Source organism: Lithobates pipiens, unplaced genomic scaffold (genome assembly GCF_037356315.1).
Source record: "Lithobates pipiens isolate NorthernLeopardFrog02 unplaced genomic scaffold, aLitPip1_a1.2 Scaffold_22, whole genome shotgun sequence".
NCBI classification, from domain to species: domain Eukaryota; kingdom Metazoa; phylum Chordata; class Amphibia; order Anura; family Ranidae; genus Lithobates; species Lithobates pipiens.
Window position 1 is genome coordinate 77,801,426 of NW_027507784.1, and position 144,179 is coordinate 77,945,604.

Genomic DNA, 144,179 nt, shown 5'->3' on the forward strand with positions numbered 1-144,179 from the left:
CCGATCACAGAGCGCGCCGCGCGCGCCCCTCAGGGGGCGCGCAGGCCGCTCGTAACCGGGACGACGTCAATAGACGTAGTCCCAGAAATCTAGGTCCGCGCTAATGCCGTCATTCGGCAATAGCGCGGTACCCAAGTGGTTAAGTGACTGTGAACGTGGCATTGTTGTTGGTGCCAGACGGGCTAGTCTGAGCATTTCAAAAATCTGCTGATCTACTGGGATTTTCACACACAACCATCTCTCAGGTTTACAGTGAAGGGTCCGAAAAAGAGAAAACATTATGTAAGTGTGTTCTGCTGTTAAGCTGGCCATACCCCGTACAATTTTCTTATTCAATTTCCTTTAGATTTACCTTCAACTGTGTAGTAGAAGGGCCTGCCTGATTGCACACAAACTGAAAGTGTTCAGATTTGACCTCATATTATATGGTTTTGGTAAATCTATAGAAGAAAATGGTATAATGTATGGCCAGCCTTAGTAAGATGATCCAAAACAGCTAAACAAGTGTATGTGGATAGGAAGTAGCTGAAAGCGAATGGAGGAGTTCAGTAGGCTCAATATTAAAGTGAAACCCAATCAGAGAGGTGCACAGAAGAGGCTTTTCTGGGTAATCACTCCAGACATTTTAAGCAGTTACAGCAAAACCAACCATACCATAGCTCCCAACTGTCCCTGAGTTCGAGGGACTGTCCCTGATTTGGAACAATGTCCCTCTGTCCCTCATTTGTCAGTCATTTTGGTCTGATGTATATAAAATGCACTATTTATCTATCAAAAAACGTTTTCCAGCGCTAAAACCTTTCATCTGATTTCTAAATTGCAGCATTTTTAAATACTAAAAGCCAATATAACAGAATAGTAGTGTTAAAAAGCACTTGTTGGTTAACCAATCCATTTTTTTCCGTACAATTCTCCTTTAAGGGGGGGGCGTGTCCTATGCCTACATACTTTTGCTAATAGGTGTCCCTCATTCCCCATCTCAGATAGTTGGGAGGTATGTCCATTTGGATAAAAGCTGATCTTTATCAGCACCCAGCCAGTGCACTTTGGCTTCTTTCAATGCCTCCAACCACAACTTGAGCATTTAAAATAAGTGAAAAATAATGGATCATAAAAAAGGTAATAAAAACCTGTAAAATGCAAAAAGCACTAAAAATGCATAGGTGTGAATCCAGCCTAAGGCCTGGTTCACATTAGTGCGATTTCAGACGTGACCTGCATGAATCGCATGACAAAGGAACTCACATTGCTTTCAATGGTGCCTGCTCATATCCATACGTCTCCGCAACAATTTGATTTTGGAAAAGGTTCCTGTGCTAATTCAATACAATTTACATTTGGCGCCACAGAATATGCAAACCGCATCCATAATGCAACCAAAGTTACATCAAAGTCGCACTGCATAATTGCACTGAAAATCAGGACAAAATCATATGGCGGTCGTGTAAAACCGCTAAACCACTTGACAGTTTTTTTTTTTCCCCCTATCTCTGGGGACTTTATTAGTGAGCTAATACGTTTTAAGGGCTGCACACCTGCTGTGGCCATTATGAGGGGCTCTTATGCCCCCTGCTGGAATTTTAATTTATTTTATACTGTAAAGCTAAAAACACACAAAAGGTGTGCGAGAAGATATAAATCTCCCAGGTAGGTGGGAACAGATCATGGATTTTATATCAGGGAAAGCTCACTACTACAGAATCCACCAATGGTTTACACATTTGAAGTAGCGCTGTGCTTCAAAATGAAAAATAATAATAAAACTGCATAAAGAATTGCAAACAGCAATATTACATGTGTCTGATCTCTCAAGGTAGATATTGAATAATGTGAATAATAATAATAATAATAATAATAATAATAGATGATGTATTGAGTTTGCACACAAAGTGCCAGTGCTGCAACAACAAACAAGTGTGCAAAATACAACATAAGAATATTATTTTTTATTTGTGTTATCACCAACATTAAAATAATAAATCATACATTCAAATTATTTTAATTTTGGATAAGATAATATTATTTTTATTTGTGTTATTACAGGTGACTCATAAAAACAAACCAGTCAGGGTATTATTTTAATGTTGGATTGTGATAAAAAAATTTAAATATTATTGTTATTTTGCAAAGTTTGTTGCGGCGCTGGCACTTTGAGTACAAACTTAGTAGAGAATTTATTATTATTATTCACGTTATTCAATCACTACCTTCAGAGATCAGACACATGTAATATTGCCGTTTGCAATTCTTTAAGTAGTTTTAATATTCTTTTCATTTTGAAGCACAGCGACACATCAAATTTGTAAACAATTGAATTTTAGATGTGGGGGACACATCATTAGGCCCCTTTCACACATGCGGACAGCATGTCCGTATTTCATCCATCCATTTGTGGATGAAATACGGACATAAATGCATCCCCATGGGACAGCGGGTGTCTGCGGATGAGCATCCGCAGGCACCCGCTATTGTCCGCCTCCGCAACAGTCCGATTCTGCAGACGGAGGAAAATCCTATTTTTCTATCCGTCTGCAGAGCAGATCGGCAGAAAACACGGGCAGACGGTCCGTGCTCATCCGATCCCCATAGAGGAGAGCGGAGAGCTGACAGGGTGGTCCCTGCACAGTGTGCGGAGACCGCCCTTGTCCACTGCCGGCTCAGCGGGGACAACGGAGCAAACCCCGCTGAGCGAGCGGATCATCACGGGGCGGATCATTACTGATCCACCCCGTGTGAAAGGGGCCTAAGTTGTGAGCAGCTGCTCCCTATTTCATAGACTCCATACACACTAGTATGCCCTGTACATACGGTCGGACTTTGACGGAAAATGTGCAATCGGATCTTGTTGTCGGAAAATCCGACCGTGTGTGGGCTCCATCTGACTTTTTCCGTCGGAATTTCCAACACACAAAGTTTGAGAGCTGGATCTAAAATTTCCCGACAACAAAATCCGATCGTTTAAATTCCGACGGACAAAGTGCCACGCATGCACAGAATAAATTACAAGACGAAAGCTATTGGCTACTGCCCTCTTTATAGTCCCGTCCTACGTGTTTTATGTCACCTTGTTCTGAACGATCAGATTTTTTGACATCTTTGTGCGACCGTGTGTATGCAAGACAAGCTTGGGCCAAAAAACGGTCGAAAAAAATAAAAAATAAAAAATTTGACGGATTTGGTTGTCGGAAAAACAGACCGTGTGTACGGGGCATTAGATTTTCTGCAGATTGCTGTCTTCAGATTTACCAAAACCATGTAGTGCAAGAGCCTGCCTGATTGCATACAAATTTAAACTCTTATGCCGCATACACACGATCGGAATTTCCGACAACAAATGTTCAATGTGAGCTTGTTGTCGGAAATTCTGACCGTGTGCAGGCTCCATCGGACATTTTTTGTCCGAATTTCCAACAACAAAAATTTGAGATCTCGATCTCAAATTTTCCAACAACAAAATCCGTTGTCGGAAATTCCGATCGTGTGTAGACAATTCCAACACACAAATTTCCACGCATGCTCGGAATCAAGCAGAAGAGCCGCACTGGCTATTGAACTTCATTTCTCGGCTCTTCGTACATGTTGTACGTCACCGCGTTCTTGACGTTTGGAATTTTTGACAAGATTTGTGTGACCGTGTATGCAAGACAAGTTTGAGCCAGCATCTGTTGGAAATAAATCCCAAGATTTTGTTGTCGGAATGTCTGACCGTCTGTATGCGGCATTATGCCGCGACAGACGGTTGGAATTTCCAACAACAAATGCGGGATGTCAGCTTGTTGTTGGAAAATCCGACCGCGTGTATACTATACTCCATCGAACATTTGCTATCGGAATTTCCGCACACAAATGTTTGAGAGCAGGTGCTCAAATTTATCCCAGGATTTTCTTGTCGGAATGTCCGATCGTGTGTACAGGGCATTAAGGTTTGAACCTCCTATTATATGGTTTTGGTAAATCTGAAGACGAAAATCTGCAGAAAATCGAATAGTGTGTATGGAAGTCTTAGATTAAGTGGTAGTGCATATAATTCTATACCTACATACAGAATACACCAGGCTCCACCTGAAACTAAAATAACACTTTTCAGTGGACTGGCCCTTTAGGTTCGTCAGTCATAAATTACAAACTATAGTTTCTATAGGTCCCTTCTAGATTGTAAGCTCTAATGAGCAGGGCCCTCTGATCCCTCTTGTATTGATTTGTATTGAAAGTGTAATGTCTGCCCTCATATTGTAAAGCACTGCGCAAACTGTTGCCGCTATATAAATCCTGTATAATAATAATTACTGTATTTTAATTGTTTCATGGTAATAATAATAACCAGATAACCAAATGCAGTATTTCAGCAGATCAGAACAGCAATGCACTATATGGCCTGCTGATGCCATCTGCTGGTGATATTAGAATAAATATTTTTGTATCATGAGATAACATTTAAATAATAATAATAATAATAATAATAATAAAGTCATGTTTACAAATAATTACAGTGTTGTTAAAGAGGAACTACAGTCTATTCACATAATGTGTAAAAAATATATATCTGCCATTCTGAAGCTTCCCTCCAACCACTTTGAATATTATTTTATATATACACTGCGATTCTGTACCTGCCAAATATGCTGAAGAAATCTCCCTCCACTGAATCTGGCTGCAACCATTTTAATAGGTGTCTAGAGCTGCGAGGGGCTGTGTAATGTAAAGGGGTCCAGTCCACAGGTGCACTGGCGTTCGTAATGGAGAATTAAAGGGATTGTAAAGTGATTTTTTTATATAACAAACATATCATACTTACTCCACTGTGCAACTCGTTTTGCACAGAGTGGCCCCGAACCTGCTCTTCTGGGGTCCCTCAGCGGCTGTCTCTGCTTCCTCCCGCAGGTACTTCTCACGTTCATGCGAGCGCCCTCACATGGTGAGAAGCATCTGCGGGCGCACTCCCGTGATACAGCCGCTCGCTGTATCACACGGCCCCGCCCCCCAGCGCTCCGCGTCAGTGGATGTGATTGACAGCCGCACGAGCCAATAGCTGCGCTGCTTTCCATCCATCCACTCCAGCCAATCAGCGGCCAGGCTGAACGGTGGAAAGGACATCGGGGGGCGAGCGCGGGACTTTCGAGGGGTCAGGTAAGTAAAACGGGGGGGCTGGGGGGCGCAGGCACTATGAGATGTTTTTTCACCTTAATGCATAGAATGCATTAAGGTGAAAAAACATTTACCTTTACAACCCCTTTAACATTGGTGATGTGGCAAATTATGAAATCTCCAAATGCAGCGCACATTTCTCTTCTTTTTTAATGGGATAATAATGAAGCTGCTTTGCTGGTGATACTGATGGAGTTATTGCAAACTAAATTTTCAAAGGCTTTTTTATTTTTTTTCCTGCAAATTACCACAACACCATTATCCCGTAGTTTGGATCTAAGATACAACTATGTTGGTGTCTCTTGTCAATTTTACATTGTATTTTTTTTAAATGTAACCGCCTACTCCCAAACTGTCATTTGAAATAAAACACATAGCCAAGTATTATTCTACACAATTTATTTTATTGTGCATTAAAAAGAAAACAAATACAATTAGACATGCTATCTGCCAATAGAACTTAGGCCGCGTACACACGCGGGGACTGTTCGCCCAACTTTGTCCGCTGAACAGTGTTTCGGCGGACAGTCCGCCCGTGTGTGGGCTTTCAGCGGACAGTTTCAGCGAACAGTTTGCTGAACAAGGTTTTTCGGAATTTCCGAAAAACTGTCCGCTGAAACTTGGTTTCAGCGAACAGTCCCCTCGTGTGTAGGCTTGTTCGTCAAACTAAGTTCCGCGCATGCTCAGAAAGGATTTACACGCCGAAAGTTGTAATGCAGTGTATAGGACGTCGTATTTTCCGTCCCGTCGTACGTGCTGTTCAGAAATTAACTGAAAAGCACAAAATGGAAAACACAAAAAGAAAACCGCGAATCAACACTCACCAAACTTCTACTAACACAAAATTAGCAGAAGGAGCTCAAAGGGTGGCGCTAAAGAGCTGAAAAACCACGTAGTACATCATTATGTTCGTAATTGTTGGCCAACATTTGTGTGACCGTGTGTATGCAAGACAAGTTTGGGCCAACGCCCTTCGGACAAAATTTCACGGTTTTGTTGGCCAACAATCCGATTGTGTGTACAAGGCATAATATATATCACAATGTCCCATATAGAAAGATTAGTCTCTTACCAGATAGGATGGATCCCGATTACAGAGATCAAACTTGCTTTGTGGATATGACCCCCTAACATGTAAATGATTCTCCCGATTGGCCAAGATCCAAATGTTTCAGAACTCAGGTGTTACAAGAACCAAAGGGTTGGGTTACTCCCATGAGCATGCAGCTCGTTTGTATCACAGTAATTGCCAGCTTGGGTGTCCCAGGTGTATGAATGAAACATTACATCCTCTGTATCTTTGTAATGGGACTCCAATGTTGGAAAATCATATAGATAGTAAAGAAAAAAGCCTCATAGTGTAAAAACACACACAAATGTATTAAAAGCTTAAAAAAGTTACACTCGCAGCACGGCTGAAAACTTCAAGCATTAAACATATATATCTGGCGGCGATATCACTTGTCAAGACAGTTAGGTGGCATTGTAAGGCTTCTCCGATTGGCTTTTTTTCTTTCCTATCTATATGATTTTCCAACATTGGAGTCCCATTTCAAGCTGCATTCTTACTATTTGGGTGTTTTTTGTTGCTGTAAGCCTCAGCTCTAAAAAAAATGCCCAACAAGACGAATCATATTCATTTCAATGGCCCCTGTTCACATCTGAGCGTTTTGTCATCTGAAGCTCAAAAAAGTACAGGAGCTTCTTTTTTTTTTTGGCAGATTACAAGCACTCAGGGGCGGACTGACCATTGGGCTACTCGGGCACTGCCCGAGGGCCCCGTGCCACTAGGGGGCCCCATCAGGGTTGCCAGCCTCAGTAAAACCAGGGACATTATGTAAATCCTGAGATTATAGCTGCCCCACCTCTCCAGTACCTTCTCAGCCAATAGAAACATGTCTGTGTGTACTGTGTGTGTGATTGTATACTGTGTGTGTGTGTTTGTGTATACTATGTGGCCCCATAACCTCTGATTGCCTGGGGGCCCCATAATCTCCTATTGCCCGGGGGCCCCATGAGTTCTCAGTCCGCCCCTGCAAGCACTTTCTTCTTTTTTACATCTTTTGACCTGTGCAAAATCACATGACTTTCTGCCTGAAAACAAAACGCCTAGGTGTGAACAGACCTAAGCGTTTCAAAGTCACACACGTTTGTCGCCATTTTGTACAGGTCACCAATGTAAAAAGCAGAAAAACGCCTGTAATCTGCCCCCAAAAAAAAGCTCATGTTGTTTTTTGAGCTTAAGCCCTTTTTTTTTTAGGCATTTTGCTTCAGGTAACTAAGTGCTGAGATGTGAACAGGTGTCATTGAAATGAATGAGATTTTGCTTGTTAGGCGTTTTTAAGGCATTTTATGAGCTGAAAATGCTCAGGTGTGAATGCAGCCTTAAAGCCGAGTTCCACCCACTTTTGAGAGGTTGTCTTAAACGAAAGACCACCTCGTTTCTGGATATTGAAAAAAAAATTTTTTTTCCTCCTTTAGTACCTTTTTTTGGAAGTACAAGCGTACTTCCGATTCAGCCAGGCAGCGGGCCAGGACGTCGCATTCTATTCTTCAGTGAGCACCCCCCGTTGTCTTCTGGGACCTGTGTGTGTCCCAGAAGACAAGCTGGCCATTCACAAAGCTCTGCAGGACTCACGCAGTTGGAAACCGGCAGTGAAGCCGCAAGGCTCTACTGCCGGTTTCCCTTAGTTGGAATGGGGGCACCTGCACCCAATCCAATGGATGGATCGGCCTTGGGGGGGGGGGGGGGCGACATCCCAGGCTCCCTGGACAGGTAAGTGTCATTATTAAAAATCAGTGGCTACAGCGTTTGACTTTAAAAAAAATAAAAATATTGTGGCTGGAAGACAGTAAGGATGAGCTGCGGCGTGTTCGCACAGCCCATGTGCAGAGCCCGCCAGGAAGTTGGCGCTGCGCTAATCACAAGCAGTGAGACATTGTCCTGATCTCTGCAGCAGCGCATGGGGACAATGTCTCACTGCCTGTGATTAAGGATGAGCTCAGGCGTGTTCGCATACTCCATGTGCTGAGCCCGCCAGAAATTCGGGACAGCACTGCGCTAATCACAGGCAGTTAGACATTGCCCGATCTCTGCAGCCACACATCGGGGCAATGTCTCACTGCCAGTGATTAGCACAGCGTGCACCAACTTCCTGGCATGCTCTGCACGTGGACCATGTGAACACGCCTGAGCTCATCCTTACCTGTGATTAGCGCAGTGCGACTTCCTGGCAGGCTCTGCACGTGAGCTGTGCGAACACGCTGGAGCTCATCCTTAGAAGACAGCTTTAAAGATACAGAGGATGTAATGTTTCATTCATACACCTGGGACACCTAAGCTGCCAATTACTGTGATACAAACGAGCTGCATGCTCATGGGAGTAACCCAACCCTTTGGTTCTTGTAAGACCTGAGTTCTGAAACATTTGGATCTTTGCTACTCAGGAGAATCATTTACATGTTTCGTGGTCCTATCCACAAAGCAAGTTTGATCTCTGTAATTGGGATCCATCCTATTCGGTAAGAGGCTAATCTTTCTATATGGGACATTGATATATATTAGACGTCTTTCAACATTTTACCGTTGATCTCTGCATATGAGAACAGTATATGGGACTTTTTGCTTCGATTTAGTTTTTTATTCAATTTGCTGCAATCATATGAGCACTAACAATACATTTTTTGGTGTATGTTGAATGACAGTACACAGGCACGTATACAGACATTGTTTCACGTTTGTAGTAATCTTTGTGGTTGATAAAACAATTTGTTGCTATTATTTTTTGTGTATATTGAGTGATATCACACCAGTAAGGATGGGCTCAAGCGTATTCGCAAACAGCACGTGCAGAGCCCGCCAGGAGGTCGGCACTGCGGAGCGCTAATCACAAGCAGTGAGACATTAGGGGTTATTTATTAAAGGAAAATCCACTTTGCACTGGAAGTCGCTGTAGATCCGAGGAGGACATGCAATGAAAATAAATGAAGAAATAAAGAAAAATAATTCCAAAAAAGGAAAGCCTATGGTCGGACTTTAAAGGCACAACAAACAGTAGAAATATACAAAAATATTAGCATTTATTGAAATAATAATAAAAAAAGTGTGTGTGTGTGTATATATATATATATATATATATATATATATATATATATATATATATATATATATATATATATATATATATATATATATATATATATATATATATATTATAAACAACAGGGACATGAAAGAAACATTGATAAAAATCATAAATACAAAAAACAATCTATAAATGATATGATTGTACGCTTCCTCAGGACACATTTGGGGTTCAGTAGTTGCAAAGAAGAGAAAGGGGTCTCACTATCCTGCAAAAGGAATCACATATTAATCAATCAGTGATCAAAAAAGTAATTTCCAACAAAGGGGAAAAAGCAAGGTGGAGCAATGAGGTCAGAGCGAATCACCAGGCAAATAATACCCAGGAACCACCTGTGAATAAATGATCAGGAGTGTCTAGGTATGATACTTTCTAACAGGGGATGCCGTATCAAAGTGAATACTCATAGAAGAAGACCGGATATAACCATAGGCTGTTCATATCAGAAAATATAGGAATCCCTCAGTCAGAGGTAGCCACCGAATAAGATATTTGGCTATATATCAAAAGTAATGAATCCAGATCTGGGCTGTGATCATCCAAGATATAGCAATGTAACGAAAATCCCCTGGAAGAGAGCAGGACAATAAAAAAACAGCATTTTATCTTGCACACGATTGGATGATAAAATCAGCAGAGCTTCCCCTCATTTCAGATCTACCCCTTAGATTTAAAGCGACTGCACTTCCAAGTGCACTTGCAGTGCAAAGTGAATTTGCCTTTCATAAATGCAGCCACCACAGCTAAAGACTGATAAGGAGCAAAATATTATTTTTTTGGTGTTGGGTTTTGATAGAGCGCCCCCCCCCCCCCCCCCCCCAATAAAAAAAAGTTTTTGTTTGTTTAAAGTGGTTCTAAAGGCAGACGTTTTTTTTAATCTTAAAGAGAAGTATGGGTATTTAATTTCCCCCCCATTCATACTTACCTAGGTGGATGCTGCATCTGTCCGCCAGCACCCACCGATCATCAGCCAAAGACGCAGAACGCAATCTGCCCATGTAAACAATATTGGCATTCTGACAGGAGGGGAGACCTGGATCCCGTGTCTATGCAAAGCAGGGACTAAGATCCATGTCTTCCCCTAGTAAAAGCACCTTACACAGTATAGTAAAACACCAGCTAGGCACACATGTAACCCTTTGTTGGCCCCTGATGTTAACCCCTCCCCAGCCAGATCGGCTGTTATTGGACACAGCCGGTCACATGCAAACATGGAGACGCCAGTAATCGGCGCTCCTTACCTCACACTGACAGAGAGCGAGGAGAGGAGAGCCAATCAGCGATATCTCCTCACAGAGGACATCTAGGGATGTAATCAGGGCACTGATCATCAGTGCCCTGATTACAATTAAGTGGCACCAGTGCTGGAACTGTGTGCCCACCACTGCCAGCAATCAGTGGCCATTAGTGATGCCAGTCAGTGCTGGCTATCAGTGCTGCCCATCACTGACACCTATCTGTGCCCACCCATCAGTGCCAGCTATCTGTGCCCACCCATCAGTGCCACCCATCAGTACCAGCTAATTTTTGGTCTTTATTTTTTCCTAAAAAAAACAAATCAGGAGTGATTAAAAACTACCAAAGGAAATGCCTATTTGTGTGAAGAAAATGATAAAAATGTCACATGGTTACAATGTAGCATGACCGCGCAATTGTCATTCAAAGTGTGACCACGCTGAAAGCTGAAAAATGGCCTGGGCAGGAAGGGGGTATAAGTGCCCGGTATTGAGGTGGTTAAAATCATTGTGCATCCACAAATATAGTGAATTTCCTGCGTTTTTGCATACGAGTGTGCTGCTGTTAGCAATCAAAGAATGACCTGGGTGCAATCTTTTGCAGACTTTTGCATTTAATACTTGTATTAATTTAAGTAGTTATGTACTATAACAATCTGTTATGTACAATACAAATCACAGTGTTCCGACCGCAGTCAGACTTACTTGTATATGTAAAACAACAGAAACCGCAGAGAAATCTGAGTATTGAAATTGATTTTTGTTTTATTTATTACAGGCAATTATACACTCACCGGCCACTTTATTAGGTACACCTGTTTAATTGCTTGGTAACACAAATTTCTAATCAGCCAACCACATGGAAGCAACTCAATGCATTTGGGCATCTAGATGTGGTGAAGACGACGTGCTAAAGTTCAAACTGAGCAAGGGGATTTAATTGACTTTGAATGTGCCATCGGTGTTGGTGCCAGACGGGCTGGTCTGAGTATTAAAAAGAAAAAATCTGCTGATCTACTGGGATTTTCACACAACCATCTTTCGGGTTTACAGAGAATGGTCAGAAAAAGAGAAAATATCCAGTGAGCGGCAGTTGTGGGGAGTAAAATGCCTTGTTGATGTCAGAGAAGAAAGGGCAGACTGGTTTGAGATGATAGAAAGGCAAAAGTAAATCAAATAACCACTTGTTACAACCAAGGTATGCAGAATACCATCTCTGAACACATAACACATCAACCCTTGAAGCAGATGGGCTACAGCAGCGAAGGACCACACTGTCAGCTAAGAACAGGAAACCGAGACTACAATTCGAACAGGCTCACCAGAATTGGACAATAGCAGATTAGAAAACGTTGCCTGGTCTGATGACTCTCAATTTCAGCTGCAACATTCAGATGGTCGGGTCAGAATTTGGTGTAAACAACATGAAAACATGGATCCATCCAGCCTTGTATCACCGGTTCAGGCTGGTGGTGGTGTAATGGTGTGAGGGATATTTTCTTGGCACACTTTGGGCCCCTTAGTCCAATTGAGTATTGTCTAAACTCCATGACCTACCATGTATTGTATTGTTGCTGACCTTGTCCATCCCTTTATGACTACAGTGTCCCCATCTTCTGATGGCTCCTTCCAGCAGGATAATGCACCATGTCACAAAGCTCCAATCATCTCACCACTGGTTTCTTGAACATGACCATGAGGTCACTGTACTTCAATGGTCTCCACACTCACCAGATCTCATCCAATAGAGCACCTTTGGGATGTGGTGGAACGGGAGATTCACATCATGGATGTGCAGCTGACAAATCTGCAGGAACTGCGTTATGCTATCATGTCACTATGGACCAAAATCTCTGATAATGTTTCCAACACCTTGTTGAATCTATGCCAGGAAGAAATGGGCAGTTCTGAAGGCAAAAGGGGGTCCAACCCGGTACTAGCAAGGTGTACCTAATAAAGTGGCCGGTGAATGTACATTGTTCATAAATAATAACGCCCTCGTTATTCGCTACCTATTCATTCATTCTCTAACCTCCCAGTGTTTTCTGGTTATTTGGATTATTTTCCAGCTGGCCATTTTTGCCTTTAAAATAGCAACAAGAAGAGCCCAATAATATTATTAGAGAAGGGACCCATCATTCACCCCTCATTCACAGTCTCTTTCTATATATGAATTGTATACATTGCTGCATCAACGTCGATGTCTCTGGCTGAACCAAAACAGAATGCGCCATCTGCTGGTCGCAAAGGGAATTTTTAAATCTAATGTTTCTTTTGCAAACTTAAAGTGGTTGTAAACCCTTACAACCAACTTTGACCTACAGGTAAGCCTAGATTAAGGCTTACCTGTAGGTCCAAGAAATATCTCCCAAACCTATACGGTTTAGGAGATATTTGCCCGAAGACAGCCACCGCTGTCTATGGTGCATGCGCCGTAGACAGCGGCACGCAGGCGCACTGAGCGTGGCATCCTCGATAACGAAGATGCCGCGCGTCTCGAATCCCGTGCGCATGCGCGGGAGTGACATCAACGCGGCTTCGCCGAATGACAGCGGTGGAGCAGCGAGACACACCGAGAAGATGGATGCGGCGGACTACAGGGGACAGCGGTGACTTCGCTGGCTCCTGTGTCAGGTAAGTGACACATAATGGACTACTATGCGATGCATAGTAGTCCATTATGCTTTGCCTTTGCAGGGAATGAAAGAGGAAGTAAACTCATCAGGGATTACTTCCTCTTTAAAGGGATTGTAAAGTAATTTTATTTTATTTTTTCTTAAAATAACAAACATGTTATACTTACCTCCACTGTGCAGCTCGTTTTGCACAGAGTGGCCCCAAACCTGCTCTTCTGGGGTCCCTCAGCGGCGGTCTCTGCTTCCTCCCGCAGGTACTTCTCACGTTCATGCGAGCGCCCTCGCATGGTGAGAAGCACCTGCGGGCGCACTCCCGTGATGCGGCTCGCTGTATCACACGGCCCCGGCGCTCCGCATCAGTTGATGTGATTGACAGCAGCGCGAGACAATGGCTGCGCTGCCTTCAATCCATCCACTCCAGCCAATCAGCGGCCAGGCTGAGCGGAGAAGAGGACGTCGGGGGTGAGCGCAGGACTTTTGAGGGGTGAGGTAAGTAAAACGGGGGGTGGGGCTGGGGGCGCCGGCACTATGAGATGTTTTTTCACCTTAATGCATAGAATGCATTAAGGTGAAAAAACTTTTACCTTTACAACCCCTTTAACCACTTCAATACCGGGCACTTAAACACCTTCCTGCCCAGACCAATTTTGAGCTTTCAGCGCTGTCGCACTTTGAATGACAATTGCGCGGTCATGCTACACTGTACCCAAATGAAATTTTTATCATTTTTTTCCCACAAATAAAGCTTTCTTGTGGTGGTATTTGATCACCTCTGCGGTTTTTATTTTTTGCGCTACAAATAAAAAAATACCGAAAATTTTGAAAAAAAAATGATTTTTTTTGTTTCAGTTTCAAAACTTTGTAAATAAGTACGTTTTCTCCTTCACTGATGGGGCTACACTGATGGGCACTGATAAGGCGGCACTGATGGGCACCAATGATGTGGCACCAGTGAAGTGGCACTGATGAGGTGGCATTGATGGACACTGACATGCGGCACTGACATGCGGCACTGACAGGCGACACGGATGGGCGACACGGATGGACACTGATAGGTGGCACAAATTGGCACGGATTGGCATGGATGGGCGGCACAGATGGGCATGGATAGGCGGCACAGATGGGCATGGGTGGGCACTGATAGGCAGCACAGGTGGGCACTGATAGGCGGCACAGGTGGGCACTGATAGGCAGCACAGGTGGGCACTGATAGGCGGCACAGGTGGGCACTCATAGGCAGCATTGGTGTTATACTGTTCTAATGGATGCCAATCAGTGCCAAACAATAATGCATGCCAATCAGTGATGCCCATTGTGGGCACTGATTGGCATCCATTATGTGCACTGATTGGCATCCATTTTGCTGACTGGCATCCCTGGTGGTCTAGGGAGGATTACCTTTTGCTTAGCATCCCTGGTGGTCTGGTGGCGTCCCTGGTGGTCCAGTGTGGGCATCCTCGGGGGGGCTGTGCTGATAATCGATCAGCACAGACCCCCCCTGTCAGAGGAGCAGCCGATTGGCTCTCCTCTACTCGCGTCTGACAGACGCGAGTGAGGAAAAGCCGATCACCGGCTCTTCCTATTTACACTGTGATCAGCTGTGATTGGACACGGCTGATCAGGTGGTAAAGAGTCTCCATCGGAGACTCTTTACCGAGATCGTAGTTGCCGGGTGTCAGACTGACACCCCGCAACAACGATCGCCGCGATGCGCGCCCCCGGGGGCGCGCAGCGGCTCATAATCCTGATCACGTCATATGACGTCCGGTCAGGATTATGCAACCACTTTGCCACCGTCAATTTATAATAGGGCGGGCGGCAAGTGGTTAACAGTCCCTGTATTCTGGAAATATGAAATCAGTGTTGCCATAACCACCTCCCTATATTTTTGCAAGATCCAATTTAACCACGTAAGCACCGGAAAGATTTCTCCTCTTAATGACTGGACCATTTTTTTGCGATACAGCACTGCACCGCTTTAACTGATAATTGTGTGGTCGTGCGACATTGTACCCAAACAAAATGTATATTTGATCGCCTCTGCCGTTTTTTTATTTTTTGCGCTATAAACAAAAAATGACCGAAAATTTTGAAAAATATATATATTTTTTACTTTTTGCTATAATACATGTCCAAAAAAAAAAACAAATGTAAAAAATGTAAGCCAATATGTATTCTACATGTTTTTGGTAAAAAAAAAAAAAAAAATCTGAATAAGCCTATATTGATTGGTTTGCGCAAACGTTAAAGCATCTACAAAATAGGGGATAGATTTATGGCATTATTATTATAAAAAATAAAAATAAATCTTTTATATATATATATATATATATATATATATATATATATATATATATATATACTGTACAGTACAGACCAAAAGTTTGGACACACCTTCTCATTCAAAGAGTTTTCTTTATTTTCATAACTATGAAAATTGTAGATTCACACTGAAGGCACCAAAACTATGAATTAACACATGTGGAATTATATACTGAACAAAAAAGGGTGAAACAACTGAAAATATGTCATATTCTAGGACAGTGATGGTGAACTTTGGCACCCCAGATGTTTTGGAAGTACATTTCCCATGATGCTCATACACTCTGCAGTGTAGTTGAGCATCATGGGAAATGTAGTTCCAAAACATCTGGAGTGCCAAGGTTCACCATCACTGCTCTAGGGTCTTCAAAGATTTGATTACTGCTTCACACACTCTTGGCATTCTGTTGATGAGCTAGTAGTCACCTGAAATGGTTTTCACTTCACAAGTGTGCCCTGTCAGGTTTAATAAGTGGGATTTCACGCTTTATAAATGGGGTTGGGACGATCAGTTGTGTTGTGTAGGAGGAGGATACAGTACACAGCTGATAGTCCTACTGAATAGACTGTTAGAATTTGTATTATGGCAAGAAAAAAGCAGCTAAGTAAAGAAAAACGAGTGGCCATCATTACTTTAAGAAATGAAGGTCAGTCAGTCCGAACAATTGGGAAAACTTTGAAAGTGTCCCCAAGTGCAGTGACAAAAACCATCAAGTGCTACAAAGAAACTGGCTGACACGAGGACCGCCCCAGGAAAGGAAGACCAAGAGTGACCTCTGCTGCGGATGATAAGTTCATCCGAGTCACCAGCCTCAGAAATCGCAGGTTAACAGCAGCTCAGATTAGAGAACAGGTCAATGCCACACAGAGTTCTAGCAGCAGACACATCTCTAGAACAACTGTTAAGAGGAGACTGTGTGAATCAGGCCTGCATAGTAAAATAGCTGCTAGGAAACCACTGCTGAGGACAGGTAACAAGCAGAAGAGACTTGTTTGGGCTAAAGAACACAAGGAATGGACATTAGACCAGTGGAAATCTGTGCTTTGGTCTGATGAGTCCAAGTTTGAGATCTTTGGTTCCAACCACCGTGTCTTTGTGCGACGCAGAAGAGGTGAACGGATGGACTCTACATGCCTGGTTCCCACCGTGAAGCATGGAGGAGGTGTGATGGTGCTTTGCTGGTGACACTGTTGGGGATTTATTCAAAATTGAAGGCATACTGAACCAGCATGGCTACCACAGCATCTTGCAGCGGCATGCTATTCCATCCGGTTTGCGTTTAGTTGGACCATCATTTATTTTTCAACAGGACAATGACCCCAAACACACCCCCAGGCTGTGTAAGGGCTATTTGACCAAGAAGGAGAGTGATGGGGTGCTGCGCCAGATGTCCTGGCCTCCACAGTCACCGGACCTGAACCCAATCGAGATGGTTTGGGGTGAGCTGGACCACAGAGTGTTGGCAAAAGGGCCAACGAGTGCTAAGCATCTCTGGGAACTCCTTCAAGACTGTTGGAAAGCCATTTCGGGTGACTACCTCTTGAAGCTCATCAACAGAATGCCAAGAGTGTGCGGAGCAGTAATCAAAGCAAAGGGTGGCTACTTTGAAGAACCTAGAATATAAGACATATTTTCAGTTGTTTCACACTTTTTTGTTCAGTATATAATTCCACATGTGTTAATTCATAGTTTTGATGCCTTCAGTGTGAATCTACAATTTTCATAGTCATGAAAATAAAGACAACTCTTTGAATGAGAAGGTGTGTCCAAACTGTTGGTCTGTACTGTACTTTTTTTTTTTTTTTTTTTTATAGGCATGGCAGTGATCAGCGATTTATTTATTTTTGCGGGACTGCGACATTGTGGCAGACAGATCATTATAAAAATTCACTGATTACTGTATAAATGTCACTGTCAGGGAAGGGGTTAACACTAGTGGTGATCAAGGGGTCAAGTGTGTTTCCTGGGAGGTGTTTCTAACTGTGGGGGGAGGGGACTGACTGGAGGAGGAGAGAGATCGCTGTTCCTGATCACTAAGTACAGATGATCTCTCTCTACTCCCCTGACAGAACAGGGATCTGTTTGTTTACATTGACAGATCCCTGTTCTGGCTCTCTGTGGAATGATCGTTGGTGGCCGGCGGACATTGCGGCCACGCGGGTCAGCTCCAGCCATGCGCGTGTGCCCATTGTATCTACTACATGAAGCAACGTACACCTACGGCGATTCGTGCAATAGAGCCGACCTGCCGCAATATAATGACTGCAGCTGGTCAGCAAGTGGTTAAAGTAAGAGTGGTATAACCCCAGTCGTTTTTTTTTTTTTTCCGCCATTGGGAAAATTTTCCTTCACTTCCTGCCCCATAGCCAAAACAGGAAGTGAGAGGATGGAATGACTGGCTGTCACCAGAACGAGTGTCACCATTGCAAGACTCCTCTGTTCCTGGTCTGGTGACAACCAAATTTGGTGATTTTCTTTTACTCTCTGTGATGACGGTCACCATGGGGCAAAAAGAGAATCTCCATAATGGGGGCACAGACAGCAAAAAAAAAAAAAAAAAGACAGGAGTTCTAATCACTCTCCACTATATCCAAAATAAAGTTTGCCTTTGGTTATACTTTAAAGTATTAGAAAACCTTTGTAGTAAAATGTATCTTTAAATTCAGGCCCAACTAAAGAGTATCAAGTGTTTTTTTTGTATTTGTTTTTTGTGCTGTGCTTCTGTTTCTTCTCCTTGTATCTTCCTCTGCAAACTTCCCATCAGGAGCTTGCCCTGTGGGTGGCAGTAGAGGCCAGAGCATGCCCTGTAGGGGATGTCGGCATTGTCCTGTTGGCACATAGCGGTGGGCACCGGGTAAAGCAGAGCCAGGGGCTCCATTTTGCACTTGCGCTGCTCAATAGCGCACATAGAAGAGAACATTAACACACCAGCAGGACAGCCCCAGCGACCCTACTATGCATGCATCCCCGAAAACGCACAAGGCAACAGAAGTGCACACATCCAGAAAGACCCCAGGGAGACACCGAGGGCCAGAGGGGCACTCTACTGGCAGAAACAGCACACTGCGACTTTCAGAGGCTGCTAATGTTGGAAAGACGGCACAAAACAGGGGACAGGAGGCAAAAATACAATATATTACCAAAAGTATTGGGACACCTGCCTTTACACGCACATGGATTTTATGGCATCCCAGTCTGTAGGGTTCAATATTGAGTTGGCCCACCCTTTGCAGCTATAACAGCTTCAACTCTTCTGGGAAGGCGGTCCACAAGGTTTAGGAGTGTGTCTATGGGAATGTTTGACCATTCTTCCAGAAGTGCATTTGTGAGGTCAGGCACTGATGTTGCATGAGGAGGCTTGACTTGCAGTCTCCTCTCAAATTCATCCCAAAGGTGTTGTATCGGGTTGAGGTCAAGTTCCTCCACCCCAAACTCGCTCATCCATGTTTTTATGGACCTTGCTTTGTGCACTGGTCCAAATCATTGTGTGGGGGTTGTTTTTCAGGGGTTGGGCTTGCCCCCTTAGTTCCAGTGAAGGAAACTCTTAAGGTGTCAGTATACCAAGACATTTTGGACAATTTCATGTTCCCAACTTTGTGGGAACAGTTTGGGGATGGGCCCTTCCTGTTCCAACATGACTGCCCACCTGTGCACAAAGCAAGGTCCATAAAGACATAGATGAGCGAGTTTGGGGTGGAGGAACTTTACTGGCCTGCACAGAGTCCTGACCTCAACCCGATTGAACACCTTTGGGATGAATTAGAGCTGAGACTGTGAGCTAGGCCTTCTCATCCAACATCCGTGCCTGACTTCACAAATGGACTTCTGGAAGAATGGTCAAACACTCCTAAACCTTGTGGACAACCTTCCCAGAAGAGTTGAAGCTGTTATAGCTGCAATGGGTGGGCCAACTCAATATTGAACCCTACAGACTAAGACTGGGATGCCATTAAAGTTCATGTGTGTATAAACCCCAATAGGTTACGTTTTCAGGATTTCCCTCAGATGAAATGGCTGTGGTAATTACCACTGATTTTCACTGATCAAATCACCTTTACAAACTAATGGCAAGCCTGAAAACATGACCTGTTGGGGCGCCTTGAGAAGCACTGGTATAAAGGCAGGCATCCCAATACTTTTGGCAATATAGCGTACATAAACATATGCAGCTACATGTATTCTTTGATTTTTACAGGGAGCGTTTAATATCACTTTAAAGCCCAATTTCCCTTCCCACGATCACCCTGGAATGTGGTAGGTATGAGTTAATTAGGAATTGAAGTGTCACTCTGTAATATTCAAATCCAAAAAGTTTATTCCAAAGATAAATTGTTTACAAAGCCTACGCATTTCAAGGGGTCACTCACACCATGGCATTCGCTTGCAATCCCCGCTACTTTCAATATTAAACAAAAAAATCTCCCTATATAAATGGGATTATAAGTGACTACCAACACCACACACAAATCAAAAACATGAATATTTTATTAACAAATACAGAACAAAAGATACACATGAATACATTAAAACCAGAGGGACTACTAAGCAAACAGTGTCCCAATGGTGTAGCAAAATGTTATAAACACATAATTACATTTAAAAAAAAACAACCAATAAATATTAATCATACTCTAAGCTGATGACCCCACACCCGATGCATTTCTAGTTGCTGAAAACTTTCCTCAGGGGTGAAGAGCAAAAAGTTGGGTGGTAAGTTGATAATTCTACAACATAGAAAAACACAATCTTACACAAATTTGCAAAATTACTTTCAATAGCACCCCAATTGCGGCACGATTTTGCCACGACTGAAATCCAATGAATCGCAGTAAAAGCACGCAAACAGGACCACGGGACACCTGACGCCCAAAAGAAGTTCCGGAACTTGGGGTCCTATTGAAAGTAATGGGGATCACAAACGTGTCCCATGATTTGCCGTGATTCAGAATCGCAGCGATTCCGCCCACCATTCGGAACGCTGTGGTGTGAATAGAGCCTAATGCTGCATACGCACGATTGGATTTTCCGACAGGAAATGTTGGATATGAGCTTGTTGGTGGTAAATCAGACTGTGTGTACGCTCCATCTGACATTTGTTGTCGGACTTCCTGCCAACAAATGTTGGATGGCAGGTTCTCAAATTTTCCACAGACAAATGTCTGTTTTTGAATTTTCTGATCGTGTGTACACAAGTCCGGCAGACAAAAGTCTAAAGTACAAATACGCATGCTTGGAAGGACGAGGTGGAAGCAGTCGGTCTTGTAAAGTAGCGTTTATAATGGAGAATTAACATTGGTAACGTGGCAGATTATGACATTTCCAAATGCAGCGCACAATTACATAGTTAGTAAGGTTGAATAATAGACCTCAGTGAGTGTCTACAATTGTTCCTATCCCTGTACATTGCGCACTCACATTGGTCTCTACCCTCAAGGAGCCCACAATCCAAGGTCCCCATTCATATACTAGGGGCCAATTTTGGACAGAAGCCAATTAACCTACCTGCATGTCTTTGGAGTGTGGAAGGAAACCAGAGTACCTGGAGGAAACCCACACAGGCACAGGGAGAACATGCAAACTCCAGGCAGGTAGTGTCGTGGTTGGGATTTGAACCAGCGACCCTTTTTACTGCTAGGTGAGAGTGCTAACCACTACACCACTGTGCCTCTTCTTCTTTAATGGGATAATAATGAAGCTGCTTTGCTGGTCATACTGATGGAGTTATTGCAAACACATTTTCAAAGGCTTTTTTTTTTTTTTTCTAGTGATATCAAGAATAATATTATTATGTTTTTTTTATTTTATTTTATTATTTGGGCAAGTTACCACAACACCATTATCCCGTAGATTTTAAGATCAAAGATACAACTATGTTGGTGTCCCTTGTCAATTTTACATTGTATTTTATAAAATGTAACTGCCGACTCCCAAACTGTCATTTGAAGTAAAACACACAGCCAAGTATTATTCTACACAATTTTTTTATTGTGCATTAAAAAAAGAAAACAAATAAAATTAGACATGCTATCTGCCAATAGAACTTAACCAAAAAGTTCATTCTATGCATCCAAAATATAGAAAATATACCAAATCAAATCATTATTCAACCAAAAAAATGATGTCAAAGCAATAACTCCAAGGCCAATAATAAATAACACGTTATCTCCTCCGATTCCACAACATGTCTGGTTGACGAACGGCCGTTCAGAAACTAACTGAAAAGCGCAAATCAACACTCACCAAACTTCTACTAACACAAAATTAACAGGAGCCCAAAGGGTGGCGCTAAAGAGCTGAAATCCACGTAGGTCACTACGTTCGTAATTGTTGTGACAGGTCCGTCTCTGCTCACTAAGCGGGGAGGGACCTGTCAGAGCCCCGCTCTCCTCTATGGGGAGATCGGATGAAAACGGACAGCATGTCATCAGATCTCATCCGATCAGATCCGCCAAGACGGATGATAAACATACCGCCATACTTCTGTCTTGAGCAGATTGGATTGGCAGAGAGGTCTCAATAGACACATGTCTGCTGACATCCATAGGAGTCAATGGATGGCCAGCCCGGATCTGCCTGAAAAACAGACAGGTGGTCCACTAACAATTTAAAGCCAAACTCCAACTCACACTTTATAATCAGTTACAGTTTGCTGACGGGTTTTGCATGAATAAATAAAAGCTGGTCGTTTTATCACCCCTGCCAGTGTTAGGTGGTTTATTCCATCCATGTAAACTGATTGGAGAGTTTGTGCTTTTGAAAAACTGAAAACTTACTGCCTGGAAAATAGAAGAAAGCCTAAAAAAACAAAAAACAAATGCAGCCATCACATATAAGATTTGGTAAGCTGCAATATAATGAATGCTTGCATTTGGGTCTAATACCCCTTTTAAAGTGGTTGTAAACCTTTACATATACCCTGTAAAGTGACTGGCCTCAGGTGATACAGAGATGAAGCAAATCCTCCTACATACTGTAAATTTTACCTGTCTACCTGTAATTTTCTTTTCTCTACATCCATTCGAAGTGCTGAATTTATAATCTTGTCTGAGAGTTCAGAAAAAAGGGGGCAGAGAGCTGAAGTTACACTCTGCAGAGCTCAGTGAGGAGAACTCTGAGAGCTGATTGGAGGGAAGGGACACACCCCCTTCACACAGGAACAGAGCTGAGGCTGTCAATCTGCTGCAGATGCCTCCCCTGACACCTTTTTTTCTTTTGGTGTCAGGAAAACTTGTTAGAAGTGATTCATGCTGATAGCAGAGGAACGAAGCAGCAGACAGAAATGACACTTAGTGCTCTGGATTGAGACAAGTACACACTATAGAGGGATATGCTTTGTCCATGTCTGAGGGTTACAACCACTTTAAATTCACATTAACCCCAAATTTTGCTTGTCCCTAATGCAGACCTGTGATGTAGGAGATTCAAAGGGTCAAATACAGCCCAAAAACAAGCATTTTTATAGTAAGGTCACCAATGACAATCTGAGGATGTCTCTAATGACTGAAAGGTGTCAGTTGAGAAAACTTTTTGAAAAGTAAAAAAAAAGAAACAAATTTGCTACCCAATCACAATTGCTTTAATCCTTGTATCTAACAAAATCTTGCCATCTCTCCTGATGCTGAATTCTGGGCTTTGCAGGTCCTCCATGATTTTTGCTTTGATGTCAGCGGGTGCCGTTTCTGCAAAGTGCAATTTCTCTGTGACCGCATCGAGCAACATCCCGCCAACGTCACTGCCCTCTACAAAACACTGGGTGATGTCGAAGTACGAGTCGATGTCATGGGTCTCGTATCTCACGGAGATAGTATCAAGGATACCAGTGATGTGCTCCGAGCACAAATCCATGCAATAATCTTCCTGTAAAAGCCATTTGTGCCTCTTGTACAACTTACTCCATCCGCAGTCCCCTATAGGACAATCAGTGAGAGATGTGACTTTCCAGGAGCAGCCAATCACAGGCACCATACTCGGCCATTGACAACATCTAGCATCACCTTTATTAAATGAACAAAGTCACTTTTTTCTTTTGACCTTTACATTTACAAATACATTTTCGGAGATATGTACAGATGTTAAAAGGAAACACATACTAGGGGAAATAAATAGGATGCCATTGCTGACTTTCTTCTGAACCTGTTAATTGCCTGGTTGTCTCTGGCTCCAATACTGGAGACCAGTGGCGTTGCTAGGGGGTGGCTTCTGGGGCCCATAGCCCCAGGTCCAGAATCAGTGCTGCCATGGGTCCCAATGGACCCAGGCTGCAATTTGATTGAGGTGTCAGAGCAGGGCAGGCACTACCTGCACAATTTACACCAAGTGCAGTCTCCGTAATAGTATTGCGGGCTGCCTGACACAACCATGGCACTCTCACCGAGATTGCACTTGGTGCTTCAGTGACAGCCAGAGCCCGGAGATCAGCGTGAGAGTGAGTCTCCTCCCTTGCTCCACCCATATGATAGAGCCAGGAGGAATTTTATCACACAAGCTCCTGAGCAGGGGTGGCGCCCGGTGAGTACATTCCATGGAGGAGGGGGGGGGGACTCTATACTACCCTAGTTTGTCTGTATACCCTAGCCCAGTGATGGTGAACCTTGGCACTCCAGATGTTTTGGAAATACATTTCCCATGATGCTCAGCTACACTGCAGAGTGCATGAGCATCATGGGAAATGTAGTTCCAAAACATCTGGGGTGCCAAGGTTCACCATCACTGCCCTAGCCTGTCACCGCTGTTCCGCCCTCACTGTGTCGCTGCAGGCAGCACAGAGATTACGTCATCTCTCACTGCCCGCCCTCTCTCTGGGGACCCGTCAATGCATATATGCTGTATCTGGTGGCAGGTGGCAATCTGCATTTTGTGGCAGGCGACAAGACAAGCTGCATCTTGTGGAAGGTAACGTGACAAGCTCTCTGGGAACCCTGATGTAATGATACTGTATGTGTATATTTTACATTATATACTATCTCACAAAAGTGAGTACACCCCTCACATTTTGTCAATATTTTCTTCTACCTTTTCATGTGACAACACTGAAGAAATGACACTTTGCTACAATGTAAAGTAGTGAGTGTACAGCTTGTATAACAGTGTAAATTTGCTGTTCGCTCAAAATAACTCAATGCACAGCCATTAATGTCTAAACCACTGGCAACAAAAGTGAGTACACCCCTAAGTGAAAATTTCCAAATTGGGCCCAAACTGCCAATATTTTGTGTGGCCACCATTATTTTCCAGCACTGCCTTACCCTCTTGGGCATGGAGTTCACCAGAGCTTCCCAGATTGCCACGGAGTCCTCTTCCACTCTTCCATGATGATATCATGGAGCTGGCGGATGTTAGAGACCTTGCGCTCCTCCACCTTCCATTTGAGGATGTCCCACAGATGCTCAATAGGGTTTAGGTCTGGAGACATGCTTGGCCAGTCCATCACCTTTACCCTCAGCTTCTTAAGCAAGGCATTGGTCATCTTCTGGGTGTGTTTGGGGTTGATATCATGTTGGAATTCTGCCCTGCGGCCCAGTCTCCAAAGGGAGGGGATCATGAGGGGACAGCAAATTTACACTGTTATACAAGCTGTACTCTCACTACTTTACATTGTAGCAAAGTGTCATTTCTTCAGTGTTGTCACATATTTACAAAAATGTGAGGGGTGTACTCACTTTTGTGAGATATATTATAATATACATAAATATATATATATATATATATATATATATATATATATATACCATATATCACACAAACACCATACTTTAATGCTACGCACAAACTTTCCTCTAGGTACTTCCATATTGAATTTATGTACCTCTATGTCTTTCACCTCACACAACAATATACCAAGAAAGCAATGTTAGTGCAGCAGGTCACAGACACAAACTTCACTGTTTTGACTACATTAAACAGAGCAGAAATCTATGTAACTCACCTGATATGACGGTGATGATGAGCTTTCCTTCTGGGGACAGACAGGATATGAAAAACTCCAAGGTTTCTTTTATTGGAGTTGTATAATATACCGTCTGAAACACATGATAACCGCACTTCACTAACCAATTTGTGCTTAAAGTAAAACTTCTTTCTTTAAATAAAACTACTAATTACGACAATAATAATATAAACATAATACAGTGTTGAGAAGGTTTCATTTTAATCTGCAGCTGCTAATATTTTTTTATAGGGGGAAAAAAAAAACATTCAAGTTTCGTGCTCTTGAAAACAATCATTTGTGACGGAATTTTTGCATAGGCTTAAAAAAGAGGAAAAAGTTTAGCTAGTTCAACAAATAGAAAAAACAATTACATAGAGAACCTTTGTATGCAGAATCCTATACCCATAGCTAATCCAGAGAAAAGCAAAAAAACCTCATAAAACATGGTCCAAATTGCTCCTGGGGGGAAAAAATTCCTTCCCGATTCCCCAAAGGCAATCGGATATCCCTTGGATCAACATGCAATGGTGTTATTACAAATCAATGTTAGCATCCTGTTATAGTTTGTGCTTTTACGAATGCATCCAGCTTCTTTTTTTTTTTTAACAATCTGCTGAGCTGGCCAGAATTATATCTCGAGTCCATTCTGCATTTTCACAGCTCTTACTGGGAAGAAGCCTTTCCATATTTGGAAATCTTTAACTGCAGACATAAAGTGAATAACTATACACAAGTTCACTATATGGACCACTTATGTATTAACCACTTAAGGGCCTATTTTTCAGACTCTGTGTTTAAAAGTTAAAATCATTTCTTTTTTTGCTAGAAAATTATTTAGAACCCCCAAACATAATATATATATATATATATTTTTCTAACACCCTAGAGAGTAAAATGGCAGTCATTGCAATACTTTCTGTCACACCGTATTTGCACAGCGGTCTTTAACCACTTCAATACAGGGCACTTAAACACCTTCCTGCCCAGACCAATTTTGAGCTTTCAGCGCTGTCGCATTTTGAGTGACAATTGCGCGGTCATGCTACACTGTACCCAAATGAAATTTCATTTATCATTTTTTTCCCACAAATAGATGTTATTTTTTGCGCTACAAATAAAAAAATACCGAAAATTTGGGAAAAAAAAATGTTTTTTTTTGTTTCAGTTTCAAAACTTTGTAAATAAGTACGTTTTCTCCTTCACTGATGGGCACTGATGGGACTACACTGATGGGCACTGATAAGGCGGCACTGATGGGCACCAATGAAGTGGCACTGATTAGGTGGCATTGATGGACACTGATAGGCGACACGGATGGGCGACACGGATGGGCGACACGGATGGACACTGATAGGTGGCACAAATTGGCACTGATAGCTGGCACGGATTGGCATGGATGGGTGGCAGAGATGGGCATGGATAGGCGACACAGATGGGCATGGATAGGCGGCACAGATGGGCATGGGTGGGCACTCATAGGCGGCACAGGTGGGCACTCATAGGTGGCACAGGTGGGCACTCATAGGCGGCACAGGTGGGCACTCATAGGCGGCATTGGTGTTATACTGTACTAATGGATGCCAATCAGTGCCAAACAATAATGCATGCCAATCAGTGATGCCCATTGTGGGCACTGATTGGCATCCATTATGGGCACTGATTGGCATCCATTGTGTTGACTGGCATCCCTGGTGGTCTAGGGTGGCATACCTTGTCCTGGGCATCCCTGGTGGTCTGGTGGCGTCCCTGGTGGTCCAGTGTGGGCATCCTCGGGGGGGCTGTGCTGATAATTGATCAGCACAGACCCCCCCTGTCAGAGGAGCAGCCGATCGGCTCTCCTCTACTCGCGTCTGACAGACGCGAGTGAGGAAAAGCCGATCACCGGCTCTTCCCATTTACACTGTGATCAGCCGTGATTGGACACGGCTGATCACGTGGTAAAGAGTCTCCGTCGGAGACTCTTTACCGAGATCGTAGTTGCCGGGTGTCAGACTGACACCCCGCAAAAACGATCGCCGCGATGCGCGCCCCCGGGGGCGCGCAGCGGCTCATAATCCTGAGGACGTCATATGACGTCCGGTCAGGATTATGAAACCACTTTGCCGCCGTCAATTTGTAATAGGGCGGGCGGCAAGTGGTTAAAGCACACTTTTTTTGGAAAAAATACACTACTTTTGTGTTATTTTTTTAATTAAAAAAATCAGCCCATTTTTTTTTTACTTTGATACTCAACATGTCACGTTTCAAAATTGCGGCCGCTTGTGGAATGGCGACAAACATTTACCCTTAAAAATCTGCATTTAAAAATTTGTACAGGTTACCAGTTTTGAGTTGCAAAGGAGATCTAGAGCTAGAATTATTGCTCTCGCTCTAATGATCGTGGCGATATCTCACAAGTGTGGGTTTAACCCCATTTTCATATGCGGGCTACTCATGTATGCGTTTGCTTCTGTGCTTGGGCTCGTCGGGACAGGGTGCTTTTAAATAGTTTTTTCTTATTTATTTTAATTTAAAAAAAAAATTATATTGATGCTGTCCTTTAAAAAAAAAAAAAAAAAGGGTCACTTTTATTCCTATTACAAGGAATGTAAACATCCCTTGTAATAGAAAAAAGCATGACAGGACCTCTTAAATATGAGATCTGGGGTCAAAAAGTCCTCAGATCTCATATTTACACTAACATTTATATTAATTTGGGGAAAAAAATTCTCCTTTTAAGAGCATTGGGTGGAAGGGACGTTTTGAGGTCACTTCCGCCAGTCAATGCTGTGGAGCCGAGTTGGGGTCATCTTCCCCTCAGCAGCCAACCAAGCTGGGGAAAGGACCCGATAGTCTCGGCCGCTACCAGCGGCTCCGGTAACCGGCGGAGACCATCGGAGCACGGGGGGAGGGGAGCCTATCCCGCCACTGATAAAAGGGATCTTGCGCCAAATCTACCACAGAGACCACTTTTATCTGGAAGAAGGGGATACCAGACTTGTGGCAGCTAGCTCCTGCCATAACAACCATATTCCTCTTCAAAAAGCCGCCGTATAATTACAGCGGGTGGTCTGTAAGACCCCTTTCACAATGCGGGCGTTTTTCAGGCACTACAGCGCTAAAATTGGCGCCTGCATAGCAACGGAAAAAAGTGGCTCCATTCACTCCAGTGTGAAAGCCCTCTGGCTTACACTGAAGCGGTGCGCTGGCAGGGCGTCACAAAAAGTCCTGCCAGCAGCTTATTTGGAGCGGTGAAGGAGCGGTGAACTCACTGCTCCTCCACCGCTGCTTCCTGTTGAAATCAATGGGGCAGCGCTGCGATACCTCTGGCAAAACACCGCTCCGGAGGCGTTTTGCAAGCGGATTTAACCCTATTTTGGCCGCTAGCAGGGGGGGGTTAAAACAGCACCGCTATCGGCCGAATAGCGTCGCTAAATCGATGGTCTTTACCACTGACTTCCTAGGTGGCTCGGTATGAAAGGGGTCTAAGTGGCTAATATATGTTAATCATATCCTCCTTAATTGTTTTTTTCGAGAGAATAACTTCAGTTCCTCTAGTCTTTCCTCATAGCTGAGCTCCTCCATTCCTCTTATCCAGGGGTCAAGTCCTGGGAAAAAAAGTACGGGAACTCACCCAAGATCCCCCACCCCCCACCTCAAAAATACAAAATGTGTGTATATTGCCTTTACATCAGGGTCCACAGAGTTCCCCCTTGCAGTGTAAGGGGGAATCCTGCAGACTCTGATGTAAAGGGGAATGCCGGGAACTCTGCCCCCTTCACTTTGCCCCCTAGTGTTCTCTGTATCCTTCCACTCCCCCCCCAGTAATGTCCTCTGCCCCCTTCACCCCCCCCCCCCCCCCCCAGTAATTTCCAGTTCCTGGAACAGTGGGGGCTGGTGAGATCTCAACTGACTGATGGTCTGACAGCGGTGTGGTGCTGTTCCTTCATTGACCATGAGGCAGCAGTGGTGGCCCCGTAGAGTGGAGGCTAGGCGGTATCGGTAGTAGTGGAGATGTGTGCAGCAGCGGGGTGAAGGAGGAGGAATTGGGAAGGAGAGTGGAATGGGGCACACCTGTGACATCACACACGAGGCATGCCGATTCTACAAGGTTTGCCTTTACACTGGGACTCTCACAGCCGGTGTTTGGGACTCGGGAGTTGTAGTTTCCTCCTGCGCTGCTCAGTTCTCTCCAGGCTCCACACACAGCCACCAGGAACTTGAGCGTGGTCTGGACTACAACTCCTGGAATGCAGCGCAGTAAACTGCCCTCCCAGCTCAGCCCGCCCCTGTTCAAAGGCCAGTCCTGCTAAAGGGAACTGAGTTCCTGTTGTGGAAAAAGTACAGGACTTGAGCCCTGCTCTTATCAGCAGATAACACGGCTCCCCAAATCATCACAGGCTGTGGAAACTTCACAGTGGTCCACAAGCAACTAGGATTATGTGCCTCCACACTCTTCCTCCAGACTCTGGGACCTTGATTTCCAAATGAAATTCAACATTTTCCACAGTCGGTGATGATTTGCAGAGCCATGTCATCTGCTGGTGTTGGTCCACTGTGTCCAAAGTCAGCACAGCCCTCCACCAGGAAATTCTAGTGCACATCATGCTTCCCTCTGCTGACCAGCTTTATGGAGATGCTGATTTCATTTTCCAGCAGGACTTGGCACCTGCCCACCCTGCCAAAAGTACCAATACCTGGTTTTATGATCATGGTATCACTGTACTTATTTGGCCAGCAAACTCGCCTGACCTAAACCCCACAGAGAATCTGTGGGGTTTTGTCAAGAGGAAGATGAGAGACACCAGACCCAACAATACAGATGAGCTGAAGGCCACTATCAAAGCAACCTGGGCTTCCATAACCCCTCAGCAGTGCCACAGGCTGATGACCTCCATGCCATGCCGTATTGATGTAGTAATTCATGCCAAATTATTGAGTGCATACTATACTGTACATGGACATACTTTTCAGCAAGTCAACATTTCTGTAAAAAAAAAAAAATCTTTTTTTTTTTTTATTGGTTTTATGTAATACAAGCTCTCCTCACTTACCAGGTTCTGTTCCAATGACCAGGACATTAAACAAATTGGTCATTAAATGAGGAGCCACAAGCATCAATATTTTAAGCATTCTTAACTAATGTACTGTATTGTGAAAAAAAAAGGGTCCGAACACATAACTCCAGCTCAATAACGTTGTTTTCATTTGCATAAGTACAGAACGCAAATGAATATTCTGTACTGTACAATACAATGATGTATAGCGCGCCGTTCGGGTGGGGAGAGCTGATTGTAAGTCCAAGCGTTAAACAGGTAAGTCATTAACAAGGAGTATCTGTATTCTAATTTTTTGAAGATACAGAATTTGGGGTTTTCACTAGCTGTAAGCCATAATCGTCAAAATTAAAAGAAAGGAATGTTTGAAGTATAATCACTCTGTGTGTAACGCATCTATATAATATACGAGTTCCACTTTTTGAATTACTTAAAATACAATTGACTTTTTGATGATATTCTAATTTTAGGAGATGCACCTGTAGAATGTGTATGTGTGTGTGTGTGTATATATATATATATAATATATATATATATATATATATATATATATATATACATTTTCTTATATATAATCTGTGAGCTCCTTTGGATACAGAAACTGTTGTAAATGGTTCTATGGACTCTACTCTGTAAAGTCAAGCCCATATCTTTTGAAATACATTGTAACACTAAGCAATCCATATCTTTCTTAGGCTGGTGCAATAAATTACATTTATAAACTGCAGATACGATCTAAAACTACTTGTGAATACCAAAAAAAAAAAGAGTAAAACATCAAAATTGCATGCAGTTACTGGAATTCATAGAGTAACTGATGACCTCTGGTGGACACTACCGGTACTGTAACACAGTAAATATTATACAGGGTTTATATTATTATACAGGATTTATATTTTTATACAGGATTTATATAGCACCAACAGCGCTTTACAACTCGAGGGTAGACAGTATAAATACAATACACTTTAATACAGTAGGAATCAGAGGGCCCTGCTCCTTAGAGCTTTCAATCTAAGAGGCAAGGTCAAGAGATACAAAAGCTAATAACTATGGGGGATGTGCTGGTGGAGAAAATAAATGTACACTCCCTGTTGTTAGGTAGGGGGCCAAATAGGCTTATCTAAAGAGAAGGGTTTTCAGGGATTGTCTAAAAGCAAGCAGAGTAGGAGCACGTCGGACAGATTGGGGTAAGGAGTTCCATAGTATTGGAGAGGCTCTGGAAAAGTCCTGGAGGCGAGCATGGGAGGAGGTGACGAGGGAAATAGAGAGCAGGAGGTCTTGGGAGGAACGAACGGAACGATTAGGTTGGTGTTTTGAGACTAGGTTAGTGATGTAGCTGGGGGCCGAGTTGTGGATGGCTTTGTAAGTTGTTATTAGAATTTTGAATTTAATTTGTTGGGTGAGTGGAAGCCAGTGGAGGGATTGACAGAGCGGAGTAGCAGACACAGAGTGATTGGTAAGGTGGATGAGCCTGGCAGCAGCATTCATGATGGACTGAAGAGAGAATAGACTATTTAGAGGTAATCCCATGGGAAGGGAGTTGCAGTAGTCGAGGCGAGAGATGAACAGGGAGCGAAGTAGGATTTTTGTGGTGTCATTGGTCAGGAAGGGGCATATTCTGGAGATGTTGCAGAGGTTGAGACAGCAAGATTTGGAAAGTGTTTGGATGTGGGGCCAAAAAGATAGTTCAGAGTCCAGGGTTGCACCTAGATCCTTGGCATGCGGGGACGAGCTGATAGTATTGCTATTGAGTTTGACAGAGAGATCCGGAGCAGAGGCACGTGTGGGAAGAAAAATCATGAGCTCCGTTTTGGATAGATTGAGTTGGAGGAAGTGGCGTGACATCCAGGTTGATATGTCTGCTAGTAAATTAGTAATACACGAGGAGACTGAAGGAGAGAGCTGAGGGGTAAGGAGATAGATTTGGGTGTCGTCAACATAGAGATGGTATTGGAAGCCATTGGAGGCTATTACCTGACCCAGGGAGGAGGTGTAGATAGAGAATAAGAGAGGTCCAAGAACAGAACCTTGGAGGACCCTGACAATATGAAGGTAAAGGCAGCTGAATGGCTTGTTTTGAAGTTTACAAACTGTTTTTCTAGTTACTTATATCAAACATTTATTTTAGAAATCAACATTCACGTACAATGGACAGCCATGTACAAGGTCAATTTTTTTAACACTTCACCCAGAAGAAGATACTGTTCACCTACAGGAGGCAAACTTTTATTTTCCTCAATGAAACCGCCAACCTGCAAGTATTCACATTATCTGAATCCAGTTACCACTCAGTCCTCTATAGGAGCCCAAGCTGTCAGCGCCAGCTGGAATTGAGAGCCAGTAGTTGAGCAAATTGTTGACTACTGGCTCTCAAAAGGGTTAAAGCCCCATACACACTATCAGATTTTCTGCTGATTTTTACCAAAACCATATAATATGAGGTCAAACCTCAGGAGTTTCAATTTGTATGCAATCAGGCAGGCCCTTCTAATACATGGTTTTGGTAAATATGAAGACAAAAATCAGCAGAAAATCTGATAGTGTGTATGGGGATTAAGAGGTTAAGCAGAACTTGTGTTGAAGTATGAGGGACGTAGTTGCTGAACCCATAAAGAGCTGGGCACAATACATGCAGTTTGCAGAGCTGCCCATTTCAAATAACACGAGTCCCAGTTACTGGGTCCTGCTAGATATGAGGTTTGCTTCACTAGATGAACTTCCTGCCCCCCTCCCCCAACAGACCTAATACCGCTTTTATTAGTCCTTCTGTTTACTTTGTAACTACATTACCTGAATCATATGAATGAGATCAAACTTCTTAAACTCATTATTTTCTTTGGCGTCTTGTCTGTACTGAGCTGTGATCTTTTCGTGCCAAGTAAAAGTTACACCCCTCAGTTCTGGCATTTTGGATAGATTGGCTAAAAAACAAAACCATAAATGACACTATCAAGACTGTATAGTAAATTAAGTAGTGAATAGCAACTAAATAAATGCACATGGAATATAGAGGTCAATTCCCTAACGTTTACCGCATGTGATAAGAGTATCATGTTATTAATTTGCATAAATTATTGCATGCGCTAAACTAAGTCCAATTCTCAAAAAATAAATAAAATACAATAACGATTATGCGGTATTTAACAGGAAAAAAAAAGTGATTGTAAAGTCTTGTTTAAAAAATAAAAACAAAAACAAACATGTTATACATGCTTTTGGACAGAGTAGCCTGGATCCCCCTCTTTTCGGGTGCCTCGAGTGCCCCCACAGTCAGCAGCTTCCTATGGGGGCACCCGAGCCGAGTCACAGCTCCATGTGTCCATTCAGACACAGAGCCCCGACCCGCCCCCCCCTCCCCCGGATTAGCTGATTGACTTTGATTGACAGCCACAGGAGCCAGTGGTGCCACTGCTGTGTTTCAGCAAATCAAGAGTAGTGTCCCGAACGGCTTAGACATTCGTGGACATCGCTGGAGAGAGATGGAGCTCAGGTAAGTATAAGGGGGGCTTCTGCACACAAAGGCTTTTTTTATCTTAATGCATATTGGTGGTATTTGATCGGGGTTTTTATTTTTTGTGCTATAAACAAAAAATGAGTGACAATTTTGAAAAAAAAAATGCAATATTTTTCCTTTTTGCTATAATAAATATTCCCCAAAAATGTTTTTCCTAACTTTAGGCTGATATGTATTCTTCTATATATTTTTAGTAAAAAAAATAAAAAATCGCAATAAGCATATATTGATTGGTTTGCGCAAAATTTATAGTGTCTACAAACTAGGGGATAGTTTTATGCCATTTTTTTTTTACTAGTAATGGCGGCGATCTGCGATGTTTTTTTTTTTTTGCGACATTATGGCAGACACATCGGACATTTTTGACACTATTTTGGGTCCATTGTCATTTATACAGCGATCAATGCTATAAAAATGCATTGATTACTGTGTAAATGACACTGGCAGTGAAGGGGTTAACCACTAGGGGGCCGTGAAGGGGTTAAGTGTGTCCTAGGGAGTGATTCTAACTGTTAGGTGGCTGGGCTTCAACACACAGGACAGTGATCACTGCTCTCAATGAGAGAGAGCGGTGATCACTGTCCTGTCACTAGGCAGAACGGGGAAATGCTTTACATAAGCATCTCCCCGTTCTTCATCTCCTTGACACAATCGTGGGCACCTGGTGGACATCAACACAGCTTCTTAAAGGGGATGTACCTGTACGCCCTTTTGTCTACCAGCACCATTCTGCCAAGTACATTGGCGCGCGCTGGTCGGCAAGCAGTTAAATATTTAGTTTATTAAAAACTACAGCACCAGCAGCTGCCTGTCACCTCTTTCTCTCTCTCTCCCTTATGTTTTAACTCATCTGTACTTGCCTCCGCCTGCCCACCGCTCCAATCCCCCTACTGTCTGGGTTCCCCTGTGTGCTGGGGCCCCTACAGGAGGCCCCGGCACACAGGGGGCATGTTGTCCGGGTCTCAGGCAGAGGGAAACCCAGGCACAGCATTGTAATCCCGTACTGTCCGGGTCAAAACCGGACAGGTGGCAACCCTACCGTTACCACAACTAAAAAGTGTGAATGATACCCCATTCTGTGAAATACAGCTGGTACTAATTATGGGACCCTATCGGCACAGCAGCAGCTGCCTATTGTACATTGGTCCATACCAATAGACACATCACTTACCTTTGTAAAGCTCTATTTGTGTATGGTTTGGTTCAATGGTTTCGCTGCAGATCTTGAGATCAGGCCTGAATTTTTGTATTGCTGAAAGTATGTATAAGTCCATTTCACCTGGAATAGAGTATTGGCACAATAAAACACATGGAGTTTTGGCAGCAAAACCTAGAAAACAGGGTAAGTCTTCCAAAACGTTCCACAACCTCTAACTGATCCCTAATAATAAAGCCAACCTTATCACTTAACCCTTGCCTGACCCAAACAATAATACTTGCTATAATTCCTAAAAAAAGCCCCACAGCTTAACTTCAGCTAGATATAAAAGACACGCATTTATTTAGCTCTGTATACATTAATTCGGTATTTTTTACATGCAAGTAGTGTAAGTAGCTGTTAGGAACCATAAACCAGACAGAGAAAGGAAAATGCAGTTAAAATCACACATTCAATGTAACAGCAAAATAAACACAGAGCAGGAACATAGTCTAAAACAGAAGCCAGGGTTTGGAAGCTAGAGCGGGTAATCAAACGAGCCGGGGTCTGGAAACCAGGAGTCAGCGCTGGCCGGAGTCAAAAATCAAGAGCAGGAATCGAAAGCGAAGTCAAACAGCGCCAGATGACGTCGGTGTGACGAAACTAGTAGGGCGTGGCCATGGGACGTGCACAATTCAGTTTCAGCTGTAGCAACAACGGGACGTGTTTTATGCTTTTGGCGTTTTGACACATATTTAATAATCTAAATGAAGTACCCACAGCGGATGACAAACGAACCCCCCCAGAGATCCACATAGCGGCACAGGGGCTAAAATTGTGGGAGGCTATATCACCCCTGCAGGCAGGGCCGCTGATAGGGCAGTACAACCAGCCCTGTTGTACCGGGCCCGGCCAGCAGGGGGGGCCCGAGCAGCTTTTAACTTCTAGCTAAAAAAAAAAAAAAAAAAAAAAAAAACGAAATAACTATATTAACCTGCACCCACTTGATTACTAACATATATAAGGAATATATATTCATTTCCTGGGCCCCATCAGGTTACCAGAGGGGCCCAGGAGGTGAAAGCAGAAGAGGGACTTTTTTTCTATTTTCGGGTGCAGGGATACAATGCTGTGCCGCATGCTGTTCTCAGTATACCTGCACAAACTAAAGTTCTTCCTGCTCACTGTATGCCTCTCCGGCGGATGGATATTACTGTTATACGGCTCCCTTCATCCAGTAAGTGCTGCAGCTTGAGGGACTTATCACTGGGACGGCTGAGACAGACAGAGCAGCAGGAGTAATCTGGACAATGGCAGTGGTGCACAGGCAAGCAGTCCCCTGCACACACACACACACACTGACAGGTCACACTATTGTAGCATGTGCAGTCCCCAGACTCTGTGTGCTCATGGTTATTATCATTATGATGATCAGGGCACAGTAGGTGCTGTATGGCTCTGTCAGTGTAACATGACTGTGTGGTGCTGACTTTCCTGATATATGACTGTACTGTGTGTTACAGACTATAACTCAGCACAGCCATAACAAAGTCAGCATCACACAGTCATGTTACACTGACAGAGCCACACAGCACCTGCTGTGCTCTGATCATCATAATGATAATGACCATGAGCACATAGTGAGATGCTACTTTTACACATGTGATGGGGGAAGGGACAGTAAAAATACATAGCCAAGCTGCATTTTTACCACCCCCAAACCACTCTCCTTTCATAACCTTTCACCCAAGCTTTGCAATTAGGTCCTTTTTCATGCAGACCTGATTGAAAGCTCCGTATGAAGACACAAACTGAATGGGCACAGATGTCAAAACACTGACATCTCTCCCATTCAGATGCAGTTATGATTGGTGGGGCGCTGTAAATGTAAAATATTCCAGCTCCTGCCTCCTGCCCTGACAGCGTGGAGGCAGGGGTGGGGTTATGGGCGGAGCCAGGATGGGTTGTGGGCGGGGTCAATGGGGCCCCGTCAGGTAGGCTGTATGGGGCCCCATGATTTCTAACAGCGGCCCTGCCTGCAGGGGCAGGGTATCTGGTGAGGGCATTACCAATTTTTTTGTCACGTACACTGGAATGATACTCAGCATTTACCCTCACATCTCCTGCACGAACTGTCTGTACAAATCTTTTGGGACTTTGTGGAAACTTTTAGTGCTTCCTTGCACCTGTGCATTTGAGGACTTACTGACTACTTATGAGAGACTTTTATACTTTAATAGTTTTGCACCTTTGATACATTTGTTTGTATTGTCACAAATTAATAGTCTAGTAGCTCTTTAGAGTAATGATTGTATACTGGGCTTGTATACACTGATATATATATATATATATATATATATATATATATATATATATATATTATTTTTATTTTTTTTACCACAATTAAGCATGGACATTATTTGATTCATATATTTTTATTGGTATCATTTTAGCACGGTTATCATTTTTCTTTTTAGGATTGGTACAAATTTGCACGGATATAATTAGATTTATTTTTAATTTTCACTGATATTTTATACACTAGAATGTGGCTTTGACAGGCACACTTGGTTACACCTTACAAATATATATTTATTTAATCACAATAGAGGTTAAATAATAGAAGTACACATATTTCTTTATTTTTCCAATTTTTATTTAACTTTCAATTTTAAAGGTATAGCGCCAGATCTGTCTCTTTCCTTATACATGTAATATATAAGCTGTACATCTGTTATTCCGTGGTTGGATGATCATTTTTGGGCCATCTGGACGTCCGGGAGTTCTACGTGCCCATTTCAGCTACCGATAAGGTAAGCGCTCTGTGAGCTCATTGTTTAAGGAGGATCCCTTAAGAAGCACTTTACAAAAAGCACTTTACTCGTTCTGGAAGAATTCTTTGTTTATCCAGGATCCATTCTGGCTTTATGTGTTTGGACTTTGAATTTTGAACATTCAGCACTTTGCACTTTATTTTAATGTTTTAATATTTTGGAGCATTTTGTGTTCACTTTCTTTTTAATGCATCACGTGTTTACTTGCTATTTGCATTATCACTTTAGAGGTTGCGCTTATCATTATTTAGCTTAATCACCTGTAGCGCCGGCTCCTGAAGAGCGTGCGCTATGTGTTTTTGAAATTTAAAAGTTTAATCTAAACCGCAGTTTGGTTTGGGTTTAATTACTCCAAATCTTGACCTCAGCATCAGTCTGACTAGACTACAGGGTGTTCTGCCTAGCCATGCGCTGCCGCTTCTGGCAGGCATGGTAAAACAGTCTGGGTACTTTAAGATTACTTTCTCTCTGAGCCCGCCCAGTGGGAGTGTCACTCTTGCTGTGCTTTCTGGGAGAGGGTACTTAAGATGCGTATGTCACGTGTTTCAGGGTTCCGGTCCAGAAGTATGTTCTGACAACATGGTCATCCTGACCAGCCCCCAGGACGCCTATGGCCTGGGGTGCGGATCCACCTGACTTTATGTCTCGGGGCTGGCTAGCCCGAGGCGAGGAAACTAAAGGAAGGATTCGGAGGTGGTCCTGTGCCGTCTCAAGTTGTGGAGAGGCCCAGCAACTTCGAAGTTATCCAGGGCAGGACTCTTGGGGAGAAGGCCACGCAAGGGTTGGCTTCTCAAAAAGAGCCTGGTAAAGCTGAAGGACCTTAGCGAATCCAATCTCGTGGGTATCGCCGGACCGGCTGCAAGATACTGGTACCACACGAGCGTTCTACAAGTTTTCAAGTTTCCTTGTTCCTGTTCTCTAACAAAGTCTGTGGCAGAGACTTGTTCCTGACTCAAGCACCCTGTTGGCTGCTAGGACAGGTGAGAGAAGGACTATCCGATTAGGGTGAATATCCAGCTGTGAATGGCTATTCTCTGGATTTATTCAAAGTAAGAGAGTTCTTTCATACCGTTTTTGACACTAAGAGTACCTGGATTTTCCACCTAAACCCTCTAATCCTATACTGAGAGACTGTTTAACTATGTTTTTTGCAAATAAAAATCCCTTTGTCGTCAGTCTCTATAGTTTTTGGACATCTACCACGGGAAACCCCTAGACGCATACGAGGTGCAGAAGGTAACGGTAAGCCCAATAAAACCAGCTGCTCCTTCGGGGGTCAGTGGTACACACCTAAGGATAGTCAATTTGGTTTAAAAATATACTAGTTAATTACAATCATTCCCAACTGTTATTGAGAAAAACATAAATAAAAATGTAAAAATATATAAACTGACATTATAAAAAGGGATTAATACACCAAATACTTTAATTGCAGGTATTAACCCTATACAGCTGCCAGTATACAATATTTTTCACTGCTGTTCACTAAGTAATTTTGTATATATTGGCAAGTTGAACAAGATCTCACCAGGTCCACTCCCAATGCCTAGGACTTTATACTGCGATTTTTCTTTTGTAGTCCTGAAAGAGAACACAAACATGGCCGCCATCAGTCTTCTGCATTCCAGAGGAGAATAGCGGAGCATCTGTCAAAAAAGTCTGATATTGGCAAGAGAAAGGTATTTTGATAAAGAGACCAGAGCAATGTGTGAACAACAGTAAAGCACCCTCATTGTTGAGTTTGTTTTGAGTGGATGAGAGGTGAAATCTAATTGGTTGGAAGTCGACTTTACTGCATTGCAGTCTAAACTTACTGGAGGGTAAAACATTACTTTTTTTAATAGATCAAAACAAACAAACAATCTCCTGCATTTAAAGTGGAGCTGCATGAATAATCGTTGAAAAAAATCGTGATCTCGATTCAACCACCCCTAAGGATCTCTGTACAGATTCATTCATGTAACAACAAGTGTAGAGAGTTCTCTCCTCCCTCAGCTGTAAAAACAAAACAAAAAATGTGGAGCCTGCCAAGTTTTTCACACGTGTCTGTGCTGGTAGATAACTATAAATGTATGTTTTTGTTCTTAGATCAAAGGAATGACCTTCGGTCAGTAAATGAGAGAAGTTTAACCACTTAAAGACTAAACCTTTTTCTGACACTTACAAAGTTAAAATCTGTATTTTTTTTGCTAGAAAATTACTTGGAACCCCAAACATATATATATCATTTTTTTTAGCAGAGACCATAGGGAATGAAATGGCAATTGTTGCAATTTTTTATGTCACACTGTATTTGCGCAGCGGTTTTTCAAATGCAATTTTTTGTGGAAAAAATGCACTTTAATGAATAAAAAATAAATAAATAAAAAACGAAACAGTAAAGTTAGCCTGATTTTTTTTTTTGTATAATGTGAAAGATGATGTTACGCTACAAGAATCGTGATCTTCTAAGCAAAAAAATTGTGATTCTCATTTTAGCCAGAATCATGCAGTTCTAACTTAAAGGTGGACCCAGATGCCTTTCTAGACTTTTATCCTGCCTTATCTGGATATGTAACACTTTGCTGCCAAAGACTGGGGAAATTTGAATACACTGAAATCATAAAATAGAACAGAGGACACACAGGCCTAGTGCATTATCCTCAATATAAGTCTTTAATAAGTAAAACAGAAGTAAGTATTATGCTCACAAACAAATGCTTGTATCTTAGCTTTCCAGAAAAAACCCCATCAAGCTCAAGTCCATGATGAGACTTCCACATCACAGAAAGGAATATCAGTAGTATAATAGGCTGATGCATTTCGAGGCTTACCTCTTCCTCAAAGCCCTGGGCTCTGAGGAAGCCTTGAAACGCGTTAGCCTATTACACTGCTAGTATTCAATTTTTTGATGTGGAAGTCTCATCATGGACTTGAGCTGATGTTGTTTTTTTTTTTTTTTTTTTTTTTTTTTATGGAAAGCTGTGATACAAGCATTTGTTTGTGAATACTTGTAGATAAAATATGCGTAGCACTAATATTCTATCAGGTAAGTGGTGTATCAATGAAGATGATCAAATAGTGAATTACCACTAAGTGAAAGTGCTAACTGGAGTGTAAAAATATATATACAACCATAAACACATAAAAATAAAGTGCATTAAATTGTCACAAAGAAAATAAAAGCATATGTCAAGTCCAAGATTGTAAGGAATAATCCAAAAAAAGGCTCAGACAGGAACATGCACCCCAGGTGGAAAATTCCAAATGGAGACAATGTGATTGAAGGCACCACCACCTTTTACATTGATAAACCACTTACCTGATAGAATATTAGCGCTACACATTTTTTTTATCCATTTACATTGCTTTTTGTCTACAGCTTTGTTGGCAGCCATTATTCTTATATATTAGTCACAGTGCGGTATATCCTTTTTTCTTTTGTTTGTGAATACTTGCCTCTGTTTTACTTATTAAAGAGGATAATGCACTAGGCCTGTGTATCCTCTGTTCTATTTTATGATTTCATTACTTTTTAATGTCTCTATTTAGTACTGTTACTCCTGAAGAAGCAGTAAAAGTCAGCGAAACATGTAGAGGATGTCTGTGCACTGAGAAGTACTACATCTCTAATGTTCCATCGTGGAGTATATCTAACATCAGTGTAATGTATACTTCCTACGGCTTTATCTTTATTTCTGCTAATTTTTGTTGTTATCTGTATCTGGATACCTTGTTTTTAATTGTAAATCATGTATTTATAAAACGTAAACCTTTATTTATTAAATGTGTAATATGTCCAGGGTACGGAGACAGTCCATTTTTTCTATTTGCATTAGGGACCTCTGTGGGGAATAGTCTCCTTGCATCCATCTACTTTTAACGTCAGTATATGCCAGTCTACTTACCCTGAGACCAGTTCTGGTATCTTTGTATTGAAAAATTGCTTGACATTGTCATTCTCATTCGACATTACATTGGCAAAATTCACAACTTTCATGCTGTAAGATTCATCAGAGTACATATGTTTTCCTGTAATCTCTGGGTCTGGAGAGTCTGCACTGTCTGATACAAGAACTGGTGCTATTTCCATCATTGGTACAGCCTATGTAAAATAAAATATAAAATAGACGAATTACACTAGGCTGCTCACTTATCTCTACAAAATATTATAAAAAGACTGCAATCTCCATTTAGATTATGTAAACCATAGCTCCCAACTTTACAACTTGAAAGAAACACAAGGGAGGCAAGTAAGTGCAGAAATAAAACTAACTTTCTACCACCCCTCCTACCATCCTCTAACCTATACTGATGGTCTCCCCCCCCCCCCCCCCTTACCTGGTGGAGCCAGCAATACTCACATAAATCCCCCATCCAGGTTTCTTACCACCATCAGTTCCAGTGCTGGGGGTCTGCTAATCCAGTCCAAAGATGCCCTGAGACCACCTGTCTCCCACTGATCCCCTGTAATGACATCAGTCCTCTTCTGAGAGGTGGCTCTTTAACAGGAAATGTCCACATCATGAAGGCAGACAACCCAATAAGGACCCCAAGCTGTGAGTAACCAGGAGCTAGCACGATTCTTGGTTTGGCCATTAGGTGGCGCCCTTCCCTAGTATATATAAAAGTGAGTTGAGTTGCAAAGGGAAGATCAAGTGGAATATTTGAGAGAACAATTTGTATTTGGAGCTGGCCCTCATGGGACCTGGTGGGGCCATTCAAGTATGTAATGCTTTCAGGTGTTTTGTATTTACTGGCGAGGGAATACTCAAAGGAGTCCTGAAACCCCAGATAGGACTGGGATAGAGGAATAGGAAAGAGTGCCTGACCTGGGAGAGTATTGATGTCCACTATCAGAATTTGAGTGCCCTGATGTGCACGCATTGATGTTGTTTACTTGAATGTAAAGCATTAAACAGTAAATGGGCATGTCTCTAATTGCTACTGGTGGCCTATTCCTTTATTTGTATAGAAAGATAAAGTATCCATCAAAATGCAATACAACGAAAGCACCAAAGGTGCCTTGTCACACCAAACATAGATACAAGCCACGGAGATACAATTCGAAGCAGAGTTGTTTGAAAGCAAGTTAGTATAACATCACTGAGCTTCTCACCTCACCAGATCAGGTAGTACCCATGTGCATTCTGCTTGCGTTGTATGAATGGACACTTCATAGTTTTAGACAGAGGGAAGCTAGATTGTAGAGGCATAGGGTCACCCAAGAGAGAGAAGAAGTGATGAGGAAGGAGAGGGGAGAAAAGAAAAAGAGAAAGGAGAAAAGAAAAAAAGGGGAGGGGGAGCCAGGGTGATGGAATGCATGGATTCAACAGTATGAATGATGGTGGCCTATTCTTTGAACTAGTGGGCAGGGGGTACCATTGATTACAGAGTGGGGTTTTAATAATGTGGCACCCTCTAGTGTTCTACTAGTGTCAGAGAAGGTAAAACATATTCTGACTCATTAGAATCCGAATAAGTGCAGTGCTAAATACAAAGTATCCCCTGAGGAATATAGAGTGCATCCAATAAACAATATTATAAATAAAGTACAATACACAAATTTTATTGTGTTCTTCTATAAATCAAACAACATGATAAATACTAAAGTGCAATGTGCAGATGTGGTCCATATAGTGTCCTTATGAAAATCAATTGATGGTGACAAAACCATGCCAGTCCATTATATGCATAGTGAATGAACGATCTCTCCACAATTATCCACCCTTAAAGGTATTTCTCAAACTCAGAGTGCTCCTTCCATCGGTGGTGCCCTCACCTTATAGACTTTTTAAAATGTGCCTTTAGAAATGATTAATCCTTTGAAATGCTTTGAATAGTATTCCTCCTCCTTATATGCTACCCGTAAACTCCAGTCACATCGGTCAAAGGGTTAAACCTCCTTGCTGCTCCTCGTGAACTCCAATCACATCGACCACATGCAAAGCAATCAGATCTGGCAATAGTGCTTTATGAGAAGCATTGGATTAATCATTTCTAAAGGCACCTTTAAAAAGACTATAAGGTGAGGGCACAACCAGTGGAGGAAGCATTAGGAGTTTGGGAAACACATATACGGGTGGGTAATTGTAGAGAGATTGTTTATTCACAATGCATATAATGGATTGCCATTATTTTTTCACCATTGATTGATTTTCATAAGGACACTATAAGAACAATACAGACAAAACTCGAAAAATTTGAATATCGTGCAAACGTTTCTTTCACTAATGCAACTTAGGCCTCATGCACACGAGACGCAGATGAAACCTCTGTCAAAAAAAAGCTGAAACGCGCGTTTAGAAACGCGCGTTTTGCCGCGTTTGCATGTCGCGTTTAGACGCGTTTAGACGCGTTTAGACGCGTTTGCGTTTAGACGCGTTTATAAAGATAACATCATGTAGACCCTCCCCAAGCTCTCAAAGCATTTTTTTTAACTATTTCTGCTATTTTGATCAGAGTGAGCAGCAGCAGCATAGAGAGCAGTTGTACACTTGCATTTGCCGTGTCACTTGCCACGGCACCTGCCACAAGTTGTGGATTGTCCACTTGCCACGTCACTTGCCACAAGTTGGGGATTGTCCACTTGCCACATCACCTGCCACGTCACCTGCCACAAATTGTGGATTGTCCACTTGCCACGTCACTTGCCACATCACCTGCCACGAGATGTGGATTGTCCACTTTCCACGTCATCTGCCATGCCACCTGCCACAAGCTGTGGATTGTCCACTTGCCACGTCACCAGCCACATCACCTGCCACAAGTTGTGGATTGTCTACTTGCCGCGTCACTTGCCACATCACCTGCCACGTCACTTGCCACATCACCTGCCACAAGTTGTGGATTGTTCACTTGCCACGTCACCTGCCACGTCACCTGCCACAAGTTGTGGATTGTCCACTTGCCACGTCACTTGCCACGTCACCTGCCACGTCACTTGCCACGTCACCTGCCACAAGTTTTGGATTGTCCACTTGCCATGTCACTTGCCACGTCAGCTGCCACGTCACTTGCCACGAGATGTGGATTGTCCACTTTCCACGTCATCTGCCATGCCACCTGCCACAAGCTGTGGATTGTCCACTTGACACGTCACCAGCCACATCACCTGCCACAAGTTGTGGATTGTCCACTTGCCACGTGACTTGCCACATCACCTGCCACGTCACTTGCCACATCACCTGCCACAAGTTGTGGATTGTCTACTTGCCGCGTCACTTGCCACTTCACCTGTCACGTCACTTGCCACGTCACCTGCCACAAGTTGTGGATTGTTCACTTGCCACGTCACCTGCCACATCACCTGCCACAAGTTGTGGATTGTCCACTTGCCACGTCACTTGCCACAAGCTGTGGATTGTCCACTTGCCACATCACTTGCCACGTCACCTGCCACGTCACTTGCCACGTCACCTGCCACAAGTTTTGGATTGTCCACTTGCCACGTCAGCTGCCACGTCACTTGCCACATCACCTGCCACGTCACCTGCCACAAGTTGTGGATTGTCCACTTGCCACATCACCTGCCACGTCACTTGCCACAAGATGTGGATTGTCCACTTGTCACATCACCTGCCACATCACTTGCCACATAACCTGCCACAAGTTGTGGATTGTCCACTTGCCACGTCACTTGCCACAAGATGTGGATTGTCCACTTTCCACGTCACCTGCCATGCCATCTGCCACAAGTTGTGGATTGTCCACTTACCACGTCACCAGCCACATCACCTGCCACAAGTTGTGGATTGTCCACTTGCCACACCACTTTCCACGTCACCTGCCACGTCACCTGACACAAGATGTGGATTGTCCACTTGCCACGTCACCAGCCACATCACCTGCCACAAGTTGTGGATCGTCCACTTGCCACGTCCCTTGCCACGTCCCCTGCCACGTCACCTGCCACAAGTGGATTGTCCACTTGCCACGTCACTTGCCACGTCACCTGCCACAAGTTATGGATTGTCCACTTGCCACGTCACATGCCAGTCACCTGCCACAAGTTGTTGATTTTCCACTTGCCACGTCACCTGCCAAGTCACTTGCCGCGTCACCTGCCAGGTCACTTGCCACGTCACCTGCCACAAGTTGTCTATTGTCCACTTTCCACGTCACTTGCCACTTCACCTGCCACGTCACTTGCCACAAGTTGTGGATTGTCCACTTGCCACATCACTTGCCACCTGCCATGTCACTTGCCACAAGTTGTGGATTGTCCACTTGCCACGTCACTTGCCACAAGTTGTGGATTGTCCACTTGCAATTGCAATTGTTTAAAATATTTTTCTAATGGTTTTTCATCATTTGCAATCATTTTTGAGATTTTTAATGTAAAAAAAAAGGTCACCTTTAAAAACGCATATAAACGCAAACGCGGCTAAACGCGGTTGCCGCGTTCAGCCGCGTTTAGCCGCGTTTAGCCCCGTTTTGCGTCTGAAACGCAGAAATTTTTGTCTCTGAACGCATTTTTTTGCTTCTGGAAAAACGTGATTAAACGCAACTGCATATAAACGCAAAAAAACGAGACTGTGTGCATGGACACATAGGATAACATTGAATGAGTTCAGGTGCAGTTGAAAAAACTGTCCAACTGCATCTGAACGCGCGTTTAACTGCGTCTCGTGTGCATGAGGCCTTAAAAGGTGAAATTAATATATGAGATACACTCATAACATGCAAAGCAAGATAGTTCAAGCTGTGATTTGTCATAATTGTGGTGATTATAGCTTACAGCTCATGAAAACTCCAAATCCACAATCTCAGAAAATTTGAATATTATGAAAAGGTGCAATTTTCTAGTCTCAAAGTGTCCCACTCTAAATCAGGTAATTAACCACTTACAGACCGGACCATTTTGCTGGTCAAAGACTAGACCACTTTTTGCGATTCGGCACTGCGTCGCTTTAACTGACAATTCCGGGGTCATGCGACGTGGCTCCCAAACCAAATTGAAGTCCTTTTTTCCCCACAAATAGAGCTTTCTTTTGGTGGTATTTGATCACCCCTGCGGTTTTTATTTTTTGCACTATAAACAAAAATAGAGCCACAATTTTGAAAAAAAACACATTATTTTTTACTTTTTGTTATAATAAATATCCCCCAAAAATATATAAAAAAAACATTTTTTTCCCTCAATTTAGGCCAATATGTATTCTTCTACATATTTTTGGTAAAAAAAATTGCAATAAGCGATTATTGATTGGTTTGCGCAAAAGTTATAGCGTTTACGAAATAGGGGATAGTTTTATGGCATTTTTATTAATAATTTTTTTTTTACTAGTAATGGCGGCGATCAGCGATTTTTATTGTGACTGCGACATTATGGCGGACACATCGGACATTTTTGACACATTTTTGGGACCACTGTCATTTATACAGTAATCACTGCTATATAAATGCAGTGATTCCTGTGTACATGACACTGGCAGTGAAGGGGTTAACCAGTGGGTGGCAGTGTAGGGGTTAAGTGTACCTAGGGGTGTGTTACTAACTGTGGGGGGCTGGGCTTTCATTTAGTGAACACTGATCTCTGCTCCAATCACATGGAGCAGAGATCAGCGTCACTAGTTGCTAGGCAGAATGGAGAAATGCTGTTTACAACAGCATTTCTTCATTCGGCCGCCCCATGAGACGATCGCGGGTATGCCCGCGGCGATCAAGTCCGCGGGACCCGTGACGGGACTCACGGGGGTCCCGACCAGCAAGCGCGCTCCCGATGGCAGGGTGGCAAATTTAAAGGGACTTACAGGTACGCCCATTTGCCTGCCCGTGCCATTCTGCCAACGTACATCGACGTGCGCTGGTCGGGAACTGGTTAAGCCATAAAACCTGCAAAGTGGTTCCTAAGCCTTTAAATGATCTCTCAGTCTGGTTTAGTAGGAATCACAATAATTGGAAAGACTGCTGACCTGACAGTTGTGCAGAAAACCATCATTGACACCCTCCATAAAGGAGGGGAAAGCCTCCAAAGGTAATTGAAGTTGGATGTTCCCAAAGTGTTGTATCAAAGCACATTAATAGAAAGTTATGTGGAAGGGAAAAGTGTGGAAGAAAAAGGTGCACAAGCAGCAGGAATGACCGCAGCCTGGAGAGGATTGTCAGGAAAAAGACATTCAAAAATGTTGGGGACTTTCACAAGGAGTGGACTGAGGCTGGAGTCAGTGCATCAAGAGCCACCACACACAGACTGATCCTGGACATGGGCTTCAAATGTCATATTCCTCTTGTCAAGACACTCCTGAACAACAAACAACAGAAGTGTCTTACCTTGGCTAAAGAAAAACAGACCTGGTCTGTTGCTCAGTGGTCCAAAGTTCCCTTTACTGATGAGAGCACATTTTGCATCTCATTTGGAAACCAAGGACCCAGAGTATGGAGGAAGAATGGAGAGGCACACGCTGCAAGATGCTTGAAGTCCAGTGTGAAGTTTCCACAGTCTGTGTTTATTTGGGGAGCCATTTCATCTGCTGGTGTTGGTCCACTGTGCTTCATTAAGTCCAGGGTCAACGCAGCCGTCTACCAGGACATTTTGGAGCACTTCATGCTTCCTTCTGCAGACAAGCTCTATGGGGATGCTGACTTCATTTTCCAGCAGGACTTGGCACCTGCCCACACTGCCAAAAGCACCAAAACCTGGTTCAATGACTGTGGGATTACTGCACCAAAACCTGGTTCAATGACTGTGGGATTACTGTGCTTGATTGGCCAGCAAACTCGCCTGACCTGAACCCCATAGAGAATCTATGGGGCACTGCCAAGAGACCGAACAATGCAGAAGAGCTGAAGACCGCTATTGAAGCATCCTGGTCTTCCAGTACCTCAGTAGTGCCACAGGCTGATAGCTTCCATGAGGCAGTAATTGCTGCAAAAGGAGCCCAAACCAAGTACTGAGTACATATGCATGCTTATAATTTTCAGAGGTCTGATATTGTTCTATGTACAATCCTTGTTTTAATGATTGCATGTAATATTTGAATTTTCTAAGATTGTGGATTTCATGAGCTGTAAGCCATAATCATCACAATTATGACAAATCACGGCTTGAACTATCTTGCTTTACATGTAATGAGTCTATCTCATATATTAGTTTCATCTTTTAAGTTGCATTATTGAAATTAATGAACTTTTGCATGATATTCTAATTTTTCGAGTTTCACCTGTATCTGCACATTGCACTTGTTTGGTTTATATAAGAACACATTGTGAAAATTAGCATATTGTACTTTATTTATTTATAATATTGTTTATTTAATGCACTATATATCCCTCCGGGGATACTTTGTATTTAGAGCTGCACTTATTCTGATTCTAGTTTGTTAATTCACATGTTTTGGAAGTGTGTTTAGTGCTGTAAACTTTAATTAAATTAACATAGCAGCTCACAAGGTTTCACATATCTATATTATGACTCCTGTTTAAACCCTGTGAGTTGAATCTGGGTCAGGGTTATTAGAGTCCAGGGCAGCATGACTCATATATAGACAGCTCTCTGATGCCTCCACCTGGTTCTGGAAAGTTAGAGAACATTCTGGAAACTAGAGGGCGGAGGGTTGTTCTGCATATTTAGGGGCGCTTAGCCAATCCCCAGGAGGTGGGCCTGGCAGGGGACTAAGTGAGCCCTTAAATAGGAATGAGTCATGCTGGGAAGGGATTATCGTGGAAGATGGAGATATAGTGCTGAGGAGACTGTCAGTGGCCCTTGAGGCAAACCTCTTAGTCTGAGGGGGTGCTCTGCCTCGTGCCGGGGTTTGGTTGCTGGCCTGGGAGGATCCTCACGAACAGGAAAAGCTTGAAAGGAGTCTTCCCTGAGAAGCAGCGGAAGCAGGGAGGACAGTGTGAGTACTACAGCACAGTGAAGGGACATTCAAGGGGAGAGACTGCCACATGTAGCAGGTCTCTCTGGAAGAAATCGGCATGCTTTAATCTTCCCTACCTTGCCCTGGGAGATCTCTGGATAGTCAGTTGGGTAGACTAGTGAAGAAGCAGCCAGGTGGGCTAGCGTTTCCTGCAATAGTAGTGCTGGGACCAGTGTCTACAGGGAACTTGAAAAATAGAATGGGTGGAGCAAAGGAATTTCCACTGAAAGCAAGGCAGGGGAGGGTCAACCATGGCATAGGTTAATGCAAATTTAGCTTTATTGATGGAAAAAATACACATACAATATATAATTTAAGTCCATTCAAGGCAACACAATCTGACTGGACACCTGACCAGTTACCTGACCGGATACTTATGATAAGCTCATTGCTGACCAGAATCGCTGACGGACACTACCAGCGTTCAGCTCATTGCTGTCACAGCCTCTCTCCACGGTTTCCATTTAAGAGGCTATATGGAATGAAATTACCTACGGCTGAAGCATCCATGATATACGAGCGATGAGAGCCCAATGGGCGAGTTAGACTTACCTTTCTCTCCCTCCTTTCCTCTTATGATAATTACTTTGGATTCATGTGGATACCTCTTGACGTGACGCATCAATCTATGTTTATGTTGCCGTGAATGGTTATCATTGTGCTCCACACATTAACTGGGTTCTCTCTAAACACGTGAGAAGCCATGAGTATGCCGATTTATGGAATTTATACGTATTTTTCAATATCGAATGTTGCAATATATAACCTTTGACTTTTATCACCTGATTGGCATATCAGGACTGCAAACTCTGGCAATATGTTCTGACGTCTATGGAAATGTTTACTAACTCTGCTTCTATCCATATGACCCCCCTGTGGAAATATTTACATACATTCTTGTGTATGGACATACAATACTTGCCAAATGGGCTACTAGTTTGAGAAGGAAACGCTACACCTAGAAGAGAATTAATTAGTAGCATCAGGTGCTATCCCTCCTTGGAGACAGGAAACCCATGCATGGAGCTGCGGGGCTATTTTGTTCTTAGCATTTTTTATATGACAACATTGTTTATTACTGCAGTATGGTTTTAAATTATAGTTTGGTACATGGGAGGAGCACAGTCCTCAATAGGGTTATTGTGTTGCCTTGAATGGACTTAAATGATATATTGTATGTGTATTTTTTCATAAATAAAGCTAAATTTGCATTAACATATGCCGTGGCTGACCCTCCCCTCACTTGCTTTCATTGGACATTCCTTTGCTCCACCCATTATATTTCTCATTAGCCCCTTGCTTTAATCGTGGGGGGGGGGGGGGGGGGGGTATCCCTTCTGAAAAGATGAATCGGCTAGTTTAAGATAAATTAATACTCCTGTGAGTGTGGCTTCTGGGATTTTTTTTTTTAAATCAATCTACAGGGCAGTTGCAGATACTCCAGGAAGCAGTTCATGACACATTGTGCCACTTTCCAAAGGGACTGAGAGTTCCTAACCTTTAAGGGGCTGTTGTTGATCTAACAGAGACTGTTAACTACTAAAAGAATAATCAGTTGGCGTTTTACAGAGGATCAAGTGGAGCTGCATATAGAGAGGAAGTTGTCCCTGGTTTTGTCACTCAAGTTGGACATTCCATAATTCCTATTCCTAATTCCATAGCTCATTATGAATAACTTACCTGAGATGGAAGCCTCTGAAGTGACCCTCGTTCTTCTCCAACGCCGCCATCTATCCCGGAGTGAATTCTGGGTATCATGGCTCTGGTGCTGTGACTGGCCGGAGCCGTGGTGACGTGCAGGAGCAGCCACTAACGGCATGAATGCAGTTAGCAGCGGCATGCTCAGTGCACATGCGCGCCGCTGTCTACAGCGCATGCGCTGTAGACATCGGTGCCAGTCTTTTGCAAATATCTCCTAAATCATGTAGGTTTAGGAGATATTTGTTGCACCTACAGGTAAGCCTTAATCTAGGCTTACATGTAGGTAAAAGTGGTCCCAGAGGGTTTACACCCACTTTAAAAGCTGTGTAGTTGCATGATTATGCAGTCACGCGACTATGTGGTCTTTCTGAAGCTCTCCAAAAGTGGCTCTTGGGTAACACTTTTGAGAATTCTTTTCACTCCTCTGTCAGAAATCTTGCAATTTAAGGTGAAATTATGTTCTTTCTACTTCCTGATCATGGCCCCACAGTGCTCACTGGAAAATTTAGAAATCCTTTTGTAACTAATGCCATCGGTATGTTTTGCAAAACAAAGGTTGCAAAGGTATTAAGAGAGCTCTTTGTGTTTACCCATCATGTTTCTTGCAAGATTTCTGAGTGAAAAGAATTATCAGAAGAGTTGTCTAAGACCGAATGACCACTTGTGGGGAGCTTCAGAAAGACCTGGAATTAGCAGGTACAATAGTTTCAACGAAAACAAGAAGTAATGTACTCAATCGTCATGGCCTGTATGCACGCTCACTACACAAGACTCCATTGCTGAACAAAAAAGCATGTTGAAGCTTGTTTAAAGTTTGTATCACAACCTTTAGATAAGCCTGTGAAATACTGGGAGAATATAGTCTGGTCAGAAGAGTTCAAAATGTAGGTGGAGATTTTGAAATTCATATTTATATCATGGAGCTTCAAGGGAACCAATGTGAGGATTTTCTAATTAAATTACCATGCCCCATTGGTTGTGTGGGGGTGTGTGTGTGTGTGGTGTGTGTATATATATATATATATATATATATATATATATATATATATATATATATATATATATATATACACACATACATATACAAACACATACGTGTATGTACATACTGTATGTATATGTTTTTACAGGAAGGTGATGTACTTTATATATTTTGTGATATCATGATGAGATATGGGCTCAGCAATACAAGGCTTATTTGTTCCTGTCTCTTGGAAACTGTTGGGTGTCTTCCGGTGATAACTACTTTATCCTTTTGTTTTGTAAAGAGCCTAAACAGACTTTGTGACACCACCTAGTCAGGGGTCCTGGAAATGCTAATGTTGGAACTGGTTATGCGAGGATCAAAGACGTACTGTAGGATTGACAGAGAGGCACAGAAGAGAGCCTAATGCTTATGTGAGAAGCATGATGGCCAACTAGGCTTCAGAAACAGCCAATCAGAATTCAATGCCGCTTCTGAACCAATGAAAACAATCCATATGTGTGGTTGGTGGGAATGGGTAGAGCGGGAACATAAAAATCAAAGCTTCTGTGGTGTCTAATTCTCTTAGCCTCTTGGTCTGGACAAAGCATGGTCACTTAAGGATGTCTGTGTAATGTATCATCTTATTTCTCTTTCCTCTAACTTTTTCTATCTTAGGATTTGCCTTAATATATTGGTAGCAAGTATATGTCCATTGTAACCATATCTGATTTTGGCCTTAATTATATTTGTAGACTGGCAACACTGTATCTCTAACATCACAAATTTAGATTTGGTCATTTCTAATTATTCTAACGCTTCTTTTTGTATAAATAAATGTAATTTTTTTATCTTTTCGCACAGTTTTCGTTTGTTTTCAATTATAGTTGCAGATGCATGGGTTGATTCTTATATAGACAAAAAGGTTTTAATCACTTATTTTATTGTAGTACTGACCCCCGAAGGAGCTGCTGGTTTTATTGGGCTTACCGTTACCTTTTTGACCTTACCTCCGTCTAGGTGTTCCTGTAGTAGATGGCCAAAAGAATGCAGAAACTGACATTGGATCCTCTTTTAAACACAGTTTCATAATAAAAGGTAGAGGTTTAGAAAGGAAGTTCAGGTACTTTTGGAACTGCAAAATCCAGGGAATAAATGTTTCACAGCTGGATTCTCACAACCTCTGGATAGACCTCCTCTCACTAGGGCTAGCAGCCGGCAGGGTGTTAAGTAAAGCAAAGTCTCTGCCACAGACTTGGATGTAACTGGGGAACATAGACAAATTTAGAGAACTATCATATGGTACCAGTATGACTATAGATCCACAGTGTCCTTCAACTGAGCCTCCAGGCTCCTTCTGAGAAACCAGCCTTGCGCATGGTCTTCTCCCAAAGGGTCCTCCCCTGGATGCTTCTGCAGTTGCTGGGCCTCTCCCTAGATGAGATGACACCGGACCACCTTTGAATCAGTATGGCCTCATATCCATTCAGGCCTTACTGGCTTATTCTTCTGTGTTGGCAATGTTTGTACCTCATGTCAATGATTAATGTTACATAATGTAGCGCTGGCTCCTGCTGAGCACGTGCTATATGGTTTTTGAATATAATTTTTAATATTCCTAAAACCACAGTTGGGCTTTAGGGCTAATTTTGCCAAATTATGGTTTCAGTGCCAGTCTAGCTGGATTGCACTGAGTCCTCCTTGGCTGCAGGTGTCGCTGTCACCGCCTGCAAGTGTCCCTGCAGTGGCCTTGGGCTATCCAGCCCAGAGGCTCGGACTTGCATGGATCCGCACCCTATGCCAGGAGGGCCATGGAGGCTGGTCAGGAGGACCAGGACCAAACAGAGAGAAAATCTCTTCTGGACCAGAACCCTGAAGCACGTGATCACAGTACCTTGAATACCACCTCCCAGAATGCACAGCAGGAAAACACTTCCACTAGGCTGGTTCTGAAAACGATGATAATCAATACACCCAACTAGACTGCATTCTACCACTTGCTGGCGGTGACAGCGACACCTGCAGCCAAGGAGGACTCAGTGCAATCCAGCTAGACTGGCACTGAAACCATAATTTGTCAAAATTAGCCCTAAAACCCAACTGTGGTTTTAGGAATATTAATTTTCAAAAAAAACATATAGCACATGCTCATCAGGAGCCAGCGCTACATTATGTAACATTAACGTGAGGTAGAAACATTGCCAACACAGAAGAATAAGCCAAAATCACACCTGAGCAATGTATGCGACTAGTTTCTCTATAGAGAAGGCATCTTGAAGCTGTCATTACCAACAAAGGATTTTGTACCAAGTATTAAATAAATTTCAGTTAGTGTGTTCAATACTTTTTTTCCCTGGGTCATTCCATTTTATTAGACATAAAACTTCATTTATTTGTTTTGGTTTCTTTATATGTATGGATTTATTTGTTTTGGTTTCTTTATATGTATGGATTGCATGGGTTGTTACTAACGTGGTGAAAATTTAATGTCAATAGCACCTTTTAGAAACGTATTTACCTAGAAGAATGGTGTCATATTCAATACTTATTTTACCTGCGGGTGTGTGTGTGTGTGTGTGTGTGTGTGTACACACACACACACACACACACATATATATATATATATACACACACACACACACACACACACACACACACACACACTATAGATATTTTTTAGGTATGCTATGTGAATAGGACCCCATAACAACCATATAGCTGCGGTTTCTCAAAATTGCTGCAAAAGAGAACTATACTTTAAACCAGCTCAGGGAACACAGCCTCCCCCTCCATATAGGGTATTTTAGTCTATGGATACCCTCCCCAACTTGGTACTAAAGTTGGCCATACATGGCTTGGGTGTTTTTTGTTCAGGAAGTTGGCTGAACAAAAAAAAATCTGAACTGATTTCCCCATCACCACATATGAGGTGGATGGTGAAGTCCCCCCCACTGTGTCATTGTATTCTGACGGCAGGAGTCCCTCACTTTTGGAATACACTGATAAATGTTGATGTTACCCGATTGAATGAAGTCATGAATGTTTCTTCCAGGAGAGGTGTGATCGTGTACAGCAGCTAGAATATACACTGTATATCCACAGAAGGAAAGAAAAAAAAAAAAAAAAAAAAAACGCACACACATTCTACGAGAACAATACTTTCCAGTTCCCGCAACCAATCAAATTTAGATGAATGTGAGGTGTTAGTTGACCTAAAATCATCTGTGGTCAAAAAAATTCAGACTGTAAAGTAGATCTAAACATAAACTGGTAACAAAAATCCTAGCTAACCGTCTTCATGCAGTTAGTGCAGCAATGGCACAACCGGATCAATCTGGATTTAAGCCGGACACAGAAGTGCCTGCACAGGAACTGCATGACAGGGTCACCCATTAATTATTGTGATTTATAAAGCTGCAGAGTAAAACAAAGTTTTGAAATTAATTCACCATTTTAAAGCTTGCATGAGACTTTAGTGATAAGGCTTTGATCTATGTTCAGCCTAGGCAGAGCTATTCATGCAATTCAATTGTTTTGCTATGGAGAGATTTAGCTGCTTGTTGCCTGTTATTTCATAATAATGTCACCGTACTGCAAATGAGATGACTGCCATTAGGTGGCCGCCCCTCCCAGGCACGCCTTGTCATTGATTTGATTGACAGCAGCGGGAGCCAATGAGAGTGTTTTTTTTTACCTTAATGCATAGGATGCATTAAAGTGGGGTGCCCCCTAAAAAAAAATAATAAAAAAAATACAAAAATGTTAAAGTCAGCAGCTACAAATACTGCAGCTGCTGACTTTTAATAATCGGACACTTACCTGTCCCAGGGTCCAGCGATGTGGGGGAACGAAGCCCCCCTCGTTCTCTGCTCCGCTCGCGGCGCCAGCATTCTTACTGTGGGCACCCGGCTGTGGCTTCACAGCCGGGCACCCACTACGCATGCGCGAGCACCGTGATACGCCGCACAGTCATCTGGGACACGTGACAGGTCCCAGATGACTGTGCGGCGCGAGGGGAAGTGATGTCACCAGCCCAGGCACTGAAGAAGGCAGACTATGAGGGACCCCCTAGCAACAGGCATTTAGGAGGTGAGTAAATTATTTTTTTCTCATGAATTTTAAGCTATTTTTTTTTTTTAAATAAAACAAGGGGAAAAAACACAAAAAACCTAAAAAAAATTGTTGGTTGTGTTGGACTTTTTAGGCATACTACTGTGATTGAATATATAGCATAAAAAATTATATATATATTGAGCTTAAAAAATATATTTATTTAAAAATAAAAAAATAATTATAAAAACACATCGAGTACTGTGCACGGCGGTTCCATTTCCCGACTGGAGGAAGACACTGGAGGGGCTAGATGGTCCCCCTCCCTTAATCCTTTAAACTTTTAACCATCGAGATAAATCTATCTACTCCCCGTTCCATTGGTAAGGCTAAAGGAACTGAGAAACTGGCCACTCTAGCCTAAGAGATTATGGTGCAAAATCATCGCCGCTGCTGTTTTACACTACAAATATTTGAAGCCTCTATGCTAATCGCAGGCTCCTATACATATAAAAGTGTGATGTCCATGTGAAAATCGCCCTATCTGCCTAGAGAAATCTTTCCTTATTTGTTATTTCTGTCCTCTTGCACAACTGCTTTTTGGGTTTTTTTCCCATTAAGAAAAAAAATTGATAAAGCTCCTGAGGAAGCGTTGGTAATAACGCGAAACATGTAGAGTGCCAGAGTATATCTAAGATTGGTTCTGTAATTAATACCCTGTCCACTGTACCCCCTTCTTCTCTGTATACTAAGTATTAATGTACATTTGTTTACCTTCCGGGTATATATATCTGATGGAAATAGATACGGATATGATGTAAAATTGTATAAAGATAGACAGGTTATATAAAAACAGTACTCGATGTGTTTTATAATTATTATTATTTTTTTTAAATAAATATTTTTTTTTACGCTCAATATATATATATATATATATATATATATATATATATAATGTTTTCTTTATTATTTTTTATGCTATATATTCAATCACAGTAGTATGCCTAAAAAGTCCAACACAACCAACAATTTTTTTGAGTTTTTTTTGTGTTTTTTCCTTCTTCGTCTTCTTTTCCCCTTGTTTTATTTCAAATTATTGAAAGGACGTGGCATTTGGAATTTTTATTTTGCAGTGCATCCACAGAACCACCCTGTGTTAGATACACACTATATATATATACAGTGGTGTGAAAAAGTGTTTGCCCCCTTCCTCATTTCCTGTTCCTTTGCATGTTTGTCACACTTAAGTGTTTCGGAACATCAAACCAATTTAAACAATAGTCAAGGACAACACAAGTAAACACAAAATGCAATTTGTAAATGAAGGTGTTTATTATTAAAGGTGAAAAAAAATCCAAACCATCATGGCCCTGTGTGAAAAAGTGATTGCCCCCCTTGTTAAAACATACTATAACTGTGGTTGTCCACACCTGAGTTCAATTTCTCTAGCCACACCCAGGCCTGATTATTGCCACACCTGTTCACAATCAAGGCATCACTTAAATAGGAGCTGCTTGACACAGTAAGGTCCACCAGAAGATCCTTAAAAGCTACACATCATGCCGAGACCCAAAGAAATTCAGGAACAATTGAGAAAGAAAGTAATTGAGATCTATCAGTCTGGAAAGGGCTATAAAGCCATTTCCAAAGCTTTGGGAATCCAGCGAACCACAGTGAGAGCCATTATCCACAAATGGCGAAGACATGGAACAGTGGTGAACCTTCCCAGGAGTGGCCGGCCGCCCAAAATTACCCCAAGAGCGCAGCGACGACTCATCCAAGAGGTCACAAAAGACCCCACAACAACGTCCAAGGAACTGCAGGCCTCACTTGCCTCAGTTAAGGTCAGCGTTCATGCCTCCACCATCAGGAAAAGACTGGGCAAAAATGGCCTGCATGGCAGAGTTCCAAGGAGAAAACCACTGCTGAGCAAAAAGAACATCAAAGCTCGTCTCAATTTCTCCACAACACATCTTGATGATCCCCAAGACTTTTGGGACAACATTCTGTAGACCGATGAGACAAAAGTGAAACTCTTTGGAAGGTGTGTGTCCAAGTATATCTGGCGTAGAAGGAACACTGCATTTCATAAAAAGAACATTATACCAACAGTAAAATATGGTGGTGGTAGTGTGATGGTCTGGGGCTGTTTTGCTGCTTCAGGACCTGGAAGACTTGCCGTGATAAAAGGAACTATGAATTCTGCTGTCTACCAAGAGATCTGAAGGAGAATGTCCGACCATCTGTTCGTGTACTCAAGCTGAAACAAACTTGGGTTCTGCAGCAGGACAATGATCCTAAACACACCAGCAAGTCCACCACCGAATGGCTGAAGAAAAACAAAATGAAGACTTTGGAGTGGCCTAGCCAAAGTCCTGACCTGAATCCTATTGAGATGTTGTGGTATGACCTTAAAAAGGCCGTTCATGCTCGAAAACCCTCTAATGTAACTGAATTAGGACAATTCTGCAAAGATGAGTGGGCCAAAATTCCTACAGGACGCTGTAAAAGCCTCATTGCACGTTATCGCAAACGCTTGGTTGCAGTTGTTGCTGCTAAGGGTGGCCCAACCAGTTATTAGGTTTAGGGGGCAATCACTTTTTCACACAGGGCCATGATGGTTTGGATTTTTTTTCACCTTTAATAATAAACACTTTCATTTACAAATTGCATTTTGTGTTTACTTGTGTTGTCCTTGACTATTGTTTAAATTGGTTTGATGTTCCGAAACACTTAAGTGTGACAAACATGCAAAGGAACAGGAAATGAGAAAGGGGGCAAACACTTTTTCACACCACTGTATATATATATATATATATATTTTTTTTTTTTTTTTTTGGGGGGCAAAACCACTTTAAGGTGAACAAACACGAAGCTTTACAACCCCTTTAAATAGCCAAATATTTTGCTGCAATATCTTGCCTTTGGCACTAGATGTCATCTAAATGCTCACTTCCATTCAACTTTCAACACAGGGAGACAAATTAACACTTCAGTGAGTACATTTGGCACGTTTCAAATGGGATGGGGAGAAAAGTGCAAAATGATGAAACGTGGGAAAAAAAGTAAAAAATAATAAAAAGCAATAACAAAAATCAATAAAAAATTATAAATAATAATGAAAAAGGAAAATAATAGTCATAGCGGGTAATAGTTCCAGCGTCCTCATTCATTAAATTTAAAATAATTTTTCCCAAAACGGTTGCAAATTGCATGCATTTTTGAGGCCATGTGGAAATAAAGAATTTAAATATATCCATCTTCTCTTTTTGTAAGAGCACTGTGTCAGTCACCTCTTCTCATAGGCAGATTAGGTACATATATCCCCTTTACTTTTAACCCTTTTTGACCCCCCCCCATGGAAAATGTACGGATAATGGTCGATCGTTATCTTTTTTTCTTGATGCTTCTGATGTGTTCACCAACTCTGACCCAAAGCTGTCTTTTTGTTTTTCCAACATAAATCTTATTGCATGGGCAACTTAACATGTACATAACTCTAGGTGTAGAGTAGTTAAATTGTTTGATCTTAAAAATTATTTCGTTCTGTCAGATGGCAAACACATCATCGGTTTTATGCACATACTTGCAGACCCTACAGTGACCACATGAAAACAGCCCTGTGATCTTCTTAAAATTCTCAACCAGTTTTTATTCTGGGCAGCAGGCACCGGGACGTCAGACTGGGCAGAAGGCACCGAAAAATCAGACTGGGCAGCAGGCACCGGGACGTCAGACTGAGCAGAAGGCACTGGGACGTCAGACTGGGCAGCAGGCACTGGCGCTGGCACAACAGGCTGAACAGCAAGCACGTCAGACTGGAACATCGATACAGGAACATCAGACTCGGGCACAGGAACTTCAAGCTGGATAGCAGACAGAGATTCAGCATGATCAGATGGGTCATCAGGTTCAGCTGGCATGAAGGCAGACTGGAGGAGGTTGGTTGGTGCAGAATAGTGATGGCCGAACGGTTCGCCCGGCGGTCGTTTCGCGGCGAATTTCGGCTGTTCGCGGTCTGCCCGTTCGGCGGACTATTGGCGCCGTTCGCCTGGCGGACTTCCGCGTTTACTGTGTAAAAGAACTTTGACCTATGATGACACATCCATCATGGGGTACAGGACAGCCAATTGAGACATTACAGCACATGGACACTTGGACATTCCCCCTAACTTATAAATACACCCGATCCGGCAGCCATTTTACATTCTTTCTTCTGTCACTATAGGGAGAGGTTGCTGTGTGGAGCAGGGAGAGATTGCAGTGACCCAAATCGCTAGCTATTTGGTACACAAAAGTTCTTTTCAGGACTGGTATAGGTGTTAGGTGTAGTTCAGGATAGGCAGTGCTGTGCTAGTGATTGTTGCAGCAGCCTGAGTGTCTTTTGTCAGTTTAGAGAAAGGGACAGGACGGTGTGTGCTGCAGGGAGAGTCCGTTTAATCATTAGCTGTTACTATCAGGTCCACAAAAGTGCTATTCCAGTAACCAGTTATTGTTCCAGCAGCCTCTGTTTTGTCAGTTTATATAGGGACAGGCAGGAAGCAGTGTGTCAGGCAGTGAGGGTCAGTTTAATCAGTAGCTGTTACTATTAGTGATGGACGAACTTCCGACGGGACGTTTCGCGAAAGCGAAATGCGAACGGACCCAAACGTTCGCGAAACCGAACGTTCGCCGCGGGCCCCATTGACTTCAATGGGAGGCGAACTTTGCAAACCTTCATGTCGAATTTGCGGCCACGTGGTAATTATTAGGGGGTAAAACGTAGTCCCACCATCTGGACAATGACATAATACATGTATGAGGTGAATTTGGGATCGATAACTACAAGCATTTTTATTTTATTTGGGAAATTGTTCTAACAATTCAGGACTATGGAGCTAATGAAGGCAATGGAGGAGAGGGAAGGTCAGGGACCAGGGTAGGCAAAGAAGAGGGTGCAGGAGATGATCACCAGCAGCGTGACATACCGGAATGACACATGCACCGTGATAGAGGCATCTGACAGCAGCACCGTAATACAGAGCACTGACAGCAGCACCGTGACATACAGCGCTGACAGCAGCACCGTGACATACAGCGCTGACAGCAGCACCGTGACATACAGCGCTGACAGCAGCACCGTGACATACAGCGCTGACAGCAGCACCGTGACATACAGCGCTGACAGCAGCACCGTGACATACAGCGCTGACAGCAGCACCGTGACATACAGCGCTGACAGCAGCACCGTGACATACAGCGCTGACAGCAGCACCGTGACATACAGCACTGACAGCAGCACCGTAAGCAGCCCCAGGAGGAAGTCAGCACAGCACAGGGATGGTGTGATCCCCTCATAATAAGAACCCCCAGGAGGAAGTCAGCACAGCACAGGGATAGTGTGATCCCTTCATAATAAGAACCCCCAGGAGGAAGTCAGCACAGCACAGGGATATCATAAGCAGCCCCAGTAGAAATATGACACCGCTCAACCTCTTCAAAGAGGAGGGTAGGGGCATATAGTACGGTGTGCTTTTTTGGGTCAAGGAAGTGAGCCAAATGAATTAAGAAGGTCTGTGTGCTTGATTAAAAAAATAGTTTATAGACATATACATGGTCTACTGGTCACATGTGTTGAATTCCTCCGAGATCCATGCCTCATTCATTTTTAGAAATGTGAGGTAGTTAACACTGTCGTGAGCTAGGCGAGTACGCTTATCGGTCACAATCCCCCCTGCTGCGCTGAACGTCCTTTCGGACAGGACACTGGATGAGGGGCAAGCCAACAGTTCGATTGCAAATTGGGCAAGCTCTGGCCAGAGGTCAAGCCTGCCCACCCAGTAGTCTAGGGGTTCATCACTCCTCAGAGCGTCCACATCGGCCGTTAACCCAATGTAGTCGGACACCTGACGGTCTAGGCGTTCCCTGATGCTGGATCCGGATGACACCTGTCGATGGGTCGGCTGAAAGAATGACCTCATATCCGAAGTCACCAACACATCTTCAAACCGGCCTCTTCTTGCAGGCGCTGTTGGATTGGTACCCGCAAATCCTTCTCTGGGAGTGGGAATTGCTCCTCTGCCAGCGCACGCAAAAGCAGAATGCAGCATTTCTCGAAGCAAGGCCTGGAAGTGCTGCATTCTGACAGCCCTCTGCGACGGCGGTAACATTTCCGCCATTTTGTGTTTGTACCGGGGGTCTAAGTACGTTGCCACCCAGTACTGGTCCTTGACCCTCATGCTTTTTATACGGGGGTCCCTATTAAAACACTGGAGCATGAAGGCCCCCATTTGCACTAAAGTGGAAGCGGTGTGGTGGCCTGGCTCCTGCTCATCATCCAGGATAATGTCGTCCTCTTCATTCTCCTCTCCCCATCCTCGCACAACAGGGATCCCAGAAAGGTTTAAAGCATGCTCTTCTTGCTCCTGCTCATCCGCCCCGGCACCATCCTCCTCTGACTCCTCATCAGACTCCTGTTGTTGACTTGTCTCAGATAGAGTAGCCCCCCCTGGGAATTCATCCAGCATTGCGACTTCCTCATCTTCCCGCTCCTGCTCCTCCACAGCCTGATCAATGACACGACGCAATGCACGCTCCAGAAAGAAGGCATAAGGTACCATGTCACTGATGGCGCCATGGCTGCGACTGACCAGTTTGGTGATCTCCTCAAATGGCCGCAGAAGTCTGCATGTGTCGCGCATGAGCAGCCACTGGCGCGGTGAAAAAAAACCCAGCTCCCCAGAACCGTTTCTTTCGCAGAGTTCATACAGGTAGACGTTAACTGCACGTTTCTGCTGGAGCAGCCTATCAAGCATATAGAAGGTTGAGTTCCATCGCGTCGGGCAATCGCAAATAAGACGTCTGACCGGCAGATGGTGTCGCCGCTGAATGTCAGCAAGGCGAGCCATGGCCGTGTAAGATCTTCTGAAATGGGCCGAGATTTTCCTTGCCTGCCGCAAGATGTCCTGGACCCCAGGGTATTTGACAAGGAATCGCTGCACGACCAAGTTTAAGACGTGTGCCATGCACGGCACGTGCGTGATTTTGCCCTGTTTCAATGCGCTAAGCAGATTGGCACCGTTGTCACACACCACTTTACCAACTGTCAAATTGAGCGGTGTTAGCCACTCATCTGCCTGTGAACGCAAAGCTGAAAGGAGTGCCGGGCCAGTGTGGCTCTTTGCTTCCAGGCACAACAGACGCAGCACGGCATGGCAACGTCTCACCTGGCATGTGGAATAGGTTCTGGGGAGCTTGGGCGGTGCAGTGGAAGAGACGCTAGCAGCGGAAAAGGAGGAGGCAGCTGAGGAGGAGAGGGAGGAGGATGGAGTAGGAGGAGGAGAAGAAGAGTCAGGCCTGCATGCAATCCGTGGCGGTAAAACCAAATCTACACGGGTGCCACGGGTTACATGCTTGACGGCCGTCAGAAGGTTCACCCAGTGGGCAGTAAAACTGATATACCTTCCCTGCCCGTGTTTGCTAGACCACGTGTCTGTGGTCAGATGTATCTTGGCACCGACACTGTGTGCCAGAGATACATTCACTTGCCGCTGAACATGGCCATATAGCTCTGGGATGCCCTTCTCTGAGAAATACTTCCTTCCTGGGACCTTCCATTGTGGTGTTCCAATGGCCACAAATTTGCGAAAGGCCTCCGAGTCCACCAGTTTATATGGCAGTAGTTGGCGGGCTATGAGTTCTGACAAGCCAGCCGCCAACCGTTGGGCAAGAGGGTTATCCGGCGTCATCATTTTTTTACGCTCAAACATTAGGCCCACGGAAGCCTGCCTTTTTGCAGAAAAATGTGAGCTTGGCGTGATGGAAGGTGGAGTGGAGGACAATTGTGAGGAGAGAGGAGAAGGAGAAGTAGAAGACGAGGCTGGACGGTGAGAGCCTGCAGTGTGGCTTTGTGTGTTCCGTTGCTCCCACTGGGCTCGGTGATGGCTGCTCATGTGCCTTCTTAAGGCGGTCGTCCCTAGGTGAGTATTGGGCTTACCGCGACTAACGCGTTGACTGCAAAGATTGCAGATGGCAACGCTATTGTCAGCAGCGGACACGTTAAAAAAAGCCCACACTGCGGAGCCATGTGCCGGTGTCCTGGGAGCGCCAGATGTGACCGTACATGGTCGATGACTCGCTCCTGATACATTTGCAGTCTGCTTTGTCCCTGCTGTGCAATGTAAGTCATTGCTGCTTCTCCTCCCTATCTGCTGGTCCATATCTCCCTCTGAACTCCCCTCCTCTTCCTCTCTTGTGGGCACCCACGTGACATCACTAGACACGTCATCATCAACGTCACCTTCCCCACCGCTATAAGTAGAGATCTCGGAGTAGGCAGCAACACCGGGGACCAACCTCCTCCTTGGGCTGATCTGGGTACTGTCGTCAGACTGCTGAGTAGCGCTTGTTGCTACCTCCTCTTCCTGATCCAATACCAAGAGTGGCTGCGCATCAGAAATGTCCTCTTGATATGGATCGGAAAATAATTCCAGTGACTCAAGCGGAAGGTATGTGGTGGTGGTGGTGGTGGTCGTGTTGTTGGTGGTAGTGTCTTTGGGGGTGCACATAGCAGAGAGTGAAGAAGAGGGTGCAGATCGAGAGGATGAGGAGGGTGCAGAAGAGTAAGGCTGAGCGAGCCACTCAACCAAGTCTGGTGCATCCTTTAAAGTAATTGAACGCACCTTCTGCAACTTCCCACTTTGGCTCAAGCCTGTTGCTCCTGCCCTACCCCTACCACCCCTGCGGAAGGGCCTGCCTCTTCCTCTGCCTGTCATTTTTTAAATGACCCTGTGACAAAACTCTTAGTCCCTATACCGATGAAGGACTGCTGCAGTATAGGGCAGCAGTCAGCAGTGGTGCACGTCAACCCTATCTATTGTGGACCGATAGCGGTCCTTACAGAACAGCAGACTGTACCGCACTCAAGCCTATGTACCGTAGCACCCTATACCAAGTTACCAGTCCTTATAAGAACTTTTGTGGACCAAGCAGGTTGTGTATTAGTGTTTAGCAGACTGTACGTCAGTCCCTATACCGCTGAAGGACTGCTGCAGTATAGGGCAGCGGTCAGCAGTGGTGCACGTCAACCCTATCTATTGTGGACCGATAGCGGTCCTTACAGAACAGCAGACTGTACCGCACTCAAGCCTATGTACCGTAGCACCCTATACCAAGTTACCAGTCCTTATAAGAACTTTTGTGGAACAAGCAGGTTGTGTGTTAGTGATTAGCAGACTGTACGTCAGTCCCTATACCGCTGAAGGACTGCTGCAGTATAGGTGAGCGGTCAGCAGTGGTGCACGTCAACCCTATCTATTGTGGACCTATAGCGGTCCTTACAGAACAGCAGACTGTACCGCACTCAAGCCTATGTACCGTAGCACCCTATACCAAGTTACCAGTCCTTATAAGAACTTTTGTGGACCAAGCAGGTTGTGTATTAGTGTTTAGCAGACTGTACGTCAGTCCCTATACCGCTGAAGGACTGCTGCAGTATAGGGCAGCGGTCAGCAGTGGTGCACGTCAACCCTATCTATTGTGGACCTATAGCGGTCCTTACAGAACAGCAGACTGTACCGCACTCAAGCCTATGTACCGTAGCACCCTATACCAAGTTACCAGTCCTTATAAGAACTTTTGTGGACCAAGCAGGTTGTGTATTAGTGTTTAGCAGACTGTACGTCAGTCCCTATACCGCTGAAGGACTGCTGCAGTATAGGGCAGCGGTCAGCAGTGGTGCACGTCAACCCTATCTATTGTGGACCGATAGCGGTCCTTACAGAACAGCAGACTGTACCGCACTCAAGCCTATGTACCGTAGCACCCTATACCAAGTTACCAGTCCTTATAAGAACTTTTGTGGACCAAGCAGGTTGTGTATTAGTGTTTAGCAGACTGTACGTCAGTCCCTATACCGCTGAAGGACTGCTGCAGTATAGGGCAGCGGTCAGCAGTGGTGCACGTCAACCCTATCTATTGTGGACCGATAGCGGTCCTTACAGAACAGCAGACTGTACCGCACTCAAGCCTATGTACCGTAGCACCCTATACCAAGTTACCAGTCCTTATAAGAACTTTTGTGGAACAAGCAGGTTGTGTGTTAGTGATTAGCAGACTGTACGTCAGTCCCTATACCGCTGAAGGACTGCTGCAGTATAGGGCAGCGGTCAGCAGTGGTGCACGTCAACCCTATCTATTGTGGACCGATAGCGGTCCTTACAGAACAGCAGACTGTACCGCACTCAAGCCTATGTACCGTAGCACCCTATACCAAGTTACCAGTCCTTATAAGAACTTTTGTGGAACAAGTGAGTTGTGAATGTTTAGCAGACTGCAGCAGAAGGGCAGCAGTCAAGTATAATATCCTTTCTATATTTGGAAGAAAGAATATTATACATGTACAAGCCTATTACTGTACCACTGATACCAGTCCTGAAAAGAACCTTTGTGGAACTAATAATAACAGCAAGTCTTTAAAATTACCCTCACTGCCTGACAACACTGCTTCCTTCCTGTCCCTATACAAATTGGCAAAAAAAGAGAACGATTAGTGGTTACTGGAACAGCTCTTTTGTGGACCTTGATAGTAACAGCTAATGATGATGATGATGATGATGATGATGATGAAAGACTAATCTGGCTGTCCCTGTAGCATACACCGTCCTTTCCCTTTCTCTAAACTAACAAAAGACACTCAGGCTGCTGCAAGAATCAGCAGCACAGCAAACCTATCAACACCTAACACCTATACCAGTCCTGAAAAGAACTTTTGTGTACCAAATAGCTAGTGGTTTATCTCTCCCTACTCCACACAGGAACCTGTCCCTATCGTAACAGAAGAAAGAATGTAAAATGGCCACCGGATCGGGTGTATTTATAGGTTAGGGGGAATGTCCAAGTGTCCATGTGCTGTCATGTCTCAATTGGCTGTCCTGTATCACATGATAAACGTGTCACCAAAGGTTAAAGTTCTTGTATACATTAAACACGTAAGTCCGCCGCGGCGAACGACGGAAAAAGGCGTTCGAACGTGCGGACCGCGAATGTCGGAAATTCGCCGCGAAACGACCGCCGGGCGAAACGTTCGTCCATCACTAGTTACTATTAGTTCCACAAAGATTCTTTTCAGGACTGGTATCAGTGGTATGGTAATAGGCTTGTACACGTATAATATTCTTTCTTCCAAATATAGAAAGAATATTATACTTGACTGCTGCCCTTCTGCTGCATTCTGCTAATCATTCACAACCCACTTGTTCCACAAAGCTCCTTATAAGGACTGGTAACTTGGTCTGTCTAGGGTGCTACAGTACATAGGGTTGAGTGAGGTACAGTCTGCTATTCTATAAGGACTGGTATAGGTCCACAATACATAGGGTTGAGGTGCACTACTGCTGACCGCTGCCCTATACTGCAGCAGTCCTTCATCGGTATAGGGACTGACGTACAGTCTGCTAATCACTCACACACAACCTACTTGTTCCACAAAAGTCCTTATAAGGACTGGTAACTTGGTCTGTCTAGGGTGCTACAGTACATAGGGTTGAGTGAGGTACAGTCTGCCATTTTATAAGGACTGGTATAGGTGCACAATACATAGGGTTGAGGTGCACTACTGCTGACCGCCAGTGGCGGCTGGTGAAGTTTTAAGATGGGGGGGCGCTAGACCACGCCCACCCTTTTGACCCATCCCACTTCTCATAAGCCCCACCCATTATAGAATCCACCAACTCCGTCCCCTGTAGTACATCATATACAAGGCTCTACATTATACACAGGGCTCTATACTTCATATACCAGGCTCTACATTATAGACAGGGCTCTGTACATCATATACCAGGCTCTACATTATACACCAGGTTCTAATGACACATCAATATGTCTGACAGCCCAGCCACACTCCTCGTTCACCAGAGAAAAAAAAACAGGAAACACAAAAAAGGTGCTCGGGAAACAGCAATAGGCAGAGGTCACCGCAGACTATGAAGTACAAGAAAGCCTAATAAATTAAAACAAATACAGTCATCACATTTAGTGACTGCAATAATGCAATATCTTACATGTTTGCCTTTGGTGGTAGAATCAGAGGGATGGTGATGATCAGAGACAGAGGGATGGAGGTGGGGTGGGGAGTTGGATCAGTGGTGGGTGGGATGGGATCAGGGACAGAGGGGTGGTGGGATGGATCAGGGACAGGGGGATGGTGGGTGGGATGGATCATGGACAGAGGTATGGGTGGGTGGGATGGATCAGGGACAGAGGGATGGGTGGATGGATCAGGGACAGAAGGATGGTGCGATGGATCAGGGACAGAGGGATGGGTGGGTGGGATGGATCAGGGACAGAGGGATGGATGGGTGGGATGGATCGGGGACAGAGGGATGGATGGGTGGGATGGATCAGGGATCAGGGACAGAGAGCTGGTGGGTGGGATGAATCAGGGACAGAGGGATGGTGGGTGGGTGGGATGGATCAGGGACAGAGAGCTGGTGGGTGGGATGAATCAGGGACAGAGGGATGGTGGGTGGGATGGATCAGGGATCAGGGACAGAGAGCTGGTGGGTGGGATGAATCAGGGACAGAGGGATGGATCAGGGATCAGGTACAGAGAGCTGGTGGGTGGGATGAATCAGGGACAGAGGGATGGTGGGTGGGTGGGATGGATCAGGGACAGAGAGCTGGTGGGTGGGGTGAATCAGGGACAGAGGGATGGTGGGTGGGTGGGTGGGATGGATCAGGGATCAGGGACAGAGAGCTGGTGGGTGGGATGAATCAGGGACAGAGGGATGGTGGGTGGGTGGCATGGATCAGGGACAGAGAGATGGTGGGTGGGATGAATCAGGGACAGAGGGATGGGTGGGTGGGGGGAGGCTTCATATGGGCTGTGTGTTTCACAAGAGCCTCCACTGACACTGCCAAACCGAGACACAGCAACACCAGTGGAGATAATAGAAGCATTGTGACGATCAGCACTTGATAAACACACAGCCCGTGTGAAACCTCCCCCTCCATCCATCCTGTAGAAATAAGGAGACCAGCCTTGTGTGATCGTCAGTGATTCTAATATCTCCACTGGTGTTGCTGTGCCTCGTTTGGCTGTCAGTGGAATCATTCAGCTCTGCCCCCCTCCTGTGGATTTCCAGCATCTACCTTGTTGTTGTTTCATAGCGGCAAGTGCAGGAGTTCACTCATCCGCTCCTCTGCTCCTCCGCTCGGCGCACTGGTCTGACACAGGGGAAAACCGGAAGTGACAGACTAACTAGTCTGTCACTCAAAGCACATAGCATAGTAAACCTATGGGCGCCGGGCGGATGCAGATCGGCACTTTTCATTGCGCCACAAGGCGGGTTAAAACCCGCAAATGAAGCGCCGTGTCTGCAATCTTGTGATTGCGTTGACGTGGCGCTTCACATAGTGCACTGTGTCCAGCGCTGCACTGTGTCCGGCGCTCGTACACAGTGCACTTAAGGACTTTTTTTCAATTTTTTTTTTTAAAGGGCCATTTGAAAAAAAAAAATTTTTTTTTCTATTTTTTTTGTGACTGCCTGGAGGGGGGGGGGGGGGGGCGGCGCCCGGGCGCCCCCTATGGGCGGGCCGCCACTGCTGACCGCTGCCCTATACTGCAGCAGTCCTTCATCGGTATAGGGACTGAGAGTTTTGTCACAGGGTCATTTAAAAAATGACAGACAGAGGAAGAGGCAGGCCCTTCCGCAGGGGTGGTAGGGGTAGGGCAGGAGCAACAGGCTTGAGCCAAAGTGGGAAGTTGCAGAAGGTGCGTTCAATTACTTTAAAGGACGCACTAGACTTGGTTGAGTGGCTCGCTCAGCCTTACTCTTCTGCATCCTCCTCATCCTCTCGATCTGCACCCTCTTCTTCACTCTCTGCTATGTGCACCCCCAAAGACACTATCACCAACAACACCACCACCACCACCACATACCTTCCGCTTGAGTCACAGGAATTATTTTCCGATCCATATCAAGACATTTCTGATGTGCAGCCACTCTTGGTATTGGATCAGGAAGAGGAGGCAGCAACAACTGCTACTCAGCAGTCTGACGACAGTATCCAGATCAGCCCAAGGAGGAGGTTGGTCCCCGGTGTTGCTGCCTACTCCGAGATCTGTACTTATAGCGGTGGGGAAGGTGACATTGATGATGACGTGTCTAGTGATGTCACGTGGGTGCCCACAAGAGAGGAAGAGGAGGGGAGTTCAGAGGGAGATATGGACCAGCAGATAGGGAGGTGAAGCAGGAATAACTTACATTGCACAGGAGGGACAAAGCAGACTGCAAATGTATCAGGAGCGAGTCATCGACCATGTACGGTCACATCTGGCGCTCCCAGGACACCGGCACATGGCTCCGCAGTGTGGGCTTTTTTTAACGTGTCCGCTGCTGACAATGGCGTTGCCATCTGCAATCTTTGCAGTCAACGCATTAGTCGCGGTAAGCCCAACACTCACCTAGGGACGACCGCCTTAAGAAGGCACATGAGCAGCCATCACCGAGCCGAGTGGGAGCAATGGAACACACAAAGCCACACTGCAGGCTCTCACCGTCCAGCCTCGTCTTCTATTTCTCCTTCTCCTCTCTCCTCACAATTGTCCTCCACTCCACCTTCCATCACGCCAAGCTCACGTTTTTCTGCAAAAAGGCAGGCTTCCGTGGGCCTAATGTTCGACCGTAAAAAAATGATGACGCCGGATAACCCTCTTGCCCAACGGTTGATGGCTGGCTTGTCAGAACTCATAGCCCGCCAACTACTGCCATATAAACTGGTGGACTCGGAGGCCTTTCGCAAATTTGTGGCCATTGGAACACCACAATGGAAGGTCCCAGGAAGGAAGTATTTGTCAGAGAAGGGCATCCCAGAGCTATATGGCCATGTTCAGTGGCAAGTGAATGTATCTCTGTCGGTGCCAAGATACATCTGACCACAGACACGTGGTCTAGCAAACACGGGCAGGGAAGGTATATCACTTTTACTGCCCACTGGGTGAACCTTCTGACGGCCGTCAAGCATGTAACCCGTGGCACCCGTGTAGATTTGGTTTTACCGCCATGGATTGCATGCAGGCCTGACTCTTCTTCTTCTCCTCCTCCTCCTCCTCCTCCTACTCCATCCTCCTCCCTCTCCTCCTCAGCTGACTCCTCCTTTTCCGCTGCTAGCGTCTCTTCCGCTGCGCCGCCCAAGCTCCCCAGAACCTATTCGACATGCCAGGTGAGATGTTGCCATGCCGTGCTGCGTCTGTTGTGCCTGGAAGCCAAGAGCCACACTGGCCCGACACTCCTTTCAGCTTTGCGTTCAAAGGCAGATCAGTGGCTAACACCGCTCAATTTGACAGTTGGTAAAGTGGTGTGTGACAACGGTGCCAATCTGCTTAGCGCATTGAAACAGGGCAAAATCACGCACGTGCCATGCATGGCACACGTCTTAAACTTGGTCGTGCAGCGATTCCTTGTCAAATACCATGGGGTCCAGGACATCTTGTGGCAGGCAAGGAAAATCTCGGCCCATTTCAGAAGATCTTACACGGCCATGGCTCGCCTTGCTGACATTCAGCGGCGACACAATCTGCCGGTCAGACGTCTTATTTGCGATTGCCCGACGCAATGGAACTCAACCTTCTATATGCTTGATAGGCTGCTCCAGCAGAAACGTGCAGTTAACGTCTACCTGCATGAACTCTGCGGCAAAACCGGTTCTGGGGAGCTGTTTTTTTTTTCACCGCGCCAGTGGCTGCTCATGCGCGACACATGCAGACTTCTGCGCCCATTTGAGGAGATCACCAAACTGGTCAGTCGCAGCCATGGCGCCATCAGTGACATGGTACCTTATGCCTTCTTTATGGAGCGTGCATTGCGTTGTGTCATTGATCAAGCTGTGGAGGAGCAGGAGCGGGAAGATGGGGAAGTCGCAATGCTGGATGAATTCCCAGGGGGGGGGGCTACTCTATCTGAGACAAGTGAACAACAGGAGTCTGAAGAGGAGTCAGAGGAGGATGGTGCCGGGGCGGATGAGGAGGAGCAAGAAGAGCATGCTTTAAACCTTTCTGGGATCCCTGTTGTGCGTGGATGGGGAGAGGAGAATGAAGAGGACGACATTATCCTGGATGATGAGCAGGAGCCAGGCCACCACACCACTTCCACTTTAGTGCAAATGGGGGCCTTCATGCTCCAGTGTTTTAATAGGGACCCCCGTATAAAAAGCATAAGGGTCAAGGACCAGTACTGGGTGGCAACGTACTTAGACCCCCGGTACAAACACAAAATGGCGGAAATGTTACCGCCGTCACAGAGGGCTGTCAGAATGCAGCACTTCCAGGCCTTGCTTTGAGAAATGCTGCATTCTGCTTTTGCGTGCACTGGCAGAGGAGCAATTCCCACTCCCAGAGAAGGAGTTGCGGGTACCAATCCAACAGCGCCTGCAAGAAGAGGCCGGTTTGAAGATGTGTTGGTGACTTCGGATATGAGGTCATTCTTTCAGCCGACCCATCGACAGGTGTCATCCGGATCCAGCATCAGGGAACGCCTAGACCGTCAGGTATCCGACTACATCGGGTTAACGGCCGATGTGGACGCTCTGAGGAGTGATGCTTGCCCAATAGGGATGAGCTTCGTGTTCGAGTCGAACATTGGCTGTTCGGGCGTTCGGCGAAATCCGAACTCTTGGTCCGTTCGCGTCAAAATTCGTGTGGCGCGCGCGGACCACAATGCTCTGCGGTGGCGCAGTGCATTGCTGGCTCGTGATTGGCCAAGCATGCACTGTGACCCCGCATGCTTGGCCAATCGCAGCGCCAGCAGCGAGGAGAGCCATGATTGGCCACAGGCATCCTGCCTGTGGCCAATCATAGCTCAGGCTATGTAGTGCACGCCCCACACTATATAAGGCCGCCTTTGAGGCGGCCTCGTGTAGTGTGTTGGCATCTGAAGCAGTGGGTGTTCTGTGTACCTTCAACACAGTTACACACCAATCGTTTTTGGCTGATTTCCTATCTTGCTCTTGTGTAGTGGTTATTGTCTGTGCCCTGACCGCAGTATACACCACTATATTCACCTCACCTATATAGCTAGTGATCTAGCTTTAATAATAGAGCTTGCAGTCAGTAGTGTTAGGAGATAGTGCGTGCTGTCTGCGTGCTCTGTACCCAGTACATACCGCTATAATCCACCTACATAGCTGTTCTCTATTTGAGCCCAATTGCCATCTGCAGGAGTTATTGGAAGTTGTGTGTGCCTCCAGCACAGCACAGTATACATCTGTATATACCCCTTTAACTCTGCTGTTTTCTGGTTATTGTCTGCGTGCCCTGACCGCAGTATACACTGTGATATTCACCTCACCTATATAGCTAGTGGTCCATCTTTAATAATAGAGCTTGCAGTCAGTAGTGTTAGGAGATAGTGCGTGCTGTCTGCGTGCTCTGTACCCAGTAAATACCGCTATAATCCACCTACATAGCTGTTCTCTATTTGGGCCCAATTGCCATCTGCAGGAGTTATTGGAAGTTGTGTGTGCTTCCAGCACAGCACAGTATACATCTGTATATACCCCTTTATCTCTGCTGTTCTATAAAAAAGGCATCTGCAGGAGTTAGTGGGTGTTGTGTGCCTCCAGCACAATATAAACTACCCAACTACTGTTTTACCCAACTCCCTTCAGGCCATTACCATGTCTGGAAGGCCAGCAAGGAGAGGCAGACAGGCGCGAGCCGATAAAAGAGGGCAAGCAGGCTCTGTGTCTAGAGACAACAGTGCTGGTCGTGGACGCGGTGCATTGTCATCAGCACGTGGCCATGGGACATGCCTGTCCTTCTTTTCTGCAGCTGGACATGTTGAACCGCAACATGCCAACGACTTGGTAGAGTGGATGACCAAGCCCTCTTCATCCTCCTCATCCTCTCTCACCCAGTCTCAGGGTAGTAGCAAAGCAGCTGCCAACACATCGTCTTCCCTCCTCTCAATGTCATCATCAGTGACTCCTTCCCTAGACCCACCACGTCCTCCTGAGGAGTCTCCTGAACTCTTTGAGCACAGTGTTGGGTACATGCTCCAGGAGGATGCCCAGTGTTTGGTGGGCTCTGATGATGACACTCAGCTAGAGGAAGGCAGTAGCGTGAGCGCAGAGAGAGGGGATGCTCAAGGAGGACAGCAATCTGGCAGTCATGTTTCACAAGCTGCAGCATACTGCCAGGTTTGCTACAGCAATGAAGAGGGAGGGGATGATGAGGGCACTGACTCCACGTGGGTGCCTGGAAGGAGGGAGGAGGAGGAGGAGGAGGAGGCACATGTCCAACGAGGCAGGATGCCCTCCGGGGGCCAGCTTAGGGGCAGCACACCGACTGAATCACACCGCAGAGCTCCGCCTGCGCAGAGCGCTTCCTCTGCGCGTTATTCTAAAAGTTCTTTGGTGTGGGCCTTTTTTGAGACGATTGCATCAGATCGCACCGCTGCTATTTGCAACATATGTCTCAAGCGTATCTCACGTGGCCAAAACATCAGCCGCTTGGGCACCACATGCTTGACCAGACATATGTTGACCTGCCATGCAGCTCGTTGGCAAGCGTACCTCAAAGACCCACACCAAAGAACAAAGCGGACCTCTCCTTGCTCCTCATCAGCTGGCATCTCCAACCCCACTAGAACTTCAGTCCTCTCTGAAACCTGCTCTGAGAGGAATGAAGGTGTAGAATTAGGTGTGTCACAGCCAAGTGCTTCCGGGAACTCTGCTAGTGGTACATCCACATCCGATTATAGCAGGCAAATGTCCCTGCCCCAGCTGCTGGACCGGCGGAAGAAGTTTACTCCCAGCCATCCACATGCCCAGCGGTTGAATGCTAGCTTGGCTAAATTGCTAGCACTTCAACTGCTGCCTTTTCAGTTGGTAGACTCGGCCCCCTTCCGTGAGTTTGTACAATGTGCGGTTCCTCAGTGGCAGGTCCCCAAACGCCACTTTTTCTCACGGAAGGCGATTCCGGCTCTCTACCGGCATGTGGAAGGCAATGTCCTTGCCTCACTGGACAGGGCGGTCAGTGGTAAGGTGCATATTACCGCTGACTCATGGTCCAGCAGGCATGGACAGGGACGTTACCTGTCTTTCACGGCCCATTTGGTCACTCTTCTGGCTGCTGGGAAGGATGCAGGACAAGGTGCAGTAGTGTTGGAGGTTGTTCCGCCACCACGCCTCCAAAATGCTACTGTTGGTTGTGACACACCTCTCTCCTCCACCCCCTCCTCTTCTTCTTCCTCCATGGCCTCTTCCAGTGCTCTGTCCTCAGAACCAGCGGTGCTCCGTAGGCGTTCCAGGGGCTACGCAAGTACGCAGGCAAAACAATGCCATGCCGTGCTTGCGCTGGTTTGTTTGGGGGACAGGAGCCACACTGGGGCGGATGTTTTGTCAGCTCTGCAGGGGCAGGCCGAGAGGTGTTTGACGCCACGCCAGCTTAAGCCAGGAATGGTGGTTTGCGACAATGGCACCAACCTCCTCTCCGCCCTCCGACAGGGACAACTGACCCATGTGCCCTGTGTAGCTCACGTCCTTAACCTGGTGGTGCAGCGGTTCTTGGGCAGGTACCCCGGCTTACATGATGTCCTGAAGCAGGCCAGGAAAGTCTGTGTGCATTTCCGCCGATCATTTAATGCCTGTGCTTGGCTGGCTGAGCTCCAAAAGGAGTTGAACCTGCCCAAGAACCGCCTTATATGTGACATGCCCACCAGATGGAACTCAACATTGGCCATGCTGCAGCGGCTGCACACGCAGCAGAGGGCCATCAATGAGTACCTGTGCGACTACGGCACCAGGACAGGGTCAGGGGAGCTCGGTTTTTTCTCACCACGCCAGTGGGGCATGATCAGGGATGCATGCACTGTCCTGTCACCGTTTGAGGAGGCCACAAGGATGGTGAGCAGTGACAGTGCATGCATCAGTGACACTGTACCTCTTGTCCACCTCTTGGAGCATACGCTGCGTGGAATAATGGACAGGGCACTTGAGGCAGAACAGAGGCAGGAAGAGGAGGACTTTCTTGCCTCTCAAGGCCCCCTTTATCCAGACAGTGTTCCTGCTGTGCCACCCATCACACAGGAAGAGGGTGAGGAGGAGGAAGAGGAGGAGGAGGATGATTGTGTCAGCATGGAGGTGGAGGCTGGCACTCAGCATCAGCAGCAGCAGTCTTATAGGGATGATTTACAGTCCCAAGAAACAGGTGGACTTGTACGTGGCTGGGAGGAGGTAGCTGCGGATCATGTTGTCCTTAGTGACCCAGAGGACTCCGGACCGAATGCCTCAGCTAACCTACGCTGCATGGCCTCCCTGATCCTGCAAAGCCTGCGGAAGGATCCTCGTATTCTTCGGATCAAGGAGAGGGAACATTACTGGCTGGCCACTCTCCTTGATCCACGGTACAAGGGTAAGGTTGCCGACCTTATCTTGCCATCGCAGAGGGAGCAGAGGATGAGACATCTCCGGGAGGCCTTGCAGAAAGCTCTGTGCAACGCGTTCCCAGAGACTGGGAGGTCACAAACTCCTGGTCCTGGACAACGTGTTGCTGAGGCATCAGTCAGAAGGAGCGGTGGAGAAGGTGGCCGTCTGACTGATGCTTTCAGACAATTTTTTAGTCCGCAGCCCCAAGGTATGATTGGTTCCAGCACCCATCGCCAGCGTCTAATTTACATGGTGCAGGAATACCTAGGGGTAAGGTCAGACTTGGACACCTTTCCCACCGAAAATCCTCTGGCTTACTGGGTCTTGAGGATGGATCACTGGCCAGAGCTTGCACAGTATGCAATTGAGCTACTGGCCTGTCCTGCATCCAGCGTTCTTTCGGAATGCACCTTCAGTGCTGCTGGTGGCTTTGTTACCGATCACAGGGTGCGCCTGTCCACCGAATCAGTTGATCGACTGACCTTCATCAAGATGAATCAGTCTTGGATCACCCACAGCTACCAAGCACCTGAAGCTGATGTAACCGACTAATTTTTTTTTAAATACCACATCCCTTCAAGACTGCCTATGCTGATGCTGAGTGACTGTCCTGTTATGTTGATTGTCTATCCTCTTCCTCCTCCGCTGATATGTTGGAAGAACATTTTTGGTTCTGGGTGATGCCAGCAGCCCAATTTTTCTGCCCCTGTTTAACAGGGGCGTTTAATTACAATTTTTGATGCAATGCTTTGCAGCAGGGCTAATTCCTGCAATAAAACTAGAGTATATGGCAGAGGTTGGAGTGTGGTGGCACCAGCACCAGTGCCTAAGGCCCAATTTTTCTGCCCCTGTTTAACAGGGGCGTTTAATTACAATTTTTGATGCAATGCTTTGCAGCAGGGCTAATTCCTGCAATAAAACTAGAGTATATGGCAGAGGTTGGAGTGTGGTGGCACCAGCATCAGTGCCTAAGGCCCAATTTTTCTGCCCCTGTTTAACAGGGGCGTTTAAGTACAATTTTTGATGCAATGCTTTGCAGCAGGGCTAATTCCTGCAATAAAACTAGAGTATATGGGAGAGGTTGCAGTGTCGCAACACCAGTGCCAGCGGCCCAATTTTTCTGCCCCTGTTTAACAGGGACATGTAATTACAATTCTTGATATAATATTTCACAGGAAGGCCCGCTCCTGTGCCCACCCAGAGTAATTGTGAGGACTTAGTGTTGTGGCACCAGCACCACAACCACCAAAGGTCAATTTTTCTACCACTGTTCAACAATGGCATGTAATTACAATTCTTGATATAATCGTTCACAGCAGAGTGCTCCAGCGCCCACCAAGAGTAACTTTGAGGGCTTACAATGTTGTGGTAAAACCAACACCTTGTTCCGCCATTTCTGCAGAGCATATAGGGCAGGCCCCTACTTTCAAACATCCAATTTACAAACATCTCCTACTTGCAAACGGAAGGAGACAACAGCAAGTGAGATGAAAAAAGATGGACGACAAAACAAATTATACAGGGGTGATAACCCTTCCCTATGTTTTCCAAAAAGCTTAAAAATAGTTTTTTTGACTGGAGCTACACTTTAAAAATGTACAAGTTGAAAATTACAAACAAATTCAACTTAACACAACAAACCTACACAGTCCCTGTCTTGTTTGCACCGCCTGTATACTGCTGTTCTGAGTATATAGGGCCTGGGGGGCCACACGCATTTCCTTTTTTTAATATGGGTACGGGGTTCCCCTTAATATGCGTACAAGACCCAAATAGGCTGGTAATGGGCAGGGAGGGCTACCCATGCCATTTTTCTGAATGATTTTCAACCATATTGCAGGAACCAGATATAAGATTAAAACCGCAAGCAGTTTTAAATGGTGTTATTTCCGTTTAATGTCATTTTGTGCAGGGACTGTTCTAAACACGGGAAACACGTGGCACTTCACAGGCATACTACAGACACCCCCCAGGCACCATATTTAAAGGAATATTTCACTTTTTTTTTTTCACTTTAATCGTCATTAAAATCAGTGCTCCCGCAAAAACGGCCATTTTTAAAAACATTTTAGGCATTGACCCATGTCCCCTGGGGCAGGAGCCAGGTCCCCAAACCCTTTTTAGGACAGTATCTTGCATATTAGCCGTTAAAATTAGCACTTTCCATTTCGAACGTTCGAGTCCCATAGACTTCAATGGGGTTCTAACGTTCGTAACGAACGTGGGGTCCGTTCGAAAGTTCTGGTGCGAACCGAACCGGGGGGTGTTCGGCTCATCCCTATTGCCCAATTTTCAATCGAACTGTTGGCTTGCCCCTCATCCAGTGTCCTGTCCGAAAGGACGTTCAGCGCAGCAGGGGGGATCGTGACCGATAAGCGTACTCGCCTAGCTCACGACAGTGTTAACTACCTCACATTTCTAAAAATGAATGAGACATGGATCTCAGAGGAATTCAACACATGTGACCAGTAGACCATGTATATGTCTATAAACAATTTTTTTAATCGAGCTCAGAGACCTTCTTTCTTCATTTGGCTCACTTCCTTGTCCAAAAAAAGCACACCGTACTATATGCCCGTACCCTCCTCTTTGAAGAGGTTGAGTGGTGTCATATTTCTACTGGGGCCGCTTATTATGAGGGGCTCCCACCATCCCTGTGCTGTGCCGACATCCTCCTGGGGCTGTACCTCTGCTGTGCATATTATGAGGGGCTCCCACCATCCCTGTGCTGTGCTGACTTCCTCCTGGGGCTGTACCTCTGCTGTGCATATTTTGAGGTGCTCCCACCATCCCTGTGCTATGCTCATTATGAGGGGCTCCCACCATCCCTGTGCTGTGCTGACTTACTCCTGGGGCTGCTTATTATGAGGGGCTCCCACCATCCATGTGCTATGCCGACATCCTCATGGGGCTGCTTATTATGAGGGGCTCCCACCATCCCTGTGCTATGCTCATTATAAGGGCCTCCCACCATCCCTGTGCTATGCTCATTATGAGGGGCTCCCACCATCCCTGTGCTATGCTGACTTCCTCCTGGGGCTGCTTACGGTGCAGGTGTCAGTGCTGTATATCACGCTGCTGATGTCAGTGCTCTCTATCACGGTGCTGCTGTCAGTGCTGTATATCACGGTGCTGGTGTGAGTGCTTTATGTCACGCTGCTGATGTCAGTGCTCTCCATCACGGTGCTGTTGTCAGATGACTCTATCACGGTGCAGGTGTCATTGCTGTATGTCACGCTGCTGATGTCAGTGCTCTCTATCACAGTGCTGCTGTCAGTGCTGTATATCACGGTGCTGGTGTGAGTGCTTTATGTCACGCTGCTGATGTCAGTGCTCTCTATCACGGTGCTGCTGTCAGTGCTGTATATCAAGGTGCTGGTGTGAGTGCTTTATGTCACGGTGCTGTTGTCAGATGACTCTATCACGGTGCAGGTGTCATTGCCATAGGTCACGCTGCTGATGTCAGTGCTCTCTATCACGGTGCTGCTGTCAGATGACTCTATCACGGTACAGGTGTCATTGCTGCATGTCACGCTGCTGGTGATCATCTCCTGCACCCTCTTTGCATACCCTGGTCCCTGACCTTCCCTCTCCTCCATTGCCTTCATGCGCTCCACAGTCCTGAATTGTCACAACAATTTCCCATATAAAAAAAGAATGCTTGTAGTTGTCGATCCCAGATTCACCTCATACATGTGTTATGTCATTGGCCATGTGGTGGGACTATGTTTGTACAGCTATTAATTATTTTGTGGCTGCAAATTTGACCTGTAGGTTTGCGAAGTTCGCCTCCCATTGAAGCCAATGGGGCCCGCGAACTATCGGCCGCGTTCGCGAAACGTCCCGTCGGAAGTTCGTCCATCACTAGTGCAGAAGCAGGTTGGAGCAGATCAGCTGGTCTGGAGGCAGGTTGGGTTACTTAGCAGGCGGGGGCGTTGCTATGTCTACAAAAAATCTGGGGCTAGAACCCAAAGCACCGAAGTAAAGAAAGTCATACGCATGGGAGGAGGAGGAGGAGGGGTGTGTGTGTGTGTGTGTGTGTGTGTGTGTGTGTGTGTGTGTGTGGTACCGGAGGCGATGCAGAGGCTGCGGCCATGGTACAGGAGAAGCAGAGAGAGGCTGCGGCCATGGTACAGGAGAAGCAGAGAGAGGCTGCGGCCATGGTACAGGAGAAGCAGAGAGAGGCTGCGGCCATGGTACAGGAGAAGCAGAGAGAGGCTGCGGCCATGGTACAGGAGAAGCAGAGAGAGGCTGCGGCCATGGTACTGGAGAAGCAGAGAGAGGCTGCGGCCATGGTACTGGAGAAGCAGAGAGAGGCTGCGGCCATGGTACTGGAGAAGCAGAGAGAGGCTGCGGCCATGGTACTGGAGAAGCAGAGAGAGGCTGCGGCCATGGTACAGGAGAAGCAGAGAGAGGCTGCGGCCATGGTACAGGAGAAGCAGAGAGAGGCTGCGGCCATGGTACTGGAGAAGCAGAGAGAGGCTGCGGCCATGGTACTGGAGAAGCAGAGAGAGGCTGCGGCCATGGTACTGGAGAAGCAGAGAGAGGCTGCGGCCATGGTACTGGAGAAGCAGAGAGAGGCTGCGGCCATGGTACTGGAGAAGCAGAGAGAGGCTGCGGCCATGGTACAGGAGAAGCAGAGAGAGGCTGCGGCCATGGTACTGGAGAAGCAGAGAGAGGCTGCGGCCATGGTACTGGAGAAGCAGAGAGAGGCTGCGGCCATGGTACTGGAGAAGCAGAGAGAGGCTGCGGCCATGGTACTGGAGAAGCAGAGAGAGGCTGCGGCCATGGTACTGGAGAAGCAGAGAGAGGCTGCGGCCATGGTACTGGAGAAGCAGAGAGAGGCTGCGGCCATGGTACTGGAGAAGCAGAGAGAGGCTGCGGCCATGGTACTGGAGAAGCAGAGAGAGGCTGCGGCCATGGTACTGGAGAAGCAGAGAGAGGCTGCGGCCATGGTACTGGAGAAGCAGAGAGAGGCTGCGGCCATGGTACTGGAGAAGCAGAGAGAGGCTGCAGGTATGGTACAGGAGATGCAGAGGCTGCAAGCATGGTACAGACCACCTCCCTCCATCAGTACAGACTTATATTCGGGAAATACTAACAACTGCGAAAGGGGGGCCGGTGTTCTTTCCCAAAAAACTGCCAGGAAAAAAAAAAAAGAAAAAGACACAGACCCAATGCAGCACCAATCAAGCCTGCCCGCATATGACCATCATTGGCCTCTATAGCCGTAAGAGCCCCTTAATGTGGCACCTACTGAGACAGGCCGTCCAGGTACAACTACACCAAAAGATTTGCATAGATCTCCCCTTTTGGGGAAGCACAGCGCCTCCACTGGCAACTGATAAGAACTGATCCTACACTTAATCTTAGAGGCTTCCAACCAGTAATAGACCACAGGCAATCCACAAAGTACACGGCCCTCTGGGTGTCACTGCTTCAGTTCTGCCCCCCCCCCCGCTGAGGCCCCTTTTCACCATTCATAGCTGTGCGACTTCAAGTAGTGCTGACTTTAAAGTAGTCCCTGTACTACTTTGGTCTGACTTTAATGCGAGTTGAGGTCCTAGACCTAAAGTTTACACTGCCATTCCCTGAAATTGCGACAAAATTGCGGCATAAGTGCGCAACTTTTAAATCGCAGCACTGTGAAAGGGGTCTAAAGCCCGCTGTCGACTGTTATCATAGAGCTGGTCCAGGCTCTGCAGGGATAATGACCAGTGATTCAGGTGGCAATAAAACAGAGTAAAATGCCTGTTTTTTTGCCCCCTTACTGCAAATGTAAATGAGCCCTTACATTGATTTATATATATTATATCTCATCAAACAACAAAAAAAAAAACCCTTTACGGTAACATGAGGAGGGAGAGGGGAAAGTTCACTTAAATTGAGATTTATTGTTAAGGCTCATTCACACTAGTGGTTAGGGGGGCTGTAAAACCCTATAGCTGAGCCACATATTTACCACCCGCAACTGCCACCCTTTTAGCTGCATAGGCAGCAGCTGGGAAGTGTATACATGCTGTGGTCTTGATGTTTTTTGTCCATGGCAGGAATCTTTGGCTTTAGGCAGGTGCTACCACCCACTGAACACAACCCATTCAAGTGAATAGGGTTGCTCTGCAATTTACACAGTTGTGTTGTACTAGTGTGGGGTTCAAGGAAATAAAGCAGGCGGGTGGTGGTGACACAACACCTTCTCAGCACCTGCCTAACGTTCTCTAAAGAGCAATCTAAAAGGTTGATTGCTCTTCAGAGGGCAAAACTAGTGTTAATGAGCCGTAAGGGTTATAGATGGAGCTAGAAGAGACAGGAAAGAGACAGAACACACAGAGCTCATGGATTATTTTCTCCCTATCACAGAAGTCTCTGTAATAAACATGATTTTTGCTGATATAGATTAACATCTGTGTCTTTGTTCGGTCTGTGTGTTCGTTCTTCTGATGGCGAGGATCTAACAGCCTGGTAATTGCAACATAAATAACTTGTTATGTTTTCCTCTTGTCCTGTCTCCCTATGGAGAACACCGCCGCCTGCACTAAACCACAAACCTATCACTGTCCAGGCTGCTGCACAACTTGCTTCTCCCCTCCATGAAGTATACATTTAAAAAAAAAAAAAAAACACGACTCACATGAGAGTTAGAAAGCCGAGGGGTTTGGCATCTTCTTCTGGCGCTGCCTGAAACCAAAGCAAGGCGGTGTCCTGAGACAAAATAGGCAACCCACAATAGGCAACAAATCAAACCACGTCACTTCCGCTTTCTTTAAAGAGGAAGCAAACCCAGTGTTTACTTCCTCTGTTTCCCTCCAAAGGTAAAGCATAATGGACTACAATGCATCGCATAGTAGTCCATTATGTGTCACTTACCTGACACAGGAGCCAGCGAAGTCACCGCTGTCCCCTCTTCCACGGAACGTCCATCTTCGTTCCGGGTATCGTGGCTCCAGCTCTGCGACTGGCTGGAGCCGAACTGATGTCACTCCTGCGCATGCGAGCCGCCACTAACAGCATATTGCCGTTAGCAGCGGCATGCTCAGTGCTCCTACGCGCCGCTGTCCATGGCGCATGTGCCGTAGACAGCGGTGCCTGTCTTTTTGCAAATATCGCCTAAACCCTGTAGGTTTAGGAGATATTTCTTGGACCTACAGGTAATCCTTAATCTAGCCTTACCTGTAGGTCAAAGTGGTCTGTAAGGGTTTACAACCACTTTAAACCATCAGTAATTTTTGATTTGGAAGACTTTGTGTTTGGAGACAACACCGGCTACTGAATACAGTACAGGAAGATTGAGCTGTTTGCACAGCGGCTAGCAAGGACAAAGTTGGCAACATTGTAAAAAAATTTATAGGGACACTTTTTTGCATGTAGGTGGGGTCTTTTTATAATTAGGGGTAGGGCATCCGTTTGTAGGCGTAATGTAGCGGGGAAAGAAAACGTGGTGCATGGCGAAAAATGGCCATGGTTTAAGTGGAATGTTGGGTGTGGCTTAAAGGGGGCATGGCTCAAATGGGGTTTGAATAGAGTCTGAGATGAAAGAGGAATGGAAGAAAAAGGGAGGGGGAGAAGGAAGGAAAGAAAGAGGGGTGGAGGAAAAGCAGGCCCAGATCCTACACCACAATAGAAATGCGTATTCCAGAAAGTTCAACAATCAGCAGATAAAGATACTCCAAACACCTGGTGTTCAATCATCACGGCACCATGGTTGTTATGGTGTCAGGATGATTGAAGCGCATTATTTATATTATTACATTGTAAAATAAATTGAAATCATTCAACTCACCATAATGCAGAATCAGAGGGAGCCCCGAGTGTGTCACCTGCCACCAAATGCCATCAGGTGCCCCCAGCAGAATCCGTCCTTACAGCTGGTGTCCCCAGCAAAGCCCCTCCTTACATCAGTGTCCCCATCAGCAGAGCCACTCCTTACATCAGTGTCCCCAGCATTGGAGCCTGAGTCCTTACATCAGTGTCCCCAGCAACAGAGCCCAAGTCCTTACATCAGTGTCCCCATCAGCGGATCCCCTCTTTACATCAGGTGTCCTCAGCAGCAGAAGCCCCTCCTTACATCAGTGTCCCCATCAGCAGAGCCCCTCCTTCTGATCCGTGCAACCAGTCAGCTTCGGTGTACAAGAGAATTGTCTACTTCTACACTGAAGAGAGATGCCGATTGCCTGCCCCTCTCCTCCGAACATTCAGGGAAACAGTCCTTGCGGCAGCCATCTTTTTGTAGCCCGCTGCCGAATTTGCCAAAAACAGTCCAGATTTTCTGGAACAAAATCAAAATCCTGGGATTTTAAATTGGGATGAGCTCCAATCGGGATGGGGGTCAAAAATCAGGACTGTTGGCAAGTATGGTATCAGAGCGGAGTAACAATCTCCACTCATAATATTGTGTACCGGACACTATTCGGTTGCTGGTGTTGTGTCCAAAAAGCAATTTGTGAAAATAAACAGCAATTCATCAAAATCGCCAATTCATGATGGTTTTAAGAAAACGGAAGTGATGCAGGTTGCTTATTCCGCCAAGTTAGACATTTTGTCAGAACGGGGGCAGGGGAAGAGGGAGGGGTTGTAGCCCAGGCACAGTACGATTGGATAGGACTGAGCAGGTGATTCCAAGATCCCTCCCTCCCTATGCTGCATGAGGCACAGGAATGAGATCTAGCCCTGCATCTGACAGGCTGTTTGGCGATCTCCAGCCACACAGCGGTAAGCTGAGGGGCAGTAACGCCACTGGTAGCAGGCGACCCAGGCAGACTTGGGCAGAGGGATTCTTTTTAGGGATTCAAATAATTTGGATCAGTTCACTAAATTGACAACTCACTTCCTCCAAGCTAAGATTAACCACTTAAGTCCCGGAAAGGACTCACCCCCTTAATGACCAGGCCATTTTTTGCGATTCAGCACTGCGTCGTTTTAACTGACAATTACGCGGTTGTGCGATGCTGTATCCAAACAAAATTGACATCTTTTTTTTCCCCCCACAAATAGTGCTTTCTTCTGGTGGTATAAACAAAGAGTGACAATTTTGAAAAACAAAACAATTTCAAAATACTGTATTTCACTATATCAGTTCAGTTTACTGGTAAAAATAAGTGTAAAAAGCCAGACTTCATGACTTCAGACTGTAGGCTTAGTGTGGCCAGAGTGTGAGGTGTACCAAGATGGCCACGATGGAACGTCACATCTGTTGGACTTTCTGATAGGTAGCGGTTTTGTGATAGAACACCTACCTCTCACACACACACGACATACAAAAGAGAATCTTGTGTGCTCTGATTTATTCAGAGACTTGGAGTCTTGACGGCTCACGCAGCTAATCAGGTTATCGGTGATTTTACAAATCATGAGCTGGGACGGCTGTTTTCAGCTCCCTCTCTACTCATCCTGAAAGGGGAGGGTCTTTGAGTCAAATCATGAACGTGAATCTGATTCAATTCATTGTCAAACTCAGTAGTGAGGAGGGTTGCCACCTTTTCTTCAAGTCAAACCCGAACACTTCAGTATTGCACAGCAATTTCTTTTAATAGTATGCATAGATAAACTATGCATAAATGTTGCTATTAACCACTTGCCCACTGGGCACTTAAACCCCCTTCCTAACCAGACCAATTTCAGCTTTCGGTGCTCTTTGAATCACTCCGTAATGCAACACTGTACCCATATGAAATGTTTGCCCTCTTTTCACACAAAGAGCTTTTTGTGGGTATTTAATTACCACTGGGTTTATTTTTTTCGCTATAAATATAAAAAAAAAAAAAAAAAAAGCCTGAAAATCCGGTAAAAAAGTAAAATAAAATTTTGTTTGTTAAAAATGTATTGCAGAGTACTGGCAGAATATGGGCACTGAGCAGCACTGTGGGCTGGATCTGTAGTGCCCACAGTGCTGCAAACGATCTCTCTCCTCTCACACTGTACCGATTGGTACAGAGAGGGGAGGGAGGAACCTGCATCATGACGCCGGTTTGTTTACGAGTGATGCTCCGTCATTTGACAGAGTGATCACGTGGTAAACAGCCGCTATCAGCGGGCTCGGCTCCACTTCCCATTCACTCCTAACAGGATTTGACTGACAGCAGCGGGAACCAGTGGCTTTCAGTGAAGCCTGTGAATCCAGGGAGGAGGAGGAGTGCTGCTGCAGACAGGCACAGCATGAGCTCAAGAGAGAACTGGGGTAAGTGTTGGGGAGGGGAAAGAAATAAAAATAAATAAAAAACACCTTTAGGAGCAGTGGTCTCTTAAGTGCCGCCTGATGTGGCCCTTTGCTTGGATTTTTCCAGCCTGTACAGCACCATTCCTCCCACTGACACCATTGATGGAGCACCATTCCTCCCACTGATACCCAACAATGCCACTACAAGACCATCAGCAAGAAGCTTGGTGAGAAGGAGACAATTTTTGGAGCGATTATTCACAAATAGAAGAAATCCAAAATAACCATCGATCGCCCTCGGTCTGGAGCTCCATGCAATATTTCACCTCATGGGGTAAGGAGGATCATGAGAAAAGTGAGGGAGCTAGGAACTACACAGGAAGAGCTTTTGAATGATCAAGGTAGTTTGGACCAGTCACCAAACAACCCATTGGCAACACAATACACCACCATGGATTAAAATTTCTTGCCCCAGTTGAAATATTATACGAAACATGTCGGGTACATAGACCGCTGGCTGGATCTACCATGCTTTTGCATTGATTCAGGTTGTACTTAAATTGTACAGATGACCATTTATAGTTTTTTTTATATTGCCATTTTTTTAAATAAATGATTTTCATATCGGAGTGACCTGCTCTATGCAGAGGCTTTTTTCTTTATTTTTTTAATGTGCATTACCTTTGGTGTGGATGACTACATCTTTACCGGTACGTGAGCCTGGAAGTTGGTTATCCAATGTATGTTAACTCGGATGCCCTTTCACACACGATTTGATGTTCCATCAGTCTGCCTGGATGATCTACTGGAGAGGATTGTCTTTCACGCCTGATGGATTCACCGCCTTATGTGTGTGGGTCCACACCTGAGGGTAAGAGTATCCATTACCTTATTTTGATGTCATAAATTGGAGATTTCCTATATGAAGTGGTATAGCTTGAACACATCGAGTTTGGGGTTATAAACTTGGAGCACTGAAATCCAGTTTTATTTCCACGAAGAATATATACACCGAGCATCTTTAACGTGACTGTTAATATATTTTGTCACTATAGATAATTTGTGTATTCTGCACTATTCTGTTCAGAGACTTTATATGGTTCATTTTAGATGGTGAACAGCGGACATTTTTTACTTTATTTTTTTAACTTTTTTTATGCTACATGGTTGACATGTCGTGTCTGATTTTTTTGATTCTTTTTTTCACTCATTTTATATATTCATTATTTGGTGTGGATATTTTCCCCCAAATAGATACTTCTTTAGGGATATATCCTGGTAGCGCTGCATTTTTTGTTTATATCTTTGTCTGCACAGTCCATTAATTGTTGATGCTGGCTGCTGCACTTCATGTTTAGTATTTTGGTTGCACAATTATAATCTTGTCTTTTTGAACTACAAGAAACGTCTGACCTCCCGATTGTAAACAAGGGTTTTGACACCAAATCAAGTATTTGACCCCCTTCACAAAACATATTTCACTCATTAAACTGCAGTTCAATTTAGAACCTTTGAGAAATACATTTTTCTGGATTTTTTGTTATGCTGTCTGTTAAGTTTATTTTAACATTAAAATTAGAGACTGATCATTTCCTTCTCAGTGGGCAAATGTACAAAATCAGCAAGGGGGGGGGGGGCAAATGAACTACTAGGTAATCTTATTAATTTTACTTGTTAGCCCTTGTACACACGGTCGGAGATTCTGACGGAATGTGTCGGATCGGACAGTTTTATCAGATATTCCGACTGTGTGTGGTCTACATCAGTAGAGTATCTGACGGACCAAGTTTTCCAACTTGTTGGTAAAAATTTTCCGACAAAATGCTCCGATCGGACATACTCCGATCATGTGTAGAGAATTCCGATCGGAAAAAGTGCCACGCATGCTCAGATCAAATTCCTACAACAAAGCTATTGGCTACTAGCATGAACGTAGTCTCGTCGTAACAAAATAACGTAATCACGTCGGATTTTCCGACAACTTTGTCCGACCGTGTGTATGCAACAGTTTGACAAAATCCGACGGATTTGGTTGTCGGAATCTCAGACCGTGTGTACAAGGGCTTACAATTTGTGTAATACACACTAAGGAGTCTATATTTAGAAAGTTCATTGTGCGGATGTGACAAACAGAATGAAAAATCACCATATTTTCTCCAATATATGTAGTTCCCATATCAGTGCCGCCTAGAGGCTTGTAATGCATTTTTCCCCCCGATTCAGACATTTAAGAGAAAATATGGTAGTTTTCGTTCAAAGTGTGCAATGTTTGTTTCTTGTTCAATCATGTATAAAACGTGTGCAGTTGTAATAAACTATTCATATCCCCATCCAACCCTGCTACAATCCCTTGATGTACTAAATGCAGGGCAATTGTTAGGATCGCACGGAATGACCACTAAAACAGAGGTACTGGGAAAGTCGTGCTCATTCTGACAAATAAAATCCTATTGATCTCAAAAATATTTTTATTTTTAACACGAGTTGTTTCTAATTGGAATAGAGAAGGATATCATGGTTAGGGTGATGCCTCTTTATTCTCAACCACAACCACAGTAACATTGTTATTAACAATAACTTTGCCGTCCCGTATAGAGCTGCACCCAGAGCTCTTCAGGTCCTCCATGACTGAATCTCTAAGGTCAGCCGGGGCATTTTTCTTAAAATCACAGGTTTCCGTTAAGAAGTCCAGAAGCAGCTCTCCATTCCGGTCCCCTTCCACAAAACACTCCGAGATGTCCATATTAGTTTGGAGGTTGTAACTCTGGTACTTGGCGCCCATTGAACTCAACATTTCTGTGATGTACAGGCACCTATCATCCAGAGGCAAGCGGGATTTGTATTTCTTCCACAGCGCAGACCACCCGTTGGTCCCTGTTAGTGAAAGTGAAGCCAAGTTTATACCTTTTTAAAGCAAATATTTTATACTCATAAATTGATACTTGACATTATGTGGGCAAAACGAATGAAGGGCCAATCTACCCATAAATTATATGTCTGATTTGGATAGATGGTGTGTTAAATGCCTCAAGAATATCACACTCTCTCTAAACCATAGGTAGGCAATCTTAGGGAGGCGGAGATTTACCTAAACATGAAAGATCAAAGATCGCCGGGGTTTGGCGTCATTTTTTTAAATAAAGCAACTAGCAAGGCCTAAAGAGGAAGTAAGCCCTGATGAGTTTACTTCCTCTTTCATTCCCTGCAAAGGCAAAGCATAATGGACTACTATGCATCGCATAGTAGTCCATTATGTGTCACTTACCTGACACAGGAGCCAGCGAAGTCACCGCTGTCCTCTGTAGTCCGGCACATCGATCTTCTCGGTGGGGTCTCGCAGCTCCGCCGCTGTCATTCGGCGAAGCCGCGATGACGTCACTCCCGTGCATGCATGTGGGAGCCAACACACGCGGCAGCTCCGTCGTTGAGAATGCCGCGCTCAGTGCGCCGCTGTCTGCGGCGCATGCGCCGCAGACGGCGGTGCCCGTCTTCAGGCAAATATCTCCTAAACCTACAGGTAAGCCTTAATCTAGGCTTACCTGTAGGTCAAAGTGTGTTGTAAGGGTTTACAACCACTTAACCAAATAGGAAAACATAAATCAAATGTCACTGTAAAATTATTATCTTAGCCCACCTTAGAAGTAAACAGTGTTAGTCAGAGCAGTTTACAGTGTGGACAGTGTCAGTAAATTTCTATTTTACACAATAAATTTTTTTAATTTTGGAGCCTTTGGTAAAATATAAGGGGTCTAATCAAACCAGTGGCATCTTTGAGACAGAAAAAGGGACTGAGCACAGATATCCCAGTCTCTCTGCAGCCTCAGTTGCACTGGACAGTGAATGTATGGGAAGTGCTCTGTGCCAAGTGGTTTCCTGTTTATTCACAAAAAGAATCATAGTAAACAGTTTACTATGCTTTGGTTCTGAATGAGCGATTTGTACTGATCCCCCTACTGTTAATTCAGAAAAAAGATAGGGATAGAAGAGGCAGGAAGCTGGCAGCACTGCAGGAGGGGGGAGTGAGGAGCACACAGGGCATCGGCCAACCAGAATAGGGAGGAATGGTGACAGGAGAGGTGGCATATACCAATAGCGTTCCCTCTGCAGCCACTGAATACCAGAGTGAGGGAGGAGGAGGCCTTCAATGGCTGCAGGAGTAAAGGCAATACAGTGCCTTGCGAAAGTATTCGGCCCCCTTGAACTTTTCAACCTTTTGCCACACTTCAGGCTTCAAACAAAGATATACAATTTTAATTTTTTGTGAAGAATCACCAACAAGTGGGACACAATTGTGAAGTGGAACGAAATCTATTGGATAATTTTAACTTTTTTAGCAAATAAACTGAAAAGTGGGGCGTGCAAAATTATTCGGCCCCTTTACTTTCAGTGCAGCAAACTTACTCCAGAAGTTCAGCGAGGATCTCTGAATGATCCAATGTTGTCCTAAATGACTGATGGTGATAAATAGAATCCACCTGTGTGTAATAAAGTCTCTGTATAAATGCACCTGCTCTGTGATAGTCTCAGGGTTCTGTTGAAAGTGCAGAGAGCATCATGAAGACCAAGGAACACACCAGGCAGGTCCGTAATACTGTTGTGGAGAAGTTTAAAGCCGGATTTGGATACAAAAAGATTTCCCAAGCTTTAAACATCCCAAGGAGCACTGTGCAAGCGATCATTTTGAAATGGGAGTATCAGACCACTGCAAATCTACCAAGACCTGGCCGTCCCTCTAAACTTTCAGCTCAGAAAAGGAGAAGACTAATCAGAGATGCAGCCAAGAGGCCCATGATCACTCTGGATGAACTGCAGAGAACTACAGCTGAGGTGGGAGAGTCTGTCCATAGCACAAGAATCAGTCGTACACTGCACAAATCTGGCCTTTATGGAAGAGTGGCAAGAAGAAAGCCATTTCTCAAAGATATCCATAAAAAGTCTTGTCTAAAGTTTGCCACAAGCCACCTGGGAGACACACCAAACATGTGGAAGAAGGTGCTCTGGTCAGATGAAACCAAAATCGAACTTTTTGCCCACAATGCAAAACGATATGTTTGGCGTAAAAGCAACAGCTCATCACCCTCAACACACCATCCCCACTGTCAAACATGGTGGTGGCAGCATCATGGTTTGGGCCTGCTTTTCTTCAGCAGGGACAGGGAAGATGGTTAAAATTGAGGGGGAAGATGGATGCAGCCAAATACAGGACCATTCTGGATGAAAACCTGTTGGAGTCTGCAAAAGACCTGAAACTGGGATGGAGATTTATCTTCCAACAAGACAATGATCCCAAACATACAGCAAAATCTACAAAGGAATGGTTCACAAATAAACGTATCCAGGTGTTAGAATGGCCAAGTCAAAGTCCAGACCTGAATCCAATCGAGAATCTGTGGAAAGAGCTGAAAACTGCTGTTCACAAACGCTCTCCATCCAACCTCACTGAGCTCGAGCTGTTTTGCAAGGAAGAATGGGCAAGAATTTCAGTCTCTTGATGTGCAAAACTGATAGAGACATACCCCAAGCGACTTGCAGCTGTAATCGCAGCAAAAGGTGGCCGAATAATTTTGCACGCCCCACTTTATTTTTTTATTAGTTAAAAAAGTTTAAAAAATCCAATAGATTTCGTTCCACTTCATCGTTGTTGGTGATTCTTCACAAAAAAATTTAAATGTTATATCTTTATGTTTGAAGCCTGAAATGTGGCAAAAGGTTGAAAAGTTCAAGGGGGCCGAATACTTTCGCAAGGCACTGTATGTGCTAGTAAATGCTGCCCTCCCTGCCCCTCCTTTCCTGGTTCTAGGTGTTGGCATTGAAGGATTGCGGTCTAACCATACCTGCCCACAATCAACCGTTAGATTGCCAAACCCCTCTCTAAAGCCACCACCGTTGTATCATGAGTTTAAACCTCAACTCCAGTAATTGAATAAAAATTACCCTTGCAGTGGAGCCCCTCTCAGTGCAACGGTTAAATGCCCAATAAGTGTAGTAGTAGTAGTAGTAGTAGAGGAATAAGCTGTAAAAGTTGCTATGTACCTCGCCTTGCGAGGCTTCAGTACTGTCCTACTCTGACACTCTGGGCCCCAGGCTGTCCCTTGCCATCATTGGCCCTGCATTGTACTTGACTTCAGCGTGCAACTGCCAGTCTTAAGCCCCATACACACTATTAGATAGTCTGCAGATTTTTGTCTTTAGATTTACTAAAACCATGTAGTGCAAGGGCCTGCCTGATTGCATACAAATTGAAACTCAAGTTTGACCTCATAGGATTTTGGTAAATCTGAAGACAAAAATCTTCAGAAAATCTAATAGTGTGTATGGGGTCTTAGAGAATGGACTTTGAGGACCAATTACACAGGATGGAGGGAACCTGCCAGAGTAAGCTCTTTTACACACAGTCGGAAAACGTCCGATCGGACCGTGTTATCGGATAATCCGACTGTGTGTGGGCTCCATCGGACTGTTTCCGTCGGAATATCTGACGGACAAAGTTTTAGAGCTGGGCTATAAAACTTTCCGACAACATGATCCGATCGGACTTTGTCCGGTTGCGTGTAGAGAATTCCGATCGGACAAAGTGCCACGCTTGCTCAGATCAAATTCCTAGACCAAAGCCATTGGCTACTAGCCTGAACATAGTCCCGTCGTAACAACATAACGTCGTCACGTTACGTACGATCGGATTTTCTGACAACTTTGTCCGACCGTGTGTATGCAACACAAGTGTCGGACAAAATCCGACGGATTTTGTTGTCGGAATGTCCGACCGTGTGTACAAGGGCTAAGAAATAAGGTGAATATAACTTCACAACCTTCAAATTAAAGGACCAGTTTACTGCCCTTCATACTTGGGTGGGGATCATATTGTGGCCAATGGGAGTGGAAAATGTCCTGAAGGAATAGTACTCCAGGAGGGCAGATAATGACAAGCAATGGACCACATCTGGCCGCAGTTTGGGGACTGCTGCTCCAAATCGAATGAGTTGGGCTCTAACGCACAGCGAACATTTCCTCCCATTTAGTCCCTAACCCAAAACACTAAAAACCTAAGCTCCTCCTTATCCCAACATCAAGTTTAGCCATCATTAACCTGAGCATAACACTTGACCCTTAAGTTCAAACTTTATAGTTTATTTTAACCCAAGAAAAAAAAAAAAAAAAAAAAAATTATACAAAAATTTCAACGTACCAGTCTGGTTTGTTCAGATAGTTGGACTATACTGTATGTGCAATTGGCCACTTAATTCAAATATTGGTTAGATAGTTGTACTATCAATGCCCAGTTGCCCAATTTAATGCCAAGGTTGTTAAGGTAGCCATACTATCCATGTCCAGCTGGGTATGTCTATCCACACAAACGTGTTTTGCTCATCTCTTACCAGATACAAGGATTATGAGAAGTTTTCCTTCTGCTGAAAGCAAGCTGGTGAAGAATTTTAAAGTGGCGGGAATATCCTCGACATAGTACAGCATCTGTAATGACAAGACATTTTTATAATGCAATGTGTACAGTGGGGTATTCCCAATGAATGGTCCCAAAGAACACCTCATTCAATAGGTAGACTACTGTAGTTTCCAGAAAAAAAAAATTAAAAATTCCAGCTCACTTACCAGCCAGCAACAAACCAAACTGACCCCGTTTAACAGTTTACGTTTAAAACAAGTTGTTTAGTTTGCACACATTTGCAAATATGTGTGTCAGACTCAAGAAATGTATTGCAGTGAGCTGCTTTCCGATTTTTACCAATGCTGGGCTTTTAAAACTGGGAGTTACCATCAGTTATTTTACTTTGACATATGGATCTAGTTAGACACCAACCTGAATCATATGAATGAAATCATACTTTGTATCACGTTTCTCCCCTTTCACTTGCACCTCAAACTCCGTAGAAGTCATTTTGTTCCAGTGGAAGGTTATATGGTCCAGGCCAGGTGTCTTGGCCACACGCTCTGCAGACACAGAACACAATGTGATGGTATTTATCTCCAAAATGAACTTAGAAAAGAAGAAACGTATTCCTGCTTTATGGCGGGCAGATAGCAGGCTCACCTTTGTATCTCAACAACTGTTCAGGGTTGGGATCAACAATAGTGTTATTAATGGAGACCCCAGGATATCCGTCATGAATCTTGGAGAGCATCTGCAAGTCTACTTCACCTGAGGGGGGGGGAGAAAAAATAAAATAAAAATCTGCTATAAAGCATACCCAATAAAAATTGAAAAAATAAAATTTCTTCAAAAAAAAAATTTAGGCCAATATGAATTCTGCTACATTTTTGTTAAAAAAATAAATAAATAAAAAATAAAAATAAAAAAAGACCCTAGTTAGACATGATGGTATTTCTACAAGCCTTTCAGGACAGCACCTTAGAGTGCATAGCACCACCTCTTCACAGGAAACACTGGTAATGCCCCTTTAAAAAGCAGCTGCTACCACCATGCCATCAGTTGTTGCTGAGAATTCCTCCGACATTCTGGAAGATATAAGCAGACAATATATAATTATACTTCACATATGATAACCTAGGGAGGGAAGTAGGCTGCTGTCCTGAAAGGCTTGTAGAAATACAGTCACCAGTAAGTCTAAGGTTCTCCCTTCAGGACAGCACCTTGGAGATAACCGAGAACTTACTTCAGCGTGGGACTACTGCCTGTAAAACAATCTGGGAAAATTAATAAGAGGCCTAATTTTTTGCCATAGCCCTAAAGAACCTGACTATCAAGGGTTCCCTTGACAGGGTTTTTTCCCCCCAAAAAAACTGATAAAGCAGCCATATGCATCTTGAGTACTTGCTGCTAAACCTGTCTCCATTCCTCCTGGAGAAATTCTAAAACAAATAGCACTAAGGAAATGAAAGTTCTTGCTGGAACACCAGGAAATGTAACACTTCCAGACTTTGAAGTAGATAGCCCTGGTGACTTTTCTTACTTGCTAGAAGAGTGTTAAGTTTTTTCTGATAGCCCCTTTTCCTCATTTTTCCTCAGAAACCAGACTCTTAGACTGAGGTAAGCTGGATCTGGATGGAGAATCTGACCCAGACACAGAAGGTCCACCCCAATAGGCAATCTCCAGGGATGTTTTGCTGAGAGACTCATTAGGGTGGACAATCAGTGTCTCTTTGGCCAATAAGGAGCTATTAGGATTAGATCTGTGGACTCCGCTCTGAATTTTGCCAATACCCTTGGTATTAGTTGAAAAGCGCAAGACAAAAAAGGCAAGTCCCACTTGTGGGCCAATGTATCCACTCCGAGTGCTTGATCCTGCAAACCAAAGAAATGCAAAAACCATCTGCCTTCTCTCTTCAAAGAGGTCTACCTGAGGAAAAACCCAACTTCCAGATTTAGAGACCACTTCGCTTCTCAATTCCCTCCTGCTGATGAGATCTGCTAGGGTGTTTTCTGTGCCTTTCAGATGGACTGCAGACAGAGGCAAAAAATTGTTCTCCGCTCAGGATTTGATGAGCTAGTTCCATCAGGGTCTTGCTCCTTGTGCCCCCCCCCCCCCCTGCTTTGTTTAGGTACAATACTGCTGTCCTGTTGTGTGTCTGTTCCAAGGTGAGCTTCCACCCCCCCAATGCACTCACATCTGTTAACCTCCAAGTTACTGGAAAAGTTCATGGAAGTCCTTTTGGAGGCGTTTTCTGATCTCACCAAAGTGAACAGTAAATAGGAGGACACTGTTGCAGCTACTCCCTAAACAGTCCCTTCAGCAAAAAGTACAGAATGGACAGCATTAGTAGGGTTCCAGGCCAGCCTTCTTATTAGTGCACCAGGGCTTAACAGCAGCAACCATCTCTAGAATCCTTCAGTCAGGTCTGTATTCAGTGTACTTTGATGCCTTCCTACAGACTCATGCAGACAATTTCCTCAGCGAATATTCCAGGCTGGATCCCCTAGCTTAGCTTTATGAAATTTGCAGCAGGGCACAGCAGGGACCTCAATTAGCACAAAAACCTTCACCTGAGCTGCCTAGAAGGGCAATAGCCTTTCTGGCTTGGGACCCCTCCTCCGGGAAAAGAACCTTACTGTCTAAGGCTCCAAACTATTTATACACTCTCCCAGCCACTATCTGGGCATCCTCCCCCTGGGATCAACTGGAGACACATGCACACTGCTCATTTGACTCTTCCACCCACTACATTCTGGAAGCCTCCAGAAGACCAGGGGAAGGAATCACACCTGCAACGCCCACAGCAGCCCAAAGTAATTGCAAACTGCTCTACCGATTACAGAAGAGCCATAAGAACTACATTTACCCAACCTGCTAGCAACCTAACTGGGAGGGTGCTACAACTATATAATTGAAAACCGGACTTAACGGTAACTCTTTTTCGGAGTCCTCCAGGACAGCCTCTGAGACATAGGGCTCCTCCCTCCGGGACAGGAAACACGTTCACCCAAATGGTTCAAAGGAGGTCCTGCAGGCCTTCCCCTTCAGTTTCCACAAGAACAGCCGGAAGGCTCTGAAAGACAACACACTGGCAAAACATTAGTAAGTCCCCTTTTTCTCCAGCTATAAAACTCTGGGTGGGAAACCAGGCTGTCCTGGAAGACTCCTAGAAAAAGTTACCGGTAAGTAACTCCGGTTTTCTCTTATCGTCTTCCAGGACAGCCTCCGAAATAAGCAAGAAACTTACTGTTAGGGTGGGACCACTGCCTGGAGGACCTTTCTCCCAAAAGCCTGATCCTTAGCAGCCAGGTCAAAGTGCTAATGCTTTGCAAACATAGAGTAGCTGGACCACATCACTGCTCTGCAGATCTCCTCCGGAGTGGCACCGGCTTTCTCTGCCCACAAAGCAGACACCGCCCTAGTTGATTGTGCTTTAACTAGAGGCGCTTGCCTCCCTGCCAACCTGTTTGCCTCTAAACCCATCATCCTAATCCATCTAGTGATGGTGGATTTAGATGCCTTAAGTCCTTTGCGTGACCCTGCAAAATTCACAAAAAAAGATTCAGACTTTCTGAAGTCTTTGCTAAGTAAAAGGCTACACCTAACATCAACTAAACTGAATCCTCCTTCCTCATCACCTTCTGAGGAGGAGTAAAATGTTGGCAGGCTAAGGATTTGAGTTCTGTGAAAAGCAGAAGAAACCTTGGGGAGGAAACTAGGATCCGTTTTAAGCACAATCCTATCCTCCAAAAGCAACAAAAAAAAGGCTCTCTAATAGCGGTAGACTGTACCTTCAAGGTGCTGACAGAAAGCCCTAATTCCACTCCTGCCAAGAAGAAGTCCAACACTGCTGGAATACCTGGATCTTCCTGCCCCTGTTCTTCCGAACCAGAAATCAAACCTCTTCCACACCTTGGTGTAAATGGCCCTGGTCACTGGCTTACAGCATTCTAGGAGAGTCTTAATGACCCTTTCTGAAAAACCTTGGGCCCTTAACAGCTGTTCCTCAGATACCACGCTGTAAGTCTGAGGGTCTCTATTTGAGGATGCCGGATAGGACTGTGACTAGATCCTCCCTCCTTGGAAGATGAATCGGAGGATATATTGCAAATTTCTGTAGGACTGCAAACCAGGCCCTTCTTGGCCAAAACTGGGCCATCAGAATGAGATCCGTCACCTGGGTCTGAAATTTCTGAAGGACCGCCACCACCAGCCTTACTGGGGAAAGGCATAGGTTGAAGTGCCACACACTGGCAAAGGTATCTATCCCTTTGACCTGATCCTGCGAGTGCAGGGAGAAGAACTGAGCAACCTTCTTGTTGCTTTCTGAGGCAAACAAATCCACCTCTGGTATGCCCCAGGTCCTCAACACCTGCTCGAACACTTCCTGGTTGAGTGACCATTCGTCCTGTTTCACACACTGCTGAGAAAGTCCGCCAGCGATTTCTGAGCCCCCTTTAAATGAACGGCTGACAGCGACGCAATATCCCAGATATTATTTTTACCAAAGATATGTAGTATAAATTTTGGCAAAAATTTATGAAGAAAAAATTACTAATCTGCTAAATTTTATAACAGAAACAAAGAAAAATTCATTTTACAGAATTTGGTATTTTTTCTTTTATAGCACAAAAAATAAAAAACTGAGCGGTGATTAAATACCACCAAAAGAAAGCTCCATTTGTGTGAAAAAAAAAAGGACAAAAATTTCATATAGGTCCAGTGTTGCATGACTGAGTAATTGTCATTCAAAATGTGAGAGCACTGAAAGCGGAAAATTGGTCTGGTTATTAAGGGTGTTTAAGTGCCCAGTGGTCAAATAGGCGACAACAGCTGCATTGTCTAACCTTACTTGGAGGTGTTGTCCCCTTATTTATAGCTGGAAGGCTGCTATTGCCCTCTGTACTGCCAGCAATTCCCTCTGATTTGAGGTCTGTCTGGCTTCCACCTGAGACCAGGATCCTTGAGCCAGATCTTTTTTCAAAGTGTGCACCCCAGCCGAAAGAGATGGCGTCTGTTAGCACCAGAGCTGTTGGTCTGAACCACAACAGACCCCTGTCTAAATTGTGACTAGCTTGCCACCACCACAAAGTCCTTTTGACCCTGGTGGGCATCGGCAGGGGCTGATCCAAACTGTTGGCTGCCATCCCAGCAACGCAGCAGAAGAGCCTGGTGAATCCTTGCCCAAGGGACTGCTGGGAAACAGGATGTCATTAAGCCTATCACTCATGATATTTCTGACCAGGGCTTCCCGATTGGTCTGAAGCTGCGCTACTGCCAGACCTACCTTGTCTATCTTCTCTGATGGGAGCAACACCTTCCCCTCTACAGAGGAAATTCTGTAACCCAGATACAGTACTTCCTGGGTTGGGATCAACTGACTTGTCCTGATTGATCAACCAACCAAGAGAACGCGGGAAGTGTTGTGCCCCCTGTAGATCCTCTTCTAGCTGCTGATAAGACCGGGTGACAAACAGAAGATTGTCCAAATAGGGGATCACTGTAATGGCCCTGACACGTAGCAGAGTTAGAGCTTCTGCCAGGGCTTTTGTAAAAATCCTGGGAAAGGATGCTAGGCCAAACGGAAGTGCCCTGAACTGGAAGTGGAGGATTTCCGAGTTCACCTTTACTGCCAACCTGAGGAATTTCTCGAATTTCTGATGTATCGGTACATGCAAATATGTGTCCCTGAGGTTGACTTTCCATAAAGCATTTGGGAAACAGGAGGTTCGTTATAAAACTAGACTCCATCCTGAACTGCTTGTACCTGATAAACCTGTTCAGGGGTCTGAGATTGAGGTTCAACCTGAATTTGCCTGATGGCTTTCGAACTACGAGCACGTGGGAATATACCCCCTGTCCATGTTCCGCATCTGGTACCCGGCTGATGACCTGTTGATCCAACAACTCTCCCAACAGCAGACTCAGAGCCTCTGCCTTCTCCCGGTCTCTGGGTAACTTCGTTACTAGGAAGGTAGGTGGGGGAATGGCACTGAAATCCAACTTGTAACAGTTTATTATCTCTAAAATAAACGGACTTGAAGTTGCATTTGTCCATTGTGGGAGGAAATCCACCAACCTTCCTCCCACTGGAACACAGGAGTCACTGGGATTTTGAGGAGGATTGAATAATATTCTTCCTCCGCCACGCCCCTTCCAGTGTTTTAGGCCGACCCTCTCTCTCCTGCTGGGACTGTTGCCTAAGCCCTTGAAAAAGACGCCTGCTCTCAGGGTTTCTCTGGAAAGGCCTTTTTATCTTGGGTACGTTCCAGGGCCTCTTGGAGCCCAGGGCCAAAAAGGTGGTCGCCTGAGAAAGGCAATCCACAAAGCCTGAGTTTTGATGCTGCATCTCCCGACCAGGCTTTCAGCCATACCACCCTTCTAGCCGCGTTAGCTAAAGCCGCAGACCTAGCCGCTAGCTTTACCGACTCTGCAGAAGCGTCGGCTGGGAACCCAACTGCCTTAAACAATAAGGAAAAGGACTTTAGCAACTGTTGTCGGGACGTGCTTGCCGAATTACGGTACTTAACCAAGTTAACCAGCACTCCAAATTTCTAGCCACACAGGTGGCTACAAGGGCAGGTTTGAGCGTAATAGAGGAGGCATCCCAAGCCCTCTTCAACAGCACATCACCCCTTTTGTCCATTGGGTCCTTAAGGGATCCTAGGTCATCGAAAGGCCAAATCAGTCTTTTTGGAGACCTTCGCTAGCGGTGCATCCAAAAGAAAAGAATGGTCTCCTCTCAGGGTGCTCCCACTCCAGCAAGATTGCTTCAACTAGAGATTTGTGCACAGGGAAAACTCTGGACTTCTGAGCAGAGACCCCCTGATACATGAGGTCATGCTTAGAAAGCTGTACCGACTCCTCTGATCTCTAGCGCAGTGATGGCGAACCTTGGCATTCCAGATGTTTTGGAACTACATTTCCCATGATGCTCAACCACACTGAAGAGTGCACGAGCATCATGGGAAATGTAGTTCCAAAACATCTGGGGTGCCAAGGTTCGCCACCACTGCTCTAGGGTGTCAGATCGCTTTTAACAAATCCCCCACATCGTCCAATGTCAACTTGTACCTGGACCCTCTGGAGTAATCTTCCTCTTCCTCCGAGTCAGACCCTGAGTCCACCTAAGAGGCAAGCGACCTGGGCTCCCTCTCCCCATCTTCCCTATCCTCCTGACTGGGCTCAGACAGGCAGGGCAAACTTACCGCCCTAGATAAGAGCACAGAGGGACCCTGCATCCTATCCATCATTCCTCTGAATGACTTGAAGGTGGATGCAATCTAGTCTTTTACTGACGAAAGGATCTTCTGACACTCAGTCATGGAGTCAGTCTTAGATAAACTACTGACACATTCGGGGCAAATCAGCTTCTCCCAGTTGGGCCCAAATTTTGTCCCAGGAACAGCACACTTTCTCCTTGGAGGCTGTAGCTGAGCTCTGTCTTGTGCTTTACCCTGAAAGCAAAACAAAAGACAAAACAAACCATGAAAGCCTGTTCCCAACCGTTGCCACCACTGTGCTCGGGGGAAGGAGAGAAGTGCCCAGCCCTTCACCTGTGGTTCCCCACCCAGAGAATGGCCTTGGTCCAAGGACCTTATTCCCTGCCAGAGTAAGCCATGGTCTGCCCTCAGCATGCTTACCTGAGAGATGTCGGTGCCAGAAGAACCGGAGTCGACCGCCTGAACTGCTGCACTGCCCTCCATGGCTCCTTAGTGTCTATCACAGCCTCTGCTGGATCTACACAGGCTCCGGACGCCCACCAAGCCACATACTGCGCCTGGAAACTGGAACCTTTGTTTCCTGGCGCCCTCTGATGAAGCAGTTCCGCCGGAAGCAGCGTCACATCCGTTCGTTGGAACGCGGAAGCCCCTCCTTGGACGCACGTACATTCGTAACCACACCCGGAACGGAAGTCCTGCATGCCTCGTGGACGCCGTTCGTTCTTGGGATCCGTACATTTTTTCCGATGAAGCACAATGACCGGACAAAATGGAGGTAGGGGATCCGCCGCTCCTCAAAGGTCCAACTCTCCCTGAGCTTATAGGCAGCGATGTACAAGCAGCCCTCTCTTCACTGCGCTTAGACAGAGGGGCACTTTGGGCATAGAAGATACTTCAGAGGCTCCCTCCCAGGACAGTCCTGGAACATGGAGCTCCCCAGGTTCCTCACATGCTCCCTTCCCGTCCGGCAGGAAACAAAAACTGAAGGGGAAGCCCTGGAGGACCTCCTTTTAACCATTTGGGTGAACGCGTTTCCTGTCCCGCAGGGAGGAGCCCTATGTCTCAGAGGCTGTGCTGGAAGACGATAAGAGAAAGATGCATTTCTGTTATATGTGTAAAAAATACCCTTTAATTCTACCAGAAATCTAACCAGCTCTTAACTTTCTGTAGTGAGCTGGCAATGCTACACTGAAAGCTCAAACACGGTTATCAGCCCTGCCTAGTTCAGCTCTTTAAATGGCAGAATTCCTCCCCCTTTGTTATGGGGACAAGGAAGGGGAGAGGTACGAAAATACCTGTTGATACTGCCAGAAATTCAGCAGGCTCAAAACTTAGCGCTTTCAACCCTGCTCAGTTCACCCCTGTGGTCTACAGAACACCTCCCCCAATGTTATGGAGATGAGGCTGTCCTAGGGTGACAATGCTGTTTATCCATAAATTCAATACATGAGAAAATATAGTCAACCTAGCACAGGAAGTACATTACTGGCAGGATCAATGGGTGAAAAAGGAAAATGGCCTTAAAAACAATGTATAAAAAGTGAAGTAGCGCTAGTTAAACCAATCTAGTAAACAGGTGAATAAATATCTGACCAATCAACAAGGGATATATGTATCCATAAACCGTGATAAGTTCAAATAAATATTAATGATAATCTCACAACACGTGATACAAAATTAATATAAATAAAAATGCAATAAATCCTGATGTAAAAAAATTCCATTTGAATAAAGTGCAATGTTGATGAAATATAAAGTGGAATATTGGAAAAATATAATACACAGAATATGAGCAATATATATCCATCATAACATTTTTCTTTGGATTGCTCATATTCTGTGGATTTTTCCCAATATTGCACTTTATTCAAATAGTTTTTTTTCATTCAAACCCCTTTGTGTGTCAGCGATTTAAAAAAAAAAAAAAAAAAAAAAAAGTGTAAACCCAGTCGAATGATAATAAATGGCTTCAGCCAAACACTAACCAAGAGTGAAAGAAAAGTTTGTGTTATTGTTCATATTCTCTGAAAAATGGCCAAGAAATCATAAATTCTGCCAGGGTATGTAAACTTATGAGCACAACTGTATGTACATAGGATATTTTGAAGTTCTAAAAGGATTTAGGTATGAAAAGGCACCTTAGATTGCCTATTATGAGCTCTCAGTGTGAATTAGCATTTCATAATGTTTGGATAAGTTTATTCTGTAATGTCTAAGAACAGATAAGGTTACCCGAGCCACTTCCTACTCCGAGGACATTGATGACCGACTTCCCATTGCCTATGCTGAGAAAGACATGACAAGAGAAAGTCAAAGTATTAGAGATGAAATAGTCAGTCCATACATTCACCAAGCGAGTGTTGAACAAATACAACGTACTATATTAAAAAAAAAAAAATAAATAAAAAAACTGAGCAAATGCCAAAAAAGACATCTGCCTTGGTCCATTCATTATATATCTTTATAGCTTCCATGTGTGAAAATCCCAACGACCCGTTTTTGGTGGCGCTCAACCTGCCCAACAAGCAAACCTTGTACAAGGTCGAAGGTCACATTCCCTTCATCTAAAATTACTCCCTCGCTAAATGCACGGTTACGTACAACCCAAGGCCACAGGCTGGCACAATGTTTACATCCTTTTGTTGGAATTTTCCCTGTGCAATCCATGCCAGCTCATGCGATTCCTTTATTTATCTGGGGCCATCGCCTAGGCATGTCCCCTCTAAGGAGTCCATGAAAATCGACTGCAAGTGCCACCATCACATAGCAAAGATTTTACCAAAGAATGTAGACAATTTGGCTGGCCATGGGGTGGAGGCAAGTATGCCTTAGGGAGGGGAAAAACAAAAAAACCCTACTACATAAGCAATGAAGCACATGCCATTGCCATTTACCAGGGGTCTCAAAGTGGTGGTCCTCCAGCTGTTGCGAAACTACATGTCCCATAAGGCATTGCAAGGCTGAAAGTTGCCAGTGTAGTGTCATACTTTGCTCCCCATCATAGAATGCTCCTGAAGTGACGTTGCGGCCAGAAATTTAGCACTGCACATGCGCAATGCGTTCCAAACGCTTGCACCATGCGTTCCAGAGGATTTCCGACAATGTAGTTCAGTGAAACTGTCAGATAATGTCACGGGAGTGAGAGGAGGTAATCGTGACATTAACTTTAGACAGAGCAGAGAGCAGCAGAGAGAGAACAGGTAACTGGCTCAGGGAAGGGGGATTACCTCCCCTCACTTCTCTGACATTATCTGACGGTTTCACTGGTCTGCATTGTCGCAAATCATTTGGAACGCATGGCGCAAGTGTTTGGAACGCATCGCGCATGCGCAGTGCTAAATTTCTGGCCGCCACGTCACTTCCGGAGCATTCTATGATGGGGAGCAAAATATGACACTACACCAGCATGACTCCCACGGGCAGGGCATGATGGGACTTGTAGTTTTGCAACAGCTGGAGGGCTGTCAGTTTGAGACTCCTGCCATATACTGTAAGCTCACTTCTATGGTCATGGTTTAGGCATTGGGTGCTGAACTTGCCTGGGGAAGTGTTGCATTTACACCTGGCTAATGGAAGTGGATGTTAAGAGTTCTGTATTCACAAACCGACCAAAAGAATTCTAGACCACCTCACTTTCACACCCCTCTCCTATAACCTGCCCCACCAGTTAGATTGATCCTACTATCCCATAGCTCCCAACTGTCCCCGATTTTGAGGGACAGCCCCTGAATTGGAACAAAGTCCCTCTGTCTAGCTTTCCTCCTCATTTTGGTCTGATCTATAAAACTGTATATAAAATGCACTTTTATATGTCCCTCGTTTCCATCTCGAAAAGTTGGGAGATATGCTATCCTGTCCCCCACCCCCCTTCCCTGATAGCAATTAAATGCACCCACTGGCATAAAGCCATCTGCTTTCTCACCTATGTAATAAAAAAAAGGGGCATAAAAAAGGTAATGCCATGGCCGTTTGACATACGAGTTGATTTTCTGAAGGCTCAAAATATCTCCATCGGCTCAACACAGGAGATCTTCCACAGAAGGTGTGAAATTACCTTTGACCAAGAGTCAGCCAATATCTGGTTGTAAGGGGAATAGGCCAAATCACTGAAGGTCAGGTTGACCTTTCTTCTGGGAAAATATCCTTATGATCTTTCATATCAACATCGGTAAAAAGTCCAATTTTTACCAGTCAGGTGTCAACCCTATGCTTAATCAGAAATCCAAATGGGATTTGTACTATCTGAAGCACCACATTGAGAGTCCCTGCTAGAATTTTGGAAGTTCCTGGAAAAACAAAGTTCCTTTGCCTTTGGTAGATGTAAATGGTGGCAGGCAGTCGATTGTGGATGGACAGAATCTCAGCTTGATTATAGGAATGTGGATAATAGATATTAGCAAAAGAGTGGCCAAGCGGTTATCACTTCAGCCTAGCAGCACTAGAGTCGTTGGTTCAAATCCCAACCAAGACAAAACCTGCTAGGAGTTTGTATGTTCTCCCTGTGCCTGCATTGGTTTCCTCCCACCATGCCATGTTGGCAGGTAAATTGGCCATGTATGTAGGAATGCAAGTTAGGGATCTTAGATTGTAAGCTCCTTGAGGGCAGGGACTGATGTGAATGTACAATGTATAGGTAAAGCTCTGTGTAAATTGCCAGTGCTAGTTAAGTACCTGTAAATATACCTTTTTATCATATTTAATCACAAACATACCACCTACCCACTATATGTCCTCCTTGACTCCGTATCCCCCCAGGGCTGGGATCTCAAGTTGCATTAGGCTGCAGTGACATCCAGATGAATTATGTGTTGCGGCTGCCCCCAAATTTCCTATTATTTCTGCCATGGTAAGGGTGCCCATTCACTAAATTTACAATGTAAACTATATTTTCAGTGTCTGATAGCTCTACGTCCTATTTACATCTCCCTGCAACACCCCTCCTGCAGCTAAATCTCCTCATTGAAGTCCCATCACTCTAATCTCCGACTGCATGTCTTATCACCTCCCCACCATCATCCTCCCTTTCCTTGTTGACCCATCTGCTTCTACCGAGCCATTACCCTCCTCCTAATGTAGCAATCTTTTCCTCCTCTGCTGCCCAGTCAATTCTACTGCACCATACTCCTCACGCACCATTGACCCCCACCCTCTTCTGCCCCATCACCTGCTTCTATTGAATCATGAACCCTCCTCCTAATTCAACATCTGATACAAGAGCCCTCCTGCTCTCAACCTTTGCGTTCCTGTTGCACATGTGGATGGCAGATCCAAAGGGCAAGTTAGAATGGCAGAAGCAGGTCATAGAGGTGTTGATTATTCTGAGAAGTAGCCACACATCACCCTGGGTGTCAGGGTCTAGCAACACTGCTGCATGTTTAGGCAGGTGCAGTCTACTTTATCCACTGCAGGTGGCAGCATTGCAGTGGGAGAGGAAGTCCAGAGGAACATGGTCGGATGCTGTCGCCTCATGACTGGCAGCCACATTGGTTCAGGCAGAGTCTATTTACGCACATTTAGGATGTAGGTAGTATAGGGCAATGGTCATCAACTCTGTCCTCAGTGTCCACTAACAGGCCAGGTTTGCAAGATAACTGAAATACATCACAGATGAAATCATTTGCTACTCAATAATTGCAGTATTATAGTCTGCATCTCCCCAAGGTAATACATAAAACCTGGCCTGTTAGTGGGCCTGAGGACAGGGTTGATGACCACTGGTATAGAGGACAGTAAACAGGTGAACTGTGGTAGGGAGAGGTTCCAAGCGAGTAGGGAAAGGATAGGGCCACACCATCCTTCCTAGAAGCCTACCAATTTGGGTACAGACAAGCCAGGCCACTTTACACCCCTCCAGACAGACACTGTCGGCACATTGGAATCCTGCTCTGCAACACATTGTTGTTATATTCTGTGTATTCCAGATTGGCCGTCTTTCTGCTGGGCCTGCTGTGAATTGCAAATTTAAACTTTAATAAAAGTTCAGTTTCCTGCAACTGAACTCTGAGTGTTTACTGTTTACACCACTCTGTACCTCCCCATGTGCTCCAACTCCTAAAGCCAGCTGCACATGATTTGATCTAATCCAGTGGTCTCCAAACTATGGCCCAAGATCTGGTGCAAGCCTTTATCTGGTACTCGGGGCCACTCTTCCTCTCAACGATGAGCCACTATTCCTCCCACTGATACCAGTGATGGGAGACTGTTCCTTTAGTATCAATGATGGGGCACTACTCCTTCCACTGATAGGCTACTCCTACTGACTTCCAACCTCAGGGCCATTGTCACCGATGCTGGCCCTGCTCCCCCATAGGCAGCACAACTTGCATATCTAGATTGTCCATTGGTCAGGACATGCTTGCATGGTGGCCCATGATATAACGTTCAGGCCTATGATGTAACAGTTGACCCTTTCACTGACATTAAAATAAAACAGTGTAGGTATGTGTAGATCTCACCATCACAGAACACGTGAGGGAAAGCACCAGCAGGCAGGACAAGAGAGCCGGGGACTGTACCTGGACAGAATGGTGGTCAGTTTGGTCTCTATGAAGTCCTGCATGCACTGGTGCTCTGTGGAATTCTGTAGGAAGAGGCGGAAGGACTCGGCGTATCGGTTGCTGTCAGACATCAGGCTCTTCATCCCAGGCTCCATGTTATCTTCCTCCGCAGCAAAGAGAATGAAAAGCTTCTTGTGTTTGTCTTGGCCTCGGCTCCCGGCCCTGTGTGAGAAAAGACAGGATTTCAGTGCTGTGCCAGGGAGATATTAGCTGAGATACACAGAAGGACCACTCAGCAGAAATACAAGATCTTAAAGTGGCTGTAAACCCTTTACAACCACTTTTTGATACAGATAAGACTACTGTATAATAAGGCTTACCTGTAGCTACCCCAGATATCTCCCTAAACCTACACACTTTAGGAGATATCCCCCTGTATCTGCCGACCATATCGGCACATGCGCACTGAAGGGCACGTACGTGCCTTTGCTTCAGTGAGTGTGCCGTCACTGGTGGCTCCCACGCGCATGCACGGGAGTGACATCATAGATCGTGGCTCCATCCAATCACAGTGCTGGAGCCAGCTATACCCATAACTCCAGGAGTGATTTTTTTCTTTTATCTGAGAAAATAAAGGCACGGTTTACTTTATTCGATCCGGAGTGCAGCTGTCCAGATTTTTTCCATTCTCTATCCAGGAGCGATGTTGCCGGCAGGAGCAGTGTATAAGAACCATTGCAGGGGCTTCGATCTAAGGCAAGTAATTCATAATGAGCTAGTATGCAATATATACTAGCTCATTATGCCTTTGTCTTGCAGGCTTTTTTGTTTGTGTATAGAAGCATGTTTTTATGTGCCTTTTACATGTGTTCATGCGACTGGACTGACCACTGTACAGAAATAACACTAACAAATGCATTTTTTTTCTACACATAACAAAAACACATGGTAAAAGGTTAGCAAATAATGTGGCATGCTAGAAAATTATACACATAAACAAGGTGCTTTGGGGTGCCATAAAAAAAAAAAAATAAAAAAATAAAAAAAAAACACACACATTTCATGATGTGAAAGTCATTACCTTAACCACTTGCTTACTGGGCACTTTCACCACCCTTCCCGTCCAGGACAATTTTCAGCTGTTGCACTTTGAATGACAATTGCGGTCGTGCAACACTGTAACCAAATTAAATTTGTATCATTTTTTCACACAAACAGAATTTTGGTGGTACTGTATTCATTCACCACTCCCCCCCCCCCCCCCCCCTTAGCAAAGAAAAAACACCCAACAACCCCCCAGAAAAACTTTATAGTTTGTTATAACATTTTGCAAACAGTCCAGTAATTTTTCTACTTCACAGATGGGCACCGATTAGCAGTACTGATGGGCACTGGTAGGTGGCACTGATGTCTCAGTAACAGAAGCCAGTGTCATGTCAAATAGTGTCCACTTGGATGGTGGGGCTTGCACCTCGACTCACAGCGCAGGTCGTCTTCGGAGATTTTCTGAAACTCCTTCCGCTCTGTACTGCACAAGTGCTGCGCCTGCGCAGTACACAGCGGACACTATTCGATAGGCGGACATTTTTGGACACAACACAGCCTTCTTCTATTTTCCTCACGCTGAAGTGTGAGGGGAAAAAAAACAAAAAAAAACACGATAACCGTCTCTCTGGAGCAGGAAGAGAGTTAATGGCAGGATTACTAGATTCAAATAAAAGGAACAAAGTGTGAAAAAAGTAAAGACGAATGTAGCCATACATTTAGGGACCAATAACACTATCAACTTTTCCTCTTGGGTTTAGATACACTTTAGGCTTTTTAGCAACTTCTGAGCAGTGTACATGGGGGGGGGGGGGGGGGACACAAGTGAGCAGTGTACAGGGGGGGGGGGAACACAAGAGAGCAGTGTACATGGGGGGGACACAAGAGAGCCTTGTACAGGAGGGGGGGGACCCACAAGAGAGCCGTGCACAGGAGGGGGGGGGACCCACAAGAGAGCCGTGCACAGGAGGGGGGGGGACCCACAAGAGAGCCGTGCACAGGAGGGGGGGGGACCCACAAGAGAGCCGTGCACAGGAGGGGGGGGGACCCACAAGAGAGCCGTGCACAGGAGGGGGGGGGACCCACAAGAGAGCCGTGCACAGGAGGGGGGGGGACCCACAAGAGAGCCGTGCACAGGAGGGGGGGGGACCCACAAGAGAGCCGTGCACAGGAGGGGGGGGGACCCACAAGAGAGCCGTGCACAGGAGGGGGGGGGACCCACAAGAGAGCCGTGCACAGGAGGGGGGGGACCCACAAGAGAGCCGTGCACAGGAGGGGGGGGACCCACAAGAGAGCCGTGCACAGGAGGGGGGGGGACCCACAAGAGAGCCGTGCACAGGAGGGGGGGGGACCCACAAGAGAGCCGTGCACAGGAGGGGGGGGGGACCCACAAGAGAGCCGTGCACAGGAGGGGGGGGGGACCCACAAGAGAGCCGTGCACAGGAGGGGGGGGGACCCACAAGAGAGCCGTGCACAGGAGGGGGGGGGGCCCCACAAGAGAGCCGTGCACAGGAGGGGGGGGGGCCCCACAAGAGAGCCGTGCACAGGAGGGGGGGGGGGGCCACAAGAGAGCCGTGCACAGGAGGGGGGGACCCACAAGAGAGCCGTGCACAGGAGGGGGGGACCCACAAGAGAGCCGTGCACAGGAGGGGGGGGACCCACAAGAGAGCCGTGTACAGGAGGGGGGGACCCACAAGAGAGCCGTGTACAGGAGGGGGGGGGGACCCACAAGAGAGCCGTGTACAGGAGGGGGGGGGGGGAGACCCACAAGAGAGCCGTGTACAGGAGGGGGGGGGGGGGGGAGACCCACAAGAGAGCCGTGTACAGGAGGGGGGGGGGGGAGACCCACAAGAGAGCCGTGTACAGGAGGGGGGGGGGGGGAGACCCACAAGAGAGCCGTGTACAGGAGGGGGGGGGGGGAGACCCACAAGAGAGCCGTGTACAGGAGGGGGGGGGGGGAGACCCACAAGAGAGCCGTGTACAGGAGGGGGGGGGGGGGGGAGACCCACAAGAGAGCCGTGTACAGGAGGGGGGGGGGACCCACAAGTGAGCCGTGTACAGGAGGGGGGGGGACCCACAAGTGAGCCGTGTACAGGAGGGGGGGGACCCACAAGTGAGCCGTGTACAGGAGGGGGGGGACCCACAAGTGAGCCGTGTACAGGAGGGGGGGGGACCCACAAGTGAGCCGTGTACAGGAGGGGGGGGGCCCACAAGTGAGCCGTGTACAGGAGGGGGGGGGGTGAGTAAAATATTGATACTGTATTAATAATCATTAATATTGATGAGAAAAGTTCCAAGAAAATCCGTTCAGTTCTCGTGTAAAAACCTCCAAAATTGATTTAATAGTAAAATGTTACAACAATATCAATTGTAGAATATAAAAAAAAAATAGCATCAATAATGTGATTATTCTTTAAACGAAGATTGAATCAAATATGTGTCTGTAACCGAATCCGTCTCCTTCCATGTCTCCAAGTGTGAGAAGCATTCAAGAGCCAGCGAGTCTCCCCATGCCTGCTCTTATACCAGCCCCCGCCTTACTCAACGTTCCTTATTTGCCTTGTAGTGCTACAGAAAGCCGGCATATTTCAATGTTCTCCTTACTTACCCGAAGGTGGGGCTACTAACATTCCTGAGGAGTCACGGGAGAAACATTTAACTTGTACAACACAACATCTCCTTTCAACATTTAGGGACAGTTCACACCACATGCAGTCCAGTGCGTTTTTTTCTGCATCCAAAAGCTCTTAGAAAGTAGGTTATATGGCTTTTAATGGCATTGTTCACGCCAGTGCTTGCAGATCCAGAAAAAAATAAAATAAATTAGAACACGCTGCATTTTTCCTGCACTGGAATGCTGTAAAAAGCATCAGAAATGCACCGAAACACCCACATTCTCATTTAGGGCCAGTTCACACCAGACGCGGTTCCGTTCAGTTCTGTGTGCTTTTTTTCTGCACTAAAAATGCATGCGCAGCATTTTCCATGTATTCCAATGGCTCTAGTTCACACCATGCAGTTTCTGCACCAGAAACTGACTATTGGTGCAGAAAAAAAAAAAATGGAACTGCATCTGGCGTGAACTGGCCCCTAAGGGGAAAAAAAAACAAAAACAAAAAAGTGCATGCAAAAGTGTGTGTGTGTCTGTGTGTCTGTGTGTGTGTATATATAGTGTCAGGGGGAGGGGGAGACTATACTAACTAGAAGAGGAAGCTGAAGCATTGCAGACAGCGGGACCGGTGTCTTGTCCAGGTTCTATCCCCACTATCCAAGTGGACATAGAGTAGGAAAAAAAAAAGCCGAGCGCAGCGAGGCCGAGCCCGAAGCGTGGCGATCGCCCGCAAGGGGCCCTCTAATATTCACAACCCTATGTCCGCTTGGATGGTGGGGCTACCACCTCTACTCACGGCGCAGGTGCCGTTCAGCTTCGGAGATTTTCCAAAGCTTCGTCTGCTCCGTACTGCGCATGTGCAGTACGGTCCGGACACTATATGGCAGAACACCGGCTGTAACAATCACTTACCGGATGGATGGAGGGGGAGCCTTACCTGGTCACCATCCATGCTCCTCACAGTTATTTATAACTTTCAGCAGGTGTGTAAATGAAGATGGCCACACCCCCACCCCACCCACCAGCTCAATCAGCCAGTGTAGAAGCTGCTGGCTGGCAGAGCATTCAGAGAGTCTAGATTTGGGCGGAGTCATTTTAGTGAGTTGAATCATTTGGATCAGTTAAGTGAAATGATTGGAATCACTGAATCACTCACAACAAATTTCTTCAAAGCTAAGATTATCGCACACAGCTCCTGAGTCAGTAGAGAGTCAGAGTCTTGCTGACACTCACAGCTCATGATTCAATAGAGACTCATTGTGAGCTCTCTAGACTGTGAGTCATTCATAGAGATAAGAGTCATACGGCTCATACATACACAGCTCATATTTTAAAGTACAGAATGATTGTGTGCTCTGTAATTTAGGTTGGGTTCACACAATGCTGCGCTCAGTGTGCTGTGCGACATCTGTGCAAATCACATGCAATGTCTGTGCGATGCAGATTCATCTATACAGATTTGTATGGCTGAATTTGCATCACATTCGTGCAGAGGACCCTTTTTTTGGTCCACACCAGAATCGGATTGCATGCGTGTTCACATACCCATGTGACCCAATACCTGTCCGAATAGACAGTTAACACTGCGATATGCGGATCTGGGGGTGTCATTAACTTTGTATTGGCACTTCCAGCAGTTCGCAATCACATAGGACAGTGTGAACTGCCTGCGAGCCAGGTGCGATGCGCGAACTGCAGGGTTTCCCCCATGATCATGAATCTAATGTGACCTGATGAGTCACTCAAACTCAGGAGTTATACTGCTCTGCTGATTCACACAGCGCATGAATGTAATGTGCTCTGATGAGTCACTCTTAAGCCTCATACACACGATCGGACTTTGTACAAACTTTCCCGTGGACTTTTGTACAAAGGGTGTGGGCCGTAAGTTTGTATTGCATACACACGATCTGACATTTTAGGCAACAAACACGAACGTAGTGACGTTTCAACATACTGACCACACTTCAAAAGAGGACTTCAATTACTGCAGCGCCACCCTTTGGCCAACTTTTGTATTGTCTGATCTTTTGCATTGGTTCTGAGCATGCGTGTTTGTACCTTGTACAATAGTCCGATGGTTTGTGTACACACAATCGGATAATCTGACAAGACACATTTGTTGTCGGAAAAGTTGAGAGCATGCTATCCAATATTTGTTGTCGGAAAATCCGGCAACAATTGTCCAATGGAGCATACAAACAGTCGGATTATCTGACAAAAACACTGCCATCACACAATTGTTGTCGGAAAATACGATCATGTGTAACGGGCCTTAAGGCTCAGTTCGCACTACTGCGACTTGGGATCTGACTTGTCAGACCTCAAGACGCCGCAAGTCGCTTGACATCAGAAATTCCATTCTAGTTAATGAGAGCCGTCTTAATGTACACTACTGAAGTTGCTCCGACTTCAGAAAAGGTTCCTGTACTTCAAGGCGACTTCTAGGCGATTTGTACCCACAGAATTCAATGGAAGTCGCCTCAAAGTCGGATCTCCATCTATATTGAAGCAACTTTACAGGCAAAGAAATTCATTTACCCAGCAAACCCCTCCCTCCCAGAGAGCTGATTATTCTCTGATTGGCCACAGCCAAAGTCGTCTGTCACGGAGGCAACTTTAAGTCACGTTGTAAGTGACTTAAAGTTGTGCTGAAGTCGCCTCCAAATCGCCTTGCAAAGTCGCACTGTAAGTCGGGTTGCCCCTGTGTGAACCGAGCCTAACGCCTCATACACACGATAGGACTTTGTACAAACTTTCCTGTGGATTTTTGTACAAAGGGCGTCAGCCGTGAACTTGTATTGCATACACACGGCAGGAATTTTTCAGCCAACTTTCACCAAATCATGTGGTGTTTCTGCTCTTTACTGCCACCCTTTGGCCAACTTCTGTATTGTTGTCTGATCTTTTGCATTGGTTCTGAGCATGTGTGTTTGTACTTTGTACAAAAGTCCTATAGTTTTCTGTACACACGATTAGACTTTGCTCCATCAGACTTTTGTTGCCAGAAAGTTTGTCTGTTCGCACAGCCAACAAAAGTCTGGTGAAAACCAAAAAAGTTTGTCCGATGGAGCGTACACACGGTCGGATGTTGCTCCAAAACAGCTAATTTGCATGTTTGTTGTCAAAAAGTCCGATCGTGTGATTGGACTTTTGACAACAAACATGCAAATTAGCTGTTTTAAGGCAACGTGCGCCCGTGTGTACGCTCCATCGGACAAACTTTTTTGGAACGCACTCCTGCACCCTGTACGGAACGCACTCCTGCACCCTGTACGGAACGCACTCCTGCACCCTGTACGGAACGCACTCCTGCACCCTGTACGGAACGCACTCCTGCACCCTGTACGGAACGCACTCCTGCACCCTGTAAGGAACGCACTCCTGCACCCTGTAAGGAACGCACTCCTGCACCCTGTAAGGAACGCACTCCTGCACCCTGTAAGGAACGCACTCCTGCACCCTGTAAGGAACGCACTCCTGCACCCTGTACGGAACGCACTCCTGCACCCTGTACGGAACGCACTCCTGCACCCTGTACGGAACGCACTCCTGCACCCTGTACGGAACGCACTCCTGCACCCTGTAAGGAACGCACTCCTGCACCCTGTAAGGAACGCACTCCTGCACCCTGTAAGGAACGCACTCCTGCACCCTGTAAGGAACGCACTCCTGCACCCTGTACGGAACGCACTCCTGCACCCTGTACGGAACGCACACCTGCACCCTGTTTTTGATGTTGTTTGGTCTGAGCCATCTCCAATACAGTTTCTCTTGGATGATACCAGCTTTGTGTGACCTTTTTGGAGTTGTATCATCTGCTACAGGAGTGTGAGTTGTCTCTGTGCAGGTCTGCACCTGTCCTTCACAGCACTACAATATTAAATAGTAGATACGTAACCCTACAGATACAACCGACCCTTTCAAACCATCCATACTGCTGATGCGGCCCCCCAATGAATTGGAGTTTGACACCCCTGCTCTATGTGCTGCCTAGCCGCCCTTGGAGGTACTATGTCCAGTTGTGACAACTCTGTGCTCTGTGTACAGAAAGTTCAGTAGAAAGCAGAACTCTACTCACCGGACTGGGGAGTTGTGAAGTTGCAGCAAACTGAGAGGACATGAATGAGGGATTTCTTCACTTCTGTACTCCTCCCAATATTTTGAGATGGGAATGAGGGACACCTACTAGCAAATGTATGTAGGCATAGGACACGCCCCCTGCCACACCCCCTTAAAGGAGAATTAACCCCAAAAGAAGGTTAATTAAATCCACAAGGGCTTTTTTTTTACCACTACTATTCCTTTATATTGGTTTTTAAAATTTACAGATGCAGCCATTTAGAAATTAGATGAAATGTTTAGCACTGGGGAACACTTTTTTAAAGAAAAAAAGTGCATTTTATATACAACTTTATAGATCAGACCAAAATGAGGAGGAAAGAGGGACAGAGGGACTCTGCTCCAAATCAGGGACAGTTGGGAGCTATGCTTCTGTACCGCCTACACGTTCCTCCCAGGTCATGTGTACAGGAAGCCATGCAGCTAATGCCTATAGGAAATGCAGAGTATGAGTTTAGGATTAGGGTTGCCACCTGTCCAGGATTCACCCGGACAGTTCAAGTTTGGAATCATGCGTCCGGGTTTCAGACTGCCTGAAACCCGGACACATTATTTAGACTGGACTATGGCTTCCCAGCAGGGTTGCTGGCTGCAGTTGTCTAGGCTGAGAGTGTCTGTTACACTCTTTCACACTGCCCAAAGCCAGCACTAACAATCCACCCCCCAAACACACACACAGACGGGAGAGGAGAGAGGGCTCGATCAGCACCTCATCCTCCCACCCCTACCCCTCTGTGTCTGCCCACACTCCAATCCCCGGTGCTGTGCCATAGAAAAGGAACGTTGGGGCCGGAAATTTCAATTCAGCAGCCTCGGATACATCTGGATGAGAGGTGCTGACTGCCAAGGGGTGAGTGAGCTCACCATCCGTCCCTGTCTGTCACTGAAGTCTCCCCCCTTCTCTCTCCTGCCTCTGAGTGAGTACACTAAGGTAAATCAGGGTTCTCAGAGCACCCCTTATATCACAGTTCCCTTTTACACCAGAAGCCACAGTGTTTCCCCTTACATTAGAGTCCTCTCCTTACATCAGAGTTCTCAGTGTTCCCCCTTAAATCAGGGTTCTCAGAGAATTGTTTATGTTAGAGGCCCCAGAGTTCTCCCTTACATTAGAGTCTGCAGAGACCCCCCTTACAGTGAAAGGGAACTCTGCGAGTTCAGATGTAAAAGGGGAACTCTGTGGACTCTGATGTAAAGGGGAACTCTTGTTATTAACTTCATATGATTAGAAATGTTATTTAATGGCAAAATATATATAAAGTTTATACTATAAAAAAAAAATGGAGTGCTCCGCTAAAGTGTTCGGGTTTTGACTTGAAGAAAAGGTGGCAACGCTATTTAGGATGAAGCTGAAGTTAGCTCCTTATTCGGCCAGCTTCTTATTCAGTTTGAATCCTAATTCACAAAAGTGAATATTTGCTAAACAATCATCTGCAATGTTTATTGGTTTGTGTCTGTGTTATAGGGTTGCCACCTGTCCGGGATTCACCCGGACAGTCCGGGTTATGAATCATGTGTCCGGGTTTCAGGCAGACTAAAACCCAGACACATTATTCAGACTGGAATGTGGCTCCCCAAGTAACCAAGATGGTCACACACAAATCTGTTGCTGTCCAGGAGCTGCAGGCCGCTGTCTGGGGGCAGATTTGGCATCACTGGGGGGCAGGGCCAAGATATCAGCAAGAGCAATTTGACCACACCCACAGTTTGCTGCGGCACGCTATGTGCACCACATTACTGCTCTCCTTGGGGTACCCAAATGTGTCCCAGGCCGCTAAAGTCTTTTGGCTTGAAGAAAAGGTGGCAACCCTACTGTGTTAGGTAATAATATTCTGACAAATACAATTTAAAAAAAGTATCACTACTCTCAGCTGTGCTGCTGCAAAGGGCACTAATATGGCTGCATTCACCTTAAAGTGGATGTTATCTGATGTATTAACCACTTGCCATGAACATATAGGTCAACAGAATGGCACGGACAGGCAAATGGGCGTACAGGTATGGGACACTATTCCATCCACTGACACCAATGATGGGGCATTATTCCTCCCACTGATACCAATGATGGGGCTCTATTCCTCCTACTGATACCAATGATGGGGCACTATTCCTCCTACTCATAACAATGATGGGGCACTATGCCTCCCACTGACACCGATGATGGGGCACTATTTTTCCTACTGATACCAATGATGGTGCACTATTCCTCCAACTGACATCAATGATGGGGCACTATTCCTCCCACCGATACCAATGATGGGGCACTATTCCTCCTACTGACACCAATGATGGGGCACTATTCCTCCCACTGACATCAATGATGGGGCACTATTCCCCCCACTGACATCAATGATGGGGCACTATTCCCCCCACTGACATCAATGATGGGGCACTATTCCTCCTACTGATACCAATGATGGGGCACTATTCATCCTACTGATACCAATGATGGGGCACTATTCCTCCAACTGACATCAATGATGGGGCACTATTCCTCCCACCGATACCAATGATGGGGCACTATTCCTCCTACTGATACTAATGATGGGGCACTATTCCTCCCACTGACATCAATGATGGGGCACTATTTCCCCCACTGACATCAATGATGGGGCACTATTCCCCCCACTGACATCAATGATGGGGCACTATTCCTCCTACTGATACCAATGATGGGGCACTATTCCTCCCACTGACATCAATGATGGGGCACTATTCCCCCCACTGACATCAATGATGGGGCACTATTCCCCCCACTGACATCAATGATGGGGCACTATTCATCCTACTGATACCAATGATGGGCACTATTCCTCCTACTGATACCAATGATGGGGTACTGTTCATCCCACTGACACTAATGTTTGGGCACAATTCCACCAAGAATGGGGTGTGACGGATGCGGGTATCAGATCCCTGCCCTCCTCAGTAACTTGTGACCAAGGATCGGTGTTCTAAAAAAATCTTGGACTTATAAAAAGTCTTGACCGCGTCACTTCCGGTGTGGGACGCGGTCTATGTGCCAGAAACCTGAGAGCGATTGTCACTGGGCTAATTAAATAATTAACCCTTTAACTGCCACCACCTCCTTTGACCAAGCAGGAGGGACTCATCATTTTAGCGATACCAATTGTGATTTTAGAATAATCGTCTGTAACACGCACACTGTCACCACACACAGGGACGGTCAGAGGATTATCCAATACAGCAGCACTCTTCAAAAGACAGGTTCTTTACTAGCTTGCATTAGGAGCTTTAGGGACAGGGGCGTACCTAGAGCATTTGGCACCTGGGGCGGGCACCCCCCCCCCCATTAAAATGTACAAAATACCCCACTGTGCCCTCTGCATCCTTCAATTTCTCTTTGTCACTACTGTGTACCCCCTCTCCACAACTGCACCTCTGGACCCCTTTACATCATACAGCACCCTGCATCTCTGGACCCCTTTACATTACACAGCACCCTGCACATCTGGACCCCTTTACATTACACAGCACCCTGCACCTCGGGACCCCTTTACATTACATAGCACCCTGCCCTCCCGGACCCCTTTACATTACATAGCACCCTGAACCTCTGGACCCCTTTACATTACATAGCACCCTGCCCTCCTGGACCCCTTTACATTACACAACACCCTGCACCTCTGGACCCCTTTACATTACACAACACCCTGCAGCTCTGGACCCCTTTACATTACACAGCACCCTGCACCTCTGGACCCCTTTACATTCAGTGTAGCCCCCCCTCTTCAGTGCAGCCCCCCTCTTCAGTACAGCCCCCCTTCAGTCTAGCCCCCCCTCTTCAGTGCAGCCCCCCTCTTCAGTACAGCCCACCTTCAGTCTAGCCCCCCTCTTCAGTGCAGCCCCCCCTCTTCAGTGCAGCCCCGCTTCAGTCTAGCCCCCCTCTTCAGTGCAGCCCCCCCTTCAGTGTAGCCCCCCTTCAGTGTAGCCCCCTCTTCAGTGCATCCCCCCTTCAGTGTAGCCCCCTTCTTCAGTGTAGCCCCGTTCAGTGCAACCCCCCCTTCAGTGCAACCCCCCCTTCAGTGTAGCCCCACCACTTCAGTGCAGCCCCCCTCTTCAGTGTAGCCCACGTTCAGTGCAGACCCCCCCTATTCAGTACCGCAGATCAGCGTGGCGCGGTGGCACATGCTCAGCATATCCCCCTCCCCCCTGTTTACACATAAACAGAGAGGAGGGGGAGGCAGCTGCTCGGCTGTGCCTGTGTGACATCCGTGATCGCACAGACAGACAGCCCGCGGCCGCGAGTGGAGGGGATGGAATGTGCACCTGTGTCACCCTGCACCCCCCGCACACCCCCTCCCCCTTGTTGCATCACAACGATAGCTTGTCTCTCCTCTCCCTGCCTGTGCCTATCACTGTGCTGCCGCCTAATCCCACAGCGCTGCCACCGCTATAATCGTGCAGGGGGTGCCGGCCTGACACCCCCCCAAGTGTGTAGTACCCGGGGCGGCCCGCACCCCCCCCCGCCCCCTACTTAGTACGCCTCTGTTTAGGGACAAGGTTAACACTTTTCAAAATAAGGTTTTAATAATGAAAAGGTCAAAACTGGTGCAAATAAAATATCGTACAGAAAAAAGGTGTTTCAAAGAAATAAAGACAATCTACAGGTACAGAGAAATAAGGTGGAATTGAGGAGGAAGAATACGTGCAATCAATGCCCTTGGGTTGAGCAGCGTTCGATCGATGAGGCTGGTGTAACCGGTTCTCAAACTTGGCACATGTTCCTGATTTGATGGTAAAAGGAGACCTGACAACTATCTTGGCATCTTCTCTTTTCTCTGGGATCAAAGGAGTGATGACAGATGCCCCTGACCAATAAAATGGATAAGGAGGGTCCATGGGCTGTGCGGGGTTGATGATAGTATAATGACCTTCCCTTACGCACAGATTTTTATACCATTATTCATATCCCCCAATATGTACTGGCTGCATTCTTAAAACTGATAGATTATTGTGCAGCATTGAATTCCATGTCCAGGGATACTAAACACAGGGTAGCTCACATAAACATGTCACCCTGGAGGCATCTGACAGCTATCCTTCCTTTTGTATGTTTTAGTGTGGTGGTCATGTATGAACTTGATTCGTTCAGTATGAAATTCCGCATTCAAAGATATACTTTTTATTAACCACTTGCTAACCAGCCGCAGCAGCTTTACTGTGGCAGCGTGAATCGGCTGGGTGAAACGTCATTATGTTACGTCGCTTCTCCCTGTGGCCACTAGGGGCACGCACGCGCCGCCGCAGCCGATGAGAGTGCCCGGCCAGGGTTGCCAACCTCCCACGGCATTTTTTTACTAACAAAACATGTAAAATTTACTGGCGGAACAAATTTTTTACTGGCGACCTGAGAAGAGCGACCTGACAGAACTCCTATTGCAAACGAACACAGTGAATATTTGAACAGTATAAACATGATATGCAAACACTGACAATACCCATAACAAAGTCATGTGCTTGATTTACACTTAAAAAGTCAAGACAGCATGAAATTATCAGCCCCTGATATTTACTGGCAGTTGTAAAAAAAACACAGATTTTTACAAACGGTCAGTAAATTTACTGGCGGTTGGCAACCCTGTGCCTGGTGGGTGCGATGACTGCTGGGCACAAGCGATCCGGGTGTGTAAACACCCAGATCCCGGTTCTGCCTTCAGTTAGAACATACAGAGGGAACCCAGGTAACCCCTTGATTACCCCCTAGTGTTAACCCCTTTCCTGCCAGTGACATTTTTACAGTAATCAGTGCATTTTTATAGCACTGATCGCTGTAAAATTGTCAGTGGCCCCAAAAATGTGTCAAAAGTGTCTGATGTGTCTGCCATAATATCGCAGTCTCGATAAAAATCGCAGATCGCCGCCATTTCTAGTAAAAAAAAAATTAAAAATAATAAAAATGCTATAATTCTATCCCCTATTTTGTAGATGCTATAACTTTTGCGCAAACCAATTAATATACGCTTATTGCGATTTTTTTTATATGTATGTAGCGGCGGGCTCCTGAAGAGCATGCGCTATGTGTTTTTCAAAGTTAAAACTTTACCCAAGCTACAGTTTGGGTCTATTTTTCTAAATTTGACTTCTGTGTCAGTCTGACTGGGCTGTGAGATGATCAGCCTGGCCACAGGGGGCACTGTCTCTTGTGGCAGGCGTGGAACTATGGTCTGGTCAGGTGTTTAAGTTACTCTTTTTCGGAGCCAGGTCAGTGGGAGTGGCCCTCTCGCTGTGCCCTCTGGGAGAGGGTATTTAAGATGCGCATGTCAGGTGGTTCAGGGTTCCGGTCCAGTATGATGTACTGACTTCATGGCCCTGGTCCTCCTGGCCAGCCCCCAGGAAGGCTTTGGCCTGGGGCAGTGGTGGGACAAGGTAATTCAGTGCCCAGGGCGAAGATGCCAAAATGCGCCCCAACCCCGCTTCCTGAGCAGGGGGTGGAGCTAGTTGAAGCATGTGCAGCGCACCAAAACATATATAATGGTTGCGGAGTACACCAGTATTACACACACACAGAGCCAATTAGATTGCTTTGATGATGGCTTGGTTTACAGCTAATAAGGAGTAATAGCAATAATGGCTGCCCAAGGTTGATTTCTGAAGACTGTAAATGGAGCTCAAGAACTAGCTGAAGCTGACCTTGGCTTCTGTCAAATTGTCCTGCTGGAAAATGAAATCCTCCTTTGATCAGTGGGCTGCAGCAGTGATCATTGTATTCTGATCAGTGGAGGAGTCCCGCTGTCAGAGTACAATAGCACAGAGGGGAGAGGGGAATTTCGGAATCCACCTTGTTTGTGTGCATGCAGGGATCTATTCGTTTTTCTTCCAGCAGGCTGAATAATAAAAAAAAACTAATAGTGTTTACCCAGCTTTAGGCAATGTGTCAGGGAAAATATTTGTCGTTCTTAGTAATCATACACATGACCCAGTAAAGGTGCGCATACATTTTACAATCTCATAGTTGCCAACTGTCCCGAATTTCCCGGGACATTCCCGGGATTAGGACATTTGTCCCGAAATAATTTTGTCCCGGAAATGTCCCGGGAAATCCGGTTTGTCCCAGGAAATTGAATTTCCAGTTTTTTTGCCGCCGGCCACTAGAGGTCCGCGGCCGGCGGAGACAATGTCTCCGCCGGCCGCCATTTTTAAGAAGACCAGAAGCTGGTCTTCAATAGAGACTAGCATTGCTGTGGCGCTGCCCACCCACGCTGCCAGTGTGTGTGGGCGGCGCCACAGTTGGTTCAAAATCTCCGCCGGGTTGACGAGGGCCAGTGAGGACTGAGAGGACATGAATGAGGGATTTCTTCACTCCTTCTGTACTCCTCCCAATATTTTGAGATGGGAATGAGGGACACCTACTAGCAAATGTATGTAGACATAGGACACGCCCCCTGCCACACCCCCTTAAAGGAGAATTAACCCCAAAAAAAAGGTTAATTAAATCCACAAGAGCTTTTTTTTAACCATTACTATTACTTTATATTGTCTTTTAAAATTTACAGATGCAGCCATTTAGAAATTGGATGATGTTTAGTGCTGGGAAACACTTTTTTAAAGAAAAAAAGTGCATTTTATATACAACTTTATAGATCAGACCAAAATGAGGAGGAAAGAGGGACAGAGGGACTCTGCTCCAAATCAGGGACAGTTGGGAGCTATGCTTCTGTACCGCCTACACGTTCCTTCCAGGTCATGTGTACAGGAAGCCATACAGCTAATGCCTATTGGAAATGCAGAGTATGAGTTTAGGATGAAGCTGAAGTTAGCTCCTTATTCGGCCAGCTTCTTATTCAGTTTGAATCCTAATTCACAAAAGTGAATATTTGCTAAACAATCATCTGCAATATTTATTGGTTTGTGTCTGTGTTATAGGGTTGCCATCTATCTGGGATTCACCTGGACAGTCCGGGTTATGAATCATGTGTCCAGGTTTCAGGCAGACTAGAACCCGGACACATTATTCAGACTGGACTGTGGCTCCCCAAGTAACCAAGATGGTCACACACAAATCTGTTGCCGTCCAGGAGCTGCAGGCCGCTGTCTGGAGGCAGGTTTGGCATCACTGGGGGGGCAGGGCCAAGATATCAGCAAGAGCAATTTGACCACACCCACAGTTTGCTGCGGCACGCTATGTGCACCACATTACTGCTCTCCTTGGGGTTCCCAAATGTGTCTCAGGCCGCTAAAGTCTTTTGGCTTGAAGAAAAGGTGGCAACCCTACTGTGTTAGGTAATAATATTCTGACAAATAAAATTTAAAAAAAAGTATCACTACTCTCAGCTGTGCTGCTGCAAAGGGCACTAATATGGCTGCATTCACCTTAAAGTGGATGTTATCTGATGTATTAACCACTTGCCACTTGCCATGAACATATAGGTCAACAGAATGGCACGGACAGGCAAATGGGCGTACAGGTATGGGACACTATTCCATCCACTGACACCAATGATGGGGCATTATTCCTCCCACTGACACCAATGATGGGGCATTATTCCTCCCACTGACACCAATGATGGGGCATTATTCCTCCCACTGACACCAATGATGGGGCACTATTCCTCCTACTGATACCAATGATGGGGCACTATTCCTCCTACTGATACCAATGATGGGGCACTATTCCTCCCACTGACACCAATGATGGGGCACTATTTTTCCTACTGATACCAATGATGGGACACTATTCCTCCCACTGATACCAATGAAGGGGCACTATTCACCCCATTGACATCAATGATGGGGCACTATTCCTCCCACTGACACCAATGATGGGGCACTATTCCTCCTACTGATACCAATGATGGGACACTATTCCTCCCACTGACATCAATGATGGGGCACTATTCCTCCTACTGATACCAATGATGGGGCACTATTCCTCCTACTAATACCAATGATGGGGCACTATTCCTCCTACTAATACCAATGATGGGGAACTATTCCTCCTACTGATACCAATTATGGGGCACTATCCCTCCTACTAATACCAATGATGGGGCACTATTCCTCCCACTGACATCAATGATGGGGCACTATTCCCCCCACTGACATCAATGATGGGGCAATATTCCTCCTACTGATACCAATTATGGGGCACTATCCCTCCTACTGATACCAATGATGGGGCACTATTCCTCCTACTGATACCAATGATGGGGCACTATTCCTCCTACTGATACCAATGGTGGGGTACTGTTCATCCCACTGACACTAATGTTTGGACACTATTCCACCCACTGACACCAAGAATGGGGTGTGACGGATGCGGGCATCAGATCCCTGCCCTCCTCACTAACTTGTGACCAAGGATCGGTGTTCTAAAAAAATCTAGGACTTATGAAAAGTCTCGACCGCGTCACTTCCGGTGTGGCTACGTCACGAAAACAGCTGTTTGCAGGGATTTACCACGCATGCGCGACTTCACCGCTGTTTTATCGCGCATGCGCCGATGCAATTTGCGGGTCCAGAAAAATTCTAGACCCGAGCAGGTGGGCGGAGCGGCGATTTGTTTAAACTCGTCATCGGCAGCACTGCGTCCAGCCCCACCCCCAGCACTGTGTCCAGCCCCGTGATCGCACAGACAGACAGCCCGCTGCCGCAAGAGGAGGTGATGGAAGGTGCACCTGTGTCACCCTGGACCCCCCTGCACCCCCTCCCCCTTGTTGCATCACAACGATAGCTCGCCTCTCCTCTCCCTGCATGTGCCTATCACTGTGCTGCCGCCTAATCCCACAGCGCTGCCACCGCTATAACCGCAGAGGAGGGTGCCGGCCTGACACCCCCCCCCCCCCCCCCCCCCAGTGTGTAGTACCCAGGGCGGCCCGCACCCCCCGCCCCCTATTTAGTACGCCTCTTTTTAGGGACAAGGTTAACACTTTTCAAAATAAGGTTTTAATAATGAAAAGGTCAAAACTGGTGCAAATAAAATATCGTACAGAAAAAAGGTGTTTCAAAGAAATAAAGACAATCTACAGATACAGAGAAATAAGGTGGAATTGAGGAGGAAGAATACGTGCAATCAATGCCCTTGGGTTGAGCAGCGTTCGATCGATGAGGCTGGTGTAACCGGTTCTCAAACTTGGCACATGTTCCTGATTTGATGGTAAAAGGAGACCTGACAACTATCTTGGCATCTTCTCTTTTCTCTGGGATCAAAGGGGTGATGACAGATGCCCCTGACCAATAAAATTGATAAGGAGGGTCCATGGGCTGTGCGGGGTTGATGATAGTATAATGACCTTCCCTTACGCACAGATTTTGATACCATTATTCATATCCCCCAATATGTACTGGCTACATTCTTATCTTCTGATAGATTATTGTGCAGCATTGAATTCCGAGTCCAGGGATACTAAACACAGGGTAGCTCACATAAACATGTCACCCTGGAGGCATCTGACAGCTATCCTCCCTTTTGTATGTTTTAGTGTGGTGGTCATGGATGAACTTGATTCGTTCAGTATGAAATTCCGCATTCAAAGATATACTTTTTATTAACCACTTGCTAACCAGCCGCCGCAGCTTTACTGTGGCAGCGCGACTCGGCTGGGTGAAACGTCGTTATGTTACGTCGCTTCTCCCTGTGGCCACTAGGGGCATGCATGCGCCGCCGGAGCCGATGCAAGTGCCCGGCCAGGGTTGCCAACCTCCCACAGCATTTTTTTACTGACAAAACATGTAAAATTTACTGGCGGAACACATTTTTTACTGGCGACCTGAGAAATGACAGAACTCCTTATGCAAACTAACACTGAATATTTGAACAGTATAAACAGGATATGCAAACACTGACAATACCCATAACAAAGTCATGTGCTTGATTTACACTTAAAAAGTCAAGACAGCATGAAATTATCAGCCCGTGATGTTTACTGGCAGTTGTAAAAAAAACACAGATTTTTACAAACGGTCAGTAAATTTACTGGCGGTTGGCAACCCTGTGCCGGCGGGTGCGATGACTGCTGGGCACAAGCGATCTCTCGTGACACAGAGAGAACCGGGATCTGGGTGTGTAAACACCCAGATCCCGGTTCTGCCTTCAGTTAGAACATACAGAGGGAACCCAGGTAACCCCTTGATTACCCCATAGTGTTAACCCCTTTCCTGCCAGTGACATTTTTACAGTAATCAGTGCATTTTTATAGCACTGATCGCTGTAAAACTTTTAGTGGCCCTAAAAATGTGTCAAAAGTGTCAGATGTGTCTGCCATAATATCGCAGTCTCGATAAAAATCGCAGATCGCCGCCATTTCTAGTAAAAAACTAAAAATAAAAAATAATAAAAATGCCATAATTCTATCCCCTATTTTGTAGATGCTATAACTTTTGCGCAAACCAATTAATATACGCTTATTGCGATTTTTTTTTATATGTATGTAGCGGCGGGCTCCTGAAGAGCATGTGCTATGTGTTTTTCAAAGTTAAAACTTTACCCAAGCTACAGTTTGGGTCTATTTTTCTAAATTTGACTTCTGTGTCAGTCTGACTGGGCTGTGAGATGATCAGCCTGGCCACAGGGGGCACTGTCTCTTGTGGCAAGCGTGGAACTATGGTCTGGTCAGGCGTTTAAGTTACTCTTTTTCGGAGCCAGGTCAGTGGGAGTGGCCCTCTCGCTGTGCCCTCTGGGAGAGGGTATTTAAGATGCGGACATCAGGTAGTTCAGGGTTCCGGTCCAGTATGATGTACTGACTTCATGGCCCTGGTCCTCCTGGCCAGCCCCCAGGAAGGCTATGGCCTGGGGCAGTGGTGGGACAAGGTAATTCAGTGCCCAGGGCGAAGATGCCAAAATGTGCCCCAACCCCGCTTCCTGAGCAGGGGGTGGAGCTAGCTGAAGCATGTGCAGCGCACCAAAACATATATAATGGTTGCGGAGTACACCAGTATTACACACACACAGAGCCAATTAGATTGCTTTGATGATGGCTTGGTTTACAGCTAATAAGGAGTAATAGCAATAATGGCTGCCCAAGGTTGATTTCTGAAGACTGTAAATGGAGCTCAAGAACTAGCTGAAGCTGACCTTGGCTTCTGTCAAATTGTCCTGCTGGAAATCCTCCTTTGATCAGTGGGCTGCAGCAGTGATCATTGTATTCTGATCAGTGGAGGAGTCCTGCTGTCAGAGTACAATAGCACAGAGGGGAGAGGGGAGAGGGGAATTTCGGAATCCACCTTGTTTGTGTGCATGCAGGGATCTATTTGTTTTTCTTCCAGCAGGCTGAACAAAAAAAACAAACTAATAGTGTTTACCCAGCTAAGAGCCGGTTCACACAGCGGGCGATGCGAGGCGACACGACTCGCCTCGCCTCGCTCTCGCAAGTCGCCCCCGTTCTGTACAATGGAACCGTTCTGAGAGGAGTGACTCGAGTTGCTCCGACTCAGAAAAAAGGTTCCTGTACTACTTTTGGGCGACCTCGGGGCGACTTGCATTGACTTCTATACAGAAGTCATCTGCAAGTTGCCGCTGAGGTCGCGGCAGGTCGCGGCGAGGCAAGTCGGAGTCGCCTCGCCTCGCCTGCAGTGTGAACCGGCCCTAGGCAATGTGTCGAGGAAAATATTTGTCGTTCTTAGTAATCATGGTGCGCATACACTTTACAATCTCATAGTTGCCAACTGTCCCGAATTTCCCGGGACATTCCCGGGATTAGGACATTTGTCCCGAATTAATTTTGTCCCGGGAAATGTCCCGGGAAATTCGGTTTGTCCCGGGAAATTGAATTTCCCGTTTTTTTGCCGCCGGCCACTAGAGGTCCGCGGCCCGGCGGAGACAATGTCTCCGCCGGCCGCCATTTTTAAGAAGACCAGAAGCTGGTCTTCAATAGAGACTAGCATTGCTGGGGCGCTGCCCACCCACGCTGCCAGTGTGTGTGGGCGGCACCACAGTTGGTTCAAAATCTCCGCCGGGTTGACGAGGGCCAGTGAGGACTGAGAGGACATGAATGAGGGATTTCTTCACTCCTTCTGTACTCCTCCCAATATTTTGAGATGGGAATGAGGGACACCTACTAGCAAATGTATGTAGGCATAGGACACGCCCCCTGCCACACCCCCTTAAAGGAGAATTAACCCCAAAAAAAGGTTAAAGCGGTAGTAAACCCGCATTTTTTTTATTTTTTTTTTAAAACCTGCAAAGCAAAAGGCATAATGAGCTAGTATGCACCGCATACTAGCTCATTATGAAATACTTACCTTAGAACGAGGCCCCGACATCTCGCCCGATCCACGCCGAGGAAGCCGACATGCTCCCTCGGCGTCTCTTCCGGGTATCGCGGCTCCGGCGCTGTGAGTGGCCGGAGCCGCGATATCGTCACTCCCGCGCGTGCGCGCGGGAGATTTAAATCCGGCCGGACGAGCGCTGCCGGATTTTCGCGGAGAGAACCCCCTTGTGCGCATATACCGAGGGGAATATCTCCTAAACCGTACAGGTTTAGGAGATATTTTTTTTACCTACAGGTAAGCCTTATTATAGGCTTTCCTGTAGGTAAAAGTTAAAAAAGTGGGTTTACTTCCACTTTAATTAAATCCACAAGAGCTTTTTTTTGACCATTACTATTACTTTATATTGTCTTTTAAAATTTACAGATGCAGCCATTTAGAAATTGGATGATGTTTAGTGCTGGGAAACACTTTTTTAAAGAAAAAAAGTGCATTTTATATACAACTTTATAGATCAGACCAAAATGAGGAGGAAAGAGGGACAGAGGGACTCTGCTCCAAATCAGGGACAGTTGGGAGCTATGCTTCTGTACCGCCTACACGTTCCTTCCAGGTCATGTGTACAGGAAGCCATGCAGCTAATGCCTATTGGAAATGCAGAGTATGAGTTTAGGATGAAGCTGAAGTTAGCTCCTTATTCGGCCAGCTTCTTATTCAGTTTGAATCCTAATTCACAAAAGTGAATATTTGCTAAACAATCATCTGCAATATTTATTGGTTTGTGTCTGTGTTATAGGGTTGCCATCTATCTGGGATTCACCTGGACAGTCCGGGTTATGAATCATGTGTCCGGGTTTCAGGCAGACTAGAACCCGGACACATTATTCAGACTGGACTGTGGCTCCCCAAGTAACCAAGATGGTCACACACAAATCTGTTGCCGTCCAGGAGCTGCAGGCCGCTGTCTGGAGGCAGGTTTGACATCACTGGGGGGGCAGGGCCAAGATATCAGCAAGAGCAATTTGACCACACCCACAGTTTGCTGCGGCACGCTATGTGCACCACATTACTGCTCTCCTTGGGGCACCCAAATGTGTCCCAGGCCGCTAAAGTCTTTTGGCTTGAAGAAAAGGTGGCAACCCTACTGTGTTAGGTAATAATATTCTGACAAATACAATTTAAAAAAAGGTATCACTACTCTCAGCTGTGCTGCTGCAAAGGGCACTAATATGGCTGCATTCACCTTAAAGTGGATGTTATCTGATGTATTAACCACTTGCCATGAACATATAGGTCAACAGAATGGCACGGACAGGCAAATGGGCGTACAGGTATGGGACACTATTCCATCCACTGACACCAATGATGGGGCATTATTCCTCCCACTGACACCAATGATGGGGCATTATTCCTCCCACTGACACCAATGATGGGGCATTATTCCTCCCACTGACACCAATGATGGGGCATTATTCCTCCCACTTACACCAATGATGGGGCACTATTCCTCCTACTGATACCAATGATGGGGCACTATTCCTCCCACTGACACCAATGATGGGGCACTATTCCTCCTACTGATACCAATGATGGGGCACTATTCCTCCTACTAATACCAATGATGGGGCACTATTCCTCCTACTGATACCAATTATGGGGCATTATTCCTCCTACTAATACCAATGATGGGGCACTATTCCTCCTACTGATACCAATTATGGGGCACTATTCCTCCCACTGACATCAATGATGGGGCACTATTCCCCCCATTGACATCAATGATGGGGCAATATTCCTCCTACTGATACCAATGATGGGGCACTATTCCTCCTACTGATACCAATGATGGGGCACTATTCCTCCTACTGATACCAATGATGGGGTACTGTTCATCCCACTGACACTAATGTTTGGACACTATTCCACCCACTGACACCAAGAATGGGGTGTGACGGATGCGGGTATCAGATCCATGCCCTCCTCATTAACTCGTGACCAAGGATCGGTGTTCTAAACAAATCTAGGACTTATGAAAAGTCTCGACCGCGTCACCTCCGGTGCGGCTACGTCACGAAAACAGCTGTTTGCAGGGATTTACCACGCATGCGCGATTTCACCTCTGTTTTATCACGCATGCGCCGATGCAATTTGCGGGTCCAGAAAAATTCTAGACCCGAGCAGGTGGGCGGAGCGGCGATTTGTTTAAACTCGTCATCGGCAGCACTGCGTCCAGCCCCACCCCCAGCACTGTGTCCAGCCCCGTGATCGCACAGACAGACAGCCCGCTGCCACAAGAGGAGGTGATGGAAGGTGCACCTGTGTCACCCTGGACCCCCCTGCACCCCCTCCCCCTTGTTGCATCACAACGATAGCTCGCCTCTCCTCTCCCTGCATGTGCCTATCACTGTGCTGCCGCCTAATCCCGCAGCGCTGCCACCGCTATAACCGCAGAGGGGGGTGTCAGGCCGGCACTGTGTAGTACCCGGGGCGGCCCGCACCCCCCCCCCGCCCCCTACTTAGTACGCCTCTGTTTAGGGACAAGGTTAACACTTTTCAAAATAAGGTTTTAATAATGAAAAGGTCAAAACTGGTGCAAATAAAATATCGTACAGAAAAAAGGTGTTTCAAAGAAATAAAGACAATCTACAGGTACAGAGAAATAAGGTGGAATTGAGGAGGAAGAATACGTGCAATCAATGCCCTTGGGTTGAGCAGCGTTCGATCGATGAGGCTGGTGTAACCGGTTCTCAAACTTGGCACATGTTCCTGATTTGATGGTAAAAGGAGACCTGACAACTATCTTGGCATCTTCTCTTTTCTCTGGGATCAAAGGAGTGATGACAGATGCCCCTGACCAATAAAATGGATAAGGAGGGTCCATGGACTGTCCGAGGTTGATAATAGTATAATGACCTTCCCTTACGCACAGATTTTTATAACATTATTCATATCTCCCAATATGTACTGGCTGCATTCTTAAAACTGGTAGATTATTGTGCAGCATTGAATTCCATGTCCAGGGATACTAAACACAGGGTAGCTCACATAAACATGTCACCCTGGAGGCATCTGACAGCTATCCTCCCTTTTGTATGTTTTAGTGTGGTGGTCATGGATGAACTTGATTCGTTCAGTATGAAATTCCGCATTCAAAGATATACTTTTTATTAACCACTTGCTAACCAGCCGCAGCAGCTTTACTGTGGCAGCGTGAATCGGCTGGGTGAAACGTCGTTATGTTACGTCGCTTCTCCCTGTGGCCACTAGGGGCACGCACGTGCCGCCGGAGCCGATGAGAGTGCCCGGCCAGGGTTGCCAACCTCCCACAGAATTTTTTTACTGACAAAACATGTAAAATTTACTGGCGGAACACATTTTTTACTGGCGACCTGAGAAATGACAGAACTCCTATTGCAAACTAACACAGTGAATATTTGAACAGTATAAACATGATATGCAAACACTGACAATACCCATAACAAAGTCATGTGCTTGATTTACACTTAAAAAGTCAAGACAGCATGAAATTATCAGCCCCTGATATTTACTGGCAGTTGTAAAAAAAAAAAACACAGATTTTTACAAACGGTCAGTAAATTTACTGGCGGTTGGCAACCCTGTGCCTGGCGGGTGCGATGACCGCTGGGCACAAGCGATCTGGGTGTGTAAACACCCAGATCCCGGTTCTGCCTTCAGTTAGAACATACAGAAGGAACCCAGGTAACCCCTTGATTACCCCCTAGTGTTAACCCCTTTCCTGCCAGTGACATTTTTACAGTAATCGGTGCATTTTTATAGCACTGATCGCTGTAAAATTGTCAATGGCCCCAAAAATGTGTCAAAAGTGTCTGATGTGTCTGCCATAATATCGCAGTCTCGATAAAAATCGCAGATCGCCGCCATTTCTAGTGAAAAAAAAATAAAAAAATTATAAAAATGCCATAATTCTATCCCCTATTTTGTAGATGCTATAACTTTTGCACAAACCAATTAATATACGCTTATTGCGAATTTCTATGTAGCGGTGGGCTCCTGAAGAGCATGCGCTATGTGTTTTTCAAAGTTAAAACTTTACCCAAGCTACAGTTTGGGTCTATTTTTCTAAATTTGACTTCTGTGTTAGTCTGACTGGACTGTGAGATGTTCAGCCTGGCCACAGGGGGCACTGTCTCTTGTGGCAGGCGTGGAACTATGGTCTGGTCAGGTGTTTAAGTTAATTTTTTTCGGAGCCAGGTCAGTGGGAGTGGCCCTCTCGCTGTGCCCTCTGGAAGAGGGTATTTAAGATGCGGACGTCAGGTGGTTCAGGGTTCCGGTCCAGTATGATGTACTGACTTCATGGCCCTGGTCCTCCTGACCAGCCCCCAGGAAGGCTATGGCCTGGGGCAGTGGTGGGACAAGGTAATTCAGTGCCCAGGGCGAAGATGCCAAAATGCGCCCCAACCCCGCTTCCTGAGCGGGGGGTGGAGCTAGTTGAAGCATGTGCAGCGCACCAAAACATATATAATGGTTGCGGAGTACACCAGTATTACACACACACAGAGCCAATTAGATTGCTTTGATGATGGCTTGGTTTACAGCTAATAAGGAGTAATAGCAATAATGGCTGCCCAAGGTTGATTTCTGAAGACTGTAAATGGAGCTCAAGAACTAGCTGAAGCTGACCTTGGCTTCTGTCAAATGGTCCTGCTGGAAATCCTCCTTTGATCAGTGGGCTGCAGCACTGATCATTGTATTCTGATCAGTGGAGGAGTCCCGCTGTCAGAGTACAATAGCACAGAGGGGAGAGGGGAGTTTCGGAATCCACCTTGTTTGTGTGCATGCAGGGATCTATTTGTTTTTTTTCCAGCAGGCTGAACAAAAAAAAAAACTAATAGTGTTTACTCAGCTTTAGGCAATGTGTCAAGGAAAATATTTGTCGTTCTTAGTAATCATACACATGAACAGTAAAGGTGCGCATACACTTTACAATCTGATTGTGCAGAAATTGTACAATCTCCCTTCAATTTACTAAAACTTTGTAAAATGAGGACAAACCTGAACAATTCATTATCCAATTAGTAGTATCCAATCAGGCAGGCCCTTGTACTACATAGTTGGTGGTAGATCCAAAATATATTGTACAATCATATTGTATAGTGAATGGTAGGCTGACCATGGATGGATCAGTTTTTTTGATCAGTTAGTGTGTGATTGAAAAAAACTGAGCCGATCCCCTCATCCAGAAAAGTGAGGTGGATGGAGGAATACTCTCCACTGAGACATTACATTGTGATAGTGGTCAGAATACATTGATTAAAGAAACTTTTTCCAACAAGCTGGTTTGAGAGAAGGTGATCATATTAGATCAACTTCTCTTTAGCAGGAATGGCCATAGATGGATTGAAGCTCATCCAGTATTTGGTGAACCAGCTGAATTTCCATCCATGTCCAGATTTAGTAGCGCCTGAGTAAAACCCCTGTCTGTTTCTGATGCCCGGGGGAGCTGGGTAAATCACTAAGCCTCCATGTACATGAGTTGTTTAGGCCCATTCAGACATGCGTGTCCTGTGCAGGGCTCTCCTGTGCATTGTGTGCATCCCTCTGCCAGTGTTCTATTCATTTCTATTGGGACCCAAACCTGCATGTCATATTAGAATACAGAGGCTGTGTACATGCAACCTCATGTCCCAATAGAAATGAATGGGTGCTGGCACAGGGATGCACACAATGCTCATGCATCCCCATTAGGGTCGCCACCTTTTGTTCAAGCCAAACCCAGACACTATAGCGGCTCAAAAATGTTTATGGGGAATGCTGTGGACTCTGGTGTAAAGGGGAACTCTGATGTAAGGGGGTTTCTGCTCACTTAACCTCCCACTTACATCAGAGTTCCCAGCATTTCCCCTTAAATCAGGGTTCCAAAATACCCCCTTAAATCATAGTCCACAGGGCACCCCTTACATCTGAGTCCCCCTTACCTTAGTATATTCACTCACTCAGAGACAAGAGAGAGAAGGGAGGGTGGGGGGGTGACTTCAGTCACCTGGGGATGGAGGCTCAGGTATCGACGCATTTTATCCAGGATGTATCTGCCGGTTGGTGAACTTCAGACTTCTAGCCCACACATCCCTTTCCTGAGGACCAGAACACTGGGGATTAGAGTGTGTGGATGGGCAGACAGGGGTAGGGGTGGGTGGAGGAGGAGCAGATCAAGCCATCTCTCCTCTCCTGTCCATGTATGGGAATGAGTCCGGCGGTTGTGGTACTCGGTTACTTGGGAGTCTATTATGAATATTGTGTCCGGGTTTCAGGGGGTCTGGAACCTGGACACACGATTCAAAACCCAAACTGTCCGGGTGAATCCCAGACAGGTGGTAACCCTAATCCCCATGCTGATAAATGACAGCTCTGCATGGGAGCCACATGTCTGCACCTCATCTTAAAAGGTCCTTAACCACTTCGCGCCCGCCCTATAGCCGAAAGACGGCTACAGAACGGACGCTAACTGCCGGGAGGCCGTCCCTGGACATCCTCCTGTTTACTTCCCCTCTGCGCACTGCCGCGGACACACATCGGGGAAGTTCTGTGCTGGCTGTGTCCCCCGGACACAGCCAGTCACAGATCACTGTAAACGGCCAATCACATCGGCCATTTACAGCGTGATCGGCGTGCCCAATGAGAGATGATCTCATATGTAAACATATGAGATCATCTCTCATCGCCGCTCTCCCTCCTCACTCAGACAGCGTGTGAGAAGGGAGAGATGAACCGCTATGAGATCTCACAGTGGTTAGTGTAAAAAAAAAAAGAAAAAAAAAAAAGGAAAATAAAGTGCCCATCTGTCCCCACTGCCACCTGTCCCCACTGCCCCCACTGTCATCTGCCCCCACTGCCACCTGTCAGTGCCATCTGCCCCCACTGCCATCTGTCATCAGTGCCATCTGTCATCAGTGCCACCTGTCCCCAGTGCCACCTGTCATCAGTGCCCTCTGTCCCCAGTGTCATCTGTCCCCAGTGCCACCTGTCCCCAGTGCGATCTGTCCCCAGTGCCACGTATAAGTGCCACATGTCATCAGTGCCACATGTCATCAGTGCCACATGTCATCAGTGCCACAGTGCAATCAGTGCCACATAGTACCATCTGTCATCAGTGCCACGTGTCATCAGTTCCACATAGTGCCATCTGTCATCAGTGCCATATCAGTGTCACGTGTCATCAGTGCCACATATTAGTGCCATCTGTCATCAGTGCCACATATCAGTGCCATCTGTCATCAGTGTCACCTGTCAGTGTCACGTTCCATCTGTTATCAGTGTCATGTGTCATCAATCCCAGGTATCAGTGCCATCTGTCATCAGTGTCATGTGTCATTAGTGCCACGTATTAGTGCCATCTGTCATCAGTGCCACGTATTAGTGCCACGTGGCATCAGTGCCACGTGTCAGTGCCACGTATAAGTGCCATCTGTCATCAGTGCCACATATTTGTGCCATCTGTCAGTGTCACGTGTCATCAGTGCCCCGTATTAGTGGCATCTGTCATCAGTGCCATGTATCAGTGCCACGTATCAGTGCCATCTGTCATCAGTGCCACGTCGGTGTCATGTGTCATTGTCCTGGTGCTCCAGGGCCTTCAAAAGTGTAATAGGTAGTCAACAAGTTATGCTCCTAGAACACGTGACGGTGCTCCCTGCATGTTGGGCCTCTCTATGTGGTCAGGCTGTGGAAAAGTCCCACACATGTGGTATCGTAATACTCAGGAGGAGTAGCAGAATTTATTTTGGGGCATTATTTGTGGTATACACATGCCACGTGAGAGAAATAACCTATTACAATGACAATTTTGTGGAAAAAATTAAAATAAAATAAAAAATCTTCATTTTGCAAAGAATTGTGGGAAAAATGACAACATCAAAAAGCTCACCATGCCTCTTACTAAATACCTTGGAATGTCTACTTTCAAAAAAGGGGTCATTTGGGGGGTATTTGTACTTTCCTGGCTTGTTCGGGGTCACAAGAAATGAGATTTTCTTGTGGGGGGGTCAACAGCTTGTGGACTCTCTAACTTTCGCAAAGACCAAATAATATCCACTAATTTGGGTTATTTTACCAAAGATATGTAGCAGTATAAATTGTGGCCAAAATTTATGAAGAAAAATTAATAATTTTAAAAATGTTATCACAGAAACAAAGAAAAATGCGTTTTTTTTTCAAACTTTTCGGTCTTTTTTCATTTATAGCGCAAAAAATAAAAAACACAGAGGTGATCAAATAGCACCAAAAGAAAGCTCTATCTGTGGGAAAAAAAAGGACAACACTTCATTTGGATACAGTGTTGCATGACTGAGTAATTGTCATTCAAAGTGTGAGAGCACCGAAAGCTGAAAATTGGTCTGGGCAGGAGGGGTGTTTAAGTGCCCTGTAGGCAAGTGGTTAATAAAAACAGAATCAGAAAGAAGAGTTGTCTTCACAGCTAGAACTGTGATATTATGCCTGAAAGAAGGTTACCAGCAGCAGAGACATAGGAGAGAGACACTACTCACTTATAGGACTGGAGAGGAGGGGACCCGAGGGAAAGGGCACGGGAGGGGAGGGGTCACAACACAGAGGAGGAGTCACCTCCACATTGTCCAGAGCAGGGAGGAAAAAAATAGGAGGCTAGGGGGCGGAGCTGATGATGTCACAACGACATCGGGACACTCTGAAAGCAGGAGTGATAGAAATAAATGGAGAGGGGAGGAGAAGCCGCTGTCCAGGCACGCAGAGGAACCTCATGCGCCCCACCCACTCCACTCTACTGTCGCTCAGGGACTTGTACAGTGCACTGTGCAGGCAGGGGGCGGGATCCTACTCTGTTAGATTCGGCACTGGCAGAACATTATGGGCATGGTTACATCCAACAGACAGTGCCCTCCTCCAAGTAAATTATTCCGCCCAGGGCAGCTGCCCATCCCACCCACCTCTAGTACCGGCCCTGGCCTGGGGTGCGGATCCACCTGACTTTAATGCCTTGGGGCTGGCTAGCCCGAGGCGGGGAAACGAAAGGAGGATTCTGAGGTGGTTGGGTGGGTTCGGGAGAGACCCAGTGTACTTCATGCATTCCAGGGGAGGACTCTTTAGAAGAACACCACGTAAGGGTTGGTTTTCTTAACAAGAGCCTGGAAGGGCTGAAGTAACCAAGAGAATCCGGTCTTGTGGATATCGCCAAGCAGGCTGAAAGATCCAGGTATCCTACAAGTGTTCTAAAGCTTAGTTTCCCTACGTTTTCTGCAACAACGTCTGTGACTAAGACTTTGTTCCTGAGTAAGCACCTTGTTGGCTGCTAGGCCTTGTGAGAGAGGGACTGTCCAACCTGAGTGATCATCCAGCTGCGAATGGCTATTGTCTGGATGCAGTCAAAGGAAGCAAGTTCTTTAATGTTTTTGGACTTTGACATTGAGAGTACCTGAACTTCCTTCCCAACCCTCTGATCCCAAGTTGAAAGACTGTTCACTGGTTTGAGTTTTTGCAAATAAAATCCATTCAAGTGGATCTGTTATCAGTCTCAAGTTACTGGGCCATCTACCACGGGACATCCCCTAGACGTGTCACAAGGAGAACAGAAGGTAACGGTAAGCCCAAAAAGAACCAGCAGCTCCTTCCGGGGTTAGTGCTACATGTAGAAGGACACGTATCGCCCTAAACTGCGGAAAAAAAATGTGGGATATTTATTATAGCAGAAATAAAAGATATTGTGTTTTTTTCAAAATTGTCACTGTTCTTTGTGTTGATAGCGCAAAAAAATAAAAACCACAGAGGTGATCAAATACCACCAAAAAAAAGATCTACTTGTGGGAAAAAAAGAACGCAAATTTTGTTTGGGTACAGCAACACACGACCGTGCAATTGTCAGTTAAAACAACGCAGTGCCAAATTGTAAAAAGTGCTTTGGTCAGGAAGGGGGTAAAATCTTCCAGGGCTGAAGCGGTTAAGGTGTCATGTTCCTGTCTGAGTTTATGAATCATGTGTGGATTTCTTAAGTTTTGAATTGGACAGAGGTCTCTAAAAGGTTCCTTTTGGCTTTGAATGCCTTTTACGATCCCAATTAGTTCTGGTTTTCATTTTGTTCATTTTATGGCATGCATGTATTCTGAATGGATTTGGTTATAGTTTTACGATAGGCCTGGACAGCAGTAAGACAGCCTGCTTGGACTCAATTAGCTGTTTACAGCCCTGCACAGGCCCAAGCATTGGTTTCTGATGTCTCTAGGCTGAGATAATGGCTCTTTTGAAGTAAGCCTAAGTTAAAAGGAGTTCAGGGCCAATCCTGGCAGGTGCACCGCACCCCAGCGCTGCAGAGGTGGGGGCGCCAAAGTGCCAGAATTCTCCCTTTCCTCCTCCCTCTCCTTGTGTGTCTCACACACACACACACACACACTAGCCTGGACTGTGTCTGCTCTTCTGCCTCACCAACGATGTAATCCTAAGTTGGTGATGTCCAGGGGCAGGGATGCATTGATGGGCACTGGTGAGGCTGCATAGATAGGTACTGATGAGGCTGCACTGATGAGGTTGAGCTGATGGGCACTGGTGAGGCTGCATTGATGGGCATTGATTGGGCTGTATTGATGAGAATTGATGAGGCTGCATTGCTGGGCACTGGTGAGGCTGCACTGATGGACACTGGTGAGGCTGCATAGATGGGCACTGATGGGCATTGATTGGGCTGCATTGATGAGAATTAATGAGGCTGCATTGCTGGGCACTGGTGAGGCTGCACTGATGGGCACTGATGAGGCTGCACTGATGGGCACTAGTGAGGCTGTATTGATGGGTACTGGTGAGGCTGCATAGATTGGTACTGATGAGGCTGCACTGATGAATTATTTTGTTAAACCTCCTTTGTTGCTATTAACATAAAATTATGTCACCACACTGTATCATATTTGTCTTGCTTCATAACATCAATATCCGTTATAAAACCAGGTGGGCATGGATGGTGAGCTGATTCAGTGGTTCAGTGGGCCACTTAACTGGACTTGCCCCCCAGGCCTAAGGCTGCCAGCCCTCCCTCCCCTGGAGATGACAGAGAAGGAGGACAGAGGGTGCTGCTGATGTCGATGTCCAAATGTACAGGCAGGAGGAGGGAAAGGGGACACACATGGTCATCCAATCATCTGACTGGCTTTGTGGAATATTTTTTCAACCCGGCCACCAATCCCCTGCTGACTGAACACTGAGGAGCGGTGGACGTCTGGAGAGCCACAAGCCCTGCCCCATGTATGTGATTGGAGCAGTCATCAGCCCCACACCCTGTGTCTGTCTAATCACTGTTTCTGGATGGATAAAAGTTGAGTGTAGGGGGTGTTAGTGTTTTGGGAAGAGTGGGTCTGTCAGTCCGGGGGAGGTGAGGATGTCAGTAGGGTAAATGATGGTGGGGGGATCAGTCTCAATGAATGGGGGTGGAGGGTCAGTCTTGGGTAGATGGGGCGGGGGTCAGTCTTGAATGAATGGGGGTGGAGGGTCAGTCTGGGGTAGATGGGGTAGGGGGAAGGGGGTCAGTCTTGAATGAATGGGGGTGGAGGGTCAGTCTGGGGTAGATGGGGCGGGGGGGTCAGTCTTCAATGGATGGGGGTGAAGGGTCAGTCTGGGGTAGATGGGGCGGGGGGGTCAGTCTTCAATGGATGGGGGTAGAGGGTCAGTCTGGGGTAGATGGGGTGGGGGGAAGGGGGTCAGTCTTGAATGGATGGGAGTGGAGGTTCAGTCTGGGGTAGATGGGGTGGGTGGTCAGTCTTGAATGGATGGGGGTAGAGGGTCAGTCTGAGGTAAATGGGGGCGGGAGGTCAGTCTTGAATGAATGGGGGTGGAGGGTCAGTCTGGGGTAAATGGGGGCGGGGGAAGGGGGTCAGTCTTGAATGGATGGGGGTAGAGGGTCAGTCTGGGGTAGATGGGGGCGGGGAAAGGGGGTCAGTCTTGAATAGATGGGGTGGAAGGTCAGTCTGGGGTAGATGGGGGTGGGGGGTCAGTCTTGAATGGATGGGGGTGGAGGGCCAGTCTAGGGTAGATGGGGTGGGGGGGGGGGTCAGTCTTGAATGGATGGGGGTGGAGGGTCAGTCTAGGGTAGATGGGTGGGGGGGTCAGTCTTGAACATTCTGTGATTAGGTCTGAATAATGTGTCCCCCCACCATGTCCACCCCCCTCCCCCCATCCTTTCGCATTTTTAATTTTCTTGGTGCACCCAAAGGTTACATAGTTACATAGTAGGTAAGGTTGAAAAAAGACACAAGTCCATCAAGTCCAACCTATGTGTGTGATTATATGTCAGTATTACATTATATATCCCTGTATGGTGTGGTCATTCAGGTGCTTATCTAATAGTTTCTTGAAACTATCAATGCCCCCCGCTGAGACCACCGCCTGTGGAAGGGAATTCCACATCCTTGCCGCTCTTACAGTAAGGAACCCTCTACATAGTTTAAGGCTAAACCTATTTTCTTCTAATTTTAATGAGTGGCCAGTCTTGTTAAACTCCCCTTTGCAAAAAAGTTTTATCCCCATTGTGGGGTCACCAGTAGGGTATTTGTATATTGGAATCATATCCCCTCTCAAGCGTCTCTTCTCCAGAGAGAATAAGTTCAGTGCTCGCAACCTTTCCTCATAACTAATATCCTCCAGACCCTTTATCAGCTTTGTTGCCCTTCTTTGTACTCGCTCCATTTCCAGTACATCCTTCCTGAGGACTGGTGCCCAGAACTGGACAGCATACTCCAGGTGCGGCCGGACCAGAGTCTTGTAGAGCGGGAGAATTATCGTTTTATCTCTGGAGTTGATCCCCTTTTTAATGCCAATATTCTGTTTGCTTTGTTAGCAGCAGCTGGGCTGAGTTGCTGAGCCTATCATCTACTTGGACCCCCAGGTCCTTTTCCATCCTAGATTCCCCCAGAGGTTCTCCCCCCAGTGTATAGAATGTCTTCATATTTTTTCCATCCAAATGTATTATTTTACATTTTTCTACATTGAACCTCATTTGCCATGTAATTACCCACCCCATTAATTTGTTCAGATCTTTTTGCAAGGTTTCCACATCCTGCGGAGAAGTTATTGCCCTGCTTAGCTTAGTATTGTCCACAAATACAGAGATTGAACTGTTTACCCCATCCTCCAGGTCATTTATGAACAAAATAAATAGGATTGGTCCCAGCAAAGAACCCTGGGGGACCCCACTACCCACCCCTGACCATTCCGAGTACTCTCCATTTATCACCACCCTCTGAACTCCCCCTTCTTGCCAGTTTTCAATCCATGTACTCACCCTATGGTCCATGCCAACTGACCTTATTTTGTACAGTAAATGTTTATGGGGAACTGTGTCCAATGCTTTTGCAAAATCCAGATACACCACGTCTACGGGCCTTCCTATATCTAGCTGGCAACTCCCCTCCTCATAGAAGGTTAATAGATTGGTTTGGCAAGAATGATTCTTCATGAATCCATGCTGATTGGTTCTAATGATACCGTTCTCATTACTAAAATGTTGTATATAGACCCTTATCTTCCCTTCTAAGAGTTTACATACTATTGATGTTAGGCTAACTGGTCTGTAATTCCCAGGGATGTATTTTGGGCCCTTTTTAAATATCGGTACATTGGCTTTTCTCCAATTAGCTGGTACCATTCCAGTCAGTAGACTGTCAGTAAAAATTAGGAACAATGGTCTGGCAATTACTTGACTGAGTTCCCTAAGTACCCTCGGGTGCAAGCCATCTGGTCCAGGTGATTTATTAATGTTAAGTTTCCCAAGTCTAATTTTAATTCTGTCCTCTGTTAACCATGGAGGTGCTTCCTGTGATGTGTCATGAGAATAAACATTGCAGTTTTTGTTACTGAAGCCCCCCGATTCCCTCGTGAAGACTGAGGAGAAGAATTAAATACCTTTGCCATCTCCCCATCCTTTGTAACCAGATGTCCTTCCTCATTCTTTATGGGGCCAATATGGTCTGTCCTCCCTTTTTTACTGTTTACATACTTAACCACTACAATACTGGACACTTTCGCCCCCTTCCTTCCCAGCCCAATTTCAGCTTTCAGCGCTCTCGCAATTTCAATGACAATTGCGCGGTCGTGCTACGCTGTACCCAAAGGAAATTTTTAGCATTTGTTTGCACAAATAGAGATTTATTTTGGTGGTATTTATTCACGACTCCGTTTTTAATTTTTTGCGATATAAGCTAAAAAAGAGAGGAAATTTGGAAAAAAAAAAAAACAATATTTTCTTCCTTTTATTTTAAAAGAAATCCAATAAAATCAAATTTTGTCATAAATTTAAGCCAAAATGTATTCTGCTACATGTCTTTGGTTAAAAAAAAAAAATTTCAGTTCAGTGTATAATAATTGGTTTGTGTGATCACGGACATATGTACGCAAATGATCATGTACATATGTGTGCAGATAATCATTGGGACATGCGATTTTAGTAGGACATATGTGGGGGACATGTGTTTTTATTATTTGGGGACATGTGTGTTTTGGGGACATGTGTGTTTTGGGGACATGTGTGTGGACACTGTGTGGTGATGTGTGTTTTCACTAGGTTGGTTATCAGTGAGTAAAAAGCTATAAAAACAGCTCATACTCACTGATCACCAGCCGGCTGCAGTGATCTGCTCTCCTCTCCTCAGCGACGACTTCTGTGTGAGGAGAGGAGAGACGATTGCCTAGCAACCGGCTGTTTGTTTACATCACATGACGGCTGTGATTGTTCCCATTCAGGAACGTCCAGTCAGAAGTAGAGCGCTCCCACCCGGCTATATATATACATTGGCCGGGTGGGACGTAGTTAAAGAATTTCTTGGGGTTTTTTTTCCTCTCCTCCGCTATGTGTCTTTCATATTCCATCTCAGCTGTCGTTATTTCACCCTTACATTTCTTGTTGCATTATTTATAAAGTCTGAATGCTGATGATGATCCCTCAGCCTTGTATTTTTTGAAGGCCTTCTCCTTTGCTTTTTTATGCATTTTTACATTGGAGTTAAGCCATCCAGGACTTTTGTTCACTCTTTTAAATTTATTACCCAATGGGATGCATTGTCCTTATTTAATAATCTCTTAAAGCAAACCCATC

The 144,179-nt window shown here is 45.6% G+C and overlaps 2 protein-coding genes across 5 annotated transcripts; both read right to left on the minus strand.

Moving 5' to 3' along the window:
• Positions 1–19,940: 19,940 nt before the first annotated feature.
• On the minus strand, positions 19,941–83,620 carry LOC143923842 (histamine N-methyltransferase-like). Its single transcript, XM_077447761.1, has 7 exons — positions 83,530–83,620; positions 41,825–42,021; positions 39,466–39,518; positions 35,137–35,244; positions 33,242–33,372; positions 25,410–25,503; positions 19,941–23,391 (listed from the first exon to the last, which is right to left on the minus strand). The coding sequence occupies exons 2-7, from the start codon at positions 42,010–42,012 to the stop codon at positions 23,042–23,044; spliced, it is 924 nt and encodes a 307-aa protein (XP_077303887.1). The 5' UTR covers positions 42,013–42,021; positions 83,530–83,620; the 3' UTR covers positions 19,941–23,041.
• A 5,881-nt stretch (positions 83,621–89,501) lies between these two features.
• Positions 89,502–115,998, minus strand: LOC143923843 (histamine N-methyltransferase B-like). Of its 4 annotated transcripts, none has more exons than XM_077447762.1 (8): positions 115,896–115,974; positions 109,241–109,335; positions 108,178–108,381; positions 103,895–103,947; positions 95,099–95,206; positions 94,868–94,998; positions 94,428–94,521; positions 89,502–89,925 (listed from the first exon to the last, which is right to left on the minus strand). In XM_077447762.1, the coding sequence occupies exons 3-8, from the start codon at positions 108,312–108,314 to the stop codon at positions 89,570–89,572; spliced, it is 879 nt and encodes a 292-aa protein (XP_077303888.1). In that variant the 5' UTR covers positions 108,315–108,381; positions 109,241–109,335; positions 115,896–115,974; the 3' UTR covers positions 89,502–89,569. The 4 variants fall into 4 exon arrangements, with proteins under 4 accessions (XP_077303888.1, XP_077303889.1, XP_077303890.1 ...); XM_077447763.1 differs by lacking the exon at positions 115,896–115,974 and adding an exon at positions 112,727–112,747; XM_077447764.1 differs by lacking the exon at positions 109,241–109,335 and having other exon boundaries at positions 115,896–115,998.
• Between the last annotated feature and the right edge of the window lie 28,181 nt (positions 115,999–144,179).

Excerpts from the sequence above, each read along its gene's own strand:
- LOC143923843 (XM_077447764.1), bottom strand. The coding sequence starts at position 108,314 with ATGGAGCCTGGGATGAAGAGCCTGATGTCTGACAGCAACCGATACGCC. Across the intron at positions 94,999-95,098 it reads ACAGTTGTTGAGATACAAAG|AGCGTGTGGCCAAGACACCT; the intron begins GTGAGCCTGCTA and ends CTGTGTCTGCAG. Across the intron at positions 89,926-94,427 it reads TCTCATAATCCTTGTATCTG|GGACCAACGGGTGGTCTGCG; the intron begins GTAAGAGATGAG and ends TTTCACTAACAG.
- LOC143923842 (XM_077447761.1), bottom strand. The coding sequence starts at position 42,012 with ATGATGGAAATAGCACCAGTTCTTGTATCAGACAGTGCAGACTCTCCA. Across the intron at positions 39,519-41,824 it reads ATACCAGAACTGGTCTCAGG|GACTACAAAAGAAAAATCGC; the intron begins GTAAGTAGACTG and ends GTTCTCTTTCAG. Across the intron at positions 33,373-35,136 it reads ACAAATAGAGCTTTACAAAG|CCAATCTATCCAAAATGCCA; the intron begins GTAAGTGATGTG and ends TTTGTTTTTTAG.